The sequence below is a fragment of the Notamacropus eugenii genome, chromosome 4 (genome assembly GCF_028372415.1).
Source record: "Notamacropus eugenii isolate mMacEug1 chromosome 4, mMacEug1.pri_v2, whole genome shotgun sequence".
Classification (NCBI taxonomy): Eukaryota; Metazoa; Chordata; class Mammalia; order Diprotodontia; family Macropodidae; genus Notamacropus; species Notamacropus eugenii.
The window spans coordinates 459,304,052-459,414,854 of record NC_092875.1 but is presented as its reverse complement, the minus strand read 5'-3'; the positions used below and the strand labels follow the sequence as shown (position 1 = coordinate 459,414,854).

General features: G+C 38.1%; 1 protein-coding gene across 3 annotated transcripts; it reads right to left on the bottom strand.

The window, feature by feature from the left end:
• Window positions 1-254: 254 nt before the first annotated feature.
• Window positions 255-100,264, bottom strand: HAPLN1 (hyaluronan and proteoglycan link protein 1). Of its 3 annotated transcripts, none has more exons than XM_072606211.1 (5): window positions 99,826-100,264; window positions 38,791-38,916; window positions 18,702-19,073; window positions 7,985-8,287; window positions 255-3,967 (listed from the first exon to the last, which is right to left on the bottom strand). In XM_072606211.1, exons 2-5 carry the CDS (start codon window positions 38,888-38,890, stop codon window positions 3,678-3,680), a joined length of 1,065 nt encoding a protein of 354 aa, XP_072462312.1. In that variant the 5' UTR covers window positions 38,891-38,916; window positions 99,826-100,264; the 3' UTR covers window positions 255-3,677. The 3 variants fall into 3 exon arrangements, with proteins under 3 accessions (XP_072462312.1, XP_072462311.1, XP_072462310.1); XM_072606210.1 differs by lacking the exon at window positions 99,826-100,264 and adding an exon at window positions 53,435-54,646 and having other exon boundaries at window positions 18,702-19,070; XM_072606209.1 differs by lacking the exon at window positions 99,826-100,264 and adding an exon at window positions 53,435-54,271.
• Between the last annotated feature and the right edge of the window lie 10,539 nt (window positions 100,265-110,803).

The following is a 110,803-nucleotide window of genomic DNA, read 5'->3' as shown; positions in this document are numbered from 1 at the left end:
AAAGCTAGAGAATAAAGTCTGGTGGTTCTAGGAAACTGTCTCACAGGAGAGATGTGTTCCTCTGTTGTTTTTGTGTTTAAATTTTATAGAGAACTTGGGGGAAGTTCATTTGATCTGGTCCATTTTAGTTTGGGTTGCAAACATGGCAGCATTTTCAAAGATGACTTAGATGTCTTTCTTTTCAATGTGTCCCCAAAGAGTCTGAAATAGACTAGCTCAGCTTGTAACAATTCAGAAGAATCAAAAACGAATACTGCAGCAATACAACATTCACTTTTAATATTTTTACCAGTTCATTGTCTCTTACAGAAAAAATGAAAACATTTTTTGATAATACAGATTGGTTTTTGACCTCAGAAATTTTTACTGGAATGCACATTGAAATGCCTTCAAATGCAGGTTTTCATTTATTCAATATTTTCGTGGCTTCCGGTTCTTTTCGTTGTTGTCGGTTTTTTCCCCACTTCTTGTGTTGTACACCATTGCTACTCTGGCAGTAGTGAGCTATGACACAGTAAACTTCCCAACAGAAATGTGTCTTATCATCCATTTATTTATCTCTGTGTGTTCCATGCTGAAATGATAAGCAATTCCCTTTCTTCTCCCCTCCTGTAGTGGTCAACTACTCCATGAAACCACCATCTTCTCTGGAGCACTGAAATCAAGAAACTCAATATGGCTGCCAGCAACCAGATTGGAGTCTCGTTTGAGCCAGGGTCTAATTCCCAACAAAATATGCTATTACGATATCGGATAAAATAAAACTCTAACAGGTACCGGCCCCTTTTCTATGAGAGAAATTTTAAATTACAAATTCCATATCTGACTAAAAATTACTGTGGTAAAAGATGGCAGCAGTCATTAAAAGGTGGTATCCAGTGTTAATGTGTATGACAGACGTTGACTCCTATACCACCCATTGATGTGATGGTCTTTTTTTCCCCATAATATTATTTTGATTGTTCAAGTGTAAAAAAGCACAAAATAACCTGTACATCCACTTTATTCCTGCTGGGGATGACAAGCGTTCCATCAGGTATAACGATCGAAACAAGGTTTCCTCAACCCTAGCCTCCCACCCTACAAATCTTAGAACCTTTGTCTAAGGAACAATTTCAACTTTTGGCAACGCCGTACCAACTTTCTGTTAAGAGTTTTACTATATTAACGTTCCTCTTTCAGGAGGTCACCTCAGAGAAAGAAGTTGAAGAATGGGCATCAGATAGGAAAATTTACAAGTGGAGAATTTTAGAAAGATCTCATTACTGAATTCAGAGTCCAGAGGGCATGAAGGTGGACATGCTGCTCAGCAGTGTTCATTCTAATGCTTTTCTTTTCTCTTTAAGAAAGAATGAAAAATGGTGTGGATACTTAGTATAGATTTTAAATAGCTAACAGTCTTTTCAGAGGTTTTGATCAGCACCAAATCCTGTACTAGTAAGTTTATTGAAAAGTTAAGAAAGGTTACTAAACTTTAGCATTATAAAGGTAGACTGGAGCTCTGCAGCACTAGCTGAAAAACTACATGCCTGTTCCACTAGATATTTCTTTCATACTTTCATTCTTAATAAAGTGCTTGTAATATAGGTAATCGCTCTTTATTAAGGGCTCCTTCCAATGGGTTAACCTCCTTAATCAAAATGAGAGAGATGGTTATTTCCCTAATTGCCCGGAGATTTTTCTCCTTTGTGAGACATTTAACAGGGCAGGAAAAAGATCAGTAGGTCCTGCCTTTTTAAAAATAATATGTTTGTCTTATCCTAGCACATTCAGGTCTCTCAAAGCTTAGGGATGTGAGTCTGATTTCTAAGTTAGACAGTAGTATTTGGATTACAACTCACAATCTCTTTGGATGTATGTATCTTTTACATGTTGTATATCTAGACTATTTTTTAAAAAAAATTGTGCATGCATACATTGTCCTCTTTCAATATAATAGCATCAGTTGATTTCCAGGTATCCTAGCTTTTGATGAAGCAAATGATATACTTTTATTTACAGTAGTCTCTCTAGATAATATATGAACTAATTTATGATTTCCTGGACTCCAATGGTAGTTCTATCCCTTCCAGACACAAAACTCTACATTCATAGAATACATTTATTGGAATTATTACAGAGCTTTAAAATGCAACCACAATCAGTTCAGGAAATAGGTTTATTTACTCATGGCCATGGGAAAGAATCTACATGAGAACATTCATGAAAACATACCAGCTGTGGCATATTTGGATCGCACTATTAAATAAATCCCATTTATCAGAACTAGTTATGGAAACAATGGGAAACTGAAACATAACTTAAGTACAAATATTGGTCCCTGTGGGTTCTCAATGCTCTTCAAAAAATAAAATAAAGTAAAAGGGAAGAAGGGACAGAACTCTAGTTTCTGTTTTCACTGAAACTATGAATATAGAAACATCTTTCTCTCATTCCAGAGCTAACATCTCCTTTAAAGCCCTGAAGATTTCTTGAAACTGTATGATTAACTTCAGCATTTCATTAAGCTTGATGGTGACTAACCAAGGAAGTGACATAATTGACCGCATTTTCAATTTGGAGAGTTTGGAATTGTACTTTTCCCTTTTCAAAAAAAAAATATGGATGCCAAGAGAGGTTTTGGTTACCTCCACTAAAAGAAAGTCCCTTGGGAGCTTGGGAAAGCTTAGTTCTTTTGAAGTGTTAGCAGTTTTTTTTTTCCCTTTAAACTTTTAAATAATTTCCCCCATGAAATGTAAATAAGGAAGAAACATTAAATAGCTTAGTAATTTTTAAAGACTATAACATTTCTTAGGTTAATATAAAATTGAGCTGTTAAATTTTACATTTTTTTTCTGTCCAGCAGTTCATTTATGTAACTGCCCTGAGTAGATATGACAGTAAATACTTCTTTGCAAACGGCCCTTGGAATTTAAAGATAATCCAGTAAAGCTACTCAAAAGGCAATAGAACTCTTCTCAGGCATTCCTAATCTGAGTCTGAAGAAAAGAGGGCTCATTTGTTGACTATCTTTCGCTCCTCAACATTTTTCCCATGATAGAGAGAATTGCTTAAGGGAACTAGCTGTGCTCATTTTCTATGCAATGTTCTCCATCAGAAAGGTGAGATTTAAAATCGTAAAACAAAACTTGTCTTTTAGTCTTCAAAATACTGACTTTTAGAAAAGTGTCTATTTGTTCCCTTGTGAAATTGTTTTGTTTTGCAATCTCACGGAGGCCCAGGTGTGAAAAGATGGCTAGACCTCGCATCTGCAGATCTGATTGGTTTCTTGTAGTGCATTTCAAAATTGTACAAAGGTGGAAAATTTGTGCTTGTGTAAGCTGCTGCTTTGTGTAGGCTTATGATTTCACAATTTAGTTAGTCCTAGCAATCCTCAAGCTATGGCATGCCCCATTCCTGAAAGCATATTTGGTTGGGATGAAGTAGCTTAAACAGTTTGGCTCTAAGGCTTCTTTATATAGAGCTTCCATTAAAATTATATTAATTTATAATATATATTGAATGATAGTTTTACAAAAACAAATTAATGTATTGGATTTTTTTTTTTTATGAAAATGACTTTTTACAGTAAGTAAAAAAGGGTTATCACAGTTTTGGTAAATTGCATGAGTTCATATTGAAAAGAAATCTTTCACATGTTCTGAATGACTTTAAAATGGTGGTGCTCTGGGGTGCTCTCAGTTGGACGCTCTGAAGCAGTAGACACCGTAAAGCTTGTGCTTTTTGTCGGGGAAGCCGGCGAAGCGCACGGCTGCCTCGGTGGGGCTGCAGCGTCTCCTTGGCCGGGAGATGGGGTAACGGACGCTGCCGTCGGCCAGCCAGCCGGCATCGCATCGGTCGTAGCCCAGGAGTTTCCAGGCAGCAAACATCTGGCCCACTTTGGCGATCTGAGCACCATCGTTGAGACAAGCCTGCACTGCTTCGTCGTAGGTCAGCTTGGTTGGGTGGATTAGATAGTAAAAGCGACCTGGGGAAGGAGAAGAAATCGGTGTGAGCTGCTGGGATGCTGGACAGAGACTGAGAAGTTACATCAGATTACAAGCAAGAGTTAAGCCAAGAAAGGGAAGTCTTTCTTAATGAAGATGAAGGGGGCAACAGTTATTGGCTGGGGATGGCTCTGGAACGCTAAATAGCTAACTAATTGTGGTACCCCCAGGTTGCTCTCCATTAATAAGTTTCTTTTTTCCTATCCTGCCAAATGTGTGTTGAGATGTGCCCTTTTAAGAGCAAATGGAAACGACAGATGAAGTTTCAGCTAGTTAATTAGTGTCTAAAAGGACCATTATTGGGCACTAGAGAGGCTGTGGTACATGCTAAGTATGAGATCCATTTCAATTTGAAGCTATAGCAAGACTGAACTGCAGCACAACTTTCCAGGAGGCAAAATTTGAATATGAAAAAGGATCAAACACATTCTTCCCATAAAAGTTCATTGAAAAAAAATCAAAAGCTCTCCAGGTCTTTTCATTACAGGTATCAAAAAGAGATTATTCTCATCCTAAGAATACAGAGCAAAAATAAAGATTTAAAGAGACCATGCAAGAAAATACAAAAACAGAGGAAGTTACTTGCAACCAATAGCAAGTGCTCAGAATGTAAATGCTGATTCATTTTATTCACAATAAAATGCCTGTATTTCATTTATTCTTCTTTTTCAATTCATTTGAAGCCCTTTAAGAAAACCCTGATACCTAATTACCACTGCTTTCTTCTTCTTCTTTTTAATAACAAGGATTCCATAATCTACTTATTGGATAATATTAAATTTATAATTCTTTTTCCATGAATAAAATATGGTATGAGCTTGAACATAGACACAATACTTTTAATATATTTGGCTTGAGTTAGAAGACAAAGGAACTTATACTTAGAGAAGTTTATCCCAACATCTAAATGATTTAAGTATGAGTTGATTCAAATAGATGTTTCTGTTTTGAGGCTGTTATGTTATGATTGTGGGGGTACAGTGGAGTGTGTGGATTGATGACTGGAATATTAATTGATGTTTGTTGAATGAATAAATGATAAATAACTAGTAGAAAGTTTTACACATCACAAGTGTTCAATAAATGTGTATTTATTGAATTTGTTGAATCACCCAAACCTTGTTATTTTTCTGCCTACTCTCTGACTTTTCAATAGCCTAAATGAAAAGTACTACAGTTAATGAAAACTAAGATGGAACCTGGGAGATATACAAATGACAAATCACATTTCTATAGCAGTGCAAGTTTTACAAGGCACTTTACTTGTGGTGACCAATTTTATAGATGGCAACTTGAGAAGTTAAGTGATTTGTCACTCAGCTAATAAATGTTGAATTTTATACACAAATTATATTACGTAGCATGTCAACAACCACCAGTCTTTCTGTATGTCTTGTCACAAACTGAAGTATAGAAACAGTAATGGCTGAATCATACAGTGATCATTTCAAGAGAATTTTCCCACTCTAATTTTCTTTGTGTTAGGAAAATAACAAATTTTATACTTTTCAAAATTAATCTTAACCAAGAATCCATTAGATTGTAAGCTCTTTGAGGGCAGGGACTCTCTCTTTTTCTTATTTGTATCCCCAGTGTTTAGCATAGTGCCTGGAACATTGTTATTGTTGTCCAGTCACATCCAACTATATGTAACTTGGCAAAGATACTAGAGTGGTTTTCCATTTCCCTCTCCAGTGTGTCCCCATTTAACAGACAAAGAAATGAGACAAATAGGGGTTAAGTGACTTGCCTAAGGTCATACAACTAGTAAGTGTCTGAGGCTAGATTTGGACTCAGATTATCCTGACTCCAAGCTCAGTGCTCTATCTATTGTAGCAGCTACCTTCCCCCAAAGCAGAAGATTAATGTTTATTGGACTGAATTGAGTTGCTCATAGTGTTGGGGCTAACAGTGGAATCAAGGGTCATCTAGTCTCACCCTCTTTATATTAAAAATGAGGAAACTGAGGTCCAGAGATCACAGGTATAGTAGTATCAAAATGACTTGGGACAAACAATAATTTTGATATGGTATCGTTTTGTGACGCCAATGGTCGGGAGTTTGTGCCTCTACCGACACTGAGCTCATTCAGTACATCTGACCTTGATAAGATGAAACCAGATTCTGCTGATTTACCCACATTTAGTTAGTTTCCTGGTAGTTTGGTGTGGGATTTTTTGCCATGGACATATGATTCATTGTTCTCTTCTGTTGTGCTTCTCTCCCCCTCTTCCTGCAGGAATGGATATTACTCCGAGGAAATTGCAAAAATTGTAGTTTTTAAAGAACACTAATCACTATCAGTGACTAGTTGCTATTAGTGTAAGGAGGTCATGTGCTTCAAGGCCTTCAAGCCTACAATGAAATAGGATCAGTGGCACATAAGTACAAAGTAAAATTTGGTTGATAAAAAAAAAAAAAGAAAAAACAATGCCAAAAACTGACAAATTACTGCTGTAAAGACTTTCAAAGAGACCCAGCAGCTGGATGAGTTGCTATTGATTCTACAAGAATAGACTTTCTGAGGTTGGAAGAATACCAAAGATTTGGACATCTTCACTAGGCTGTAAAAAATTTCTGGGGGAAGGAATTATTACTAGTGGGCTATAGAATAATCAAATCTCATGAATACTTTGATATATTAAAAATCAAAATTGTTCCAAAATTACAGAAGTTCCTTAATGGAGATGGAACAAGATAACATGACCTTACATCATGACATGTCACAAAAGATTAAGAAATTTATCCAAGGGGAAAATGGACATTTCCAATGTTCAGTGAACATTTTTACATGATTTAAATCCCACTGAAAATAGAAAGGGTAAACTTTGAAAAATGAACTTTTTTTTAAAGGTTCTCTTAATATCCAGTGACAAAAGCGGGGTTTTATGATAAAGAACTGAAGGATATGTTTTAAAATCTTGTGTATTCATTGACAAATTGTGTAAAACAAGAGACTTAGGCAAAATGAAGGAATATTGCGCTTTTTTCAGTGTGTAAAAGGTTGTAAAATTTATTGTTTAGGTCAATAAATTTTAATATATTACTTTGTTCCAAGTTGTTCTCACATCATTCTAGTAAGACAATGATTGGAAATTGCAACCAGGTCTTCTGGACCATATTTTATCAATATATAAACATCAGTATTTTAAATTATGGTTCTATAAAAGAAATGCATAGTCCAATATTTGTCATAAACCTTGGGATCAAAAACTGGATGTTGGTCAGTGGTAAGTTCTTAGTTTATTTTGAATTATTGAATTAAATGACCCCCTCATAGGATCTAGAACTGCATGAGACTTTTAAAATCATATAATCAGATTCATCACCTCCATCCAGGGAAATGAGTAAGTAGCCCAGGTGAGATTGGAACCCAAACTCTCAAATTCTAACTCCAGTGCTTTCATACAAGAACGTATACATACATATATCCATGTATACATATACACATGAATATATACATATACATGCATAAATACATATAAATAGAGAGATGTGTGTATGCATGTATAACACATATATATTTAAAGACATGATCTATGATGTCATTGATATAAGGAAAACCTCTGTAAGTAAGATTAGTACTTTCTCTGTAACTTCAATGTTTTAGAGTTACTGGGGCACTGAGACGTTGAATGAGTTGCTCTTTATAGGACTCGAATTTAGACTTTTCTGACTCTGAGACTGTTTATCTCCTACACCATGGTACCACTTATCTACTGTAATAATGATTGTTAAAGTGTTAGTAGGCAGCAGGTGGCCCAGTGAATCAAGTAAAGTATGAATCTGCAGTCAAGGAGATCTGAGTTCAAATCCAACCTCGGACACTTAATAGCTGTGTGACTCTGGGCAAGTCACTTAACTCCTCAGCCTTAGTTTCCTCATCTGTAAAATGGGAATAGTACCTACCTCAGTGTTATGAGGATAAAATAAGATGTTTATAAAGTGCTTTGCAAAGCTTGAAGAACTATATAAATATTAGTAGTATTGAATCTTACCATTGAAGTTGGATGTAAAACAGAATACATCATATCTGCTTTTATCTTTATCCCAAAATCCATAATTCCTGACGCCAGGCACTGTGTTTCTCCCTCCACAGGGTTCTCTAGGTTTAGTGATGGGATACTGTACAGATCCATCACTGAGCCAGCCAGCATTACACCAGTCCAGCCCTGCCCTCCAAGCATCATAGAGTTGGTCGAAAGAGGCGATCACAGAGTCCTGGTCCAGGCAAGCCTGCTGAGCCTCATGGAAGTTGAGATTGTAGCGTCCCAGTCGTGGAAAGTAAGGGAAGACCACACCTGTCCAAATGAGAGGGGAAAAACTGTTAATCAGTATCACCTGAAAGGGCACGAAAGCTACAGATTTAAAGTCGCTATCAGACTAAGTAATCAATCATGGTCATTTGACAAGGGTCTCCTCTTTGAAAAGTGGCCCTTCAGTCCCAGGGCTAAATTAACTCTGAATTGGTTATTTAGAGATATTTAAGTGATTTGATTCCTAAGCCCAAGAGCAAGACTACTGTTGCTGAAAAAGACTCAGCTTTGAATGGTTCAACCCTTCACTGTCTGAGACCTTAAAAAGTGTTGACATTTGTGTGTAATCGTTCAACCAACTCCTCACAGAGCCAGGACTGGAACTCAAGGATTATCTCCCTTGGTACAGTTGGAAGGGAAACTGATTTGTAGCTAGGGGTCCTGGGTTTAGATCAGGGCTGCGTGTCTTACTACCTATATAATGTTGAAGGATACTGCCTGGGTGACTCTCTGGTCCTCAGTTCCTTCTACAAAAGGAAGAGTTTGGAATAGGTGATCTCTACAGATCCTTCAAGTTAGATATTTCAGATCTGATCATATGTAATTTAAAAATAAATAAGAAAATGACTCCACTGCATACCACTAACTTCAAAATACCGCTTTGCTACACTTAAGGAAACACTCTTGCTGAGCTTACCCTATGCTAATTACTCACTAAGCCTGTGAAAGGTCTCTCCTCAGCACTTTGCATTTGGGCAAAAGCCAATGCCCAGCATCATTCCTGAAAGAATCGGGTGGGGGAGGGTAGGAGGGTGCCTTTGCAGAGAAAGCGTTCAACTTTATTTCATAATGCCCTGCTTGGTATTGCTTCTCAGAAAAGCTTATTTTTCAGACTGCTTCATACATCAAAGAGTTTGCTAAAGTATTCACATGCATACCTAAACCACCTTTATAGATGAATGTTCATCAAAAGTTGCATTTTTCTTTTCTTTTTTAAAGCATCACACTCATAATGATTTGCTATGGTCAATAACTACCCACAAGCCCTATCCACATACATCTATAATTCTATTTTCAACTAGGATGGGAGAGGGAATTTACAGGGAAAGAGGGAGTAGGAAATGATTTCCTATGTAAGGAACCCTATGATGGTGAATCCTTCTATAACATGAACAAACATCTCTGATTTATTTTTTTTTAAGAAAAGTTAATTTTTACAGGATTTTGTTATAATGAAACATACACATACAAATATACAGATATTAAAATTACATGCTTCTAACTTTGACCATTTTATCTGATACTCTCCTAGAGCAGTCTCTAGATTTTTGTTTACTTGTTTCTCTTCCCTCCCTCCTCACCTCCATCCCCCAGTAGTAACTGGGCCTTTCCTACTAAGAGCTGCAATATTTTAATATTTCTGTTCTCGTTGAGGCTTCTAATTTTTCTGGTTATTCAAATAACTACTACATTGGTCTGTTTTTTTCTTTATAAAAAAATATTGTAAACAGCTATGACAGCTTCCCAAAAGCCACCTTACACATGCTGGACACTGAGAAGTTGATGACCTGATGGTCTAATATGGGGACATGTTAGTAAGCATTTCAGTGGGCACAGTTTCCCTTCCTTCCTTACTAGAAAGGTATGACTCTTACTTGGCTCATGACTTTGAGCTGGAAGGAGCAACAGCTTTTAGAAGACACTAGGAATATTTTCATTTCCTTTACTTAAATAATCAAGGTTGTTTTGAGGATGTAATCTTTTTACTTGTGGCTCACTGATTAATGAACTGTGACATGATAACCATTTTGAGGTAGTGGAGCCTTGTCATCTTATTTCCAGGTCAAAGAAATACATGAAATGCAAAGTTTTTCTAGAGAACTACTAGAATGAATTATCTTACTTTAAACACAAGAGGCTCTTATTCAAATATATAAGGATGATGGATAGAACTTTATATTATTAACATAAATTTCAATAGCACAGAATTGACCAAATAATTCTAACTAGAACCCAGGTTTATGAGTAGAGAGGAATTGTGGGAAACTATCCTTGGGCAACTCAGAATCATACCAAAAATATTTTCCTTACTGTCTTTTCTGTTATGGATGCCTGAAAAGTCACTATTCATTGATCTGGATATAATTTTCACCTTAAGCTGTTGACAGCATAGATCATAGAGCTAGAATTAGATGGTGCCTCACAGGCCATCTAATTTTTAGAACCCCCAGTTTTTTACAGATAAGAAAACTGAAGCTGAGGAAGATTAAATGGCTTGCCCAAGGTTACACAGGCAGTAAGTATTAGAAGTAGGATTTGAAGCCAGGTCCGGTGGCTCCTGAGTCAGAATCTTTTCAACTTTTTTGTTTATTTACCATTTGCCTACTAGAGAATGGGATAAAGGATGAAGGGGGTGGAGAAGGGTTTGGGAGACCATGAGGTACAAGATGGAAAATGAAAGGAAAAGGGTACAAAAGGCCTCCTGAAATTTTTACTTAGTGTAGGTTATGCCTTTATCCTTCCCCTTAAAATAATTGAAGATGTTTTTCAACATATAGTCTACTTTTATTCTGTTGATAATATTTTGTTAGTATATCATCTATGCTATTTCACAAAAAAACATACTTTTAGAGACAAATGCAGACTTATCAAAGGCATAACTACTACAAAAGCAAAATTACACATATATACATATATTTTAATGAGTGGATCTGGAAGAATATGAAAGAAATTTTAATAACATTGGCTTGTAAGACATATCTGTCCCTCTAGGGCAATCTAGTTGGCAGTTTCATTCAGTTGGCCTAGATCCAAGATTTCTTCCTGATCTTACCCTCTCTTCTTGGATATGCAATCTGAAAGCTGAGTTTAAGCCAAGAGAAGAAGAGAGAGGATCTCCTGGTTCTCACTGTCCCCTGGTGGGATGGAGTAGATGGAAAGATGGAAGACTGTTCAGTCTAATATTGACTCAGTTCCAGCATTCAGGCATCCAAAATGCCAGTTCTGTAGTTGGCCTTTCTCCCTATCCCTTAGCAATGTTACTCTCCTGACACTATCCCTTAATGTTCTCCTAACAACTTTTGGATCCTTATCTGAAAAGACTGAAGCAAAGGAAAGAAAAATGACTAGTTTATATAGAGAGATTCTTTGACCTCATGTATTGTAAAGGAATACCTCAGAGAGGTATTTGAGCTAACTCCCATTTTCCACCAGGCCCAGGAATGATATGACAGAATGGATGTGACATTATTTCAAAGAAAACCTTTCTTAATTTCTGGAGAACACATCCTGGCTTAGATTCTCTGAAGAAACTTTCTTGGTCACTTTCTACTGATATGGATCATGGAAACCCAAACACCTACACTATACCTTTGCTTGGGTCATTCTCTGTGCCTGGCCCACCTCCCATGTCATCATCAGCTTCCTGTATCTTATCCATCCTTTAATGGGTAAATTGATGGCATAAGAATCCAATTTCAGTGTTCTCCTTGACAAGCAGTCCTGTTTGATTGTCCAAGCCAGAAAGGTACTCTCCTTCCTATGATTTCTCCTAGCACTGTTAGCATACCTTTCCTATTCATGCAAAATGTGCCAGATACACCCAAGGACACGTTAATATCTGAAAAAATTCTGATATTTTGTGCCTCATTTTTAAAATGTGTACTTTTAAAATTTACTTATCAATTTTTCTTTAAAATGGAGCTTAGTTTTTATTTCTTTGATGAGTAAAAATGTTGTCGTACTCAAGAAATATTCTCCATAAAAATAAAACAGAAATTTCCTGGCTATATATATATTTTATATTATAGTCATTTTGTACCTGTCTTCTTTCCCCTTTTGTTGTTGTTGATTCTTATTCTACCCTTTGTGACCTTGTACACCATATTATCCATGGGGTTTTCTTGACAACTGGAATGGTTTGTCATTTCCTTCTCCAATGGATTAAGACAAACAGTTTAAGTAATTTGCCTAGTGCCGTACAGTCAGTAAGTGTCTGAAGCTAGATTTGACCTCAGGTCTTCCTGACTGCAAGCCCAGAGCTCTATCCACTGAGCTAACTCCCCTACTAGAATATAAATGCCTCAAAGCAGGGACTCTATCTTATTTTTCTCTATTTCCCCCAGTGTCCTGTACCATGCTTCCTACAAGGTAGGCAATTAATTGTTGAACACATGAAGGAAAAAATAAAGAGAATTTCGATTTGATTAGCCCTTATCCAAATGATTCTGAAATATGATTCTTATGGTGTCAAATTTGATTTCCTCCATTTCCTCTTCACTTTTGAAAAAAACATGTCATGTGATAAATTTGTGAAAGGCAAAATAAATTATGGATTTAGACATATACATATATATATATATTTTAAACCCACAGGGCATTTCAGTGATCTGTTCATTGTGATTATTTAGTAATTCTACAAAGGGAAGTTTTAATTTCTATGGTGAAAAGAAGCAATTTGAGCAAATCAAAGGCCAACTTCTTTGTCCTAAGCCACCAACTTCACTGGCTGACCCACATTTGGTGCACACATTGTAGGGATCAGCTGTTCCTTTCTGACAGGGGCATTCCTAGAATTACATACTTTTGACTCTCAGCCAGTTTACTTTCTCTGATGTCAGCATCTACCACGATCTAGTCAGGAACCTTCCTGAGGAAATTCTTGTAATTACCTGTAGCTAAATTAGGACATGGATAGTTTCCTTCTAGTGGCAATGAGGGGGAGAAAAAAAGGAATAGAAAAGACAAATTTTTAGGCATGGGAAAGAAGGGTGTATTCCTTTTTCCCAAAAGCATGTGACTCATTTTCCCACTCTACTTAGAAGTCAAAATATAATCAAAAGCATTCCACTGAACATTTTAAAGTAGCTGATGAATTGGTGTTCACAACTACAAGAGACTAAGTACTCTGCATCAAATGGAATACTAGAGGAGAGATTCTCAACCTGGGGTCCATGAACTTGTTAAAAAAATTGATAACTGTATTTCAATATGATTAATTTCCTTTAAAATCCTACATTTTTATGCATTTAAAAACATTATCCTTACAAGGAGCCATAGGTTTCCCCAGACTGCTAAAGGGACCCTATGTAGCAATATGTTGATAAATGTTTAAAAGTCAGTCTTTGAAGGAAAAAATAACCACCCACCCATGTCCACATGACATACTTTTAAGTTTAATCTGCATTAATAACATTTTTTCCATCACTTTTTCTTTACTCATCCTCTCTCTAGAAATCAGCAAAACAGCAAACCAAGTCCAGATTTGTCTGTGGTTACTGATTTCTGTGACATTAATGCTGGAGCTGAAAATTTAACAATTCACTTTCATGAGCTAGTTCCAACTGACTCCTGGACACCCTTGGATGCATGACACAAAACAGATTAAGAACTTTTATAACTTGACTGGTATCAAAATTCTGTGTTTTTAACCTATTTTCTGTCTTTTTTTGGTGGCAAGAGAGGGAAGGAGGAGAGTATTTGTTCAGTGTCTATCTTAAACAGCACAGCATATTCTGACAGTTATCAAAAACCGATTTGCTACTCGAGTTAAACTTTAACCTCATTCCCTGAACTTAAACTTAAAACTGACTATTTGGAAAACTCTAACAAATAGACATGTGGAGGACTTTTGTGCCTTAATGCATACACAGATTTCAGTGGATCTTAATGATGAAAGAAAGATAGCATTTCTAGAAGGAAGAGATTATAATCCTCTGGAGGACAGGAACTACATAAAGTTAATACCCCTAACACTTAGCATGGTACTCAATACATAGTAACTTCTCAATAAATACGTTGAAAGATTGATGAAATTGGGAGTAGAGAGAGAAAGTACAGAGCATAAACATTTTGGGAAAGCCACAATTATGGAAATTTTCCTCCTGAGATGAATGATAAACCCAGGAGACAGTTTCTAGGTAATTAATAATCTTATTATTTAGGCTACCTATCAATACCAGGGGTAGTTCCTACGTAATCTAATGGAACAATTTAGCCCATTCTGGATTTAGAATATTTTAATTATGTCACAGAACTGGTGAAACTTCTGGGTAATGTTGATGTCTGACATTAAATTAAGAGAGGCAGAATGATATATTGACATCATATTTCTGCTTGCTCTAGAATCAGTGTTTCTCTCTTAAATGAGAGCTGATGACTGTCCTATCATGACATACTTAATGAAGGTGCTAGATACTAGAGTGAAGACTGGTCAGAAACAAGAAGTGAATTTGTTTTTTTTTTACTTTTCTGTCCTTTGTAGTAAATTTTTGTTTTGTTTTTACTTAATCTCTCTGTAGATCAATTTCCTTCTCTGCAAATCTTTGATATCTGTGGTACCTCACAGGGTCACTGTGAGGATCAAATGAGATGATGTATACTCTTTGCATAGCTTCTATAGCAATATAAATATCAGAATTAGCAAGAGAGTGATTCAGATTTGGCCTCAGATTCTTAAGTAGCTGTGTGACCCTGGACAAGTCACTTCATTTCTATTTGCCTCTATTTCCTCAACTATGAAATGAGGATAATAATAGCACCTACCTCACAGGATTATTAGGGCAGCTAGGTGGTTCAGTGGCTAGAGCACTGGGTCTGAGGAAACTTGAATTCAAATCCAACCTCAGACACTTACTAACTGTGGGACCTAGGGCAAGTCACTTAACCTGTCTGCCTTAATACAGTGGAGAAGGAAAAAGTCAAACCACTTCAGTATCTTTGCCAAGAAAATTCCAAATGAAGTCACAAAGAGTTAGACATGACTGAAAAATGTCTGAAAAACCACACAGGGTTGTTGTGAAGGTCAAATGGGATGTTTGTAAAGGGGCTTAGCATAGTGCCAGGCATGTAGTAGGTGCCTAACAAATGCCATTCTCCTTTTCCTTCCCTTTAAACTTGACTGCCATTGGTCTCTCTCATGAATCTTCTGCTAAACCCAGAGAATTTTCCTCATTCTCCCTGGAACATGCTTTGCGGCTGCGCACTTCTGAGATTTTTCATGCTGATCTCTCCTATTGGAAAATCTTCCCTCTCATCTCCTTTTCACCTATTTAAGTTTTATCCATCCTTTAGGGCCCAATTCAATACCTATCTCTTCTATTAAGTCTTCTTTAATCACCCCAGCCTACATCGATCTCTTCCCTTCTCTGAAATCTTCTAGCAATTACTCTCTGTTCTACACAGTTAAAAAACATTTTAATTATTGCTCTAACATATTGCTAATTTTCTACTTCTTCATTAATCTTATCTCCCAACTGGATCCCAAGTGCCTTAAGGAGATACACCCACTGTCTTAAGCTTTTGCTTCTAACCTTCATCACAATGATGGACACATAGTAGGTGTTTGATAAATACCGGTTGAATTGATGAATAAATAATGAATGGTCCTTGACTTTCATGAAATTCTCTTAACTAAGCCAGCTACTGGTCCCTACACACATCCTGCAAATACAAACATAGGGAAATTGACGAGCACTTGTGAATGGGGATTTCTTAATGTTCAAGAAAACCAAAAACCAAAAGAAACAAACAAACAAAAACCACCAAGGAAAGGAGGTCACATCTAATCAGGAATTAAGCATTTAGGACAAGAGATAAAAAGGAAAGTAATACAGAAGCAAATTAATATGAACAACATTATTTTTTTGCATGTGTTGAGGGGGGAGAGTGGAGAATAAAACTTGTAATTTCCTTGGGGAAGGAAATACACAGTGAGGAGCAATGCTGATTATCACCTCCTTGGGGCAGTGAGTTGCATAGTGACTTGCCCAGGGTCACACATCCAGGATGCATTTCAGAGGCAAGACTTGAATCTTTTCTTCCTGAGCTCATCAGTTCACTCTTTACTGGGTCAGAGTGCCATTCATTACTAGTTTTTCTCATATGACACAAAGCTATGTAGCCCAGTTTGCATCAGTTTCCTTGTTTATAAAGTCAGCTAGAGAAGGAAATAGCAAACTATTCCAGTATCCTTGCAAGAAAACCCCAAATGGGGTCATGGAGAGTCAGGCGCTACTGAAACGACTGAACAATAAAACTTATACTAGATGATGGATTAAAGATCCAACAACATCCTGACAGGTCAGAAAATTGGGATGAAACTAACAACAGAATCAAAAAGAGATAAATGTAAAGTTTTGGACTTGGGTTGAAGAAATTGACTTCACAGATTTAAGATAAGGGAGGCACAGGTAGACAGGAGTTAATTTGCAAAAATGATCTAGATTGTGACAATGGTGGGATTTGTTTTTCCATTGTCCAAGTCATTTTTCCATTGTGTCTGACTCTCTGCGACCTCATTTGGGGTTTTCTTGGCAGATATACTGGAGTAGTTTGCCATTTCCTTCTCCAGCTCATTTTACAGAAGAGGAAACTGAGGTAAAGAGGGTGAAGTGACTTGCCTAGGGTCACATAGCTAGTCGAAGATCAGATTTGTACTCATGAAATTGAGTTTTTCTGAATTCAGTCCTGGCACACTCTCCATGGTGCCATCTAGCTGTCCCCAGTACCTAAGAGAAATAGCAAACTAAGTAGTTAATGTAATCTTAGGCAGCCTTAGGAGGTGTAGAGGTCCTGTGAATGGGGACATGATAGTCCCATTATTTTTCCTTCAACAAATGAAATCTAGAGTGTTGTTTTCTCACTTGATATTTGAGCACATTCTTATATTATCCTCTGGCCTATATCTCTCTGTTTCAGAAAATTAGCATGAGATAGTGCTGGACTAAAATCTAGGTACACTATCTTTAGCATACTCTGGAGAAGGTCCTCGGGATCTATGATAATAAACAACTTAAGATCCTTGTTATCATAAAATTAATTAAAGAATCTGGGGATGTTTGATCTGGAGAAGGGAAGGTTGGGGGTGGGGGGTTTGGGAATGAAAGGCTGACATGGGAGAAGAATTGGGCTTATTTTGTGTGGCACCAGAATCAGGGGCAAAAGTAGAAGTTGCAAAGATTTTACTTCAGTCTTGATTTCTAGGGGAAAATAATCTTCCTAACATTTCAGACTATCCAGATGTGAAAGGGTCTACCAGAGTTTCCTCTTCCCTGCTGTTTTTCTTTCTTCTTTTTTTATATTTCAGTTTCTTCTTTAAAGGTAATCTCTTTTTTAAAAAAAATTATTTATTTATTTAAAACTTAAGAAATAAAACAAGTCTTTTCATAACATAGTAGAATAGGGGAAAATAAGATGATTGTGTGTTTGTCCTTTGTTGCTGAAGAAGACCATGCCATCAGAGAAATAATGACATGACTTGCACTTGACTTTGTTTCTTTTTGAGTGAGGGAGGGCTGTGCAGGTCACCAGCCTCACTTCTCCTCCAGAGAGCCATCTGAATTCAGTGACCAGATATGCATCAGGATGACTGGAGATGACCCAGGATGAGGCAATTGGGGTTAAGTGACTTGCCCAAGGTCACACAGCTAATGTGTGTTGTCTGAGGTGAGATTTGAACTCAGGTCCTCCTGTTTCCTGCACTGGTGCTCTATCCACTGCACCACGTAGCTGCCCTCGAGATGATTGTGTGTGAAACTACAAAACTATTATTTACAACTTGTATGAACTAGGTTGTAGTGGGGATTTTGGGGGAGTGGGTGAGTGGGGAATTTTATAACTTAATAGAATTTTAAAATTCTATGATTTGATTGCACATGATATATGTAACTAGAAGAAACTCCTATATGTACAATGGAACACAATAAATGAGACAAAAATCTTCAATGCCCTGCTATTAGACAAACTGTGCTTTTGTTTTGTCTGTTTTTGTCCAAAAGTCATGTATGCCTTTGCAAAAGCTTCTTTCCAAATGCACATCCGAAAGTTTATGGGTCAAATTTGATATAGAAAATGCTGTCAAAAATTATTCTTATTATTATTTGTTATTTATTACTAAAATAAATAAAAATATTTAAAATGGATAATTCATAGTTAAGATTCTGGACCAGTTTTCTAATTACCTTTTTCTACAAAAGGTCAAAATAAATCCAGAGGCTACTTAATTGTTAAATTAGTTTCACAACCATTTTATAGAATAAAATTAACATGCATTTATGTTAGCAGATGTTTGCTAAAAAAAAAAATTGCCATTATTCTGAGACTCAGAGTTAATTTTAGGATCTTGCCTAAAGACTATTCGATCTAAATTTCTCAATAACTGTGAAATGGGATTTAAATTTTAAAATAACATGAAACTGATTCGGAATATCACTAATTCAATTCCATTGCACGTTTCTCCTGGTTACAAATAGCCTCTATTATGTGCACATCAATTGTGCGAACATCTCAAACTCGAAAAAATGGAATTATAGGCTGACTGAAAAATAAGAACCCATGCTAAGCAAGGATTTCAGGGTTAGATGTTATCACCATGGCAACCATTAGTCATTATTATGTTGGGGAAAAGAAAACTGCTGGCTTATTAGCATTCCTGTTTCTCACAGACTAGATGGCTACGTACCTTGTAGATCCAAGGCTACAACTGCTGTGTCGTCTTCCAATCCTTCAATCACCTCACATTTGTATCTCCCATAATCCTCCAGGGTGATATCAGTGATTACCAGGGAGGCATCATTGTCACTGCCTCTATTCAGAAATACTCTCCCCTGGTAGGTGCCATACGTTTTCTTGTGGTATCCCATGGAAACAAAAACATCTATTTCCTTGAGGTAATCTGAAGTGAGCTTGGTCCACTTGACTCGGATTTTGTGGGTTCCTGAGCCAATAGTTGAGGGGTCTCGGTAAAATTTACATGGCAGTGTGACGTTGCCACCCCGGTGTGAGAAGACTTTTGCCTGTTCTGCTTCCACCAGCAGACGGGGGCCATTTTCTGCTGTGATTAAAAAGAAAGAAACAAAGTAACTCATTAATCCATTGTTTCACTTTTGTAAAATGGAATTTGGCTTGCCAAATACTAAACAAAAGACAGGTTTGGATGCGCAGCCTCTAAATTGTAAGCGAGAGTCACTCATTCAATTCAGTTAGGAAATTGCACACAGTCCATTGAGGGATGGAGAAAGTTTGGATAATACACAGTCCTTTTCTTTATGGAGCTTACAGACTCATCAATCTTATAGCATCACTGGTTCATAAATGTAGAGCTCAAAGGGATCTAAGAGGTCACCTTGTCCAGTCCTATCAATTTAAAGATGAGGAAATAGAACCCCAGAGAAGTAAAGTGATTGTTCAAGGTCACCATAGGCAGGAAAGAGGAGATCCCAAATTAGAAATCAGTCCTTCATCTCTGTGTCCAGGGTTCTGTACCATGTTGTTTCTCAATTTTTTGTACCTTAGTCTCATTCTGGTTCACTTCCCTTTCTGGGCCAATTCCTTCCCCGGCTATTCGTTTATATCCTCCCTCAGCAATAAAGACTTGGCAGACATGTCAAACTCAAGAAAATAAAGAGGCAGGTCCAAGACATAAGCTTATGATTCACTTTAAGAGGAAGAAGTAGAATGAGGAGGGGATTGCACACCTATTTATGAATATGCTGTACTTGTGTTACATGCATGTGATTAGCTCTTGAGGGCAGGGACTGTATTTTCTTCAACTTTATGTTCCTTGCACCTAGCACACAGGCTCACGTTATACTTCCTACAGCATAAATAAGGCATATAGAAGGATATATTTATTGAGACTCCTTTTGCTCATAGAAAACTGTATACATACATGTAGCTAATATTTACTTCATATGTGTACTGTAAGGAATCTTGGATATTAAGAATAAAATAACACTTAAGATTCTAAAATCATGTAGCTTGAAAGTTATATAGGTTCAACTCATTTTACTTTTTGTTTTCTTAAATTTTCAATATCAAAAATGTGAGGCTATTACAAAGAAGTAGGGAAAACAGGTGGGTCAGGGCTAAGGAACTGTTAAAAGTAAGCGAGAAAACTTCAAGAAAAACACGCTAACCCTTTTCCTCCGAACAGGATCTCTAGTACAATTTTGTGAGGTATTTAGCAAAAGTGTGAAATGTTAAGACTTGTTTTCATAATGGCACGCTGACCTAAGGACTCAAAGAGTTCATTGTCACATCACTGTCACTCACAGTCAGGTACAAACTTTCAGAACTTTGCAAGACATACCACATGTATTTCTTTGCACAGGAATGCCAAGTATCAGCCCCAGAATTCTATTTAAAATGAATGACTTGGACCAGATATTTAGAAAGTACAAAATGAGTTTCTCAAATTTGATGACAGAGTCTATGCAAAACTAAACTCATGTCTGGGTTTCTGTATTCCCTGATACACTCTTTCCTTCCCTCTAATCTTTAATCTTCGGACAGTTGCCAATTTTTAGAGTCATCCAATCTTGATTCTCTCTTGTTTTCATTCCCCTTGTTTTCATTCATGCATCCTTGGTTCAAGGTCTTAACTGCCTTCAAAAGAGACTCACCATTCTGCAGTCTGCAACATCAGCAGATCTGCAGTTTTCTGAAGAGGCAGCGGCTGCTGTCTTTAGATCCTGGCCTGCCCTGGGCTTTCCTCTGGTGAGCAGGACTAGAGAATGTGCTTTGACCTTGAGAAAGCCCCTTGAGGATGCCCAAGGTATGTAAATGAGAAAGCTGTCTTCCTTTGTTCCCCAAAAGCTTTCTAAAGCCCACAAGGCTCACTTTCAGTCACAGCTGCCATTGTCCTTGATGTCTTTAGGTCATTAGAGCTCTTGAGGAATGCTTAGCAGTGACTCACTTAAGAAACCAGAAATACTACAAAGTGGCAGACTTTCTCCTTCAGAGAGTTCTTGAAGGAAGACTATTTAATTGTACACCTGTGACTTACTTAAAAAAAATGAAACATATTTCTATATACTAGGTGTAATATTATTCCTATACCAGGCAGAACACACACAGAACAAAATAAAACACATCCCAGTGCTGCATTTCACATATTAGCAGTCCTTTGACCTCAGTGCCCAAAGTCACTGAGGATATCAGTGAGTATTCAGAGGAAGGTATCATAGCCTTAGAGATGGAAGTGACCTTTGAGGTCATATAGACCAACCCTCTTCTTCTGCAAATTAGGAAGCTGAGGCCCAATCAAGCTAAGCGACCTTTGACCAAGGTCACAGGAGGAGTGAATGGCAGAGTCAGAATTTAAACCCAGGTTTTCTGACTCCAGATTCAACCTTCTTTCATTCAGTACATGACTGAAATCATCTGGCCACTTTCTTCTTGGACTTCTTTTTGTCTCTTTCTCCCTCATCTACCTCTTCATTATACTTCTACCATTCCTAATAGTGACAATAAGGAGGGGTAGGGGTAGGTACTGTGAATTATGTATTTTTTGCTCTGACAACACTTTCACCTGTAGTAAAAAAAGTGTGAGTGATGGCTATGCAGAGAACAATGTGAATATTGGTACAGTTGTATGGGGTTCATTTCTCACCCCTGGGGAAATGAAGAAGAAGGTGGGCCCTAGCAGAGTGATGTTATGTGAAGGCTAGTCTTCTTCTGGGGTCCACTTTCTTTTCCACTTCCTATGGGGGTGAGGGTCAAACTGCTGTGTCTCCTAGGAGGACCACATATGGCTGTCCTGAGGGCAGCTACATAGAATTGAGGCTGGAGTGCACCATGAAGTAGAGTGGGGATACCTGTTGGTGCAGAGAAGAAACCAACCATGGGGTGGAAGAGGTGTGCCCTGTTGCCAAGATTTCAGTTCTTTGGAGCAAATTCCTTTTCACTTCATGCTTTGGAAATATTTCTGCTCTCAGAAGGATTGGGGGACTACTTTCTACTCCTGCCAGAAATTGAATATAAACAGGATACCAAGTCATAGAATGGTCAATTTTATAATTTTCTTCTTAATCATCTAATTTAGAATCAAATTCAGTGCCCAGCTATATGAATTTCTCAAGGGTCTCCTTCACATGTTTCATTTTATCTCTGAATACCTTACCTTGCATTATTTTAACTGTGTGTTTGTCCTTCGTTGCTGAAGAAGACCATTCCATCAGAGAAATAATGACATGACTTGCACTTGATTTTGTTTTGAGTGAGGGAGGGTTATGCAGGTCACCAGCCTCATTTCTTGTCCAGAGCCATCTGAATCCAGTGACCAGATATTCATCAGGATGACTGGAGATGACCCAAGATGAGGCAATTGGGGTTAAGTGACTTGCCCAAGGTCACACAGCTAGTGATTGCCAAGTGTCTGAGGTAAGATTTGAACTCAGGTCCTCCTGACTCTTGCAATGGTGCTCTATCCACTGCACCACCTAGCTGCCCCATTATTTTAACTAGACACCATATCAATACCTCTTGAAAATAGGCAGGCAGTACATCTTTGGTAAAACTAAACTGGTCATTCAGTTACCTGAGTGTTAGAGAGGACTCTTCATTCATTCAAATATTTATCAAGTACTTAAGTATGTGAAGAGACTCTAGGTACAAAGGCAAAGGTACCAGACACAGTCTGAGGAGAGAGAAGGCACATGCACCAATAACTATGGTACCAAACAGGTCATGGAAGAGCCAAGAAGGGACAAATTGCCACAAGAACTCAGTTATGAGAGACCCGAGTCCGAATTCCGCCTCTGACACTTGCTTACTTGTTGTATGATCACTGATTAAACAGTTCTACTGTCTGAGTTCCTATTTCCTGATCTGCAAAAAAAAGTGATAATAGTAACTACAGCGGCTGCCTATGGATAAGACACAGATGTAAACTTTTTTTTGGTAAACTTTGGCATAGTAGGAGTCATGAAATCATCTGCTGAGCTGGGGCCTTGGTGAATGGGTGGTGTTTGAACAAGAGAGATGGATAGATGGACAGGATATACCGACTTTTCCTGCACAAAAAAGTCACAAGACTACATATGCACCCTTGAAAAAGTAATTAGAATTCCTTCAAAGGAGATGTTTTCTCAGCAAATATTCCCTAAGTAGTAGCTTGTCTACAAAATAACCTTAGCAGCTATTTGGTTTTCTTTGTGAGGTTCAGGGGTCAATTACACAAACCCACTCACTTCCTAATCTTCTTGGGGAGTTTCTTGGTAGCTTAGTCTGACTTTGAGCAGGGGCTTTGTACCTATTCCAGCCTTCCAGAGAGAGCCCCCTCACCCTAACCCCAAACTGTGCCCCCGTGGGGATAGTAAACGTACATCAAGTGAAAAAAAGAGCATACAGAGGTCTGGAAAAATCAGTGTAGGAGTTGAGTAATAAAAGCATGGCCTGGTCTAGCTAAAAAGTATCGATGTTTTATTTATAAGGAATGATAAATAAATAACCTTAAGTAAACAAGGCACATTATTGCAAGAGACTGAGACATCTAATTTTTTCTGTGGCAAAATCAAGGAGGATTTTTTTATTGTTTACAGTATTCTAGAAGTGACTAAGTGCCCTTTTGGAGGTTCTACCTCCGTATATTTCTTGTTCTGAGAAAGGAAAAACAGATATCACATGGTACTCTTTTGCTTCTACATTTGTGGTGAGAAAGTATAATGTTCTCATGAAGTTAAAAAATTGAATCAAGTTTCATATATACCTATAGGTATAGAACCATACATACATACACACATATATACAGATATACACACATAGTTGGAGGTCTGGGATTTTGGTATTGATGCTGGATAGTTCCAAAGGGCACCCCAAGTCCCCCAGACATTTATAATGAATGATGTGGATACAGCTTCAAAGACTTTCAAAATAGATTCCTCAAAATGTGAAGAGGGGTCAGCCTGGGCAAAGGTAGCTGGGGCATGTAATCTGCCCACCACAGTACTTGAAATTCTTCTCCTAAGACTTCCTCCTTTTGTGATAAGTCACAATGCACATCCAGGAGTTGCAGTATTTGTTGAAATGAAAATCTACCCAGGAGGAATACCACCTTAATCTACTATCAGTCATAAAGATAACGAGATGAATTTGATTTAAATGTTCAAATAAAAATGGTTGGATCAATAGGATGGTTATAAAACCCTTGAAGTGTGAAAAGCAAAATCAACCTTTATGCTAGAGAAGAGAATGATTAAATTTCCCTTTAAAGTTACAAAATGTAAACTAACTGTGATCCAGGTGGATGCTTTCCACATTTCCCTTCCAGTGCCAAATAATGCATACAGACACTGGAATAATACCTTATCATAACTGTGACCAGAAAGGCCACTGAGATTACAAATTACCTGGAAAACTACACAGCACCTTAAAAACGTCTGGAGAGGAAACAAGGGAAGACACCATTATGGCTTCTGAAGACAAAGTCAGCTATTACTATTGGCGGTGGTTGATGACTGAGACTTAAAAGATGGGATATCCTACAGAGACCATGATTTTCTCCAGGGGGAGCAAGCTGGGCATGGTGAGAACACTGATGTAAACCCACTGAACCACTCTGGTTCTCATTATCATTTTAAAAACTCCTGTAAAATATGGAGAACACAAATGAATTTGCTTTAGTAAATAGTGAAAGAAATAAATTTGGAATAACTTGGAGCCAAACAGCTGCTTTTTAGCTGATTTAGATGTGAGGCCTTTAAACAATGTGGAAAGAGCACTGAGGTACATCTATTCTGCCTGTTCCGGGATTTTTCAATCAGAACTTACTCATGACCTCAGACAAATGAAGAAAAGTCTTGGGCCACCATCACTACCCTAAGCAAATCGTGATGTTTTAATAAAAGACACACACACACACACACACACACACACACAGACAGACACAGACACACAACACACAGTGTCAGGAGAAGGAATAGCTGCATAAAAGTTGAAATTTGAATCTTAAAAAGGATCTGGAAATTGTTCTAAATAACTGTCATTAGTGTTGACTGCTTTCTTGTCTGATACGCAGAAACCTCATTGACATGTCCTGGATCGACCCAGCTCTTAAGTGACAAGGAGGTAAGAGACAGGCTGAATTACAGTGTCCCTGGTCTTTGTAAAACTCTCCTGACTCTCCTCTCTTAACCTCTCTCCCAATTTAGTAGCTCCCCTTCTGCACTAACTGTTGTGCTCCAAGCTTCTGGCCTATCAGCAAATAGCCACCAAATCGGTGTTGTTGCTTACATAACTTGGTTTATGTTGACAATTAGTACCTTTACTAGTCTTGGAATTTTTTCAATCTGACTTTTGAAGTAGACTTCCCTTGTTTAAAAGAACCCCAAATGGGTCAGCTAGGTGGTGTGGTAAATAGAGTGCTGGGCTGGGAGTCTTCCTGAGTTCCAATCTGGCCTCACTTACTAGCTGTGTGACCCTGGGCAAGTCACTTAACTCTGTTTGCCTCAGTTTCCTCATCTGTAAAATGAATTGGAGAAGGAAATGGCAAACCACTCCAGTATCTTTGCCAAGAAAACTCCAGATGGGGTCATGAAGAGTGGTGTGTGAGTGACAAATGATTGAACAATAATAAATGAAAACAATTTTCAAATGCCACCTATCTTTTAGATGGAACTCTATTATACATCCTGCCTTTTACTAGAGCAATCCATGGGCCTTTGTTATAAGTCTTCCCGCAAACTCATGTGTTACCTATCTTTGAACGTCCCAGCTACCATTGACTCACACAGTGCTTTTTTGTAGTTTGGTGCTCCATAAGTATTTAATGACTTTAGTAGAAGACAAGAAGATTTTAAGTAGTTAAAAAGTGAAGTCTCTACACTTTTATGTTAAATGCTTTTGTTTTACAAGAATCCCTCTACTGTACCAGAGGAATTGGCATTTGGGAATTGTTGCTACGAGGTAAGGATGTGCTCATTTCTAAATCCAAGGGAGTGTAATGGCATATTTTGGGTGTCGTTGGAGAATATACTTAAAGATTAGACCTACTGTTCTATTAATGAACATGTTAACACCAAATCAACTTTAAAAAAGCTTAAAGCTTTTAAAGTTTACACTAATGATGGAACAATTACCTGTTATTCATTTGTGCAAAAATAAATGACTCATGAAGGTTTTCTTCTGATCTGGCATGAAAGCCCCTACATTTAGAGGCCGTCACCATGAATAGTTCAGTCTCTCTCTGGCTCACTGACTGACATACCTTGGCTCAGAGAGGACAGTTTGGCCTTTGTTGCTTCAGTAGAGTCTTTGTACTATTGCTACTTCCCATAAGTCATCTAGGTGGGGTTGCAGCAAGCTGGCCTTCAGGGTAACATGTCTCTTGCCTCCCCTTGCTCACTGTTATCAGCTTCAGTTTTCCATCAAGCAGGTTCTTGGACAAACTGCTTCCACCTTGGTAGAACTAAGTATATTTGAGCTGGTAGGCTAGTGTGATAGCTACTATTTAAACTTAAACTATAGACTGAAACTTAGATTGTAGGTGAGGCTGAATGAGAAAGTAGACAGGCTGTTTTACCACATTCAAATCTCATATTTTGAAAGTGTTGAATTCAGTTATTTATTTGGCTCTTCAGCCTGATGTCTTATACATTTCAAACTCAACGTACAAAACTGAACTCATTATCCTTTCCCTACTTAACCCACTTCCAAATTTCCTATTTCTGTCAAAGTTCCTATCATATTTCCAAACTCATAACCTTGATATTATACACTTTAACTGGGTGCATAGTACATCTAGTGCTGAACTTGGAGTCAGTCAACATCTGAGTTCAAATCTAGCCTCAAATATTTACTAGCTTTATGACCCTGGGCAAGTCACTTAAGCTGTCTCTGTCTCAGTTTCCTTATCTATTAATATCCTCATCTTTGAAACAGAACATCTACCTCTTGAGGTTATTGTGAGGATAAAATGAGGTCATATTTGTAAAGTTCTTTGCAAATCCTAAAAGCATCATTGAATTGATAATTATTTTTGTTCCTGAAAGAGCAGTGAAGTGGTACAGTGGATAGAGCACCTGGAGTCAGGAAGACTCATCTTCCCAACTTCAAATCTGCCCTCAGATACTTACTAGCTGTGTGACCCTGGGCAAGTCACTTAACCCTTTTTGCCTCAGGTTTCTTATCTGAAAACGAGCTGGAGAAGGAAATGTTAAATCACTCCATTATCTTTGCTAAGGAAACTCCGAAAAGGATCATGAAGAGTTGGACACAACTGAAATTGCTCAACAACAACGGTTGTTATCCTTAATCCCTCATTCTCCCTCATCTAACATATTCAAGCAGTTGCCAAATTTGCTGTTTTCCAAGTTTCACATCTGTCCTTTCCCTCTCCTTACATGGTCAATAGTTCAATCAATCAATCAGCAGACATTTACCAAGCACATTTAGTGTCATTTCTATTCTGAAGTACTTGGTCTTTATTCAGTTTTCTTTTCATATCATGCGGAAAATCTGGTGAAAGATGATATTTCTGTGCTGCTTTAAAAAAAATCTTTGGGATTTCCCTGGTAGAGGTGAACACATGACTACAGTTTTCTTCAGAGCAGGTAGCTATCAGTTTCGGTAGCTGGGTTTGTTAGCAATCTATCATTCTGTGGCCACTTTGGTGACACTTTTAGTCTGCTGGAAACATTTTCCAGACAACCAGAAACAGAGACGAAGGCAAGCTTCCTGGTTCCTTGTCACATCCTGTAGTCCAGCTGGATAAGTTAGACTATATTAAATGACGTGTTGTATGTATCCTTAAAGTAGTGATAGGAAAAGATTTCTTTGGCCACACCACTTCGGAGAGCTCTTAGAACATTTGTGGACAATAACTAGTCAAACCAGTCAGCATCTCCGGAGGATAGAGCTTAATATAAAATCATTTAATCAATCTGTCAGGCTTATAAGAAAATACAGTCAGGTTATAAGTGGCCTGATAAATGTCAAGAACATATGAAAAGGATCTCTTTATAGCCAAATGAATTACACAACTGTCTGTTTCCCTAATGGGGCACGTTAGATTCTTAATATCAATGTTTCCCCCCTTGAATTAGCTTAGTGATAGAAGTGTATTTCAGAGAGGACAGAGGAGCCTAAATATTAACTGAGTTGTGCTTCATCATTAAGCTCTAATTAATGACACACGACTTAATTATTTGAAAATGTTCTTTAGTGGGGTTATAAGTAAGCCTGAGTCTGCAGAGACCATACCCTAATAATAAGTGAGGTATTTACTTGATAATTATCAGGAAACAGATAAATTGCTCAATGGATAGAGCACCCTGAGTTCAAATTTGTCCTCAGACACATCAACTGTGTGACCCTGGGCAAGTCACTTATCCCTGTTTGCCTCAGTTTCCTCCTCCGTAAAATGAGCTAGGGAAGGAAATGGCAAAGCACTCCAGGATCTTTTCCAAGAAAACTCCAAATGGGGTCATGGAGAGTTGGACAAGACTGAATTGAAATAATAACAACAAATCAGGAAGTAGGCAGTCAGGGTTATTTCTGCAATTCTTTATAGGAAGAGGTCACATCTTTGCTGGAGCTTTTTCTCTAACTGTCTTAGACAAAAATGTGACTCCATGAAGCCAGATTATTAAAACAGGAAGGGATTTCTAGGAATCTTTGCAGCCTCAAACCTCATTTTACTGATGAGAAAACTAAGCCTAGAGAAAGTGACCTGTCCAAGGTCACAGAGCAAATCCATGGCAAAGTCTCTGGAGTGCTTCTTCTCCAGGACTGCATAGCTCATCTTATAGGTGAAACTCACAGGTGAATTATAAAGCAGTTTGCTCTTTTAATAACCAAGCTTCCCTTACAAGACTAATCCACCTAATGATGATTTTAACTTAATAATGAAGGCCTTTAGAATTAGTTGTCAGGGTATTAAAGAACCCGATCTATGAATATTTGCATCTAGATAAAGTGTTTCCTATTGCTTTAATCTGAAACTATACCCTCTGCTCAATTAGTCAAAGACAAAAGAAATGAAAAGAAAGAGCCCAGGTAAATGGATTTAATCATGAGAGAGCAGGATAAGCTGAATTCCAGGGAATTTAATTTTAGAATATACTATGGTTTTTTATAAATTATAGATACTCAATAAATATTAGCAAATTATTTCTTTATGAGCTTTATAAAAATAATTTGTTTTCATGTGGAAACTTTTAAATAAGGTTATCAATATTTAATTAGAATGACTTCACTAATAGAACAGCACAAACAATTAAATATTGAATTTATTTGCTTCATGAGAAAATTATGTGGATCATATACAGTTTTCTGAAGGATATGATAGTTTACTTGAAAGTCACAGGAATCTGCAAAATCTCAGCTGAATTTGCTGCGAAATTCTGTTGGGCAATAGGTTCTAAAACAGTGTGATGAGGGGCTATCTTATTAATTTACTAGAGGCATGCTGTAAATTCTTTAAATCAGAGTTCCTTCACTTTTTTTTTATCATGAGTCCCTTTGGCAGTCTTTGTAGAATAATGTTTTTAAAAGCATAAAATAAAATATATGCTTACAAAGGAAAATTGTTATATGGAAATATAGTTATCAAAATATTTTTAAAAGACAAGTTCATGGACACCAGGTTAAGAACTCTGCAATCTAAAGAAAATATTTACTGTCTTCTATTTATGATATGATTGTTAATCAATGTAATGTAACATCATTTATGGAACTTTGGGAGATGTGGCAGTGAGAAGTTTTTTTGCCTGCTGTGTTAACATCCTCCGGTGGGTCTCTGTGTGCAAATGATTATCATTTTTTAAGGGAAGAAGCTTTTAAACTGGGCTCCAATGACCCTATAAAGGTCTGTCAGAGATTTCAGGGGATCTGTGAACTTGGATGGAGAAAAAACTCATGTTTTCATCTTACACTTCAGTTTAATTATTTCCTTGGCAATTCTTTGTATTTCTTCTTAACATTTATTTAAAAGCATTATTCTGAGAAGGGGTCCACAGGCTTCACCAGACTGCCTTACACTTATACAAAAAATGTTTAAGAACCCTTGTGTTAGGATGCCTGGGGAGTGTCATTTGTTCAATCTAGAGCCAAATGTTTCCACTGCTTTCCAGGAAACGGTTCAGTCAAAGATGCCAGGCCAGCTCTGGTAGCAAATAGAGGGCCATTCTGAAGTGGGAATCTTCTCACTTCAAGGAATTTTTAGTTTGGGTTCTGATTTGGAACTTACATGAAATAACTGGAGAAGAGGTGGTATTTTCATTTTCCCACCCTTCCCATCTAACCTGATCCAGCAGTTCCGCAATAGTTAAATATGTCTTCATTTGGCCTGATTGCTGATGTGGACATAATTCTTAGCCTGCCTGTGTCTGAATACACATCTGCCCAAACATACATCTGCCTGGCAGTTGCCTCATATACAAGGTCATCTTTGAGAAGGTAACCAGTGTATCTTCTCCAATTCACATTGTACAGTACCCAGGCCTATGCTCATTCAGTGACAAGGGATTCAATGATTCATTTATCTTACCAAGGTGACTTCCCAGGGATAATAACAAATGATCAATATTTTGTTGACTGAAATCTAAATGACAAAAGTGGCCAGTTATAGCCAACCACCTGGCTACCAGTTTGAAGGCAACTGTTTTGGGAATTAGAATGAACAATAATAACCTTTGAATAATTTTAAATATTTAGGCTAACCCCAAAAGACCAGTTCAGGGAACTCCTTAACAGCTTATCAGTGAGACTTTTGGTTCTTTCATGTTTCTAATGTCATGAATTTGAAATGAAGTGAAATTAAAGAGAACCTAGCCTCTCTTTCCTAGTTACTTAGATCTGTTACTATACTGATTTGAAATTCTAATCCTAGAATTTCCTAGAATGGTTCCTAGAAGCCATGGATTCAGTTCCAAACTCTGACCCATACATTCACTTGCAATGTGACCCTAGGGAAATCACTAAATTCCGAGGCCACTCTTTTAAATTATAAATTGTAGAACAGGACTAAATCCACATGGGTGGAGGAAGTGCCCTTACTGGGTGTTCTATATATCATGAACATCACTGGTATGACTCAAAAAATAAAAGAAAACTTCTTGGCCAGCTTGCTGGATATAGTATATAAAACTATAAGCTGAAAGCCAAATTCTATTACTGTAATAGAAATGATTTTGTCATACATTTTAAATAAAAAAGATCAAGTGCTGATCCAGAAGATTCAATTCTCCTTCGCATTTTGTAAAACCATGGAGGTATGCTGTGTGTGAGCTCAAATTGTGGGCAATCGAGCCATTAGCGGCAGTCAGAACTCCAGCTGAGTCAACTTGGCGTCTTGCAGAGATGCAATGAAAGGGACACTCCAGGCTTCCTAATGGATTTACTGGGTCTTTAGGGAAGGTAGGGGTGGGGAGGACTGCACCACTGTTGAACAAATCATCTTCCTGCATAGCGTGAAGATGTCCACATTCAGGAAAGAAGAAAAAAGAACAGCTATTCATCAGGGATCTGTTAGTGCCTGGCATGATTAGTGGGTCCAGATTTTCGTACCTGTTGGCATTACTACAAGAACTAATATTGATCTGGACTTTTTAGACTAATCCAGAACATTTTGCTACTGTTTTGGGAGAATTTCACAGAATTTGTGGGGAGGTTCAAAATAGTGTTCTTGATATAATAAGAGGCCTGGAGAGAGGAGGAAGGGGAGGGATGTGATGTGGGGATAGAAGGAATAGGGCCTGTACAACTTGCTGGAATGTTATTGGTAATTACTTGAGGGAAGAAAATAAGGCTTATGTTATGAATATGAAAATTCCACATCCACTCTGTTTCTTGCTTTTGTCATATGCCTGTATTTATATAGGTGTGAATCTAGAAATGTACATTTAAAAAGGCAAAGTAGTGTGAAAGCTAGTTTCAGAACCAGGATGGACTTAGGATCAAGTCTGATACCTACTGACACCTACTGAATGTGAGAGCTTGGGCATGTTACCTAATCTCTCAGTGCTCTGGGCAACACTCTCGGACTATGGATTACAGAGAAAATGCTAGCCTTCAATTGTTAAGGAAGTTTTCTCAGTGAGAAGTCCCCTATGCCAGTGGAATCACAGGATCAGTCCTTATAGATAAATACATACACACATACATACATATAAATACCAAATGCTATACAAAGGATGAGCTAACCCTAGCATCCCCTGTAATTATTTATATATCAGTCCTTACAGACAGAGAAGAGGCTATCATATATGTAAATGTATATATCCACAGACTTTCTGAAAAACAGCACATGTTATATAGGTTGTATATACACATACATACATGTACACACACCATATATATTTTTGATATTCATTCATCCCATTTTTTCCGACTCTTTGTGACCCCTATGGATCACAGCATGCCAGGCATTTCTATCCTCCTCTCTCTCAAAGTCTTTCCAAGCTCATGTTTGTAATCTATTCATCCCATCCTCTTCTGTTCCCTTTTCCTTCTGCTTCAATCTTTCCCAACATCTGGGTCTTTTCCAATGAGTCCTGTATTCTCATTATGTAGCCAAAGTATTTAAGCTCCAGCTTCAGTATTTGACCTTCCAGTGAATATCCTGAATTAATTTCTTTAATTGATTGATTTGATCTCCTGGCTGTATAAGGGACCCTCAAAAGTCTTCTCCAGCTCCACAATTTGAAAGGATCGATTCTATGGTACTCAGCTTTCCTTATAGTCCAACTCTCACAGCCATACATTACTACTGAAAAACCATACACATGTATATGTATGTATAGGCATATGTATGTATAGGCATAATATATGTGTAATATGTAGAACACACAATAACACATGTAATATAATCTTATGAACCCATGCACACAATACATACACATATATACACACATATACATAATACACACACACACAGCACACACACTCACATATCTTACAGTGCACATAGTGCTGGGCCTGGAGTAAGACTCAGCTTCCTAAATTCAAGTTTGGCCTCAGACACCTATTGGCTGTGTGACCCTGAACAACTCACTTAACCCCCACTTGCCTCAGTTTTATCATCTGTAAAATGAGCTGCAGAAGGAAATGGCAAACCACTCTAGTGTCTTTGCCAAGAAAATTCCAAGTGGCTTCACAAAAAATTGGACAGGACTGAGAAGCAGCAACAGCAAATACCAAGGAAATACAGAGAATCACCATCCTGGTGTCTTTCCCAGATAAGAGCTGCATCAGGATGGCAAAGGACCAGAAAAGAGGGAAGACACCTGAAGGTCTCAGACCACTGTAGCCACGCTCCTTTAGAAGTCCTTTCATGATGCGGCAGAAAAACCGCATAGGTTCTGGAGTTCAAAACCCATTCCTGATGCTTATTGCCTGTGTGTCCTTGAATGGCAAGTCTCTGGATCTCAAACCCCTTATATAATGGACTTGCATGCAACGATAAGCCATGATTCCAGAGGACAGTGGAGGAAGCATGTTGCTTGCCTTCCAACAGAAAGATGATGGACTGAATACTGCAAGTTTTTTGGACACAACCAACATGGGGATTTGTTTTGTACATATTTGTAATGTGTTTTGTTTCTGTTTATTTTTTTCTAGTGGGGGTGGGTTAAGAGAGAAAATAAATGCTTTCTAATTGAAAAATAAAATAATTTAAAAATAAAACAAAAGGATTGGACAAGATAGTCTTTGAAGTCTCTTTTAGATCTAGGATCCTTGCTCCTTCTCTCTCCCTTCCCCTTCCCCCTTCCTAACTCCCAGCTCAATGGAAAGAGTGACTGGTGTAGGCAACTCCTCCCATCCTCCCATTTAACCCTTTGCTGGTGGGGGAGCACAGGAGCATGTCTAAGGACAGTGACTGACCTTGTCCCTACTCCCCTCCATGTCCGCTCCTCCCCACCCCCATGAGGGTCTGCTGACCTGTTTGCAAGGTTGATCTTAACAGGAATCAGATAAGTCAGAAAAATAGATTTGGGGATGGGGGAAAGGATGGTGCAGTGGTTCTTATCTTACTCATTTGGCTCTGTGAATGGTTTGTGGTCATGCATTATTAAATCCCCTCCCCTCCTTTTGGTCTGCTCTCTGCACCACAGGATTCCTACTCTGCAGTTATTACATAAGGAGCAGGGCAGTGTTCCAGAGACTCAATACAAATCCAATACCCCTTATAGCTGCACATGTCTAGTGGAAAGTTCACTATTTCTCAGCTCCAGGAGATATTCAGAGGACATGAGGAATTTGAGTTGGGGGACCCTGGCCAGAGACATGACCAGAGTGCCCTGGACAGGCACTTGCTACTAGAACCCAACACAGGGCTTCCTTAAACATCACTCAACCACGTGAAAAGAAAGTCTGGCTGGCACTTACAAGGCACTATCCACTCAAAGGAATTATGGTGATGCCCTGAATCTACTAGGCATTAACTAAAGGCCAATTAATTGGCAACAGCAACTTGGAAGGGTGCATGAGTCATAATTATACAGCACTTAGAGATGAACCCTGTGATACTTTTGACCTTTGCTACTTTTGAAATCTAATTTCAGTCCAGATTTAATGTTCTTTACCTGAAATGATGAAAATAGACTGGTGTTACCATTATAAAATAAAAGGGGAAAGCTTTTCGATTTGTATGATCGGGCTTTTTGGTGTCAGAATTTTAGCTATATATCTGCTGCCAAATGTAGAAATACCTTTGTGGGCAGGTTCTAGAACTCCCTTTGGAGGTTCAGCTAAGTAGCATAGTGGACAGAGCACCTGGTCTGCAGTCAGGATAGACCTGAGTTCAAATCTAGCCTTACTAATCAATTCAATAAAACACTAATCAGCTTAGTTAGCAAAGAAACCCTGAATAAGTCACTTAATCCTGTTTGCCTCGATTTCTTCATCTGTAAAATGAGCTGGAGAAGTACATGGCAAACCACATCACTATCTTTGACAAGAAAATCCCAAATGGGGTCAAGAAGTGTTGAAAGTGAGTGAACAGCAACCATAATTTTTGTCTCTTTTGAGGAATTTCAAAAAGTACAACTAAAATGAAGTTTTGGTAGTAAAGAGCTCATCAGAACAGCTAATTTTCTTTTTATAAGAATTCAGTGAACAAAGTTATGTAGTTCATTAGCAATATTGTTTCAAATATAGGTTTCCTTTGTTGATTAGCCTTTGTTTCCTCCTTTTCTAATAAAACCAGATACCAACTTATCAAGACTTCAAAGCCATCGTCTCCATACTGGAGCCATTCTCATGGCTTTCTGTTGCCCATCTGGGGTCACAATTTTAACAAGTGAACACAAATTGTTTCCCTGATGTTTGACTGATAACTGAAGAGGATCAGTAAATAATATTTTAATTTGAAGATTTGAATCAAGCTGGGGTACAAAGTGGAACTCCAGGGTGAATTTTTCCACTGTGGTTTTGTTTTAGAGAAAGATATATAGGAGGAATAAGCGAAAACACACATACACACACACATGCACACACACACATAAACCTCTGTTTACTGAGGGAGTAAGAACAACAACGTTAACTGAAGTCTCTTATTACAAGAATCACTACTCACCCATTGGGGTTGAGGTTTGGGGTGGAACAGTAGAAGGTACAAATGGTAATAAAATCATGGACCTTTGAATGGTCCCGGTGGGAAAGGGAAGAAATTTACTTTCTCAGGTATGTAATTCATTTAAAAAATCAATGAAATTTAACCCCTCCTCAAGGTATAAGCCCACAAGTTCATCAGAACTACATTTTCTCCCTCTGTTTATGCACAGGAAAACTAAGTTCATGAGAAAGTCCTAGGAATTGGAAGGGAAATTTCCAGTTTTTTTCTCAAGGTCAATTTTGTTTTAATTATCTCCTGAGTACCCTTTCGTATTCCAGCATTTAACATGAGTCAGATTAAAGTATGTGTAACAAAATGACTGGAAGTGACCCCAAACTGTGAGGATCCATTGGGCAATTCCTGGGCTGTGATAGAGGAATGTATCTCACAGGATTAGTAAACATTTGTAATATTAGATGCCAAAGGAAATTAGGATCTAGTTAGGAATCCCATGTTTCACTGACATAGAGACTAAGGGTCACAAAGGTAAAGATGCTTGCCCAAGGTCGTGCGGTTAGCAGAGTCAGAATTGGAAACTGTATCTTTGACCCCAAATCTAGTGTTCTTTCCAAAAGTCATTCTGCTATGGCATAGTCTGCATTATATCACTAGTAGCAAGGTGGCTTATCAAGTATCAAAATAATAATTAAAATGAATAATAATATTTCAGTTGATAAAGATGATAGAAATCAGCTGATCTAACTTCCTGAGACTCAGAGAGTCTCAGTAAGTTTAATGGACTTACCACCCTCACGCAAGTAGTATGTAGCAAAGAGGAGATTTGAACACATGTCCTCTGAATTCAAACCCAGGGCTCTTTCAACATACCGCCTCCACAAGATTTCTTTTTGCAATTAGTAAGCTAGTCAATCAATGAGCATTTACTAAGCACCTACTATGTATCAGAGACAGTTTTTGATTAATTTTGAGGAGATTACACAATCTGTATAATTTGAGGACTTGGGATTCAGATTTGTTATTGAAGGAATTATTTTACTTAAAGAGCCATATGGTACAAATTTAAGAGAGAATATACAATGCTAAGTAGGTAGTTCAGTTCAATTTAAGACAACAGACATTTATTAAATTCCTACTGAGTGCAAGGCAAAGAGGAAATACAGTTCTGTTTTGTTGGAGACCCAGTGTTTTGATTTGCTTTGCTTCAATTTGTCCTTTATTTTTAAGCTTTTAAGAAACAAAGTACAGAGAATCCCTCAGTCTGATTTCCATGAAGTGCTGAGTAATACGTAAATCTATTCTGGAAAAATGCACCATTAGCCATTTGGAAAACAGTTGGAGGGAAGCTGGATACTTGTGTAGAGTTTCTCTTCTGGGGCATAAGACCATAATCTTGGGATCTATTCCTTAGTCCACTCCCACAAGATGACTCCCCCCCTGGGCCCAGTTGTATTCACAGAATCAGACTCACAAAACTGAAAGGGATCTCAGTGGGTTCTCTTGTCTAGTCCATCCCTAAGCAGCATTGTTTCAGATCCTGAGGGTGTGTCCTCTAAGACATCCTATACCAGAGAAAAGTTCAGGAACGTGCCACATAAGACTCAGGTGAAGCTAAGCTGTGTCTATAACTTGGATTATTGAGCTACTATTCATGAAAAAAGCTCCTTTGGTTTAAATCTTACTAGTAAGTTGCACTGCATACAGTTCAAGAAAGGAAAACACAGTTCCGAGGAATAGAAACAGGTCTTATTGTATCATTTGAATCTTGACCTCCCAGGAATAATTTAATCCTGTAATGTTTTTGCTTTACAATTCAATCTCTCATACTTTAGTTTTTTGATAATACTCTAAAATGACTCATGTCATTTAAGCAAAGCAGCATATGGTGTAAAAGAAATAGTGCCTCATTAGAACTGCTGTTCCAGCTAAACTTTATTTTACCTATCACTTTTGATGACTGTATTTCCATTTCGAAAGGATTCACCTCTGACCAAAAGGCAAGGGATAAAGCTTCCTATCATAAACCTCTTTCCTTACCTGGTTTGGAATCACCTAACTCTGTGTTAGGCAAACAGCTTTGACTTCTCTGCATTCACTAAAAGAAAGAGCTGAGTCAGCAACCGGGGAAGTAACATTGTCTATTACATAACTTTTCTCTCAATATTCAAGGAAAAAATAATGCTCTTGGAAACTTTGAAGATGGAAGGACTTGACTGAGATGTATCCACAATTGCAAGTCAGTGTCAAATTGAGAATGCTTTTTTTTTTTTTTTTGTGGTCATAACACATACAGCTCCCAAGTTAGAGAGGATACTTTCAGCTACATTTACTTTTCCATTTGACCTTCACAACACTTTTTCTTTTACAGGGAGCACAGATTTCTGAGACTACACTTGTGACCTTGAAGATAAAACTTAGTGCTTTATGCCTATTTGAAAACTCAGAGCACTGGCTGCTTTCAGTCACAAAATGGAACCAAACATACAGCCAGAATAAACACTAGCATGGCTTTTAAAAGGATAAACTTAGCTTTCCTCCTTTTTGACTTAGTCAGCCTGAAGCCCCGTCTCCTTGGTTCTGATTGCATAAGTATTTTCACTTTCCTCAGGCAGATGACCCTCCTCTGAAGCTGGGACTGAGAAAATAGCTGCATTGTACTGCAGCCTCCTATCCTGCCACAGTTATAAGCTTGAGGATGCGAAGGAAGTCACCGAGATCATGCAGGGGCAATAGCATGGCATATGTGAACTCAAGCTTTAGAGAGGGGCCCATTTATACTGGGTAAGCTACTTCTTCTGTTACCTAAACTTACCTGCTTTTTATTGTTGTTTGCAACTGTTCCTTTTGAAGTAGCTAATCAGCCAGCACTAAGTATAGTTCTTTGAGTGCAGTCTCTCCTGAGCTTAATTCCTGCATCATATCTATTCCACAATAAAATGCACTGAAGTAAACTCCCTGTACTTTTCTCTACCTGGAAAATGAGTTTACACTAAGAGGTCCAGCAGTATAGCACCAACTTAGTGTAGTTTGGATATAATTAAGTTGCACAGCTTTGACTATCTTGGTATTTCTTATCAGGACTAAAACAATCAAATGGGGAAAGGCTGGGGTACAAGAAGGTGGCATTTCGTCACATATATACTAAATATTGGGGGGCAGGGGGAGGGGAGAGGAGTTAATGCAGCAGAAATGAAAATCAAGCCACACCAAGCCAGCATCTCAACTCTTTCCAAGTGATTCAAAATGATGTGTCTCTTACCTTGGATGTGAATAATTCTGTCATGCTCCAGAGTGTAGTTGTCAGTGAGATGATCAGCCCAGGAGAGAGAAATCAGCACCAGAAAAAGTAGACACTTCATCTTAACAGCCACAAGAATCTTCTTCACTGTGAGGGCATCACATACAAACAGGCTGGTGAAATTGGGAAACCTTTATAGGGTTGCACTGCACAACTTATCATCCTATAATGGCTCTATAAAAACAGTTAACCCAATCTGCTCAGAAAGTTACAGGAGCTGTCCTGGGAGATCTGAAGACTGCAGCTTTCACAACTTCAGCAACCATCCCCCCACCCCCCCATTCCCAGTGGGTGAAGCCAGAGAACAAATGGTGTTTAACTCTATCTTTGCAGAAGTATACATCTGGGAATGCAGAATGCTGTGTTTTCCACACAGAGAGTTGCAGGGAGTTAAGCAAACAGGATGGGTCTGTAATGAGAGAGGGCTGTTTTAAATCCAGTGTTGTTTTGTCTTTGGGGTTTTATTTAATCACTCTAGATCTGGTATGTATGGAATTGAAAAAAAAAAACAACTTGGTCAGTCTATACTTGCTCATTTAGCACCTAGTCTGATGGAGAAACAAACAGAAAGCCAGGCCAAGTGAATAATATTTGCATGACATTTCCCATGTACCTTGACAGCTGATTAAGCTGACTCCCTAAGCAGGATGTTAAGTTAGCTGGAGCTAAACAGGAAAGAGGACAAAAGGTGTTTACCTGAGGAGAAGCAGCCCATTTTTATCACAAATCCACTCACCATCTTAAAGACTGAGTCTATGGCAAATGGTTGAAAAATCATGCACAAATGAGGCTGGCGCTGCGCGTGCTGCCACTGCAGCTGCACCGATTGAGTTTTCATTCATTTCTACCTAAAATGCTGACGCACCAGCTTGGTGTGTGCGCCAGGTAGGGTCTCTGCAGTGAGCAGAGCTGTGACTGCAGGGAAAATCTCTGCCAGGATGGCAGGAGTCATTAGGCAAATGAGGACCTGGAAGAGATCAAGGAGGGAAACGCCTGAGGTGGGACAGAAGGGGCAGACTTTTTATAGCTGTTCTTTTTTTATGATACCGACAGTCATGTAGAAAGGGGACTTCTACCCCTCCGCCACCCACTTGGAGGTAAAAGGCTATACCAAAAAGCTCTGAGAATGAGCAAAATGCTGAGATTTGCCTTTTTATTTTGTCCTTTGTAGCATGGTGAAATCTCAGTTCACTTGTGCTGTAATGTAAAAGTTGAAACACACTTAAGAAGAGGTATTTTCTTTCTCCCTTCCTCCTGCTTTCTCTCACATTGCAATACAGTCCTAAGAAAATGGTATCTATTGTTCAAACAGAATTCATCCAGAACTAAATTGTAGCTGCACTTTTTTTTCTGCTCAAGAAGTCTCAAATCTAAGGGAAACACAATAAGTTCAAAGAGCTGATTCCTGGAGTTCCAACCAGGTATACCTCTAGAGTCGAGTGATGTGGCAATTAACTTTCCCACAAGATTCTTCAAGTTTCTCCTTAGGCTAAATGAAGTTCCAGGATTTTCTTCTATCATGCAAGTCAATCTGCCTACTGTGTGCAGAAGATTGCTTGAGAGATTGTCCTCTACTTAAAGACCCCAGAATGGTCATCCTCTCTGCTACACAGAAATAAAAGTTAAATAATGAAGTCAAAGACAGACTTTCTCAGAGGACTAAATGTGTTGACTTCAGAATATTACCTGTTTTGATTTTTCATAGATTCAATTAGTTTCATTTTCAAATGTTTAATTTTCATGCTGCTTTTAGAAAGTTTTATTATTTGTTGTAATTTAATTCATTTCAAAATTTATTGAATGTTTACTATGAGTAGAGCATGGTGGTAGGTCTCGCCTTTGCCCACATGAAGGTTCCTCTCTAGCAGGGGATATCAGATACAGACAATCAGAATACATAGCACAAAATAAGTAATGGTAACTGATATTTACATTATACATTTAAAAGCTTACGAAATACTTTATGCACATTTCCTCATTTGAACCTCACAACAGCCTTGTCAGATTAGGGGAGCTGGACTTGCAGGTTTAGTGAACTCCCTGTGTGAAATCTCCCTTCAGTGATACAGATCTAGCAACTCATCAGTAACTTATAAAACAGGGTCCCTTCCAAGATGTCTGTGGATTTCAGAGGGTCCATTTACTTGGATGGGGAAATAAAATGACATTTTAAATTTTCACTAACTTTTAATTGACATTTAGTATTTCCTTCAATTAGGAATGCCATACACATTATTTTGAGAAGGGGTCCACAGGCTTCACCAGATTCTCAAAAGGTCTATGGCATGCATGTGCTCCCAACACACACACACACACACACACACACACACACACTGAATTACCCAACAATTAAAGAGTTTCTTGGGAGCAAAGAGAGATTGTGACTTGACTGATGAATCACAGGCAGGAAAGCCATCCTATCTCTCTCATTAGTATCTCCATTTTAAAAGTGAGTGGACTAAGGCATTGAGAAGTTGACTTGACAAAGAGATCAAGAGCATAAAAAAGTCACTGATTTTCATGTTGAGGTATGCTACTATAAAATCAACACGGATTTACTGATTTACCACGTGCTGACTTTCTCTATCTATTCTATAGTGTGCTCTGGACTGGGCTTGGTGCTATCTGGCTAGGCTTCCTAAAATTTAAAGTATGTCTACTTTACATCTGCTTCTCACCCCACCCCCAACTCTTTTCTGCTTATACCCTAAAACAAACTCCAAAGATAATGACACACTAAGAAATGAAATTTGGATTGGAAATATAGAATTTAGAAATATTTGAGATTGGAAATATAAAATTTAGATGGTTGAACAGGAGCAAGGATTTTCTGAGAAAGGGCAATGACATGAGAAAAACCAGAGAGATGAGAGGAGGCATGGCTTGCAGATCCAGATGGGTACGGTATGATCTACATAGTATCATTCAATAGCTACCTTGTTCCCCAATATTAATGTCTGAAATAATACCATCAGGGATTCATTCTAGTTTTTAATACTTGTAATTTAAAATCAAAACACATCAAAGAAGAAATAACACAATATGCTAGTATAATGCATTCACAGCTTAGTATGATTTAATTTATAAGTTGCTTCCCTCCTCCAGGTAGCTAAGAGCAGTGCAGTGAGAGATGGGACATTTTAATGGTGGAGAATAATACAGTATACTTTTGAAATACACTGTTTTGCCCAGGGAGGCAGGACCATTTAGGCAGCTTAAGTGGGGGAGGGAGTTTTGCTCACTGAGCAGCAAATGAGCAGCCTGAGGTCAGAGAGAAGAAAGAAAAGGAAAGAGGGAGTGTGATAAAGACAAACTTTGCCCTCTTTAGAACTTAGCTTAGAGCCAGCCCTGATCACTTGGGAGAAGAATGGATGGAGATGGTGGAAAGAAACCCCATCCTGATTAGAAGGAACATGGAAGCTGGGATAGCCTGGTAACTAAAGTTAGAACTGAATGTTTATTAGGGCTATAATGGATATATTTGGTCACTGTGGGGATGATTCTGAAGTCCACATTAATCCATAAGATGAAGGAATAAGAGCTGTCATTGAGCGTTCACCAATAGGTAGAGGAAAGGCAGCATGACAAAACAAGAATATAATAATAATAGCAATAGATGATATTTACAGAGTTTCTATGCACCTTACCTACCTCATCACCTTTCATCCAGGCTACAATCCTGTGAAATAGATACAAGTGTCATTGTCCTCATTTTACAGATGGAATAACTGAGATTCAAAAAGGTTAAGTGATTTGCCTGTAGTCACACAAGTAATAAATGGAAGAACTAGATCTTCCTGAATCCAAATATACGAGCTTTCCTCTTGGCTCTGCCTCTAACTAGCTCTGTGAATGGGACTCTATCTTGGCTTCCTTATCTGCAAAATGGCAGCAGTGTCTAGTCTATCTCACCAGGATTTAGTGGGGTCAAAATAAGATCGCACATGAAAGACTTTGATCTTTTTTACAACGCTTTACGCATATTGAGCACTTAATAAGTGTCTGTTGAATTCCATTGACAGAGAGAGATGCTATATTAGAGCTTCTCTCTGTATACTGTGACAGAGTGATTTTATATTCCTTATCTTATTAGATCCTTACAACAACCCTGGGAGAGAAGCAGCCTGACATGGTAGATAGAGAACTGCTCTTGGAATCCTGACTGACTCACTGGCCCTAGGTAAGTCTAAGTTGTTGAGCAGGTGCTGTTCTGCATTAAGAAGAAATTTCTTCATAGAAAATCTCTATACTAGTGAAATCACAGATCCAGTGAAATACACACACACACACACACACACACACACACACACACACGCACAAAACACCCTGAGTTAGGCTTTATATTCTTTGACTCTTTTTAAATTTTTTATTCCCTGTTCAGTCACACACACACACACACATACATATATACACACACACACACACACATATACCACATGTATATAGATATATACATACACATACATATGTACATAATAGATCACTAAATAAGCTTCTGAGACCTGTTAAAGACTTTAGTTTGAAAAGGCCAAGATCCCCAGTGCATCCAGGGCCATCTCTAGTCATCATGATCTACATCTGGCCACTAGACCTAGATGGCTCTGGAGGAAAAAGTGAGGCTGGTGACTTTGCACAGCCCTCCCTCACTTAAATCCAATTCATTGGCTTGTCATGGTATCACTTCCCTGATGTCATGGTCCTTTTCGAAAGGACAAAAAGTAAGCAAATAAGTTTTTATTAAAGGTTTTCCTACATAACAAACACCTAGGTGCTAGGATTACAAAGACAAAGGTGAAGAAATCTAAAACACGTTCATTGAATTGAAACAAGAGAGATGAGGTGTGTGACTCAAGGTCCCATATTTTGGGAAGTTCTAGGTTTGAGTCTGGGAATGCAGGGCTTCCAACTCCAAACTTTTCCCACTGTGCTACACTCTAGGCCTAATCATTATCCAATTCTTTTTCCAAGTTCACAATACAGTAAGGTACCATGCAGATCTAAATCCTAAGTCCTCCTGCCTACTGTTACCATTAGAAATTATTCATGTTCTTTTTTCCCTGGAGGAAGAATTTAATCCTTTAATTTTTCAGTTATATATAATATATAGGTATATGTTACAAACCCATATGTTATATATGTGTATGCATTTACTGAGAAAGAGAGAAGAGGGGAGGGGAAGGTAGCAATGGGAAGAAAAGGAGAGGAGAAGAAAAGAGAAAGAAGAAGAGAAAGAGAGAGGAGACATTATGACATGGAGAGAGCATTAGTGTCAAAGCCTGGAAAGCCCTGGATTCAAGACCCTCCTTTGACATAAACTCTCTGTGTGATCCAGGGCAAATCACTCAATCCCTGTGCTTTAGGAAATTCTTTGCAACTATCCATGTCAGAGAAGGTGACACCCCGCATTGGTGGAGGGAGTTCTCCCACCTGCAGTTTTCTGTGTTAATGAAATCAGAAGTCCAGTCCCTATTCCTACACATACACACATTTGTTATTGATGTATAAGCTGCCCCCCTGGGGGACCCAACAAACCAGTACCAGTTGGGCAATGCTGATATTTTTCTTCTTCCTTCCTCTCTTTCCTCTGTTCATGCGGGGAGTGACACCCTCACATGTGGACCTTCTGTTCAAAGGCATATAAATTTTGATTGCCTATACTTTGCAAGGTATCTTGGGGCTTGGGGGGCTAGATTTTTTTTCTTCCCTACTTATTTATCCCATCATCATTTTTCAAACTGGGACAATTAACTCTATTGTCTCATGTAGTTTTAATTTATGATTTCTTGAAAAACCAAGCAGGCTTTCATAAAACCCATTGGGATTCCAATGGAGCTACTTGACTCTGCCTTTAAACCCAAATCGCTGTGCTTCTCACTGACAGAGCAATACTAGTCCCCAGCCCAAGCCTCATTTGCTCAATGTTTGAGTTTTGATGGCTTAGAGTGAGTGTAAATATCAATTGTTTCTGTTCTGGCCAGATGCTCTGAGGGTCTTCTCCTGCCTGATTTATTCTTTGTGAAGGCAAAGTGGACCATCTTTTACCTCAGTTCTTATCTAGCCTTTGACTACTGAATGCGTGTTGCTTCAGACAAACTGAGACCTGGGAAAGATCTTAGGTTAAAAAGGACAAAGTCTCCCAATGAATCTGGGGCCATCATTAGTCATCCTGACCTATGGTTCGCCACTAGACTCTGATGACTCTGGAAAAGAAAGTGAAACTGATGACTTTGCTTAGCTCTGTCTCACTTAAATCCAATTCACTTGCAAGTCAAGACATTACCCTCCTGATGTCATCAGTCTTTTTGGGGAACCAAGCAAGGATGAACAGCCACAACAATGTTGTTCAGTTATTTTAGTTGAGTCTGACACTTCATGACCCCAACTGGAGTTTTCTTTGCAAAGATACTGGAATGGTTTTCCACTGCCCTCTACAGATCATTTGACAGATGAGGAAACTGAGGCAAACAGGGTGAAGTGATTTGCCCAGGGTCACACAGCTAGTAAATGTCTGGGGCCAGATTAGAACTCAGGTCTTCCCGACTCCAAGCTTAGAACTCTATCCACTGCATATGCACACACACACACACACACACACACACAGATTTATATCATTTTGGCACAATTTTTCAGTAAGATTAATGTGTTTGTCACCTTAACATGTGAGCATTCACACACATCACCCACAGAATAAATGCTTCTTTTTTACGTATGCAAAGTTAGTCTGACACCTGCTATTTTCACTGAAGAGCTGTTTTTTTGACTCACTTATAATACCATGCTTGTCTCAGAACAGGTGATGATAGCATTGTCTTGGACAAAGAACACACAGAAGAGAAAATCCTCGATAGATTTTTAAGAGCCAAATGAAATTTATAAATCAAATAAATGGTTTGTACTAAGAGTGAAATCATTTATCATTCAACACTTGTAAGTGTTCCATACAGCCAACAATCTGCCTTAGTAAGACAGATGTGAAATGGACTCCGCTAGCTTGGCAGGACACCATCAACTGGCCCACCTAAAGTCGAGAAATCAAAAAACACCCAGAAGCAAGGCTTTAGTCAACTATCAGTCAAACATTTGTAAAACATCAACCTTCAGAGTAAGTTCAGTATCGTGAAAGCAATGATGCTATCCATTCTGAAGGGTTGTAGGTGAGGCCAGGAAGTGCTTTTATCTAGGGAATGTTTTCACCTGAGATTCTGGTCCCTTTTATAACCCTCACTTGTGATAAGAAGAGCCAGGCAGAAATGCTAGGTGATTTTTACATAAGCTAATGGGAATACTTGAATTGGTCATTAGTCATTAGTCACTGGAATATCTTATAGCCTGCACTATTTGTTGTTATAATATGCTTTAAAACAAGGCCAAAAGAGAGGTTTCCTTCCATCCTAAAAGTCAAATAGCAAGAGTTGTACTGAAAAAAAAAACCCAAACACCATTCTTCATCCCAATATCCGTTTGGAAGTAAGCTCTAATCAAGTCACATCATATAAAATTATATTTATTTACACCATAGCATGGTGGAAAGAACATTCTATTTGTAAACAAAGGACCTTGATTTTGAACACTGAGTCTGCTGCTTGAGTAAGCCATTTACCTTCTCTTACGCCTGGTGGCACAGAGCATAGGTGTTGGGCTTTGTATCAGTAAGATCTGATTTTGAATCTTGCCTTGGACATCGAATTAGCTAAAGTGATCCTGACCAAGTCACTGAACCTGTTGTTCCTCAGTGTCCTCATCTGTTGAATGGGAATAAGAAATAGCACCTACCTCTGAGGGTGGTTGTGAGGATCAAATGAGATAACACATACAAAGTGTTTTGCAAACATACATAAAGTTAGTTATTATTATTAATTATCCAGTAAAGAAGTCTATTTTTTCATAAGTAAATGAGGGAGTTAGATTGGATGCTAAGGTTGGTTGTCTCTCTTAATTCTGATAATTTTATGATCCTTTTAATGACAGGCAGCCAGACACAGTGGGAAAAACCATGGGCAGAGAGTCTTCAGACCTTTCACTTCTGACTTTTCCACTAAGGAGCTATGTCAACTTTAGCAAGTTACTGTTAGTCATCAGTTTCCTCATCTATAAAATGAGGGGGTTGGACAAGGTGACCTCTAACTTGCTTTCTAGCTCTAAAAGACAACATCTTTGAAGCTCTTGATATGTGTAAAGAACTATTGTAAATTAGACAGAGCAGGGACTGAACCTGTGATTTCATTTCATGTGTATAGAGGAATCCTAGGTGGGGAAATTCCCTCTACCAGTGCAGCTTCACACCTTGTCTGAAATTTATTATGCTTGAGAGTAGCCTGGGCATTGAAAGATGAAATGACTTTACCCAGGGTCACACAGCCACTCTGGGACAGGGGCATAACTTGAACTCAGGTATTCCTGATTTTGAGGCTGGCTCTCCAGTCAGGATAACACACTGCCTCTGTATAGATGATATGGTGGATGAGTACAAAAGAAAAGGAAAACAGTCCCTATCTATGAGGAACATAAAATACAAACAGTGAGAGTCCTCTAAAATACCTTGAGAACATTTAACAAGCTATAATTCAACAAAGGGCAAACACACTAATTGAATGACAAATGCCAGGAGGCGGGAGAACCAGCAGTGATCCTAGCTCAGAGATGTTACTGAGAGGCTGCTGAAGAAGCATCTGGAGCCTGTTGAGGAAGCTACTAGCTCTGCTTTGGAGAGAAGGGAAAAGGAGGGGAGACAAAAGAACAGAAAGTAAGGATTAATGTTTCATGTAGACTGGGAAAGCAAATTCTCTTGGTGGAAGTAGGGGTGCTGAGTTAGAGACTATGGCTGTGTCTGATTCTATTTGGGGTTTCCTTGGCAAAGGTACTGGAGTACTTTGCCATTTCCTACTCCAACTTATTTTACATATGAGGAAACTGAGGCAAACAGGGTTAAGGGACCTGCACAGGGTCACATAGCTGAGGCCAAATTTGAACTCAGGTTCTCCTGACTTCAGGCACAACACTATACACTGCACCATCTAGCTGTCATAACTAGCTATTACTAACTGTGTTTTAAGGTTTGCAGTTTTGCAAATATTATCTCACTTGATCCTCACAAAAAACCCTAGGAGGTAGGTACTATTATTATTTCCATTTTACAGATGAGGAAACAGAAAAGGAGAGAGATTAAATGATTTGCCCAAGGTCAAACAGCTAGTTAGCATCAGAGGCAGGATGCAGACTCGAGTCACTGTGTGATAGAAGCCTTTGAATGCCTACCCTAATGCCTCATTGTGCCACTGAGGTGAACCTATGTTCTCACAAGCTCTGCTGGCTGAGCATAAGCTATGGCCGTTCCTACCAAGCTAGAAGCCCTCTGGGACAGCCAGAACTGCATCCCTCAGTAGCACCTAAAGGCATAAGCATAGAAAAGCCCTTGACAATAACTGAAAGCTATAATGATCACCCCCCAAAATGTAAATTATGATCTGTATACTGTATAAGAAGATACAGAAGTCTATAATGCGTTTTGGAAAAGTGTCCTCTTAAAATGAGTAAAATAAGAAAAGTTTTGATGTTTAAAGGAATAAACTTCCAGATGTCTGGGAGGTTTAATTTCCTAGGATCCAAGTAGTAATTGTTAACATTTTTTTTAGCTCATAATGATAATAAATCTTTAAAAAATCCTGCTCCAATGTATCACCATTACACGAACATGATGAACAAAAAAGTCCACCCAACAAAAAGAACAGTTAATAAGTTATGACACTGTTCAAGATGGAAACTTCTTTGATGATGATGATACTAATATATATTTTCAAACACTACTTAATAGTTCCAATGAGATATTCAAAGTGGCAAAAGATATGCCTCAGATCCATGAAAGTACAGCATACGTTAGGGAGAAGTCAACATGTTTGAAGAACTTTAGGACAGACACAGAGGCTGCATCTACTATCTAGGACTGCACTAGTGAAGTAAGGGAAGGCATATCCTGAACAGACTAGCTAGGAGGTGAGGAAGAGTTTTGGCTGCAGATTCAGTATGAGAAAAAAAGAACAAGGCAAAATGACCTCCCACCTTTTCTTTATCTAGAGCTAAGGTGGCGGTTTGGGTGAACAGAGAGGAAAGTGACGTCGCGAATTACAGCTTATCGATCAGAGATTCTGAATCTGGGGTTTATGAGCTTATAGATGTGGAAAGATATGGATACAGATACAGATGATATAGATAGATGATAGATATAAACATAGGTATAGATATATAGCATAAAGATGTACAGATATAGGTTACAACCCACAGTTTAAGAACTGCTGAAGTGGTTGCGAATTTAAGAAGCCCTGCTATAGATGATTGGGAGAGATATATAGGTATAGATATTTATGTCTATCTAGATATAGATGCTAACATATGTATGTGAGAGGTATTGATGATATAAATATAGGTATAGATGATAAAGATGTAAGTATAGATGATAGAGATGGAGATAGAGTTAAAGATAGGCATGGATATAGATCTATATCTATATATAGCCCTTTATGAAGGCACGCTATGGATAGATGATCCTACCATGAAGTCTGAGGACTGATCAGGAGATCAATAAAGGAGAAAACAGAATTAGAAAAGCCGAGGTCAGGGGGTATCTAGAACGAAGCGGGTCTAATACTGCAGAGAGATCCCTCCCCTCCCCCTGTCTTCTCTATATAAATTCCTTTTTTTCCCTTCTTGCTTCATTTCCTATTCTCTTTTCTCTTTGTTCTCTTTCTTCTCATGTATACCTCTCTTGTGTTGTTTCTCCCCCCATCTTTCTTTTATTGTAAATTCCTCCTCATTTTTTTTTCTTTCTTATCATGGTTCCCATCCATCTTTCCTGCCTTATTATGCATTTGTGATCTTGCAAGTTATGTCACAAGTTTTTTTTTAAAAGAAACTGTAGCAATCATACCTGTTTTAACAACATGATAAATAGTTCGTGATTCTTTGCTAGATGGTGAAAGAAACTAGTCTTCTAGGAAAATAGGCCAATGTTTGGAATAAGTTCTTCATCCTTTCAATAGATTCCCTGAAGCTTCCTCAAACTACCCTTTCATTGGCCAGTCAGTCCACATCATTTCTGATTAAATTATAATGTTAATGTTAGTCTTGTTCCATAGTAATGTTATGTAACACTTGTTTGGAAAACTGAAAAAACACACGTCAATAAACATCGAAATCAAAGACAAATTTATTATTCAACAAATTAAGGTTGTGATATACAGAAATTATAAACCTATAAGAACTCTTAACTTTCTTTTTCTAATTGCTTCTTGAAAGAGATGAACTCTTCCATCAATACTCCATCTATCCCCTTAGTTGGATTTCTATTTATTATAATTTTCACCGTGTGGAGTAGTGAATAGAATATGTGCTCAAGGTTAAGCAAAGGTTAAAATAAATTATCTGGTTCTTACTGGTTTTTTTGGCCTGATCATCCACTTCACAAGCAGATGGTAGCTAATATATATACCATCCGAAAAATAGTGGGGTGCCTAGCTCTTGTCATGCTGAATCAGCCATAGATTTGGATCAAAGGAAAATGGTCACATTCCCTACTTACATAATTGGAATGAAAGGGTTGTTCTTGCATTGAGACAGAATTTCTCCTTATTCTGTTATCTTTTCTTACTCTTTCTCTTCCTTCTTTCCTTCCTTCTTTGATTTCTTTATCTCCCCATCTCACCCAGTGAAAGTGCCATAGCCCCTAAGTGGCCCAATCTCATTGTTGGTATGCATGGAAACTTTCACCTGTTCCATTTTTCTGACCTCAGCTAGTTCACCCCTTCTTAGGCAGCCTGCTGACTCTCCACTCCAAGGGGTTCACCATATTGATGCCATTTATGTTGCTTCTTCCCACTGATACTGTGCTGGAATCTTAGTATGATAGTTGACAGAAGAATTCTACAGTTTCCAAATTCATGGCTATACCGATGATGTCAGTAGCTTAGCAATACTTCTGTGTGTTTCAGACTTCACTGTGCTCTGTCCATGCATGAGTCACAGAGGAGTTTTCCAAGGAAACACAGCACTTTACAGGGCTTATTCTGGAAATCTGCTCTCTACCAAATAGATGGAAATGCTGCAGCATCATATTCAATAAACATGTGTTGATAGTATTTCAAGTGGGATGAATTACCTTTGGGAAATTAGGAAGTGTTTTTAATGAACCCAAACATTTCCATAAATCAAAGGTCTATATTTTTATTGCCAACATTCTTAGAGTAATGCTGAATGGCTGTGGATCATGGAATGACATTGTTTCTGAAGAACTGAAGTTGAGGAACACCCAAAGGGCAATGGGAAGGCTTGTGGTAGGCAGGCTGCAATATGTTACAAATGACAAATCATGCAGAAGAAGTAGAATGATGTCATTAGAGAAATGTATAACAGGAAAAATGTCAAATCAGTCATATATTGAGAACAAGGGACAATCAATAAATAGCCTTTTGTTATCCCTGCAATGTCAAGAGAATTTGAGGAAGACCCCCCCCACTCCCCACCTCTCAGAACATTGGTTGTACACCTTATGACCAATTTATGGAAGGGGGCAATGGCCAAGGTTTGCACAGAGTGAGCAAGAATGGATGGGTTGTAGTCTGTATTACTGGAAGGAATACTTATCAAAATGAGATTATAAATCCACTGGACTCATGGAGAAACCATTACAAACCTGCCTGACCTGCCCAACACAGGACCACCTTTCATGTCAATGTATTTTACTAACATGGAAAAGCAAAAACAAAATAAAATGGCTGTTGAGGTCCAAATTCCAACTTCATCACCTCTAGTTGTATGCCTTTGAGCAAGTAACAAATTCTCAGAGCCCCAGATTTCTATATGTAAAATAAGAGTTATAATAAAAGTGCTTCCTACATTACAGGGTTATTAGGAGGATCACATGATATAATGCATGTAAGTGCTCCTTAAATGGAAGATGTTCTTTGAATGGAAACTATTGTTATTATTAACCAAATATTATCAACCACTGCTTGAACCACAGAAACTTAAAATATAGATAGCAACCAATCTGAAGAGCACATTTTAATACCATTAGTATGTATTCCTGGCAAGTGTAAAAACAGCATTCATTTTTATCTATGGCATGGAAAAAATTCACTAAAACAAAATTTCTTCTTGAACAATTCTTAAAATATGACTAACCCTTTAAGAATACAAATGAACAATTCTATTTCTCAGCTTAACCTATGATTTCTTTGTAGTTCCATATGCTAAATGCTCACATAGCATATTGGCAGTATATGAACAACCAAATTATATATTGCTTGTTGCTAAGGAAACTCGTGATAGGAAAGTTAATAAATCCACGTGCCTCAGATAATTTAGTCTAAAACAATTCATTACTGTCAACTCTTCTTTGTTCCTGGTCTCAATTCATTTCCTTTACAAAAAGAGATGGTTAAGGGTTGTTCCACAAAATATTCTTTCTTCTAAAATGAATGATGAATATGTTTCCCATATAGAACTTCACATGAAAGATATTTACTTTCAGAGACTGACTTTGATCTGACTCCATAGGCTAGGATCTTAACAGTGTCTACAATAAAGGCCTGTACTCAACAACAATAAAATTAGACCTAAAATGTTTTTTTTTCCCCAGAATGCATAAAATGAAGTGACTGCTTGTCATTATCTGTAATAATAAATGTTTCATGAAGACTGATAGAGAATGTGGCAGGCTATTAATGGCTCTATAAAGGTCGACAGGATTTTTTCCCAAGTGACTTCCAATTTAAGTCAAGCTTAAACTCATGCATGTTAAAGAGCTTGGTACATTTACAGACGTGATTTTCAACAACATGGTGAGACAGCTTCGTCGAAAACATCAAGAGAGAGGGCAGGAGAAGGCACAAAGAACCACTTCCAAGGACTCTTAGGTTGTTATTGGATGGCTTCAAAAATGTGAAAAAATACTAATGCAAAATAGGACAAAGGCAAATAAAACAAAACTACTCTTTCCAAATTTATTGATTTCACCTAGTGAAAGCCAAAGCCTGGGAGGCTAGGAGGAGGGAGAGCTGCCATTTGACTCGTGCTCTGAAATTTAGACATGCAGGAAACTATTATAACTACCTTCATCATATTTGAAGTGTGAGTTTTTCCTTTTCTAAAGATTTTTTTTCAGATTTAGCTTTTATATAAACATATATATATAATTTTATATAATCCCCCAATGCTATTTTATATTAAATACAATCAATTTTTTCTAGCATGAACATTTTTGAGGAGTGATTTTTCTGGACACACAGCCCAGAAAGTTAATCACACTATTGTGAAATTAAATAATCTCAATGTTTCAAGCTCAAGTTAATAGAATGTTGTTTTAATAATCAATTCAACCAAAGAAAAACATGAAAATTGTGATAAATTTCAAATTTTTGCCATCTAATACTCAAACATGACATTAGCACAGGGTATTATAATGCAAATGGAAAAAACAGCCCAAAATGCAGCCTCTGGTGACATCATGGTTCTGACACTAAAATAATTCAGTCCGATAAAACAAGATTTAATCTGAATCACCATGCAAGCAATTCCAAGTTAGCTTACAAGTAATAAGAATCAGGCAACTCACCCAGATTCCGACCAGTGAATAGTTTCTGCAAAGGCATAGAAAGAATATACATCTATCCCCAGCTCTGGATTCTGACTGAACACTGCAGACATACAAAGTGCTATTGCCAGTGGTCTGCGAAGTTATTTAATTGTGCCAAGTTAAGATTGAAAGTAAAAATAACTGCAATTAGAATAATGCTTCACAAAAGCAGAAACTTCCCCTCTCTTTTCTCTGCCGTATGCTGTCTCAAAACTCTTTTGGCTGCCACTTTTAAGATATTTTCCAAGATCCCAAATCAAGTTTACTATTGGTCCATATTCCTATTTCAAAATATGATCTCATGCAGGATTCAGCTCATTGGCTTACAAATAACAATGCTTGCTGCCAGTCATTAAAACTGGGTCTACACAGTACCAAAAGTAGAACTAAAATTATTATCTAGTTATTGAGTCAAATAAAAAATGAAATCAGACAGCATGTTGTCATGGAGAAATCATGACTTTGAAATAAAAAGAACTGTATTCTAATCCTGGCTCTGTTACTTACCACCTGTGTTGACTTGGGAAGATCACATCTCAGGTCTTAAGTTTCTTCAATTAAAGGATGAAGAGATTGGAATATGGGATATTGAAAGTCCCTTCCAACTAGTAAATATGTGATTCCTAGGACTCTGTGCTCTAAGAATACAACTTTTAAATAGGTTTTCCATTTTAAGCAATCTCTCTGTCCATTGTTATTTGAAACCCTTCATATTTAAATCACTCAGTAATTTTAAATAACCATGTAACTGATTTCTAAAACTTGAATCAAATGATCATGTTTGTACAAGGTATGAAGAATTCCAGGTTAGCCTAAGACAGTTCAGTTAATGGCATTTAATAAGTATTTCTGGTAGAATATTAACTCAACTAACCAATCAACATCCACTTATTAAGTGTCCATTATAGGTTTATTGCCTGTATGAGCTAGGGAGACATGCACAAAATTACGACCATATCTATGGAGCTCTGATGTTCTCAAAGCAATTTTCTTACAATACTATGAAGTAAGGAGTGTAAATATTGGCTACATTTTACAGATGAAGAAACTGAAGCTGAGGGAAATAGGTGTCAGGGCAGAGTTTCTTGACTCCAAATCCAACCCCCTTTCATGACATAACAATCAATTTCATAAAAATTGACATAATATTGAAAATATTTTTCTTCTAGAGTTGTCAAACCTTTTGGTTTCTATTATATAGACATTGAGATTCTAGTGTTTTCAAAATAAATTCATTAGTTATATGAGGAATCCAGAGCAATACAAACAAATCTAGTAGTCAGAGTGGATTGCTTTAATGCATTGAAGCAAGGATGCACATGTTCAAAAATGTTATCCTCACTGATCTGCCATGTCATCGCCCTTCTTTCATGACCTTAATTCCTACTATTAGCATCATCAATCAATCTGTTGTTAGACAACAAAAACAGTAACAATATTTTCAGAAGGTCACTGTTTACAAGATCATTTTCATCAGAAGGCATCTAGTCCATTCTATCCGCAGTTTTACAATGAGAGAACTGAGACCAGGAAAGTGTGGTGACATCCAAAGTCTTATAGTCAATCAGTGGCAGAATCAGAACTGGAATCCAAGTTTCCCAATTTCTAACCTAACCTAATGCTTTTTCCATTACAATACATGGGGAAGGGCAAGAGGGGCCTAATCACAACTACTGATATATTAACACAAATTAAGGAACTTGATTGTCACCCTGAAAAAATAAATCTGATACTGCCAGGACAGGACACAAAAGATTAACTTTTAAAATGGCTGAGTGAAAAGTGGCAACAACCACACTATCTTGGGGAACATCATAAGAAACCAATAAGAGAGTGGACCTAGGTATCACATGGTAGCCTGAGGATGGAGACTAAGGAGACAGAGGTGAGGGGGCTTCTCAGGTTGAATTACTAGGGGATATGAAAAAAAGATAGAGCAAAGAAGGAAGAAATATATTAGTGACAGAGCACTTATTTCACAATTTGGCAAAGATTGTTCATGAATTTCAAGATTCCAATTCTTCTTAACAATGTACTGATTAATAATGACCTTGCCATATGTGTGTGTGTGTGTGTATAGTGTGTATGTGTGTGTGTATATATGTATGTGTGTGTATATGTATACATTATATATATAGGTATGTGGATATATATATACATACATACATTTATGTGGTTAGAATATATATATGCTAGAATTTAGAGCCTTACATACACATATGTACATAAACGTATATATGTATATATATATACACACATACATGTATATGTAAGGCTTGAAATTCTAGTATATCTTCAAAGAACTTTAGCCTTGCAAGAAATTATTGATAGGGCAAAAGAAAAGGATTTTTAAAATAAATGGAGGCAGGAGAAGTCAAGGATTTGGAACATGTATACTATTTTCAAGTTAAAAAAGACAGCTTCACATAGGGCATAGAGGACCAGCCAAGGAGTCACTAACACCTGGAGTTAAGTGTTGTGCCTCTGAGACATTCTAACTATGTGAACAAGGACAAATAAATTAGCTTCTCAGGGCACCAGGCATATCCACAAGACTATACAGCTATAGACAAATTTCCTATGTGCATCAGTGGAGGGAGTTTTCATGTCAGGAGTTCCATAGACTGAGAAGTTCACAAGGTGTTCTTATTGTCCAGAAATAGTTATAAAGCCTACCCTCCACAGCTAAATATAAGAAGTAGTAGGAAGAGAGAATGAAAAAACAAAAATGGAAGAAAAAGGGAGAGTGCAATGATAAAGATCAGAAGTGATAATGAATATAGAAAGAAGCCAACCCACTGAAAATGGACAGAAGTGACGGAGGAGAACTGAAAAAGCCATAAAGGGCGGAGGGATGGAGAGAGTGAATAAGCATTTATTAAGCACCTTCTATGTGTCAGGCATGCTACTCATGTCACCAATATCTCATATGATCTTCATGACAACCCTGGGAAGTAAGTGCTTTTATTGTCCCCATATTACAATTGGGGAAACTGAGGCAGGCAGCGGCAATGTAACTTGTCTAGGGTCACACAGATAATAAGTGTCTGAGACTTGAAGAGAGAGAGAGAGAGAGAGAGAGAGAGAGAGAGAGAGAGAGAGAGAGAGAGAGAGAGAGAGAGAGAGAGAGAGAGAGGGAGGGAGAGAGAGATTGCACATTGATGCTTGGAGAAGGGCAGGACAGTGAAATTTAGTGGACCATGTGAGTGATAGGCTTGGCTTCCCTACCTAGGCTCTTACCTTCACCTGCTTGACAATTTGGGGGTATGTAGGAGTTCACCTCATCTTTACACAGACACTGGAGATTTTCTAGTAGAGTCCTTGAAATGGAATTTAGAGACAGACAGATGTAAAGAGAAGTTAAATGAGGATATAACAGAAGTTGAAAGGAATTTGTAAACACCAGGACTTCTAATCAGTAGAAGCACATGTGGTGAAAAGAACAAGTTGAACCTTAACCTGGAAGCACCCTGGCTAGTTTTCGACTTTATTAGTCTCTATCTCTTTAATTTTTAGTTAGCTAAGCCGTATTGTAAGGTCCTTACTGTTTTCATCTTGGTATTCAGAACTCAGCACAGTACAGGTGTTTTATATGGTATTAAACATCTACTAAGGTGTTGGCTGTTTGACTGTGTATAACAGTTAGAGTTCTATCAGTTTTCTACTTGTGCTTAATGAAGCTTCAGGAGTTAGATTCTAGCTAGACCTTCCCATTTCCTTACTGCATTTTGAAACATGGAGAGTTCCTTGATGTGGATGTTCTAGTTGGAATCAAAACAGAGAAATGAGAGCTGTAAAGTGTAGATCCCAATGGAAAGAAAGAATGAGGATGCATGTTGAGCCTAAAGAAGGAGAATTCAGATTTGGGGGGGGGGTCCCTTTGGGAGGGCAAAAGACCATCCGGATGGTTTTTCTCACCTATTCCCACTAGACACTAAAAACGCTCCTTATAAGCTTGCTCCAATTCAGCACCTATGATATGGGACAGGGTAGAGAAGGCAAGTTGAAAGATGTGGAGGATACAATGGTTGGTAGGAGGAATGAGACCATGGGTCGAATCTGGCCTCTCTCAGTGAGATTGAATGTATCTCTCTTCTCCTACTATTCCTTTCTAATACTTATAAGAACCTCTCTCGCCCAAAGTGGGAGAACAACTTTGCTTAGTGCTACAAAGATGTCATGGATGAAGTAATTCAGTCAGTAGTGCTCTCCCTTTTTATGCCTCTCTCTCTGACAGTCATCTAGACATCAGCACATTTGACCCTTGTGTTTTGGTGAAAGCCTGCATAAGATCACCTGGGGCTCTCTCTCTCAGATTTTTTGATGGGGGAAGGCAAGGCAATTGGGGATAAGTGACTTGTTCAAGGTCACACAAGGTTAGTAAGTGTGGCAAGTGTCAGAGACTCAATTTGAACTCAGGTCCTCCTGACTCCAGACCCAGTGCCCGACTCTGGGATTCTCTCTTATAACAATGTATTTGCCGCTGCCAGAATTCTGGGGCTAAGGGATAATAGTGGAATGGGTGACACTGTAGACATGTCAAATATACCTTCCCCGGTCATATTCCATTCATAACACTCGAGTGTAGTCAAACCAGCTTAAAATGTAATTGGGAAATCTTTAACAAAATAAATAAAAATACAATAAAACATACATCACATCACATTTTAAAACAAAGTCTATTTGTAGCCTGCAAGGATTCTTATGTATGGATTAATTTCCCCATTTCTATTTGAGTTTGATGCCATAGTTGAAATGCTAGAAGATGTAAGCAGCCATTTAATTTTAGGAGTTTAGGAGCTGAGGAAGATGAAGTTTTTTAACAGAGACAATTCGATACGAAAACAACAAGAACAAACAAAAACAAAAACGAAAATGAAAGCACTATGAGGAAATGAAATTAACTTGACAATTATTTATTAAACGCCTACTATGTAGGGACACTGTGCTGCACCCTATGAGTATGAAGACAAAACCAAGAGCAGACCTTGCCCTTAGGAATCTTACAACACAGCTTAGCTAACTAAGAATTAAAGCAGAGGGTGGGTGTGATAAATTTGGGGAAACAAAGAAGGATAGTGAATAATTGTGAGCTGTAGTACAAAGAATTTCACTAAAGCCATGATTTTTTTTATAGGGAAAGGCTTGTAGAATCTAAGAATTAGAAGTTAAAAGAAAAAGACTAACTCATATAAAGTAGTCTCAATAATGATCTTTTTTTTTTCTGGGGAAGAGCTAATTTCCCAAGGCAAACACATTTAACTTATGGGCTTGCCCTTTGTATAAACAGACCATTCATTCATTCAACAAATATTTAAAGAGCATATGAAATGCCTTCCTGCTCCTAAATTTCTCCTCCATCAGCCAGAAAATGCCACTCCTCAAGATATAAAAGGTCCCCTTTAAAATTGTTATCTGGGAAAAGAAATTCATGAAGTCATTGCTTTCCTTCAGCACCTCTGACTGAATTAGTTCATCAGAGAGCAAAGTCCTAAAGTGGTAGGACAAAGAAGGGATAAGTTACGGTGGTAAGGCAACGATCTAGAGCTTAGCAGTAGGTTTTTAGAGGCTATACCATAATGGAGTTTCTGGTGATTTAGTGAGAGAACTCAGTATCTGGGCACAGGAAAGAAACATTGACTATTTTCTAAGTTTGTCCCTGCTTCTCCTTGGTTTACATGCCAAAATGCAACAAGGGAGACCATCCTTTACTTGGATGGTCCTTTGATTTCTTCCACCAATGCAATTATCCATGTCTCCCAATGGGGTTCTGCTGGTAAAAATTTAACAACTGACTCTTTGGGAAAAAAAGTACCAACACACTTTTAAATGTAATTTGCATTATTAACATTTTCTTCATCACTTTCTTAAGTCCAAAGAATCAACAAAACAATAAATCAAGCCTTGGTTTATAGTGTTTGCTGATTTCTGTTGTGTAAATGCTAACACTGATAATTTAACAACTGACTCTAACAACTGCAAGTTCCAGCTCCAGTCTATCTCCTGTGGGTCCCATGACACCTTCTCATCTGATTCTTTTCTGTCTTTCCATGAATCATTCATAGGAGATTTACTGAAAAAGCTAGAAAATTTCATTTCTATTTTCTGGGTTCTTAGAGCACTAACACAGTACTTGTCTTAGTATTTCACTCTTAATATAATAGCAGTTATTTCTGTCTTCCCCAATGACTCTGACTTTACTTCTAAAACACAAGTCGTTGTTGGTTGTATGCTAAAGCTTACCTCTCTTCATCATGAATCTTTTTCCTTGCCCATGTAATTTCATTACTTGCCATTACAATTACCTAAGGATGATGTTGTTCCATGATTTGTAGCCATGTGACGTCACTGAGAGAATACTGACATGAAAGACACTGGATTTTGCTATAAGGACTAACCTGAGACCATTGAAAACATTTTGCCTTTTTCCAAATGCATACCAGTCTAACCTCTTAGTATATTCAATTCTGTACCAGACATGGTCCCAACTGCAGTTTCTTCCGAAGATAAATATATTGCCATTTGTTTTAATATAACTCATAAATACATTGAGATAATGAAGATAAATACCTAAGTAACATAGATCTTAATATCACTAATATATAATATAATATATTATATAATAAATATATAATAATATAATAATATATTAATATGTATAATAAATATAATATATACATTGATATAATAAATATAATAAATACATTGATATAATGAATTTGATGGTCTATTTATTCATCTGCATATCATAGTTTGGTCAATATGCATGCTTCATTCATCTTCCTCCAATGTGTATAGAGCTTCTGTAGCACTGGGAATTTCACTGAAAAGTTTCTAGGGATTGATACAGTTGGAAACCTTGCTGTCAATCAAGACTTCCATCTTTGGTTCGAACTCTGAGCAGAATATCTTCCATAATAAGGACCACCATAGTTAAGCACAATCAACAAGTATTTATCAGGTACTTACTGTAACTTTTCCAGTTTTTCATCTTGTTTGCTGTCCATACATAGCATATTGCTAATCAATTATCTGCATAATTGCATGTGTCATGGACTCATATTATTTTGATATGCATGAAAGACATATTGACTGAGGGGGGCTTCATCTTTTCTAATTGTCAAACATTAAAAAAAATGAAAATAAAGTCTCCATTCATTTATTCAGCAAGAATCTTTGAGCCTCTACTATGTTCCAGAAACTGTGTTTGATAATGGAGACATACAGACCTTATGAAGCAGACTCTGCAAAGAAGGAACTTAACATTGTATTGGGAGGAAGAGAGAAGGGAACATGTGTGCAGATAAAAAACATATATTCAAAGCAAATATAAAGTAATATTTGCATTTACTTATCTGCATACTTGTTGACCATTCCACCCCCACTGGAGTGTAAGCTCCATGAGGGGAGAGATTTTTATTTTTGTCTTTGTAGCCTCATTGTCTAACACAGTGTTTGGCACATGTTAACTGGTGATAACAGCAAGGAAAATCAGGATATGCTTCTTACTGGAAGTAGCACTGGCACTGGCACTGACATAAGGAGCAAGTGGATTCCAGACATGGTGAGAAGAAAGGAGGAGCAGTGTGTAATGTGTAAAGGGTCCAGTAATGGGCGATGGGATGCCATGTATGGGGAGTCAGTGGGGCTGGAGAGTGTGTGAGGTGAGTGATGTATAATAAACCTGGAAAGACAGACTGGAGACAGATTGTGAGGGGCTTTAAACTCTACACAGAGGACTTTGTATTTTATCTTAGAGGCAAGAGGGAACCACTGGACCTTCCTGAGCAGGAAAATGACATGATTAGATCTCTGTATTTATTTAGTCAAGTTCAGTCCCTGTTTCTAGATTCATCTTATAAGTCGATACATTGACAAGCACGTGTTAAGTGTATCGGATATCCCCAATGCCAGGTATCACGAATACGATCAAAAGTGAAACAGATCTCTAGACTGTCTTGCATTCTAAATGGAATCTACATTTAAATAAAACAAAATATTAATCTGTCCACATTAAAATCTATGGAAAATATAAAATATAAATTCAAGATCAGCTGAAGGGAGGAGGCACTGGCAATAGAAAATATCAGGAAAAATCATATGAAGAAGGTGATATTTGTGCTGAGCTTAGAACAAAAGGAGTGAATCTAAGAGGAAGAGGTGAAGAGGCAGTTCATTCTCCATGGAGGACAATCTTATGTAATTTCCTAACATAATACATTTCCTGAAGATTACTGGACTCGCTTATTTTAAATTAAAATTTGCTTTTATTAAAAGTTTGCTTTTTTTACTATTAAAGAAATTGCTTATTTGTACCTTCAGACTTTGAGTGGTACGTTGCATCAGATGAAGGACCACAGAGAAATCAGGTCCTGAGAGGATAAACCCCAGATGTAATGGTTCCATTGCCATCACTGCAGATTTTTTCTTTCTTTAATTTTCTTTTCTTCTTTTTTTCTTTTGTTTCTTTTCTTTTCTCTTTTTTTATTAAGCACCTTCTATGTGTCAGGCATGCTACTCATGTCACCAATATCTCATATGATCTTCATGACAACCCTGGGAAGTAAGTGCTTTTATTGTCCCCATATTACAATTGGGGAAACTGAGGCAGGCAGCGGCAATGTAACTTGTCTAGGGTCACACAGATAATAAGTGTCTGAGACTTGAAGAGAGAGAGAGAGAGAGAGAGAGAGAGAGAGAGAGAGAGAGAGAGAGAGAGAGAGAGAGAGAGGGAGGGAGAGAGAGATTGCACATTGATGCTTGGAGAAGGGCAGGACAGTGAAATTTAGTGGACCATGTGAGTGATAGGCTTGGCTTCCCTACCTAGGCTCTTACCTTCACCTGCTTGACAATTTGGGGGTATGTAGGAGTTCACCTCATCTTTACACAGACACTGGAGATTTTCTAGTAGAGTCCTTGAAATGGAATTTAGAGACAGACAGATGTAAAGAGAAGTTAAATGAGGATATAACAGAAGTTGAAAGGAATTTGTAAACACCAGGACTTCTAATCAGTAGAAGCACATGTGGTGAAAAGAACAAGTTGAACCTTAACCTGGAAGCACCCTGGCTAGTTTTCGACTTTATTAGTCTCTATCTCTTTAATTTTTAGTTAGCTAAGCCGTATTGTAAGGTCCTTACTGTTTTCATCTTGGTATTCAGAACTCAGCACAGTACAGGTGTTTTATATGGTATTAAACATCTACTAAGGTGTTGGCTGTTTGACTGTGTATAACAGTTAGAGTTCTATCAGTTTTCTACTTGTGCTTAATGAAGCTTCAGGAGTTAGATTCTAGCTAGACCTTCCCATTTCCTTACTGCATTTTGAAACATGGAGAGTTCCTTGATGTGGATGTTCTAGTTGGAATCAAAACAGAGAAATGAGAGCTGTAAAGTGTAGATCCCAATGGAAAGAAAGAATGAGGATGCATGTTGAGCCTAAAGAAGGAGAATTCAGATTTGGGGGGGGGGTCCCTTTGGGAGGGCAAAAGACCATCCGGATGGTTTTTCTCACCTATTCCCACTAGACACTAAAAACGCTCCTTATAAGCTTGCTCCAATTCAGCACCTATGATATGGGACAGGGTAGAGAAGGCAAGTTGAAAGATGTGGAGGATACAATGGTTGGTAGGAGGAATGAGACCATGGGTCGAATCTGGCCTCTCTCAGTGAGATTGAATGTATCTCTCTTCTCCTACTATTCCTTTCTAATACTTATAAGAACCTCTCTCGCCCAAAGTGGGAGAACAACTTTGCTTAGTGCTACAAAGATGTCATGGATGAAGTAATTCAGTCAGTAGTGCTCTCCCTTTTTATGCCTCTCTCTCTGACAGTCATCTAGACATCAGCACATTTGACCCTTGTGTTTTGGTGAAAGCCTGCATAAGATCACCTGGGGCTCTCTCTCTCAGATTTTTTGATGGGGGAAGGCAAGGCAATTGGGGATAAGTGACTTGTTCAAGGTCACACAAGGTTAGTAAGTGTGGCAAGTGTCAGAGACTCAATTTGAACTCAGGTCCTCCTGACTCCAGACCCAGTGCCCGACTCTGGGATTCTCTCTTATAACAATGTATTTGCCGCTGCCAGAATTCTGGGGCTAAGGGATAATAGTGGAATGGGTGACACTGTAGACATGTCAAATATACCTTCCCCGGTCATATTCCATTCATAACACTCGAGTGTAGTCAAACCAGCTTAAAATGTAATTGGGAAATCTTTAACAAAATAAATAAAAATACAATAAAACATACATCACATCACATTTTAAAACAAAGTCTATTTGTAGCCTGCAAGGATTCTTATGTATGGATTAATTTCCCCATTTCTATTTGAGTTTGATGCCATAGTTGAAATGCTAGAAGATGTAAGCAGCCATTTAATTTTAGGAGTTTAGGAGCTGAGGAAGATGAAGTTTTTTAACAGAGACAATTCGATACGAAAACAACAAGAACAAACAAAAACAAAAACGAAAATGAAAGCACTATGAGGAAATGAAATTAACTTGACAATTATTTATTAAACGCCTACTATGTAGGGACACTGTGCTGCACCCTATGAGTATGAAGACAAAACCAAGAGCAGACCTTGCCCTTAGGAATCTTACAACACAGCTTAGCTAACTAAGAATTAAAGCAGAGGGTGGGTGTGATAAATTTGGGGAAACAAAGAAGGATAGTGAATAATTGTGAGCTGTAGTACAAAGAATTTCACTAAAGCCATGATTTTTTTTATAGGGAAAGGCTTGTAGAATCTAAGAATTAGAAGTTAAAAGAAAAAGACTAACTCATATAAAGTAGTCTCAATAATGATCTTTTTTTTTTCTGGGGAAGAGCTAATTTCCCAAGGCAAACACATTTAACTTATGGGCTTGCCCTTTGTATAAACAGACCATTCATTCATTCAACAAATATTTAAAGAGCATATGAAATGCCTTCCTGCTCCTAAATTTCTCCTCCATCAGCCAGAAAATGCCACTCCTCAAGATATAAAAGGTCCCCTTTAAAATTGTTATCTGGGAAAAGAAATTCATGAAGTCATTGCTTTCCTTCAGCACCTCTGACTGAATTAGTTCATCAGAGAGCAAAGTCCTAAAGTGGTAGGACAAAGAAGGGATAAGTTACGGTGGTAAGGCAACGATCTAGAGCTTAGCAGTAGGTTTTTAGAGGCTATACCATAATGGAGTTTCTGGTGATTTAGTGAGAGAACTCAGTATCTGGGCACAGGAAAGAAACATTGACTATTTTCTAAGTTTGTCCCTGCTTCTCCTTGGTTTACATGCCAAAATGCAACAAGGGAGACCATCCTTTACTTGGATGGTCCTTTGATTTCTTCCACCAATGCAATTATCCATGTCTCCCAATGGGGTTCTGCTGGTAAAAATTTAACAACTGACTCTTTGGGAAAAAAAGTACCAACACACTTTTAAATGTAATTTGCATTATTAACATTTTCTTCATCACTTTCTTAAGTCCAAAGAATCAACAAAACAATAAATCAAGCCTTGGTTTATAGTGTTTGCTGATTTCTGTTGTGTAAATGCTAACACTGATAATTTAACAACTGACTCTAACAACTGCAAGTTCCAGCTCCAGTCTATCTCCTGTGGGTCCCATGACACCTTCTCATCTGATTCTTTTCTGTCTTTCCATGAATCATTCATAGGAGATTTACTGAAAAAGCTAGAAAATTTCATTTCTATTTTCTGGGTTCTTAGAGCACTAACACAGTACTTGTCTTAGTATTTCACTCTTAATATAATAGCAGTTATTTCTGTCTTCCCCAATGACTCTGACTTTACTTCTAAAACACAAGTCGTTGTTGGTTGTATGCTAAAGCTTACCTCTCTTCATCATGAATCTTTTTCCTTGCCCATGTAATTTCATTACTTGCCATTACAATTACCTAAGGATGATGTTGTTCCATGATTTGTAGCCATGTGACGTCACTGAGAGAATACTGACATGAAAGACACTGGATTTTGCTATAAGGACTAACCTGAGACCATTGAAAACATTTTGCCTTTTTCCAAATGCATACCAGTCTAACCTCTTAGTATATTCAATTCTGTACCAGACATGGTCCCAACTGCAGTTTCTTCCGAAGATAAATATATTGCCATTTGTTTTAATATAACTCATAAATACATTGAGATAATGAAGATAAATACCTAAGTAACATAGATCTTAATATCACTAATATATAATATAATATATTATATAATAAATATATAATAATATAATAATATATTAATATGTATAATAAATATAATATATACATTGATATAATAAATATAATAAATACATTGATATAATGAATTTGATGGTCTATTTATTCATCTGCATATCATAGTTTGGTCAATATGCATGCTTCATTCATCTTCCTCCAATGTGTATAGAGCTTCTGTAGCACTGGGAATTTCACTGAAAAGTTTCTAGGGATTGATACAGTTGGAAACCTTGCTGTCAATCAAGACTTCCATCTTTGGTTCGAACTCTGAGCAGAATATCTTCCATAATAAGGACCACCATAGTTAAGCACAATCAACAAGTATTTATCAGGTACTTACTGTAACTTTTCCAGTTTTTCATCTTGTTTGCTGTCCATACATAGCATATTGCTAATCAATTATCTGCATAATTGCATGTGTCATGGACTCATATTATTTTGATATGCATGAAAGACATATTGACTGAGGGGGGCTTCATCTTTTCTAATTGTCAAACATTAAAAAAAATGAAAATAAAGTCTCCATTCATTTATTCAGCAAGAATCTTTGAGCCTCTACTATGTTCCAGAAACTGTGTTTGATAATGGAGACATACAGACCTTATGAAGCAGACTCTGCAAAGAAGGAACTTAACATTGTATTGGGAGGAAGAGAGAAGGGAACATGTGTGCAGATAAAAAACATATATTCAAAGCAAATATAAAGTAATATTTGCATTTACTTATCTGCATACTTGTTGACCATTCCACCCCCACTGGAGTGTAAGCTCCATGAGGGGAGAGATTTTTATTTTTGTCTTTGTAGCCTCATTGTCTAACACAGTGTTTGGCACATGTTAACTGGTGATAACAGCAAGGAAAATCAGGATATGCTTCTTACTGGAAGTAGCACTGGCACTGGCACTGACATAAGGAGCAAGTGGATTCCAGACATGGTGAGAAGAAAGGAGGAGCAGTGTGTAATGTGTAAAGGGTCCAGTAATGGGCGATGGGATGCCATGTATGGGGAGTCAGTGGGGCTGGAGAGTGTGTGAGGTGAGTGATGTATAATAAACCTGGAAAGACAGACTGGAGACAGATTGTGAGGGGCTTTAAACTCTACACAGAGGACTTTGTATTTTATCTTAGAGGCAAGAGGGAACCACTGGACCTTCCTGAGCAGGAAAATGACATGATTAGATCTCTGTATTTATTTAGTCAAGTTCAGTCCCTGTTTCTAGATTCATCTTATAAGTCGATACATTGACAAGCACGTGTTAAGTGTATCGGATATCCCCAATGCCAGGTATCACGAATACGATCAAAAGTGAAACAGATCTCTAGACTGTCTTGCATTCTAAATGGAATCTACATTTAAATAAAACAAAATATTAATCTGTCCACATTAAAATCTATGGAAAATATAAAATATAAATTCAAGATCAGCTGAAGGGAGGAGGCACTGGCAATAGAAAATATCAGGAAAAATCATATGAAGAAGGTGATATTTGTGCTGAGCTTAGAACAAAAGGAGTGAATCTAAGAGGAAGAGGTGAAGAGGCAGTTCATTCTCCATGGAGGACAATCTTATGTAATTTCCTAACATAATACATTTCCTGAAGATTACTGGACTCGCTTATTTTAAATTAAAATTTGCTTTTATTAAAAGTTTGCTTTTTTTACTATTAAAGAAATTGCTTATTTGTACCTTCAGACTTTGAGTGGTACGTTGCATCAGATGAAGGACCACAGAGAAATCAGGTCCTGAGAGGATAAACCCCAGATGTAATGGTTCCATTGCCATCACTGCAGATTTTTTCTTTCTTTAATTTTCTTTTCTTCTTTTTTTCTTTTGTTTCTTTTCTTTTCTCTTTTCTTTTCTTTCCTTTCCTTTTCTTTTTTTGTGTTTCTTGTTCTCCAGTTTCCTCTAAATGTTCTTAACTGCATCTACCATCAAATTTTCCAAAGGCTCATTTTCTAAATTGCTTTTCACTATTTTGAAGGAAAGTTATGTTTGAAGTTCCATTATCTGCTTACATAATGTTTTACAAATGAGTGGTTTCCCTAAACCGGTGTTGTCTTTGACTGAAACAGATCTCTCTGATTTGTAAGGAGATTAAATATTTGAGGAGTTTCTGGGTTCTTTTGGTTTCCTTATTGTGATGACTGCTTTTGGTCATGTGACCTATGAAACAGAGTCAATCTTAACTGGTAAATTATTAAGTTTTATTAAGGAAATCCAAGTTAAAGCATCAGCAGCATGCACCACAACTTCAAAACTCAGTTCTGGGTAATTTCTTACCTACCTCATATTACTAACATTAATGTAAAAGAGATTAACACAGAAGCCTGGTAAATTATACAAGATCTTTTATAATGTGTTTTCAGTGTTAGAGAATCATCTGATCAGACTGCATTGAGATGTGATGGGGAACCCGGGAGTGGAAACTGCGTTTTCAGTCAGAGGTGCTCATTTCACATCCCTGCTCTGTCATGATCTTAGATGTCATTTAACCTCAGCCTTTATTTCTCCATTAAAAAAGTAAAGGTTTAATTAGGTGACCTCAAAATTATTTTCCCATTCTTTTTCTATGAGCCTGTGATATCCTGATACAACTGTATAAAAATCAAGTGCCCAAAGAATAATTTTGCAATAATAGATTGCAAGAAGCCACAGAAAAAGCTATTGAGAAGCAATATCTATAAGACATTCCTGTTTGAAAGCTGCAGAATCAGAATATCTGGTGAGTACTACTCTTATTTTTTTTCAATTATTCTCATTTCCCAGATCTAACTGGGAATCACTCAATTATTACAATGTAGTTAGAAATATTCCCATTTCCCAGATTCCTAGTTGTTACTGCCAATTTCATTTGTATAGACTAAATCCATCAATCTCTATATGATATGGTGCCTTGTAATATCCTTGACTGAAATTAAGAGTTAACTAGGAAGATTAACTTAATTTTATTTTCCTTTTCAAACTCACCACCTTTCTCACTCATAAAACACCCCTTCTCTAGTTCTTTAATCATTTTTGCAATCTTATTTGATTCTCCCTTTTTTTGTCATCTCCTGTAACCTATGGGCCCAGTTTCGCAATTTGCCCTGTTTTCTCCATGACATCTACTACCATCCTATTCTATCATATCATCAATTTATGCCTACATTACTGGAAATGACCTTCTTGCCTCCAGTCTCTTGTCACTAATCTGCCTTATATGCTGCCACCAGGCTATTATTAAATGTAGCTTTGACTATTTCATTCCCCTTCTCAAAATCATGTAATGAATGCTGTGGTAGAAGATATGTCCTAAATCTATTTCCACTCCCATCTGAAAGCTAGGATAGGGATTTTTTTTTCTGAAAAGGCATTAAGATGATCCTGAAGACTGTTAGCTCAAGGAATTAATGGCTCAATGTGTTGACATTATTTCCTGGTTTCCTAAACAGCCCTGAAAAGCTCCAGGTATGCTCTGACACTAGTGGATCTTGACAGGTAATGCAGCCAAAGGACCTTCACTCAGCTCAATCAACTCAGAGCATCCTCAATGCCTATCCTTGACATGGCTAAGTAAATCTCCTTTTGTTAACTGATGAATGACCTCTGGGTATCTAATTTGGTTCCAGTATCAAAACTAAACCAAGAGGGAACTGAACTGAGTTAGGCCCAGTTAAGAAAATTTTACCCAGAGCAGTGAATCCTCAGTCTCTTTCTATGTTTTCAAAGCCCTCCAGTCTGGTTCCCTTTTAGCTATTCATCTTCACTGTCCACTATTCCCAAGCATCACCTTCTGCTATCTTCGCAAAATGCCCCAGAATATATGATGCTGTTTGTCATCTCTGTACTTTTGTTAAGCCACATCTCTTCTAGTTCCTGTTGGGGTCCCTGAAGATAAATGTGTACTCTTGCCATCTTCACCTAGCCAAATTTAACCCATATCCTCTTTACCTAAATAAAACTTTCTTCCCAATTCTTGCCCCCACTAGCATGGTAGGATTGCTAGAGCACTGGACTTGGAATCAGGAAGACCTGAGTTCAAATCTTACCTCAGGTACTTGCTAGCTGTATGAGCTTGGGAAGATCTTTGATCTTTCTGGGCCTTTGTTTCTGTAAAGTAAGAGAGTTGAACTTGATGAATTCCAATTTCCTTTACAGCTCTTAATTTATGACCCTTCTCTGAGTTACCATAGTTAATATTAGGTAATTAAGCACTTAACTACTTTTGGTCTCCTCCTCTTCTCTAGTTGCTTCATTCTGGTTGGTCTCCTTTCTAACTATAGTGTAAGCCCCTTGAGTGTAAGGGACATATCTAAGAGTTCTGATGAATTTTTTTAAAATCCCCCTGGCACTTTTGCTGGGTACTAGTATATATTAGTATGTATAAATGTATGTATAAACAGCAGCTAGCTGGTGTAGTGGATAGAGTGCTGAGCATGGAGTCATGAAGACTCATCTTTCTGAATTGAAATCTACCCTCAGACACTTACTAGCTGTGTAACCCTGGGCAAGTCACTTAACCCTGTTTCCTCAGTTTTCTCATCTGTAAAATGAGTTGAAGAAGGAAATGGCAAACCACTCCAGTATGTTTGCCAAGAAAATCCCACATGGGGACACAGAGATGGATATGCTTGAACAAAGTATGTACAAATTAAATGCTTTCTTGTTGGCTTATTTTCCTAGTCTTTTAAATATAAAGTTTAGTGGATAGATAATGTTAATTATTTAGCAAAGACCTGCAGCCATGACTGCCATCAGTCAGCCTCAGACATGACCTTTTATTTCAATAGAGTATTTGAAAGAGAAGACTTTATGATGTACTCATGAATTCATCCCACTCTTGGGCTCAGATGAGAATGAGTATAATGGAGTGGGAAGTGTCCAAGTCAGGAGGCATGCATTTGAATTTAGGATCTAAGATACATCAGCTGTTATAAGTGATCTTCAGTATTCTCATCTGAAAAATGGTGCTAATGATGTTGCAGTACTTATGGTACCTCACAGAGTTGTTATAAGAAAGCCACTTTGTAAACCTTAAAGTGGGGCAGAGAAATGGCAAAATGGCGACAACCCTAGGCTTAGAATCAGGAAGACTCATCTTCATGAGTTCAAATCTGACCTCAGATACTTCCTAGCTATGTGACTCAAGGTAAGTCATTTAACTCTGTTTGCCTCAGTTTCCTCATCTCTAAAATGAACTGAAGAAGGAAATGGTCAAAAAAACCCCAAATGGAGTCACAGAGAGTCAGATACAGTTTAACAACAACAAAAACCTTGAAGTGTTTAGAAGTATGAGTTAACAAATAACAGAATCCCAGAATTTGGTGTTGGAGGTCTACCCGGTACCTGCACTCTTGTCCTACCTCATATACGTACTAGCCATTTGATCTTGGGTAAGTCTCCTAACCTCTACCTCTCTCAGTGTCCTCAAATGTGCCTCCCAGAACTGTTGCAAAGATAAAATGAGATCGTCGTAAAGTGCTTAGTATACTGCCTGACACATAGTGGGCATTTATTAAATGTTTGTTTAAAACATCTGGATGTGCCATAAATTGACCTCTGCTTAAAATTCTCTAATAAGGTGGAACCTATAGTTTCTCAAGGCAGACTATTTAGTTTGGAACTGCTCTGATTGGTAATTTTGTGTTTGTTTTTTCTTCTATCTGACATCAAGCTTAAATGTGTCTCTTTGTAACTTTTACCCATTGATTCTGGTTCTACCAAATCCATCCTCTCCCCATGATAGCCCTTTATATATTTGAGGACAGCTAGCATCTATCATCCCCTTCCCCTTTCTCTTCTCTCAGCTAAACATCTCCATTTCCTTCAACCCATCCTCTTGTGACATTGACCCAAGGCTCTTTGATTCCCGGTTGCTTTCTGGGCACTCTCTACCTTTCTTTCTTAAACTTTGGCACCCAGAAAAGAACAATACTTTAGATGCTGTCTGGTCAGGGCAGAGGATGGAGGAACTCTTTGCTATTCTTGAAAGCAACCCAAGATCACATTAATTTTCTGGCTGGCACAGTGCACTATTGCTGATGTAGACTGAGCTTGAGTTCTTTCTCAGACAAATCACCATCTAACCATTCCTGCCCCAGCCTGTACTTAGGAAAATCATTAAAACAAACAAAAAACCCCAACAACTCATAGATAAGACTTTCCATTGACCCTTCTTGAGTATCATCTTATTAGATGCTGTCAAGCCAACCTTTGCAATCTATTTTGGGTCCTGATACTGTAATTTAGGGTGCTAGTCATCCTCAGTTTTGAGTTTTCTGAAAATCAGATAAGCATGTAATCTATGATATCACAAATATCACTGATAAAAATGTTAAATAGTACAGGGCAGATCTCTGGGCACTCTATTAGAAACCACATCTATCAAGCTGACACTGAAGCATTACCAATTAATCTTTGAGTTTAGCCAATCAAGCAGTTGTGAATCCACAAAACTGCACTGGATAGTCCACACTTGTGTTTTCTACAAGAATAATAGGATATACTTTATCAAATCCTTTGCTAAAACCTGAGTAATATGTATGTATAATATGTGCCTGATTAGAGTTTAACAAGCCTGTCAAGAATGGAAGTAAGGTAAGTCTGCCATGTTCTGTTCTAGATGAATCCACTCTAGCTCTGGATGTTTCACTAACCATATCTTTAATGATTAATTCTAGAATTTTCGCAGAAATCAGTCAAGTTCATTGGTTTGTTCACTTTTTTCTCCTCCCTTTTTGAAAACTGGGATCCTGTAGGTTTCGTTTAGTTTGCTAAACATAGGCAATATTAACCCTTTCTCTCCTTAGCTCCCTCTCCCCATCAAATCTAGTCTTCTGCTCCCTAACTAATCTGTCAAACTAACCTATACTCATGTTATGGGGACAGGTACTAATAGGCCCATAGGTTACAATAGAGGCTTCCTAGAGAAAATACTTTAAATCAAAAAAATGACAACATGGAGGAATGAAGAGGAATACAGTGGAAAGGACAGGAATTTGTAATCAGGGGAATTGATTTTAACTCCAAGTCCTGCCCCTTATTACTTGCATGATCCTAGATAAATCATCCAGTTTTTCAAGGCCTTCATGTGTGAAATGAGGTTGTTTGACTAGTCAACTTCTAGAGTACCTTCACACCTCGAAATCTGAGATATTAAGGACCCTAGTGATGGGAATTTATCAGCAGGAGATTCACTGGGGGAAACTCTTTGGAATAAGGTAAATTTTCCCATACACCTCAAAGAATCTTCTGTGGGTTACTCCATTGGTACAGAAAAACAGTCTTGCACACAACATTCCATGAGTAGAGAAGAACTGTTTTGAGCACCAAAACTCTCTAGTTCTTTTCATGAATTGATATCTTTTAAATATCCACAATACATTTGGCATGAATTTGTTGGCAAAATGCACCGCAACACTTCGTTGGTATAGATGGTGCTCCAAGAAATTCTAATTCCCAGTGGTGAATAGGAGTTGCTTAAAAATCTCAGTTTGACTGCCAGATGAAATTCAGGCTAACAATTAAATGCACATGGATGGTGAATGGATGCTTCCCTCTCTTGGGGGGGGGTACCCACTATTTTGTATGTATGTGTATAAGTGTGTACATATATATATATATTTATTTTTCTATGCCATTGGGGTTAAAGCATTGCCAAAGGCAAGCATTGAACAGGCTAGTAATTCTATTCAGTCTGTATTTTAATTTGGAAGCATGAATATTCATAGGAAAATTTTAAAATGTGAGTCAAAAATGTAAAGAGAAGAGGTATGGTTGCTATAGTACAAGAGATGATGCTCTGGGCTAAGGTAAGAAGCAGAAACCTCTGCATGATGCATGGTGGGAAAAAGCTACTTTTATGTCAGTCTAGAGATCCTAGAGTCCAGAGTTGCAAGCCAAGGGAAGAGCTCATCAAATTAGGATGTCATTATAATATCCCCTGTTAACCAGGGAACTTATGAAAAGAGAATCAGGGAAATAACAAGGGAAGAGGAGGAGACCCAATCTCTCCATGGCTCACTGTCCTTAGATAATTGGGGATTATAATATGAGAGCCAAGAATTAACAATAAATTATCATGCTGAAGTGCCTTGGTAGACTCTAAAATTGGACAGCACCTAAATACCCAGTCCATAGTAGTGATACCATTACTGAGGTCAGTAACACTAGACCAAAAAACCAATCAGCCAATAGTTTTATAGCTAAGGAATCACTGAACATTTAACTTTTTTTTTTTTGTAGTTTTGGACCAAAGCTTCACTGTTAGAATGGTGAAATATAAATTGGCATATATTATATTTGAAAGCATAAGACATTTTTTTCTGCATACACATAACTAGATTCCATGTTTTCATGGCTGACTTTTTTTTCATCACTTCTGAGTTGCTGAGGATTGTCACTTTCCCTAACTCCTTTGGGTCCTAAGGGTCCTTCTATCACTATTAGGTCTGCTTGACTTCTCTGACCTCTTCCTACACACAACATGTGCCCAGGACAAAGTGAGAGTTACCAGGGGATCCTTTAGGTTACTCTAGAATTGGGGAGCAGATGTGGAAACTTGAGAGTTGGAGAAGTTCTGGAGTCAGATAACCTGTGAAAGTGATCTATTTAGTATCTCAAGCCAGTACAAGATGGAAGGCTATATGGTTGTAGTCAGTTTTCTAATATATCTATTTAGAGCATTTCTTACTATCTGAGCTCAATAACTGAGACTATCTCCTAGTTCTTTTGTACCATGTCCCTTCCATTCTACTCCCCTCATCATAATCAGGACTACTTTGCACACACAGGAAATGAAATCCAAGCTATTGTTAATAATTGTGATGACTGAACTATGCCTTCAGGGAACACCATGGCCACCATGATGTTTTGATGTGGAAAAGGAAATTCTTCTGCAGGAAAGATCTCTACATAACCAGTTTCAAGTGCAGAGGGGAAATCCAAGTTTCTAGCATTAGGAGAGTCCAGGAAAGAATATCTGAGTCTCTTTAAGTGTCCTAGACCAAGAGCTGAGAGGTACTCAGACTACAGTTTCTAGGAGTCTGCTAATGTCACAAAATCCTGTTGTTTTCAGTCATTTCAGCCATGTGCAATCTTTCATAACACCTTTAGGGGTTTTCTTGGCAAAGATACTGGAGTGGCTTGCCATTTTCTTCTCCAGGTCATTTTATATATGAGGAAACTGAGGCAAACAAGGTTAAATGGCACAGCTAGTTTCTGAGGTTGGCTTTGAACTCAGGTCTTTTTGACTCCAGGATTGGTGCCCTATTCAAAGCTCCATCTAGCTGTCCCATAAAAGACTTTGTCCCACAAAGTCCTGTACCCTGCATCATTAACAAGGTGGTCTAAAGGGGCTCAGGACAGACAATAAGAGGGGTTCACGATCATGCTCACTCAGTACTTTCTGGGGTTCATTCATGCATCACAGAAATTGCTTGTGCTCAATCAAAAACACCACTATACAATTCTGCTGTTGGTGAGACTGGAACATTTTCCTTTTTGATCTCCAGGATTTAGGAGAATGATGAAGAAAGACTGGGTTGTTCTTCCTGAGCCTAAGAAAGTTTAGTATATTAGAACATATAATTTAAGTATGCAGTTCTCCTGTTGATGAGGATTATACAAGCAGACATTACAATTTTCAGTCATTTCAGTTCTTAACCTGTTTTCCTCTTCAGTAAAATGGGGGTCATAATTCTTGAACTACATACCTCATAAGAATGTTGGGAGGGGGAAATTCTATGTAATTGAAATCTGAACTGAAAGTTGAAAATTCTATGTAAAATTCTAGGTAATTATGAGACAAGTTATAGACTACAGAACAGTGATACCAGATGCACCGATTCTGGTTAATAGGCCACATATTTAGCTCTCAGTAAACTTTGAAGGATTATAATATCATAGAGTTAGAACTGGAAGGGATCTTAGAGGTCATGATGTTCAACTTCCTAATTTTACAGATGAGGATATGAAGGAACAGAAAAGTTAAGATGCTTATCTAGGGTCATATAGGTCATAAGAATCTGGAGGCAGATTTTGAACTCAGATCTTCCTAACTCCAAGTCCAAAGCCCTATCCATTATGCTATGTGACTTCTCTACCTTTCCAAAAAGTTGAATGTATGAAAAGTGGTACTAATCAAATGTTTTGGTCAATAACTTCCCCCCTCCCCCTTTCTGGCATCCATATATATGGAATCAGCAAGAAAAAACGGTGTCTAGAGAGAAATGATATTGTGGCCCCAGCTATGTGCCCTTTAGTTAAGCTTTGGAGAAGCAGGGGTGTGTTGAAACTGAGAAGTCCCATGCTGAAGTATGTTATTGACCAAAGATGCCACATTTACACAGCCATTTGTGCCGTTTACACAGGGATGCTCTGGGGTGTCTGAATGCCCCATTTTGTCTGAATAGTTTATTTATCTTATTTAAAGCTATATAGCCATATTCATTATTGGCCATCGGGTAGAATACTAGCCCGAAGGCTTTTCCAAAATGGTACGAATCTAGGTATTTGGCTAGCTTTCCTGCTTTTTTTTTTCCAGAATGGAAGGGAATGGGATAGTAGAATCAGATCATGAAAGTCAGGTTGAAACTGAATATTTTGAGTGTCTTTTAATATATCAAATTGCAGATTTTACCTTTTTTCCTGCATTGTAGACACTGAAAGTACCTTAAGGGGGACTGCTCACATGAGTTTCCATAATCTCAAGGCCAGGCCTATGAATCCACAGACTTGGTAACTGCCTATATGATGAGATTTGAGGGAAACCTAAAGGCTTTCCTGCCCTCATATATTTCCTTTTCTCTCTGGCTAAATTATCTGAAGGGGAAGAAGGAGGCTATGGGAAGGAATAATTTTGCTTAAAGCAACGATTCTTAATCTGCGGTCTGCCAAATTCAAATAAATTTTGATAACTGTATTTCAATATAATTAGTTTCCTTTTTAGGCCTATGTATTTTATTTTATGGGCAGCTATGTGGTTCAGGGGATAGAATCCTAGACTTTATCTTCCTGAGTTCAAATCTGTCCTCAGACATTTTATTAGGTGTGTCTCCGTGGGCAAGTCACTTAACTCTGTTTGCCTTAGTTTCCTCATCTGTAAAATGAGTTGGAGAAGGAAATGGCAAATCACTCCAAGAAAAGTCCAAATGGGGTCATGAAGGATCAGGCATGACTGAGTAACAATTTTATTTTATATTTTTAAAAACTTTTATTTTGAGGAGTTCATAGAGTTGATGAGACTGCCAAAGGATTCCATGAGGCAAAAATGGTTAAGAACCCTTAGCCTAAACCTGACTAAGTAAAAATTTTGCTGAGCCATAACCAGTGAAGACATGCCCTCATGATGGAATGGTTCTGGGAAACGATAGAAACCTGGATATGGATGCTTATCAGATGACAGTTCTAATCTCATAATCTGGGAGGTTTTTTTTTCTCCTTAAGTATTATTAGACTTGCAAGGATCTCCAGAGAACATTATACTCCCACAATGCTTTTGGGATCTGAAAGATTTACTCACTGGGACAGAGTTGTGACCTGCCTGCCCCACAAAGCCAGGCAAGGCACACAAGGCTTGAGGATGTCTCTGAGAATGGGTGGGAGGGCGGGTTGAAAAGGAGCTCTAGGGATATCAGGAAGCAAAAGGAGGAAGCCAGGAAGGGCAGCAGCTAGCCAAGTTTAAAAATTCCCCCTCTAGGGTATATATATTCAGATTTCCCCTCCCTGCCTACTGATGATGGATTCTGAGCATCCATGGGGCAGCACTCAAGGTGCTTCATGACTTTTGTAGCTGCATGATCTGGGACTCTCCCTGCCAGTCACTGCAGGCTCTGCCCTACTAGGTCAGCAGCAGCTGATAGGCAGCATCTTCCCTGGTCATCCAAGGGGACAAGTTAGGAGGCCACCATGTCTTGCTCTTCTAGTATGGGCACCACACCAGGTCAGATATGGCATCCAGATCTGGCTACCTTTTAGTCTGTGAAATGGAGAAGTGTGTGCTGGGAGGTCAATCTTTTCTTCTTCCTGCTTTTCTATTTCAAGCAAATTGTCCTTTCCCCCCACCCTAACATTAACTTTGTGCTAATTATTGGCTAGTGATGGGCAAATTAACATTCAGAAAGAAAAAAAACCTAAACTAAAAACAAATGTTGAAAAATCGTTTTTACACGTACCTCAGGAAAAATTAAATACTGAATGAATACAAAAAGAGAAAAAAAGGAGAAAAAGCAAAACGAGAGTTAAGAGCAGTGCTTGAATAGAGATGAACCCAAACCTGGGTACAAATTCCTGAGAGTAACAGACCTGGTACACCCATTCATTTCAGAAGGAGAGACTTCTGGATGTGGGGTAGTTCCTCCCCACTACGATTATCTCCATATTATCCTATGTCTTTTTTTATGCATCAGTTGGCATATTCTTCCTTTTCCATTAAACTGTGAGTTGATTAAGAGCTGAGATTGTCTTTGTCCTTTCTTTGAATTCCCAACACTGAGCACAGCAGTGGACACATAGTAGGTGCAGAATAAATGCCTGTTGACTTGGATATCCTATCCCAGAACATAGTATTTTGTAAAAAAAAAAAATAGACCATATGTATTTGGATACTGTCTATGCTGTTGTGGGCATTTTTAAACCAAAGTTAGATGACAAATAAAAATAAAATAATATTCTTACTCTGGCTTCACATCAAAGCATTCTTTCTACAAGGTTAAATATATGAACTTATTGTATTAATCAGAGAAATCAGGTTGCCATTCATTCCATCTTAACCTCAGAGTTAAAGAGCTGATATTACTTTACATCTAAGGTATTATTAGTGCCTCGCTTTCTTGTCAGGGCTATTTTCTAAGACCACCCAGAAGCTTCAGTTAATGGAGACTACATTGGTCAACTTTCCTTAAAAACAGAGGTTGCATGCAACACATGATTTCTGTTCCCAGCACTCAGTAAATCTCCTGTTGGATGTAATGCATAGTGTTTATTTTAATCTACAAAATGCCATTGGCTTTACATTTACAATCCTAGAATAAAAAAAAGCGTATGTTTAGAAGACTCCCTGCCTTTATCTTGGAGACTGCTTCTTAAACCATGGTTGCTTAAACCCCCTAATGGAGGGTTGCCGGAAAGCTCTAAGCCGATCCTTGCAACCAAATCGCCAGAGCTCCAAACAGCAGGATGTGCAGAATCACTCATATCCAAGGGGAATACAGGGTTCTCATGGCAGCACTAACAAGAGAACTGTAGCATTTTATGTTTTTTTAAGGGGTAAACTGAAGCTGAGGGAAAGAAAATATTTGAAGTTTTATCTTACTTTGGTCCTCCATAACTTGACCCTTTCCTACCTTTTCAGCCTTCTTACACCTTGCTCCCTTCCATATAATCTGTGATCCAGTGACACTAGTTTCCTTGTTGCCTCTAGAACGTGATCCTCTATCTCCTGACCCCATGCATTTTCACTAACTGTCCTTTATGCATTCTTTGTTTTCAAAGAAAACAAATAACTTTGCAGACATTGGGGTAAAGCAGTGGATGCGAGTGAGGTCTTCACTTGCACATGAATTGGATTTAAGTGAGGCAGACCTGTGCAAAATCGTCAGACCCACTTTCTCTTCCAGAGTCATTAAAGTCCAGTGGCAAGAAAAAAGCTTAAAAAAACTGTGATAAAACTTTTGGGATGCTCTATATATTGGTGTCCCTTCAAACAGCTGGATTTTTTCATCCAAGGCTTCTTAAACTTTTTCCACTCTTGACCCCTTCAGCGCTACCTACAGTTTAGGAAGCACTGTCTAATCTTTCAACCTTCTTAACTCCTGTAACATACATCTTTACTTACTCTCAACTCACCCACTGGGACGGTCACTTCATAGACCTTAGTATCACCCCAAAATCATGATGGCTCCATGATTTTGAATATTGAAATTGCTCTTTTGAATTATAACAATCCTAATCTCCTGTATTTCTCTCTAACTCTACCCAAACCTAGTCATCCAAACTCCCTGCCCAATTCACAAAGATATGGTGAAAGATTTTGACAAATTCTTTGCTGAAATCCAAGTATGCTAAATCTATGGTATACCCCTAATTTACCAAAGGAATAACCTCATCATAAAAAGGAAGAAAATGGTAGCATGGTATAATGAATCATTAGTTGGAATTTGGAGTCAGGAAAACTTCCAATCGTGCTTGAGACACATTACCTTTGTATCCTGGGCACATTACTTAACTTTTCTAGTCTTAGCTTCCTTATCTGCAAAATGAGGGAGAAGGATTCAATGTCCCTTCCAAAAGAAGGGAGTAGAACTCTAAGGTCACTTTGAACTCTAAATCTATGAACCTACAAGAAAAAACATTTTTTTGACATGATTTCCTCATGGTGAACCCATGTTGGGTCATAGTACTTATTGGTTCTCCTTCTTGATGTTCAAAAACCACCTTTTTGACCATGGATTCTAGAATTTTCTAAGCAACTTAGTTCAAATTCATTACATTATAGTTTCAAAATTTTTCTTTCTTCCCCTTTTAAAAAATCAAAATGGTGCATTTACCCTTCGTAAGTCTTGCTGTTTGTTCTTCATAAGTTTTTAAAACATCACCAAAAATTGCTTGGCAATTAAATCCACTGGTTATTTCAGGGCTCCTATATTTGAAGGTTTTTACTTTGAAGGTTAACCAATAGATTTGACTATGTGGCCCCAGAAGACGAAACATGGACCAAAGAATGGAAATTACATGATGACAGATTTATGCTCAATTTAAGGAAGAATTTCCTGACAATTGGGGTTGTAACAAATTATAATGAATTGCCTTTGTGAATAGTAAGTTCTATAACTATGAGCCTTCAAGTAAAGGATCTATCACTGCTTGTTGAGAATCCTGTAAGGGGAATTAACGCTTCAGATAAGGACTAAATGTTAAGATGCCTAAAGTACTTTTGAATTGTAAAATCTTATTACTCAATTAGTCATATAATATTGTGAGTTCCATATGGTATGTGTCTTCCCTTTCTTTTTTTTTTAATCATATGTAACTTTAGAACAGTGAAATGGAAGGACTTGAGAAATCTTTCACCAGACAATTCCCATTGTTGTTGAGAGTCCTGAGAAGGGATTTCACAGAACAACTCCTTACAGGCTGTGACTTTCAAGTGTCTACCAAGTGGTCAACAGAGCATTATCCTGTTATCCCTCAAAACATGGAACCTCCACCAGTCTGTCATAGGTAGTGTAATTATTTAGGATTTATAAGATCATGGAGCTTTAGGGAAACTTATGGTTCAATATAAATATGTAAATCAATATAAAATGACTTCTACAAAATTGAAAATATACTTCTAATAAACCTAAAAGTTCAGGCATGTAAGCATCCATAGAAATAGGAGAAACTTTTAATGTAAATCAATAGCTCTCCTAAAATCCTATTAGACTGAGTCATTTAACATGAGGTTACCTAGCTTGCCAGATTCATACCAAGCAAAGAGAAGAAAAGAGGCACACACACACACACACACACACACACACACATTCCCCCACACAGAGAAACAGAGACACACACAGACAGAGAGAAGAAGGGAAGAAGACAGACAGCAGCTGCTGCTGGAATATTATTATATCTACCAAAATGAAAGTACAATCTTTTGAGGAGTGGAGGCAAATTCAAACCTTTTAATTCCAGGCTATATTATAGATCTGAGGGTCATTGAAAGTTCTGCCCCTTTTCAAGGGACAGGTCAAATTTGAACCAAGAAGGTCCAGTCCTATTATCAATAGAAAATCACTTTTTCGGTCCAATTACCTCATTGCCAAAATGCTGCAGAATTGCCAGGGATAACTAAGCAGTTATGGGTTTAATGATAAGAACTCTATGGAATATCGCCCCACACTGCCACATCCCATATACTTCTCTAGTTTACAGTATGAATCAGAAAACCAAGACTGAAGGGGTATTGTGGACAAATGCATTTTGGGGTCATTTTTATCAGGTTCTGTCAATTCATCATTGTGGCCCTGAGGAAAGAAGATGATTTATTAATGCATCTATTCATCCAACAATCAGAAACAAAACCCTGTACTAAGTGCATATTTTGCTATTGTCTTAGTATTTGCAGGTCATGTATTTGGGATTTCATCCATAAGACAATGACCAGCATCAGTGAATTATATAAGTATTTTTTTTAATGAAGAGAACTGCTTTCTGATAGCATTAAAGGAGAGGCTGGCTTTATTTCTTACTCCAAAATAACAGGTCTTAGTAAATAATAAGGCAGCAATACTGGCATGCATAATATCTTAATTTTCACCAACAACACAGCTGAAACGACATTCATTTTGCCTACAACATTAAAAAGAGAGTACTGCAACTCCTCCTTGTGGCAAATTAGATCCAACCTTTATCCCATTTATCTAATTCCCATTTCCCAGAGGCAGGAAGGAGTTCTTCAAGAGGATGCCAGGACAAGCCAGGGTGGGTCGGGAACTTGGAACACTGGGGCTCCTTCATTTTCATCCAGTTAGACAAGGTGAAGATAATTGCCTCTGTCTCCTCTGGTCGTACCACACCCATCCCACTTCTGAATTCGAAGCACTGATTTGAAGTAAGACAACCACTGCCAAACCAAAACAAACAAACAATGACAAAAAATCCCCACCTTTTCATTCTCCAGAGGCCACTGGAAAAGAAGAAATAATAACAGCTGGAGGAAGGAGAGGAAAAGGTGTCTAGAACCAAAGGAACACAATCACTCTCATCAAGGCTCAGATATTCTTCATTTCAGTTTGATTGAAGTTTTTCCTTCTCTAAATGCCTCCAAATGTATTCTTGCTTCCTCCCCTTTCCCCCAAAGTACCATATTTGGGCAGTAGGTGCATTTCCTTTGAGAACAGCCAAGCTGCAGCAGAGCTGTTATATCAAAGTGTGATAGATTTAAGAAACCTCTACCTTTCAATGTCATGGAGGGCTTTCTCAAGAAGCCAGCTACTTAATGAAGACCCAAGGCTTCCCTCCTTCTACCCTCTGACGATTCATTTCAAGCAATAGTGCTTTACAGCAAAATGAAGTCCCCATAAAAGATGATCCATGATCCTTGTGTCTGATCCTCAAAATAAGTTTTAATTTTCCTTTGGCATTTATTTTTTATTCCTGTGGTCCAAGGAAAAAGACTTTTATTCTATGTCAAGAGCATTATTATCAGATACTCCCCTTGAACATTCTGTTAATGCCATCAAACTGAGAGGTTGCAGAGCTAAAGAGATACAATATGACATTGGGAGCAACCTACAAATCCAATGAGAACCAGGGAATAAGGAAGTACTTCCATGATGACAGATGGCATTGTGACAATTATCTTTTCAGTCTGGAACTATGAGATTAAATTTAACAGAAAAATATTTCAAGTCTTGTGCTTGAGCTCAAAATAATACTTATAACATGGATGATATTGGATATCTGAACACCATGCCTCTTGAAGAGGAAATTTCTGTTTTCTCCTCTTTCTTTTGTTGTCCTACCACAAATATGCAAACTTCTGTATGGATTGTGAACTTTTTGCTCTGGCTTAGGGTTCCACATGCACATTCATTTCTCTTGTGATAAACCTAGTTTTCACATACGTTTTATAACTTGTTGCCTGTTGATACAGCCTAAGCAAAGGCTTAGAGGTGGGAAAGTGTGGGGTATCTACAGAGGATAACGAATAGTCCAATCTGGCTGCAGGTAAAGTCATGTAGATTCACTTAATGTATTTAAGAAGAAACTGGATAATTACTTATAAGAGACAACCTGTCATTCCTTTCTCATCTTCAGCTATCATCTCTCATCTCTACATGGATAATTCCTAAGCCCTTGACTGTAGCAGCAGTTTTCTCTTGAGTCGCTGTTCTCTATCTTCAGCTGCTTCTTAGACACATGCCAATTTTACTATTCTTCCTCTATAACATCTCCCATTCCTGTTCTGTTTTTTCCTACTTTCATTTCCATCTTCCTAATTCAGGCCTTCCCATCCACTTGTCTGACATACTGCAATAAATTTCCTTTTAATTGATTTTTGCCTCCAACTTCTCCCTCTCTCCAGTTCATCCTATAGATTGTTGTCAAAGTAATATTGCTAAACAGCCCTGATCAAGCTCAAAAATCTTAAGTAACTTCCCACTCTCTTCTTGAACAAAGTCCAAATTTCTTAACTTGGAATTTAAGGTTATCTGTGATATGACTCCCACTCACTCATGCCCTTGGAGTAGCTATGTGACCCAATGGATACAGTGCTGGGTCTGGAGTCAGGAAGATGAATTCTAAGCCAGCCTCAGATACATGCTATCTGTGTGACCCTGGGTAAGTCACTTAACCTTGTTTGCCTGAGTTCCCTCATCTATACAATGAGCTAGAGAAGGAAATGGCAAACGACTGCAGCTTCTTTGCCAAGAAAACCCCCAAAGGGGTCACGAAGAGTAAGACACAACTGAAAATGTCTGAACAACACAGCAATGATCTGACTCCAGCCTTACGTATCCACTTCAAGCATCCCATGCTCCAACTAAATTAGATTTCTTTTCATTCCCTGAATGTGCCCTGTGCTTTCCTGACCCTGTGCCTTTGTAACAAGCTTGCAAACACTCCCCTACAAGCATGGAGCCTTTATAGAATGCTGCCAGAAATGGAATTGAATTGCTTTTTAGGTCCATATTTGACCTTCAGGTAAACATGCCCCTTACTGAGGGGCTGGGATAGCCCATGATACACAAGTGATATGGGGAAAATGGGGAGGAAAGTAAAGTGATAAATGGTCTCTCACTGCAACCTTTTCTTTGGGTCAGCACATCCCACAGAATACACAGAATAATCCACAAAAGGGAAGACTTCTTAGGATATTCACATAGAACAGCTGTGCCTTCCCCCATTTCCTGAAGACTTCCTGGGGTCAGTTATTTTTTTGCTTATCTCCTACAATACCTAATACAGTGCCTAGCACATAGTAGGTACTAATATTTGCAGAATGAAGGAATTAATGAATAAATGAATGCTTTAAAGGTTTCTACATTGGATTGAAAAATGAACTGTGAGCTCTAATATATCTTTCAACTCTATGATTCTGTAATTCTAAACTCTAAATCACAAAATCACAAATTCTAAATCATAAAAGTCATTTTTTGGAGGGAAGGACTTTAATTACTAGAATAATTATGCTAATTTTTATTTTAGTTTGACTATGTAGATTGATCTGCTTCCTGGTACTTTTCTTTGGTAAAGACACCATCAACTGCTCTAAAGAAATTTAATAGATGAGTCTTGTCATATTACCCCTCTGCTCAAAAACCTTACCTGGCTCCCTAATACCAATAGGATAAAGACTTAACCTGGCACTTAAGGTCTTCCATAACCTGGTAACCACCTACCTTTTTCAACCTTATTTCACCCCTTCATGAACTCTGTTCTAACCAAAATGGACTACTGACTTCTCCATTGTCATCCTGCTCCCTCCTGTCTCCAGCCTTCTGTACAGGTCACCCCTCATAGCCAGAACATTCATTCACATCTTTGTCTAACGACATTTTTTCTTTTCAGATTCAGATCAAGTGCTACTTTTTCCCAGATGGTGTAGTTGAGTCATCTCTCTCCTTTCAAGTTTTCTTAGAACACCTTTTCTGGATACCCCATAGTTTTTTATTTACAAAGGATTGTAGGAGCAAAACTTTGTAAAGACAGGACAGCTAAGTGGTGCTGTGGATAGAGCACCAGGAAGAACGTAAGGCTAACCACCTTTAATTCCAATCTGACCTCAGACACTTACCAGCTCCGTGACGCTGAATAAGTCATGTAACACTGCTTCAATTTCCTCATCTGTAACTTGAACTGGAGAAGGAATTGGCAAAGCTACTCTAATACCTTTGACAAGAAAATCCCAGATGGGTCACAAAGGGTCAGATATGATGGAAAAATTACTTAACAGCAAATAGGAACAAAGCTCTAGAGCTAAAGAGATCTCAGAGGTCATATAAGCTAATGCCCTCATCTTACAGATAAGGTAACTATGGACCCCGTCAAACTGAGAGACTGAGAGGCCCAAGGTTACACAGGTAACTAAAGTGAAACCAAGAATAAGGCGAATGCAATCCAAGTTCCCTCATGATTTTACCTTTTGGCTAATGGGTCAATGGAAGAAGGGACTTCTTACTATTGGATCAACCATCAAAATTGGCCCAATCCCTGATCCTTCCAGACAGAACAACCCCAACAGTTCTGATTTCAACCCTTGCTGCCTCAGAGAAAGCTGGGGCATTGGGGTGAAAGCCAACAAAAACAATAGGACATTGTTTCCTAGCATTTTAAGACCATGGACAGAAAAATCTAAATGAATTAATGAATCAAAAGCATTTAATACATTATGTGTGGAGAACTGCGCTAAATACTAGGAATATAATACAAAAGCAAAGATAGTTCCTGCCTTCAAGGAGCTTACATTTGAATAAGAAAGCAAACACCTAGAGGCAACTGGTAATGATGATGGATATTTGATTTGGATATTATAGTAATAGTGAATATAGACATAAGGGGAATAACCTGATATACTTTGCAGTAGCAACAACAATATTGATTTGATTGTGTTTTCTCTGGGAATGAGAGAAATTGAAATAAATGACTAAAATTATAGTCTTGAAATATATGTGGATTACAATTATTCTGCTAACCTTGTAGTTCACAGGAAATAAAAAATTATAAAAATAAAACTAACACAAAAAGGAAAGGAGAAAAGAGAAGGAATAAAAAAGAAATTCTAAAAGGAATCAGAGGCAAGTTGAGTTTGATGAAGTTATCATTGGAAGGGAGAAAAGTAACAATATGGACAATACTACAGACCACAGAGGTATGCAGAGACTGATGAAGAGTCCATTCTGACGAGGGTATAGAGCGAATGGACTATATGGGATGACATCATATTGTGAAGGGCTTTGAATGCCAGACCAAGGAGCTAATCATAGGTAATAGGAATTCCATTTCAATCAGAGGAATGACAACTAGATGTACGTACCAGGAAGAATAATCCGGCATCATTATGAAAAATCATTTGGAAGGGGCAAAGGGAAGAGTCAAGGTGCTATAATCATAATGCCAGCAAGTAGTCACGAGTGCTTGCTCTTAGAATTGGTGAATTATAAGGAGAATTATAAGAGGCAATGGAAAAAAAAAGTGACCCAATGCGCAAGATATGTGGTGCAAGATGTGTTACAGTAGAACTGACAAGGGTTAGCAACTTTTTGGTTTCAATAAATGAGGGAAGAAGAAGAAGAAAGGTCACACCAAAATGTCAGTCACTGGAGCCACATGATGCTCCTATGAGACATGGTCAGTAATATTAGTGTTTAACATCAGCTTCTAAGCAGGCAGGTTGGTGACCCGGTGGATAGAGTCCTGGGCTCGAAGTCAGCAATATTTGAGTTAAAATTTGTTCTCAGACACTTACTAGCTGTGTGACCCTGGGCAAGTCACTTCACCTCTGCCTCAGTTTCCTCATCTCATAGTACTTACCTCCCAAAGTCATTGTGAAAATCAAATGAGATAATATTTGAAAGCAGCTTGAAATGTAGTGCACACTATATACATGATCGCTCTGCTATCTCAAACCCAGCCTCAGAATCTTACTAACTGTGCGACCTTGGGCAAGTCACTTAATCTCTGCCTCAGTTTCCTCATCTGTAAAATGGGGATATTAGTTATCTCCCAAGATTCTAGTGAGGATCAAGTGAGATAAAAATTGTAAACTACTTAGCATAGCGCTTGGCACATAGTAAGAACTATATACATGTTTGCTACTATTATTCTGAATCTTTATTCTCTTTGGAAATTCAAAATTGTAGGGTACTGGCAGTCAGCAGCTATGACATTCTGGCGCTGAGTAGCAGTGAGGACTCAGCAAGTTATTTCCTGACTTGAACTATTTTGACAGTCATGATTGGTAACTAAATGTTTGCCTGACTAAGTAGCCAGTTGGTTAGTAACTGGTCCATTTAATCAAATTGGCTAAATTGTTTCTGTAAGTTAATACAGCCCAGTTTCACCCAGAAGTGTCATTTTGAGTAATTGTTAATGAACTCAATGCAGTATGTAATAAGGAATGCATCAGGCATTTGCTGAAAACGAAATATGCCTCCTCTTCTGATACATTTGCATTGTACACTTTTGAAAGAAGTCTATGTTCTTAAAAATATAGGTAATTCATTCTCAGCGCTAATAACAATTTACAGAACATTTAACGAAATATGTTAAACGTGAATTTATTATCTATTTAGTGTTCAGACAAGTCATTAGGGATTCTGTGTTTTGTGTATAAAATAATTGATGAATTCAATTGGCCAATATCATTATGTGTCACTAGGTGGCAGCATAGCAGCGCTACATGATTGCACTGTAGCTGTAGAGGTATTTTCAGATACTTTGTACTTAAAATATAAATTTAGTTACCACACTATGTATATGATGTTCTGTTATCTAATGTCTTTTTATATAAAGTGCTTTTATTTCCATACTGCCAGTGAGGCATAACTTCATTTCTTTGTAATGTTAAAAAGTGTTAAAATATTGTAGATGGGATTCATTTTTACCTGATAGATTTTTATAAAGCTTACTGGCATTCTCCCTATCTTTTAGAGTGAACAGACTACGTGGCAATATAGATATGTATATGCTCTATCTGTAAAAATTGAAGGCAGACAATTTTTCATTTGATTTTTAATACAAATCTATATTTTTTGAAATGCATGGTCATTATAGCCTGTTAGTCTCTTTACTACACTAAAACCTTGTACTTATTTCCAACTGATAGGATCTTGGATGAAAAATAATTCATCGTAGGATTTATTTTGTGCAAATTTACTCTTACCTTTGCTGATGGAATTTTGCTACCGCTTATTCTCTCCCTCTCTCCCTTTCTCTCCCTTTCCCTCCCTCCCTCCCTCCCTCCCTCCCTCCCTCCCTCCCTCCCTCCCTCCCTCCCTCTCTCCTCTCTCCTCTCTCTCTCTCTCTCTCTCTCTCTCTCTCTCTCTCTCTCTCTCTCTCTCTCTCTCTCTCTCTCTCTCTCTCTCTCTCTCTCTCTCTCTCTCCCCCTCCCCCCCTCTCTCTCTGTCTGTCTCAAGGTAGTGTCTTTTTGCCAACAGGGAAGGAGGACAAAGGAGCCAAGGAAGGAAATTCTAAAACCTGCTTCTCCCTTCTCCTCCCCACTGCTGCCCTTAGCTTCTTCATTAGCATCTTGAGCTCCAGACTCATTTTTTCTTGAACTCTGTTCTGTTTTTATTCTTTGGACTTGCTCTTCTACCCAAAGCCTTGACTGCCAGCCCCACAGACCATAAGAAATGTCTTATTCCTCCTGAAATGCAGACAAAACCAATTATGGTTCTTTGTGTATCTAAAAACAATATTAGCATTTTTCTCATAACTTTCCTTACTGGATCTAAGGGAAAAATTGATGAGAAGGGGCTTGAAAGAAAGGTCTTTAGCCCCTGGAAAAGTAAAAGATCTATTTCTAGGGCCTGAGGAGGAGGAAGAGGAAGAGGAGGAGGAAGAAGAGAAGGAAAAGAAGGGGAACGAGAAGAAAGTAAAGAGGAAAAGGCAGAAGAGGAAATAGAAAGGTCTGGGGAGTCACCCAGTGATGGAGAGGAATGAGGGGAGAAAGCATAAGTGTAGGGAGTATTGCCCTCCTTTGTTCCCCAAACCTTGATCCCCTGATTCTTACTGTTGCCCCATCTATTTAGGATCTTCAGCCAAAAGTGCCCACCCTAAGACCAAAGCTCCCATCCCACCCTTCATAACTCCCTAGTCTATGCACCGGAAGGCCCTGCCAGGTCATTGGAGTCACCAATAATGGCTTGGAGCTGGACTAGTGACTTCTGTTTCCCTGATTCTGACCAGAAATCAGTGGATATGTGTTCTTGGCATCTGAGTCTTGAACTCTGGATACATTTCCACCCAGAAACGTTGTTTCAGAGTATGTAGACTGTCCTAAACACTAAAAATTATTCTTGCCATGTAAGAAGGGGGTTACATTTTCCTCATAATGCACAAGAATTGAAGGGGATAAGGGAGAAAGACTTTACCTTTTAATTTTTATTTATTTTATGATAGGGAACTTGTTTCACCAAAGCAGGTGGGCACTTTCTCTAAAATTTATAACCTTAGAGAGTTTTATTGAACACTTAGAAGTTAACTGATCTGCCCATCTCAAGGCAGTATATGTGAGGAGTGGGACTTGAACCCAGGACTTCAGGCTTTAAGGCCAGCTATCTCTGTATTATACTCTAGCTGCACAAGTATAAAAGCAAACAAACAAAATGTTCATTTCTTATTTATCCTCTTTCTTGAGAGGACTGATTCTTCCTATTTTGCAAATTTTCTTTTTGAAAATTAAAAAGAAAAAATATGAGAACCCTGTCAGTTGTAATACATTGGACTTGAAAAGTAGCTTGAACAGAAAAGTTGTAGTTCACAAACTAGACCACCAGGTGTCTTTGCTGAGTAAAGTGTGACTTTTTTGAAAATTCAAGCCTTTTGAGACCCCAGCAGTCTAACTGAGATTTATGTAACTATATTATAACTACTTCTGTGGTAGTAACAAACAAACAACAAACATATATGTGTGTGTATACATACATATACACACATATGTATGTGTATACACAGATAGATAAATAGATGAGATAGATGATAGACAGATAGATAGACAGATGGACTTTTCATATATAAAATGAGGAAGATGAACTGAGGTCTCTTCCATTGCAGCATTCTCTGAACTGAGTAAATGTTTCAGCCCTTTGACCATCCAGATGCTGATTGGATAGATAGATACCAGGGCACTAACAATAAATCTCCTGAGAAGTGGCAGTAAAGCCTATACCAATGAAGGAATTAGGGAACCTGACCACCTTTGCTGCTCTATTTAAGAAAAAGAAGCTGTGTTGATGATAGTAGGTCTATGTCACAGAAGACACAGAAGTCTGGTCCACAGAGGGAGAAGCATCTTCAATAGGAGGAAGTGTTAGCCTCTGTTTCCACCCTGCTCTCCTTTTTTAAACAAGGATAAGCAATGGTGACTGACAGGATGAGATCAGATGTGGTAAAGCAGAGAGACTGAATAAAGCAGTGATATGAAGAGAAGACTGGATTGCACTTCTCCTTTTAAAGCATTATGGAGTGGCCAGGTGTTTGAAAGAGTCACCTCTGATGGGCAATTAGGAGAGGACAGGAAAGGAGTGATGACTGGTGATCCCCAAAGGACATATGTTTCTAATGTCAAAGGCTTGCTTTGCATGCCAGTGAGAGGCTTGGGACTAAGAAGGGAAATTCAGTCTATCATCTGTCTGTCTGTCTGTCTCTCTCTATCTCTACCTATTTGTCTATCTGTGTTATGTATCTATGTTTCTCTCTATGTATCTGTGTATTTATGTATATATACATATGCATTATGACTGTATGTATCTATCTTACTTATTGATTTACCTGTTCATTGACTCATTCAACAAGCTTTTATCAGATAGTTTCATCAGATCATGGCCAACTTAAATCGCTAATTGATTTAAGCTGTGAGAAGATGATGCAGCTCCATGAGCAGCAAGCCGTGAAGGCCAGGCACTCCTGAACAGAGCTGTGTTGTGATCAAGTAAAACTTACACAAGTTAATATGATGCATTTAACTGGATACCTGACTGTTATTGTGCTGAATGGCAATGAGGCATGGAGAGGAGGCAGTTTGCAGAAATGTTCCTAATTAGCAGGACTCGTATGTGGCCAAAGTAAAGTTTTACAGTTTTTCTGGTCTTTGTTAGGTCACCAATATGCACAATGAGTATCAGTGTCAACAGTTTTCCTTGGTACCATAAACGGTTGAATCCTTATTATACATACACAAATAACACAGTAATAACAATAAATTGTATACTCCTTTCACATACATCATTGGCCTTTACAGCTTTCCTTACACCACTCCCCATTGCCTGTTTTATGTTCTGGTCAGCTTAGGCTACTCACCATACCCTGAAGGGATTCCCCTTTTTCTTGCCTTACTACTTTTCTTCCCGTGAGTAGATTGCGTCCCCACTGATCCTTCCACCAGGAAAGCTTCTCTGACTCGATCCCTACCCCTGCCACGCGCTGGAAATGGTTGCTCATTCCAGCAGCTCACTGTGTTTATAGTTTCCATGTTTGATTTGGTATCCTAGTGTTTCAAGAGGACATGTGCAAAGCTCCTCTTTCTGGTCATAGTTGACTAGCTTGGTAAGTGGGCACTTCAATGTTGACACTCAGTCATGCTTTCTGGTTCAGTATTTGAACACAGTGGTGATGAGCAGGCATCTGACCATGTGTGACTCAGTGCTGAATCTTTAAGATGGTGAAGCAACCCTTTATTGTCCCCCAAACAGGAAGAACCAATGACTCAATGGAGCTTTAAAAGGAAACAACTCTATTTCTGGCGCTCTCTCTTGCTTGGATTCTCCTGTGTACTAAGTACTTTTCTTCCGCTAGCTTTCTCTTAAGGATTTGAGGTAGGATCATCAGCCCCTTTACTGGCCTTATGATGACCACCTCTGTGTGATAATTGGAGAAGGTGACTCAATGAGTCTTAGGAGGGGCATTGTAGAGTTCAAGTGAAAAGTAACTTCTTATTTATCAATCTGGCAAATTAATTTATGTTCTGAACAAAAATATAGGATGAAAATCCTCCATCTCTTGGGAGAGTATAACAGTAGATATAAATGAAGCTACAGAATCCTATTTGAAGACTTTCTATCAAGGTGCACTTCTAAGTATTTTATATTTAGCATTTCTTCTGTGTATAGGGAGTAAAACCTGATTCATAGTGGACACTGAGTACCTTCCCACTTCCCTCATTAAGGAGACCACTGACATGAGCCAAACCTAAGCTTTAAATAGGAGCCAGAGTGAGTACCTGTGTATAATGTACCAAAGGTTATCAGAATAGGCACTCTAACTCTTTTCAGTAGAGGTCAAATTTCCCAAGGACTGAAGCCCATCTGTACTGCAGCCTGAGTCCAGAATAAAGGGTGCCGTTAGTGGAGAAGGAACCAGGGAGAGTATCTAACTCCACTAGATCTGATAGTAGTTTTTAATGTTATAATAATTAATAAATAAATGTGTAACATCTCCCTTTTGTTCTGAGCTCTATGAGGATAGGGCCAACATCTTGTTTATCTTTGTACCTCTTCTAACGTTCTTTACAGAATGATTGCTTAGCATATTAGTTGAATTAAATGTATTCATCTCATTTGACTCCCTCAACAAGGCTGTCAGGCAAATATTGTATTATTCTCTCCATTTCACAGATAATGAAAATGAGTGTCACAGGGAACTGATTGAGTTGGCCAAGGTGGAACAGCCAATAAATAAAACTTTCTTAATCTGACGGCTCAACGTTTGCTGTGGCCCCATCTCGCTCACATTATCAGAATGCCCTATGTTTCTGCCCCACCCCTCAATATTTCTGAGGAACTCCTCATCCAGCCACACCTGAGGAATTCTGAATAATTTATGTAGATACTCACTGATATCTGGTCTCAGGGATTAAAAGGGATTAAAGTGGCAAAAATTGTGGGGCAAGAAGATGAAATTGTCTTCCTAAGAAGACAACATGATCACCATGTTGCAAGATGGCATGGGAAAAACCAGTGGGCTCTTTATGTATTTGATCTGGGGTATCTGAGATACAAAGGGGACTCAGGTTTGAAATTCACCAATGAGATACAGGACCACATCTGTGCTCATACAAAGAAGAAAGCAGAGAGAAGACAAGCAAGTCAAGGATGAGAGGGAGAGGTCGGTCATAGAGACAGGAGTGCTGTGATTCGATCACAGATGGAGAAAGCTACCCTGGTTCTCTGATATGCAAATATGTCTTCCCAATCAGAAACTGGGAAATGGGATCTTAAGATGTACTGACAGAACTATAATATCTAATACGAAGAAGGTGATAGTTTACTTCTACAGTACTGCATTCAGTTAAGGGCATCATATTTTTAAAAAAACTTTATATCATTTGTTCTTACAACATCTTAATTTCTGAACATATCAGTATTTTTCCTTCCTCAATGAGCCAATTCTCATAGCAAGGAATGAGAAAAAAGGATGAAATGGAGAAAGAAAAGAAGGAAGGAAGAAGTTTAGTAAAGCACATTAACTATCTGACGATAAATGCAATATTCCATATCACTTCATCTGTTGAAGAAATGCATTTTCTCCAGAGCAAGGCATTACATTTAAAGGGAGATACTGACGAAGCTGGAGCATGTCCAGATAAGAGTGACCAGGATTTTGATAGGATTTGAAATATTGGCATATTGGGGTTCATTGAAGGGACTGGATGTATTTAATCTAAAGAGAATCACTTGGTGGGACAAGAGGCATGATAGCTGCCTTTAAGTATCTGAAGGGATATCACATGAAAGGTAGATTAGACTTCACCTCCCTGGCTCCAGAGAGGAGATTTAATGGATGGAGGTTGTAACAAGACAACTTTTGGCACACTTCTTAACAATTAGGGCTATCCCAAAGTAGACTGCCTCAGAATTCAATAAGTTCTTCAGAATGAAGATATTTGATTAGATTTGTTTTAATTTGATAGATGTTTGATTTGATCATTGATAAATGAATAAAAAATGTAGTCCTTCAGGTGAGAACATTAGAATGGGAGTCAGGAGATCTGCATATTCCAACTAGCTATTTAGAAAACTTAGCTAAAATTTGTTGTTGTGGTTCAGTCACTCCAGTCGTGTCAACTCTTCATGAGTTTAGGGTTCTCTTGGCAAAGATAATGGAGTGGTTTGCCATTTTCTTCTCCAGCTTATTTTACGGAGGCAAATGGAGTCACACAGCTACTAAAACTGAGGTGTCCCTGACTCCAGGCACCGCATTCTATCCACTTTGCCACATATCTGCTCTTAGCTAAATTATTAAACCTCAGTTTCCTCATGTGTAAAAAGAAGGAGTTGGGCAGAGCTATCTCTAAAGTCCCTTTCCGTTTGAAACTTCTAATCCTATGAAAGCCCCTATATTCTGAAGAACAATTAATTTGGAAAATAACTTTCCCATAGTTACACAGGAAATTAGTTCCAAAACAGATTATGTAGCTATGAACGGGAAGCATAAATGATGGATATACCATGTAATTTACTGACCATATGTGACGAATCTCAGTTAGAAACCTAGGTGCCAGAGTGGATCAAGTACACAGTTAGGAAGTTCTTAGTTCAAATCTGGCCTCAAACAGTTACTGGCTATGTGATTCTGGGCAAGCCAGTGAACCCTTGTCTGCCTTAGTTTTCTTAACTGTAAAATGGGTATACTAATAGCAACTATCTCCCAGGGTTGTTGTGAGGGTCAAATAAGATGATATTTGTAAAGCATTCTATTGTAAAAATATTATAAAGCACAGTGGGCAGCCAGGTGGCACAATAGATAAAATAGTAGGTCTAGAGTCAGGAAGATCCATTTTTCTGAATTCAAATCTGATCTCAGACACTTACTAGCTGTATGACCCTGGGCAAGTTACTTGACCCTGTGTACCTTGGATTCCTCATCTGTAAAATGAGCTGGAGAAAGAAATAGCAAATTACTCCAGTATCTTTGTCAGTGGGGTCATGAAGAGTCAGGTATGACTGGGCAACAACTTAGCACAGTACCTGGCACTTGATCCCTTTCCCCTTCCCTATACAGAATAGTGACTTTCAAAGAATTAGAATGCAACAGAGATACACAACAGTAAATCTTTGGGGAATATAAATTAATCTTTTATAAAATATTTCAGAGGATACTTTAGTGACTTATAGGGAATCCTTGCATTTCAGGCTCATTACTGGGAATGTCACTCATCACCATATTTCAGTATGACAGTTTGGACTTTGAATAAAAGGAAATTTATGACGTAAGTAAAATTGTACAATTTGTAAAAAGAGTAAAATTTTTGAAAATTGGTTAGCAACTTAAGTACTCTAAATGCAGACTCTACTTGATGCAATTTTCTAGAACTCTTCACCAATACCATCTTCTTGCCAAGATCCTTGGAGGGACAATTAGCCTCCTAAGAATGAGTATCTCTCCCACCATTCACATGCATCCGAATCTCCACAGGAAGGACGTACTCTGATGTCATGGCCAGCAGGGTCCATGTACATAAGCCTGCTCAGGGATTTTGGCAGTTTCCTTCCATAAGTTTAGGGCAATTGACATTTTATTTTCTTTGTTTTGCTTCTCTTAGATTTAAGCTTTTGGTTTGAAACAGCTAACAATGTCTTGTGGATGCTATGCCAATGACTATTCTTCAACTGAATCTCTATTTTAAATTTCTTTTGAAGTTTAAGCTGTCTTTCTCTAGCTAGCAGTTGAATCTTTCATCTTAACTAACAAATATCATCATATTTGTTCATATAATGGCATATTACTGGTGGAGGTAGAGCTCTTGAAAGTAAATATTAAGATAATAAGTCCTATTTTTAGCCTGTGGCTATGTACAGAACTGAAGTTTCCCTGGATGGAAATTTCTATTGCAGGCCAGCAAACAAAATCATATTTTCTGATTACACCTCCAGAGCACAACATATAACAAATTAATAGTCTTTTTTTCTACTGAGACATTTTCCCTTGCACAATTTGAATCTCAGAGCATTTTTTTTTGATTAATGCAAAGGCAAAGTTTCCTATTGCTACAGCTTGAACACTATAGCCATTACCTCATATATCATGCTAAGAGCCTATTAGAGTAATAATTCATATACCTCTAGAGGAAAGTTTTCAAAACACCCATTGCAGTCTTCAGATGGATTACTCTTCTATGATACCCTAATGCCTCTTTTAAATGGTTGTTTTGCATGTAATTGATCATGTCTAGAATTTCTACTCCAATATTAATTAAGGGGAAGTAAGGATGCTGCTTTGAATCTCTATATAAGTAGGAATATAACGGAGGTATTCCAAATGCTAGCATTCTTGTGCCTTTTCTCTTCAACTTCAGATAGATGAAAATATTTTGCAAAATAATCCCCCACCCACTGTCCAAAAGCCCAATAACCTTTTTCTACTAATATTTTTTCAATAAATGAAATATTTCTATATCTATATAGATGTACACACATATGTGTATATTATGTACATGTAACACACATATATACATATATGAATATGTATATGTAATTTCTGACCAGCTAGGAGCTTCTGTGCTAGCATGTGTTTCTAACTCTCTTGGGTCCTATGATCCTCTGGTTGCCACTCATAAGCATCTGCAATGGACTTTGCAGACACTTATTCAGTTTCCGAAATGATTCATAATGCCAAAAGTCTCCCCACACTTCCACCCACTAGCTATACATTGATGCTAAAAATAAATCCTGTGTGAAGTGTCAGCTGCCTATATTTGGCTGAATGATTCAATATCTTCATGGAAAGGAATCTGTTGATGTCAAGCTGCCTACTACAAGAGCTGAACTGATTTTAATGCTATAAATGGGCAGGTCACCACCACCACCACAACAACTCTGCCACCTGGTGCTTTCGTTCTACTAGAACTCCCTGAATTCACCAGTTATGCTTCATAAGCAAGATTTGTTACTGATCGATCCTCATTGAAAAGGACCGTGAAAAATTTCCTTAAGTCATCCACTAGGGGGCACACAGCGACCGTCTCTTAACTTATAACCGTCACAAAAACTCCCATTCATAGAGTAAATAAAGAACTGCATTATTAATTTATACCATTGCGTCCACTCTGCACCTAATATTTGTTTAACCAGCTGTTTCCTCTAATCCTCCTTAAACACTATTGATTGAAATCCTAAGTACATTTATTCCCCCTCCCCTTTTCTTTTTAACCCCAGAGAACATTTTGTTACCTCTAAATTACAGGCTACCTTTTTAAACACAAGACTAAGTACTATGGTTGCTAATGGCGGAGCCAGAAAGTCTAAAAATTCATTAAGAGCAAGAGAAGAAGGTTGCAATCTGTAAAGGATTTTTCAAATTCACTTTTCATTTTGTTGGAATTTAAATTGGTTGACTATCTGAGAAATTTGAACATGCAGACCATGAGGTAAAAACTACTTGAAGAAAAAGGCAAAGTCTAGAAATGAAATTTTCAAAAGAAGAGAATTTCTAAATATGATTGTTAATTGTTTTTCAGAAAATGTATGTACAGGTAGACATCAGGATTCTAAAATTTTCAGTTTGTCAGGAAGTAGCAAACTTACCACACCCAACAGGCTGAAAGGCGGCACTACATTTTCCAAACTGTACTTAGAAGAACTGTTACCCATGAAGTGTCTTACTATATATTCAGAATATATTTATACTGGATGTGTTGCTAGCTCCCATGGGAAAGGAAAGGAAATGAAACCACTAGGGATATAATGAAATGATTCTTCTCTGTGCAAGCCTCTCCAATACTTCTGAATTAGACTGTCACTCAGTTGTCTGAGAGACAGGGGTTTGCTGCAAATAAATGGTTCACTTCATAAGAACATGCTGTAACTTTCTTCTTATTTCTCAGTAGAAAATTTTCAGTCATTGGGTGTCCTTATTAAGAAGATGGAACTCTAGGCACATTTTTAGAGAATCAGTTAAAAAAAAAGTAGTACTTTTCTGAATCCAGACTCCCAACCCCCTTTTAAAGCAACTTTGAAATGAATGAAGTTAATTGAGTTGAATTTTTGTCCAATTTTATTTCTTACCTAAAATAATATTAAAATTATGAAAAATGAGGTTCTATAATAAAGTATACTGGAGCTTAAGATTTTTAAAAGATTTAAAATTCCCTGAGTGTACACTCTCAGCTTTCTGCTTCTTAGTTCACCGAAAGTGAAGAAAACCTCTTTCTTCATATATAAATTCTATTATGACTTGGAAGATAGGTTGGTGTCCAAGGACAGATTTCGGTTGTTAATTCAATTTGAACCCTGGGTCTGCAGTAAAGGTAGGAAAAATGCAAAAAAATTAAAGAACTGAGAGAAAGCCAAGAAGAGATTATAAGGAGTAGGAAAAGTCACATAATGAGTTATTCAAAGACAATGCATTATATATTTATAATAGGACAATTAAAAACTTTAAAAATTATTTATTCACTAAGACCGTTTGAAATGAATGCTAAATGAGTACACTGGAATCATCAAATGGAAATGGTTACCAGAACCTCCATTTGTAATGAATAAATACTGTATTACACTGAGGACTCAATTCACAGGTTTCCTTTCTCAAAAACCGTTAGCTTCCAAGAAACCAGTCTGTTTGATTTTATGACATCACACTGGAACATGTACAGGAACACTTTCCACCATGAAAATTCCCAAATGTGTTGGTCACTCTATGTATTTTTCCAGGGATAAATGAAAATACATTTGATTTTGAACATAGCAACTGTATTCAACCCAAGAACTGTTGTTACATCCAAACCCCAAACCGTTGATAGTTTTGCCTTGGCAGTGCAAGTCACTTCGCAAACTCTTAAAATGGCTTCAAGACTGTGATTTAAAATAGAAGTATTTTCAAGGAGTTAGAAAAGGTATATCTACCCATTATCTGCCTATATTTCATTATTGTCCTGATTCCACCATATCTTACCTTTCCAATTAGTACTAGGCACCTGAGCCAAAGAAAGATACCTTATCTCAAAGATTAATCTGACTGATGACTCTAACAACATAGCACACAAGACCACCTTTTCCCTAAAACAAAACTCATAAATCTGGAATGGTCACTCCCACTTCCAGTCCCCAGCTTTTCATTCAGTCTGCGCTATGCCTTTTCTCATTTCAGGTGCTGTAAATTCCTGTTGGAATAGAGTTGGAAAAGTCACCACTTGGAAACCATGAATCTAGGAGATTTATAGTATCCAGGAGAAAGCCAGCAGAGTAAAGTATATAATTTTCACATTGCAGACTGAACCTATGGACTGCAATAAGATATTTTATCTGTTAATATAGGATTCTTAAAAATTGCATAATTCAGATACTAAACACAAGGACGTCATATTCAGCTGTCATTCCCAAATTAGTTAAATTCAAAAGAAAAAAGTGGTGTATGTTTAAAGAAAAAAAAATCAATCTAGCTTCAGTACATGTTCTGAATTCTTGAAGGCAATCCATAAGGACCATCTTAGAAGAGGGAGAGAAAACCATCCATTCTAAAACTTTTACCTTTTCCTGAGCTCCAGAAGTTGAGGTGCTCTCAAGTTCTGCTGAAGTTGAAAACGGGAGGTAAAGTGAAGGCAGAGTTCTTCTTGCTCACCTTAAGACTGTGTGTGTGTGTGTGTGTGTGTGTGTGTGTGTGTGTGTGTGTGTATGTGTATGTGTGAGTGTGAGTATGTCCAGAATGTCTCTTTGTGCCTCTCAATGGCAGAGGTCCTGATCCAGGGAAGAAGGAGCCACTTTTTCACCGAAGGCAAAAGAAAAGTAACGCGTCATAAGCAAAGTACGCCTCCAAGATCCCTTAATTATAGCCCAACGTGCACTCCATGCAAACTTCAGGGAGGGCGGGAGGATGGGAGGGGGAAAGCACAGCGCTGGTCCTAGAGGAGGTTCTTCTCTGTTCAGAGCACAGTCCCCTGCCCTTCCTGCCCTCTCCTTCAAAAAGGCAGCAGCAGCAGCAGCAGCCACACACCCAAGAGCCCCCACCCACACCACACCTCCTGCTCTCACCCCACCAAATTTAAAACAAAACTAAAGAAGTTGAAGGGAGGGGAGGGTCTGCCCTGCATGATCTCGGAAGCAGCAAAGTGTGTGTCAGGCTCCCTGGGACAGGCACTTGGGACCTGCTGCTGCTGGAGCCAGCCCTCGGAGAAGAAAGTCCAAGAACGAGTGGGATGTCCTCCCCCTTCCTCTCCCCCGACAAAAACACGCCACACAACAACAAACAAATCAGAAATAGATTGGGCTTGGAAAGGTAAAGTAGAGAGCAGACAGCGCAAGAAAAGATGAAAGCTTCAGAGTTGAGGGGCACGTCTACACCAAACTGCCAGATGCAGGCTTTCCTCCCGTGTTTTATTGGGCTCAGTGGTGGTATTTGTTTTAACTCTTCTTCAACAAACAACACCAATTGTATTGCCTTGGGTGATAGCACAGGCAACCTGGATTTATTTATAGCGAAGTGGGGAAATGGGGGGGAGAGACTGGGTGGGTGGGGTTGGGGTTATGTATCTACGGCCCAATATTAGAACCAGATGGACACACATACAGTCACACACCCCTAAAATAAGTATGAAGAAGATGGTGGGACATAGAGGGAACACTCCTTCTGAGCAAACAGACATTTATTTATAACTAGAGGGAGAGTACATAGGTCCATTGATTCCCGCCTTAAGTAACCAAGGTTTTTTGGAGAGGAAAGAGCTTCATATTTCAATAACAGAGCCACCTTTGATGGAGACTAGGAGGGGAAGAGGAAAAAAAAAAAGAACGCCACACCGCAGGAAGAAAACGGCAGTTGAATTAGCTGGGGAGGAGTGAGCTGGAGTGGGCACAGGCCTGGCTACAAGCAAATAAACCCGACTTGTCAATAGCGGGGGGAAGCAGCACAGCCCAAAGCAAACTGGTGTCGGGGAGCCGGGGGAGTACAGGAGTCTGTGGCTTGCAGCAGTGCTGGAAGTGGTCCAGAGTCGTTTCAACCGTCCCTCACGCGCCACTCTGCCCCTTCCCCACGCCCAGGAGGGGAAGGGGGAGAGAGGTGAGCCGGGTGGGTATCTCTTCCCATCCAAAGGCATCTATCTGCCCCGTTCTCAGGGAGGCGGAAGGTGCTGCTCTAGAACTGGGGTCTGTTCTCTGCAGGAGGCTGCAAGCGGCGCTATTGTCTTAGGTATCGGGAGCCCGATTGGAGCCAGAACCATCCGAGGAGCTGGACCGGGACTGAGTGATGGGGACGAGAAGGGGAAGAGGAGAGCAAAAGCGGCGGCTTCCCTGAGCGTTCCCATCTTATCCTGGGAATTGGAGGGACAGCCCTTTTATGAATTAACTGTTACTATTGGGGGAAAAACAGGATTTAAGAAAGAAAATGTAACACACACACACACACACACACACACACACACACACACACACACTCCTCGCTAAATTAAAACTGCCCTCGTGGAGAGGAAGCAATTAAAAATAAATCAGAGCACTGGGGATTCCTGCGAAAGCTCTTTCCTTCTGTTCTCCTCACAAGGAACCGGGAAACTGAGCTTTTTTTTCAACATAGCTCAGTATCACACTGAAAAGCGCTCCGTGTTTTGAATAGGAGATTTCGACATTGGCAAACAATTTATTAAACAAGGTACTGAAGTTGCAAGGGGTGACATATCTTCGGGGTGTATATTTATAGGAAGTTTTAATAATAATAATGAAATAATGAAGCGTCTCTAGGTTTTGGTTTTTTACAGTTTTTTTGTATGTGTTTTGAAAATGAGTTAACTTGAAGGACTATTAAAATAGCTGAAATAAGGGAAAAACAAACACCTCTTATAACATATAAGACTTTTTTCCCCCCTATAACTCTTAACATGATGTAGAGTTTATATTTTAACAAGAATCAGTTAAAACTGTTTGGGGATTTTTTCATCTGGGGTCCAAAGGAATCCACGGGGAATCTCAGCCATCAGAAATGAGTTTTACAAAAAGGACTGAAGCCACCCCTCCTACAGTGTTTCTGATTCACAAATTATAAAATAAAGAGATGAATTCTGAAAAAAAAATCGTCAGAGTTTGTATGACTAAAGCCTACAAACTCTGGGAGATCTGGAATCAGAAGAGCTGGATCAAAAGTGGGTGTGTCAGATAAGCTGCTGAAATGTCAGGATAAACTATACATAGCTGTCATTCATAAGCAGTGAGATAGTGGCAAAAAAAAAAAAATACAGTGGACAAGGGGGTGAGGTTACCCATGGAGGCTTCTATTATACTGAGTATTGTAGACTCTTTAAAAGCAAATACATGGGAGGCAGCATGGCAAGGTGGAAAGGGCTTTAGAATTAAAATCTGCATTCAAATCCTTCCTCTGACGACACCTGTGTGATTGTTGACTGGTTACTTGCTTTCCTGGCAGGTAAAAAACCAAGTTGTACTAGATGAACCTTGAACTCTAGACCTATGATCTGTCCTTTACAGTAATGAACTTGAGAAGACATACACTTATTCCAGTAAGGCCACCTTTGCTTAAACCATTCTTGGTGTGCACATACAATTTCATCGTTGTTTTAGTCAAAACACTGAGATTGTTTTTCAGATTTCAGGTCTAACACTAACACCCATTACAAGTTTCTGAGGATAAAGCAAGCTATTTAGGTGTTTAATTTGAGGGAGGAGGCTTCTAGCAAACTTTGATGGACTGCTCAGTTTTCGGCTTGCCTGAATTTCCTATTTTTTCTTAGGTCAGTTAAATATTTTTAAGCATACTAACTTTTGACATAGCAATATAACTGACTCATAGTCTCAGCTGCATGGGTAAAGGTCCGTACTTACATTTACTTGTAGGTTCACCTGAGAATCCTCACTTTGAAGACTTTACATTTGGCTTAATGCTTAACTTCTTTTTCATTTTGTAATTTATAGATTTGCCACTTTACATAGATTTGGTTTGGTGGTAATGCTAGAATTTTATAGATTTCTTGTTTTACATTTTGCATCAAGACAGAGACATTGTAATTAAAGTTGGCTAAAGTCATATCTGTAGTGTGAATGTGTCTATATATGTATGCACGTGTATGCATATGTGTGTGTGTGTTTGTGTACTTGGTTCTGAAGTACAGTCTCCAAAAATACTAAAGGGTTCTTACAGTAAGAAGTTATAGAAAGTGGTTAATAGTCAATATGATCAGAAGTCTCTGGTGACCATGCAAAGAAATACTATGTTACAGAATATTATACTTACGAAATCATTCTATAAGCATTCAAACTATTTCATTTGAAACCTCTTTTTGGTCCATTGTACTTTTTCCAGAATGTTGTGTGTGTATATGTATGTATGTGTGTGTACACATATATGTATATAATGATTTACATATATACATACCTATACACACATATGTGTGTCTGCATGCTATATACACACTTAAATACTTATATGTATGTATACATATTTATGAAAAGGCAGAGGGAATATATTTCTGTATTTAAAATACTTCAAGAAAAATAAAATCTTCTGAGATATTAATTAAAAATAGTTCTTTGTTTAGAATTCACATGCTAAGTTCATGAGTTTAAAAAAATTAAGTTCATACTGAGAAGTAAAAGTTTAAAAACCAAATGCAGCTCCAAAAAAAAAAAAAAAACTGGCACAAACTTACTTCTAATGATTCTGCTACATTTTAAAGCAATCAGCATATTTTTGACGATACACATCGTTTGGCTTAATGCAAAGATGTTGAAAAAAATATGAAAAATGGGCCATAGAACATTATGAAATGCTCCCTATACTTACTTTTCCCTCATGTGACAACCAAAGCATAGCTAAATAAGGGCATGGCACATTCATAGCAAGCCAATCTTCAAGTGAAAAAGAAAGTCCGTCTAAGAATCATAGCTTCTTTATAAATAAAAGTCATCCAACCATAAGAGTGCCTCCTTCATAGTGCTCTCCCTTCTCCCTCCTACTATCCATGAGATGTACACACTTTCATAAGTGGAAATACTGACTCCATCTTCCCTTTGGACCTAGTAAGGTTCCCTGTTATGTACCCATTCTGAATTCCAGGTATCACCCTTCCTGGGCAGCTCATGTCTGTTGAATTCTTGTCTCAAGTTAGAATTATTCCTATTTGAACATTCCTGGGATTGTAGCATAAGTAAATATACTAAGCTGGAGTCTCTTGGAGCAAGAGTCTATCTTCCTTTGCCATATAAAAGCTCATTAGGTTTTCAAGTCAGAAAACATTTTTTAAATAACTACTGTGTGTCAGGGACTGTGCTAAGCACTGAGGATACAGAGGAAGGTTATTAAGGATCTCACAATTTAATGGAAGAGACAACGTGCAAAAGACTGTACAAAGATGCTATCTACAGGATAAAATGGAGATAATCCATAGAGAGAAGGCACTAGCATTAAGACGACTCAAGAAATGCTTCTTGTAGAAGGTAAAGTTTTAGCTTGGACTTGAGGAAGTCAAGAGAGAAATTAAGAAGGACAGATTTAGGTGTGAAGTCAGAAATGGAATGTCTTATATGAGAAACAGCAAGGAAGCCAGAGGAAAAAGCAAGAGATACAGAGAGAAAAAGAGAGAAACAGCAGCCAGAAGGATCAAGTGAGGATTTATTTTTGAGTCATCATTGAAAACTTCTGAAGATTCAGATCTCTTTGCAGGAAAGATGTCATTTCTGTTTATATCTTTCTCCTTGGCTGTTTTGCTATGGAACCCAATGATTAGATATAGATTCAGTAGTTATGTCAATAGTCTAATTATATATCCCAGGTGATAAAGAACCAATACTGTAATACAGGAATCCTTGACAAGGCCTATGACTTCATTGGTATAGACAGTTCCTACTCTCAGAACGTTGTTTCCCAATCTTCTATGACCAAAACAGCAGCAGCAACTCCAAGAAAACCCAATCATCTATAGATCTGAACTTTTTTCTTGCCAGTCAAACTAGAACTTAGTAAGAATTTTAATATAGTAAGATTGGAGTTATCTGCACAGTATGATGAAGTTCAAGAGAGAATCCTTGTTTTGGTTTGGTCATTTCAGTAGCATCCAACTCTTCATGGACCTGATTGGGGTTTTCTTGGCAAAGGTATTTAGCATTTTCCAAAGATTCTTGTCTGTGCTCTTTATTTTTAGAAAATAGTTGAAAGGATATTTCAAAAAGCCAATCGAATAATTCCTAGGTGGTAAGCTTCTAGATTGCAAGATCCCAGAGGATAAGAAACATCTTATTTAGTATTAGTAATTATTAATAGAAGATTACATTTTAAAAGATTGTCTATAAGTATTCAAAACACCCATTCATTTGAAAACGTTTTTACTTGGTCATTGCATTTGCTCTAAGTACCTACATATACAGGTGCTAAAAATATTTTTTGACTTAGATTGAATTAAACAAGGCTTTCAAGCATGTGATGACCAGTGATCCAAAATAAGGTTAAACATATGAATAAAAGATATTTTCCAATATTCCTTACATGCAGTCTTGTCACTTTTCCTTCTTACGATGTATATTCCTTTTACTGATTTGGATTTCATAATAGCATTCATCCTTGTCTACTCTGTGTGTGCATGTACGTGCACACATACCTGTACATGGGCATGTCCATGGCTATGTGTGTCTTTCTGACTGGAATGCAAATTCACTGCCCCAACTTACATTTTCTTTAAGTTTATTCTATTCTTAAGCTTTCTTTAATATCCTGGCACAAAATAATTTTTATAGTTATAGTCATATATAGTTAATATATAGTTATAGTTCTTGCTTTCATTACCACTCATTTGTTGTATTTCATTATATTGCCTTATACTATTACTTAGCTTTTTCTGTGTATATCCTATATCTTCAACTAGATTGCAATTTCCTTGGAGACAGGGCAGGTAGAGTGTCTTTTATCAATCTGTATCTCCAACAAGGAGTACAGTACATTGCAAAAGCTTGCTAGATATCTTTTCTTGATGATAGCAATTATGATGAGTTTGGGAGAGAAAGAAACAAAATAAGAAAGATAAAGTAAGGAAGGAGAAAAGAAATAGAAATTCAAATTTTGTCTACTGAAGATAGAACTGAGAATACTGCACCAGCAACCTTTGTGATAGATTAGTGTATCTATTTCAACAGCTAACAGCGTAAACCATAAATCATCAAAGGGTGATTTATGGTTTGTACCATTAAAATATTGATCTCCTAGAATTAGAGGACACATAATACTTAGATTAAAAAAACAGATATCTGGTGAATGTAATAGAAGTGATAAATAAAAGAAGTAAAGTGTTTTTATATTTTAGTGCTTGGGACAAATGAGTCTAAAGAATCTGGTTACTAGTTGACTAGCAAATAAACTATTAGTTATCTTGAGACTGAATTTTGTTTAACATTGTACTTATTGAATACTTTAACTTTCTTTTTTTTATTAAATTTATTTATTTAACTTCTAACATTCATTTTCACAAAATTTTGGGTTACAAATTTTCTCCCTTATTATCCCCTCCCCACCCCAAACACCAAGCATTCTAATTGCCCCTACAACCAATCTGCTCTCTCTTCTATCATCCCTCTCTGCCCTTGTCTCCATCTTCTCTTTTGTCCTGTAGGGCCAGATAGCTTTCTATACCCCTTTACCCATATTTCTTGTTTCCTAGTGGCAAGAACATTACAGCTGATCCTAACACTTTGAGTTCCAACTTCTTTACCTCCCTCCCTCTTCACCCCTTCACTTTGGAAGTCAAGCAATTCAATATAGGCCAAATCTGTGTAGTTTTGCAAATGACTTCCATAATAGTTGTGTTGTATAAGACTAACTATATTTCCCTCCATCCTATCCTGTCCCCCATTACTTCTATTCTCTTTTGATCCTATCCCTCCCCGTGAGTGTCGACCTCAAATTGCACCCTCCTCCCCATGCCCTCCCTTCTATCATCCCCCCCACCCTGCTTATCCCCTTATCCCCCACTTTCCTGTATTGTAAGATAGGTTTTCATACCAAAATGAGTGTGCATTTTATTCTTTCCTTTAGTGGAATGTGATGAGAGTAGGCTTCATGTTTTTCCCTCATCTCCCCTCTTTATCCCTCCACTAATGAGTCTTTTGCTTCCCTCTTTTATGAGAGATAATTTGCCCCATTCAATTTCTCCCTTTCTCTTCCCAATATATTTCTCTCTCACTGCTTGATTTCATTTTTTAAAGATATGATCCCATCCTCTTCAATTCACTTTGTGCACTCTGTCTCTATGTGTGTGTGTGTGCATGTGCATGTGTGTGTGTGTAATCCCACCCAGTACCCAGATACTGAAAAGTTTCAAGAGTTACAAATATTGTCTTTCCATGTAGGAATGTAAACAGTTCAACTTTAGTAAGTCCCTTATGACTTCTCTTTGCTGTTCACCTTTTCATGGTTCTCTTCATTCTTGTGTTTGAAAGTCAAATTTTCTTTTCAGCTCTGGTCTTTTCATCAAGAGTGCTTGAAAGTCCTCTATTTCATTGAAAGACTAATTTTTCCCCTGAAGTATTATACTCAGTTTTGCTGGGTAGGTGATTCTTGGTTTTAGTCCTAGTTCCTTTGAATTCTGGAATATCCTTTTCCATGCCCTTCCATCCCTTAATGTAGAAGCTGCTAGATCTTGTGTTATCCTGATTGTATTTCCACAATATTTGAATTGTTTCTTTCTAGCTGCTTGCAATATTTTCTCCTTGACCTGGGAACTCTGGAATTTGGCCACAGTGTTACTAGGAGTTTCTCTTTTTGGATCTCTTTCAGACAGTGTTCTGTGGATTCCTTGAATACTTATTTTGCCCTCTGGTTCTAGAATCTCAGGGCAGTTTTCCTTGATAATTTCATGCAAGATGATGTCTAGGCTCTTTTTTTGATCATGGCTTTCAGGTAGTCCCATAATTTTAAAATTGTCTCTCCTGGATCTATTTTCCAAGTCAGTTGTTTTTCCAATGAGATATTTCACATTATCTTCCATTTTTCCATTCTTTTGGTTGTGTTTTGTGATTTCTTGCTTTCTCATAAAGTCATTAGCCTCCATCTGTTCCATTCTAATTTTGAAAGAACTATTTTCTTCAGTGAGCTTTTGAATCTCCTTTTCCATCTGGCTAATTCTGGTTTTGAAAGCATTCTTCTCCTCATTGGCTTCTTGAACCTCTTTTGCCAGTTGAGTTAGCCTATTTTTCAAGGTGTTATTTTCTTCAACATTTTTTTGGGTCTCCTTTGGCAGGGAGCTGACCTGATGCTCATGCTTTGACTTCATGTCTCTCATTTCTTTTCCCAGCTTTTCCTCCACCTCTCTAACTTGATTTTCAAAATTCTTTTTGAGCTCTTCCATGGCCTGAGCCCATTGGGTGGGCTGGGACACAGAAGCCTTTACTTCTGTGTCTTTGCCTGATGGTGAGCATTGTTCTTCCTCATCAGAAAGGAAGGGAGGAAATGCTTGTTCACCAAGAAAGTAACCTTCTATAATCTTATTTCTTTTCCCTTTTCTGGGCATTTTCCCAGCCAGTGACTTGACCTTTGAATATTCTCCTCACACCCACCTCGCCTCCTGATCCTCCCAGCCAGCCAGCGTTTGGGGTCTGAGATTCAGATGCTGCTTCCAGCCTCAGGGCTTTTGGCGGGGGCAGGGCTGCTATTCAGTGTGAGATTAAGTTCAGGTGCTCAGGTCAGGGCAGGGCTGCCTCTCAGGCTCAGTTCCCTCAGGGGGTTTATGCACAGACCTTCCACAATGGATCCAGGCTCCTGCCTGCTTGGGGAGCCCTGGTCTGCTGCTGCCTCTCAGCTTTTGCCTCCCGAGGGGGCCTGAGTTATAGGGGCACCCCACTCCCCTCTCGACCTGCCAAAGAGACTCTCTCACCGACCCCCATCACCTGTGGGTATAGGGACTTGTGCGGCCGCTGGAGATCCCGTCCCTGAAGCCTGCTCGGATCTGTTCCTCTAGGTGCCGCCGCCGCAGCAGGTTTGGGCTGGGCTCCGCGTCTGCAGTGCGACGGACCTTTTGCGAGAGGTTTGCAGGTCCCTCTGTTACAGAAATCTCCTTCACTCCACTGTTCTGTGGCCTCACTGCTCCAGAATTCACCGTGACTTACTTTATACAGATGTTGTATGGGTTGTGGGTTCGGAGCTATGTGTATTTGCGTCTTTCTACTCCGTCATCTTGGCTCCGCCCCCCTGAATACTTTAACTTTCATAGAAGTATTACATCTATTATCTCATTTTATCCTCATAGTATTCTCCTGATTTCTGGCAGTCTGTGGAAAGAGGATTTAGCAGCTCATCTATCTAGTATGGTATATCTATAGTCCTGTTTAGAAGGATGAACTAGTTAAACTTTAATGTCCTTGATATTTTATAAGCTCTTTTGTAATTCCCCTCAAAAGTTTCCAAGCCTTTTATGGGTATACACAGGTCACAAACTACTAAAATTTTCAGTTATTTTCACCAAGCAGCATGGCCCTCAAAATTGGATGTAAAATTAATATTTAGAAAAAAAAAGAGAAACAACTAAGATGTTCTCAAAAAGCATTTAATCATTGTGTTCTCTATGCTGGTTGCTATCTTAAGCATTAATGACACAAAGAAAGGTAAAAACAAACACAAAAACTAATAAACACAAACAAAAAATCCAGTCCTTGGTTCCAAGGAACTCACAATAGAATGGGAGAGACAGCATTCAAATAACGAGATACAGACAGGATAAATTGGTGATAATTTTAGAGGGACGGTCACTAGTGTTAAGGTGGATAAGGAAAGGTATCTTAGAGAGGTGGGATTTTAGCTGGAACCTGAAGGAAGCTAGGAATTTCAGGAGGTGGAGCATTCTAGGATTGGGAGACACCCAGTAAAAAGATGCAAGGAGTCATAAAAGAACAACTACTGCTTCTGGACTGCAGAGAATGCAAAGAGGAGCAAGGTGTGGGAAGCCTGGAAAGTTGTGTTGGGACCAGGTTATGAAGGGCTTTAAGAGCCTAACAGAGGATTTCATATTTGATCCTTGAGGTAATTTGGAGCTACTGGAATAGGGGACATGAAATTGTCATTCCTGATCTTTAGGAAAATCAATTTGACAGCCAAGTAAAAGGTTGCCCAACAGTTTCTGGTACAACAATGATATTAACTTTAATTTATATGTCACATCATTGTAGAGCCATTGTTTGTCTCAGAGGCCAAAAGGGATTGGGGATTTTGACAGCTGGGCAGAGTTGTAGATATTTTCACCTGGTATGCCTTCTGGTTTTCCTTGGTTTGAAAATGGGGATAGAATTGTTGCTGAAGAAGTGATTGGGACTTTGACTTTGAAGAATGATGATAAAGTGAAAGCTGGGAGCCAGGAATGATTGTACCAGAGGAGTTCTGTGGATATTTTCCAGTATAGAAAAAGCCATACACTGAGGATTATAGCTTCCCAAATTCTGCTATATGGAAAAGAGAAAACCCCAATATTGCTAGGGTCTGTTAGATATGAAGCAAAGAAATCTTTTGGTGAGAAAAGGTTGGTGTTCCCCGAGT

What these genes read in the sequence shown, in the direction of transcription:
- HAPLN1 (XM_072606209.1), bottom strand. Translation starts at nt 53,486, where the DNA reads ATGTATATTCTTTCTATGCCTTTGCAGAAACTATTCACTGGTCGGAAT. An exon ending in CAGAATTATTCACATCCAAG is followed by an intron (nt 19,074 to 38,790) that starts GTAAGAGACACA and finishes TTTTAATCACAG; the next exon opens with CAGAAAATGGCCCCCGTCTG. An exon ending in TGTAGCCTTGGATCTACAAG is followed by an intron (nt 8,288 to 18,701) that starts GTACGTAGCCAT and finishes TCATTTGGACAG; the next exon opens with GTGTGGTCTTCCCTTACTTT.